At 41.2% G+C, this 111,281-nt stretch overlaps 3 protein-coding genes across 5 annotated transcripts; 1 reads left to right on the plus strand and 2 right to left on the minus strand.

The window, feature by feature from the left end:
- The first annotated feature begins 383 nt into the window (after positions 1 to 383).
- On the plus strand, positions 384 to 21,703 carry LOC112556415. 3 transcript variants are annotated; one of them, XM_025225404.1, is made up of 4 exons: positions 384 to 840; positions 7,812 to 7,924; positions 9,960 to 11,373; positions 12,010 to 21,703. In XM_025225404.1, exons 3-4 carry the CDS (start codon positions 9,980 to 9,982, stop codon positions 16,004 to 16,006), a joined length of 5,391 nt encoding a protein of 1,796 aa, XP_025081189.1. In that variant the 5' UTR covers positions 384 to 840; positions 7,812 to 7,924; positions 9,960 to 9,979; the 3' UTR covers positions 16,007 to 21,703. The 3 variants fall into 3 exon arrangements, with proteins under 3 accessions (XP_025081189.1, XP_025081191.1, XP_025081190.1); XM_025225406.1 differs by lacking the exon at positions 384 to 840 and adding an exon at positions 5,298 to 5,981; XM_025225405.1 differs by lacking the exon at positions 384 to 840 and adding an exon at positions 6,026 to 6,163.
- Positions 21,704 to 26,239: 4,536 nt separating this feature from the next.
- On the minus strand, positions 26,240 to 29,332 carry LOC112557944 (tripartite motif-containing protein 3-like). Its single transcript, XM_025228110.1, has 2 exons — positions 29,270 to 29,332; positions 26,240 to 28,605 (listed from the first exon to the last, which is right to left on the minus strand). Exons 1-2 carry the CDS (start codon positions 29,330 to 29,332, stop codon positions 27,328 to 27,330), a joined length of 1,341 nt encoding a protein of 446 aa, XP_025083895.1. The 3' UTR covers positions 26,240 to 27,327.
- A 4,279-nt stretch (positions 29,333 to 33,611) lies between these two features.
- Positions 33,612 to 103,275, minus strand: LOC112557947 (bromodomain adjacent to zinc finger domain protein 2B-like). Its single transcript, XM_025228112.1, is given in 42 exon segments — positions 33,612 to 40,130; positions 40,709 to 40,852; positions 41,540 to 41,678; positions 41,681 to 41,876; positions 42,221 to 42,263; positions 42,793 to 42,905; positions 43,355 to 43,411; positions 43,690 to 43,779; positions 44,103 to 44,197; positions 44,200 to 44,330; positions 44,510 to 44,685; positions 45,244 to 45,617; positions 46,125 to 46,280; positions 47,274 to 49,449; positions 49,940 to 49,996; positions 50,899 to 51,124; positions 51,400 to 51,474; positions 51,810 to 51,919; positions 53,143 to 53,244; positions 53,603 to 53,745; positions 54,200 to 54,311; positions 54,721 to 54,798; positions 55,683 to 55,745; positions 56,222 to 56,341; positions 58,495 to 58,524; positions 60,929 to 60,994; positions 62,301 to 62,416; positions 63,462 to 63,635; positions 64,242 to 64,386; positions 64,753 to 64,854; positions 65,253 to 65,431; positions 66,177 to 66,263; positions 66,598 to 66,724; positions 67,141 to 67,242; positions 67,833 to 68,018; positions 68,880 to 69,008; positions 69,493 to 69,980; positions 72,107 to 72,289; positions 73,265 to 73,423; positions 74,458 to 74,550; positions 93,659 to 93,721; positions 102,924 to 103,275. Coding segments are annotated over 40 exon segments (7,476 nt in total). The 5' UTR covers positions 74,528 to 74,550; positions 93,659 to 93,721; positions 102,924 to 103,275; the 3' UTR covers positions 33,612 to 39,973.
- Between the last annotated feature and the right edge of the window lie 8,006 nt (positions 103,276 to 111,281).

A 111,281-nucleotide genomic window follows, 5' to 3' on the forward strand; every position in this document is an offset into this window, starting at 1 on the left:
CATCACATAAACATAATTATCATCACTAGTCTTCGGTAAGAAGATGCAATACCGCCAAAAGGAAGTTTACACCTATTTCTGCCGATAATTAAGAAAGTCAGCTCTGTCGTGGGGAAGCACGCATTACAAGATTGCAAAACGCGCGATTTATCAGTTTCTTAATTTGGATTTTACTTTGTTTTATATATATATCCCTCTGGCTGACAAGAATCAACTTTGCCGTTTGCTGTTGTGAGCGACTGACCTGCCGAAAGGTCAACTGCTGCACCTCGCTGTACGTCCTTCGCGCGAGAGACGTGTTGTCTGCCCTTGCATGCGCAGCCAAGCGCGTGACGTGTTGTGCATGCATATGAGTCACGTGACGCTTCTTCAATGAGGAATTTATGTCTCGCCTCCGGCGGGGGTGTTATTTCCAAACGTCCTTGCCCTTTCAGCCAGCGACTAACAAAATAATATTAGCCGCGAGCTTTTACTTCAAGCTTTTACCGCGCAGACGGGTCGTGTTCTATGTTCGCGTCTGGTGAGAATATTTCCAAGGATTTTGATTTTGGAGTTGTTTCTTTTGTTGTGCCTGAAAATTGGGACACGGATAGTCCATGTTGACATGTGGGAGAAGCTATCACCCCTATTAATTGAAATAGATAAGTCCAATGGCGATTGAGGAAGCCATCACAATTATGTGTTAGTATGAATGGCGGACGGCATCCGTTACTGAAAGATTGCAGCTGATATAATCCACGCAAATTTGCGCAAACTACACGTCGCAGTCTCCGTAACCTCCCTAAGCAGCAAAGGAGGGCTTGTTGTGGAGGTGACAGCTGCTTGATCGTGCTGAGCAAGGTGAGGCGTCGTAGTTAGTTGCGTTTTATCGCCATGTTGTTTTAGCAGTCTGCTCTCTTTCTACGTGTACCGTGAGCTCGTGGCGCCGAAGCAGTCCTCTTGCTGGTTTAAAATATTTGTATATTATTACACTTAAATATTAGGTTGTATATCTTGTGTCAGAGTCATCCTATGCATTTTAAACTCTTCTATTGCTTTCAAAATTTGAATTGAACTCGGGTACAGATTATGTTAAAGCCTGCATTGTCGCATCCAAGACCCACCTGAAATGAAGTGACTGATGTGTTGTAAACATCTAAATGTTTAAAAGTGTTCCTTCCTTAGGTTTGGAACCTCGCTGGAAATCAAACGGCATCCTTCCGAGCTTACGGGATTAAGAGTATCACACTTCGTTTAGTAAAACGCGGTTTTCCATTGTCTCAAAGAAATTTAAAGCTGTAATAATTTTGCTGTCAATTATTTTGTTTGTTAAGAAAAATATGTGCTGCTTAACCTATTGATAAAAACATCAGTTTCTGTCCCATTTAGTACTCCCTTCCTCACAATCACATCTTTGTAACCTGTACATCATTTCTTGCATATATACACACATTCATAAACTTATACACACATCATGTTGACATTAACCGTTTGCATGATGGGAATCTTTAATCACATTGATTTATTTTTCACGCTGCTGTTGAATTAAATTCACTACACTAGCACATTTTCTAAGATCTATTTTGAATACAGCTATTGCAAATCAGCAGATGTACCAAGAAAATATGTTTATTTTTTAATAATATAGCCTGTGTATGTGTGTGTATATAAAACATCTTTGTGTATTTTAGCATGTGTGTGTGTGCACATTAAAAAATAGATAAACACATTCTAGTTTCCTAGCTTTTTTTAATATGGGAACTATTGCTTGTAAATCAAAATCCATTGTCTTCTACACCACCTTTCATGTCAACCATAGTGCAGCTATAGGTATTCCTTTGTGTCTGATGTCAGAATAACATATGAGCTCTTTCTTAGTCCTTATAGATTAGAAGGAATATGAAAAAAGACCACTCCATTGATACAGGGTGGAGCAACTGCTGTTCCTTCCAGTTATCAGTGACAGCCTGTTGTACACAAAGTGTTCAGTGATCTTTTGTTCTGAACCTGTATCTTGTAGGTCTGAGGAAGACAGCTTCTGCTGCAAGATTGATGTAAAATCAATAGTTCCTTTTGGGCTTTGTGTTTCTTTCAGAAGACTTTCACAGACTTACATTGCTTTTAAAAGCTAGGGAAAATGGAGAATGGGGTAGGAGTTAATTTGTCACAAGAATGCTTATACGTAAGAAAGTGTATGTACATCTGTGCTTGGTTGTGCTTTTGTGTGTGGGGAGGGATGGGTGAACATGTTTGCTCTGTGTGAATGTGTTTACAGAGAGACTCAGAGATCCCTTTTATATCAGTCACAATAATGCTGATGTATAAAGAAACAATGTGTTGCTAGCTGAATTGCATTATCTGATTATGTCATCATAAGAAGCAGTGAGTAAAGAACTGGTTGGTGTAGATTTTATGTTCTAGCATTATTTTGTTCCTTTTTTTTAAGCAGTGTAGAGTATCTTCTCTCAGCAATTTAGTTCTCATTGTGTATATTTGCACTTCCTTCTTGTCAGAGAGCTGTGTAGAAAACTATGTAACTATATAGAGACTGCAGAGGTTTAGAAAAAATGCACTTTATAACATCAAGAAATGTTGTCAGAAACATCTTGATGTTATTCTGTTTAAATCAGTGTTATTTAGTATGTAATAATGTAGTAAGTGACTAGTGTTGATTTTAAAAATATTAAAGATTAGGTTGAAGGAATGCTTTTTTAAAAGATTATAAAAAAATGTATGTTTATACTATGTTACGTTTATGAAGTAATAATTCATTGCAAATTTAATAGTATACACATTTACTCTTATTGTATTTGTGTGCCCGCGCTTGCATGCACATTTGCGCACATGTACTTGTGCAGGACTATTTGCAGAAATTTTATTTCATTATTTCGTCATTATTCAGTTCCAAAAAGGGAATCAACAACTTCAATCATTTTTTCAGTAATAGTACTGCACAATATCTACATTATAGTTGTACTTCAGACAACTAATTGTAAATTAAGGTTTCATGAACGCAGATTATTTTTTAAGTTCCCTGAAATGTTAACTTTTTTCTGACATCATAGTAAATTTCAGAGAAGTGCTTCTATCAGGGAGACTAATACATTTGATCTTGTCCTTTTGTTATTTTAATGATTCATCCTATCTGCATTCCTTAACATATTAAGTACCTTCCTTCATCAGCCAAACACAGGAAAATTGACTCCCAAAGCATTCTTCCAACATATTGCAGGATTCTCTGTTTGTTTTATTTGAAGCCAGAATGTAAGCAACCTCTTGTACCAGCACATTCTACACAAATTCTATACTAATCAACAAGTTATTATTGTTGTTGTTATTCTAATTGAGCTAGAAGATAAAAAGGCAGTCATCATATTTATTTGTGTTTGGAAGTGTCCTTATTGTTCAGATGCTTCAGTAAGATGAGTGGTTTCTCTTAGATTTTTTTCAAGTCTCACAGGCTACAGATATGTGCTGTGGTGGGTTCAGCGTCAAGGGGAAGACAGACCAGAGTGCAGTGCAGGCATTTGCTTTTAGTATGTACAAACAGGAAGAGAATAACAGTGCCTTTATCACAAAGTGACTTAAGCTGACCATGATTGCATCTGCCACCTCTTAACGTTTTAATCTTCCATCAAAAATCAAACTGACAAAATGGAAGTTGAGAGGTATTGGGTGCATATGAAAACAGAACAGGGTATATGCTGGTGACTGTGGTGACCTGTGTACCCCTTTCACTTCTTTGCATCCCTGAATGAAATGCCTATGCAAGGTCGAAAAAGGATGTCCAAACAGCACACTTATTAAAAAAATATTTTGGCAACCTTGTTTAAAACTGCCTAGAAAAAAATGCATATGGCATTGAACATTCCCCAGTTTCTTGAAAGGTAGGCTGTCCTGGGTTCAGCTCTTGTCTCGGGCATGCTGTTCTTTCTCTGCATGAAGCATATGTTTACAGAACTGGCTGCCATGCTGGGATATAGTTATAGTTGCTGGTTCCATGTTTTAAAAAAAAACAACCCCCTCACCTCACCCTTCTTGTGCAGAGCACCTATTCACATACCTTTCTATAGCTAACAGAAATAGCTAAGTTTTTCTCTCCAGGTGTAGCCAGCTACGTCTTTATAAAGAGGTCACCTGTGCACTCATCGTCAGTTTTTGAGTCCAGGGACTTTGAACTCATATTCTGTCTGGGATTATTCTCCTTTTTCACTGAATCATAACAGCAACTTGAATAGTGCTTTTGGAAGACTTTTTTAAAGGCCTTGTGCTCTTTTTAGATTGCCATTGAGGAAGTCTTGCTCGGTTCCTTTTCATTCCAACTTTAAGGGGCCAGAATGTTGATTTGTTTCAGTTCCATGCTTCTTTTGAGTCTGTGCCACATGCATTTACAGCCTTCAGACAGGAGGTATTTAAATCTAGCTTTGGAAGTATTGCATTTTCTCCACCCTTCTGCAGTATTTGCAGGTCTATGATTGCAAGAGGTTTTGTAACGAGTTCAGGGGTGGGGGTTTGCACATTTTATATTATTCAGTTGTGCTTAGTGTATGGGGTGGAATTTGAAAGCATATACAGTTGTGCTGACATATTAATGGTTGTTTTTATATGTGTGAAACATTATTTCAGTTGTAAGTTTATTTTTAAAAAGTCATGGTTTTGAAGTATTGGCTGTGAAGAATGACTAACGTACACAGCACATTGCAAGAAAGTTTATATTTATGCATCAGGTCTAGCGTTTTCTTTTTTTGTCCTTTTTCTTCAAATTACCGATTTTCATTTGCTTGGTTTATTTCGTTCATCTTTTCTTTTATTGTCTCATTCTTTTCATTAACAGTTAACTTAGAGATTAAGCCATATTCTGTGTAAAAGATACACAATTTTGAATTTAAAAGAATTGGATTGAAGTGTGTGCATCCGCAGTTTCCCAAGATACAATTAGTACCAGCTTACAACCAGGGACTGGCAAAACTTGTATTGGTTTGGCAATTATTTTTTTATTTTTAAAAAACCTACATAGGCTCAACTTTCTGAGTAACTGAGGTGTGAGTGTAAGTTTTGCATAGCAAGTCCGTTAACATGTTGGTTTACTGGCCAGGAGAACAGCAAGCAGTCAATGGATATACTAGAGAAAACAAAGATCGTCTTGTGGTGTAGGAGTTCAAGGATTTTTTTTTTCTTCTCTCATCAGATACTGCTTCTAATATCATTTCCTGGGGGCTGGTGGTGGGCTTGGGGATAAACAACAGGTGGAATATCTGAGAAATATGGGAAGAGCACTGGGGGGGGGATTTGTGGTGGGTGGTTTTTTTTGTTTTTTTTTTTTGGGGGGGGCGTATAACTTGTAGGCCTTTAATACAAAGAAACAGAAATTGAAATGCTCTGCAGAAGTACATGGACACATGTGTTCCACTTGCTGCCTCAGTTCACACACACAAAAGAGCAATGCAACTTTTGTGCTTCAAAGTGTATTGTTTACTGCACATCTGCAAGGCTGTTGAGCAGTAGCCTGCCTTCTCTGCCTGGGGGATCATTCATCATAGTTAATGCGTTGAAGAAAAATAGGGATGCTAGGAAGGTGAGTAGCACACCACACACATCCAGGTAAATGACTTAAGGGTGCTACCATTAATCATTCTCTCTCCATTGTCAAGGTCACTGCTGATAGGCTGCTGACGTCACAGCAGATGATAGAAAGTGAGCCAGTAAGGTCAGAGAGCATGTCAAAATATGGATTCCATGTTTTTTAACCTGGCGTTGAACTTGGGCACGGCACACGATAGGAGTACTGAGAAGAAACCAGCGTTATTACTGCATGCTGGCAACAAGCTATGGGAACCACCTGTCTGGTGCTTTCTCCTCCACTCCAGAAGTTGTAACCTCTGTCACCCTGCCAGCTGGGAAAAACATTACATGAAATGATGGAGAAATAGCATACATGTTTGCCAGCAGTGGTTAAGTTGAACCTCAGTGGCCACTTCAGACCAAGTGGACATTGACAAACGGTGTGACCTGAATATAATTTGTTTTTATTGTTTACTGCAGAATTGGGTAACTGGTGGAACTGGTTTATCAGAAGAAAGCCTTTTCGTGCCAGCAGATTAGAGTGCATGTTTTATACAGCATTTGTCACTGCAATGCCAAAGTGTGCACAGTCATAAATATATGCATGTGTATGCAACAGATGGTAAGTACCATCAGTACTGTTTTGTATGCATCTTCAGAATACTGTTGCGTTTCAGGGGTTGACAAGTGTTTTCCTTTTTCTGATGCTTCTTTAAAGCCAAGATTTATATAAACAATCATTGGCACACCAGCATATTTTATATGACAGACATTCCTGTTGGCCAAGAAACCCCCATTTCAAAGTTACTTGGCTTATTTATTTTTGCTGCAATGAAGCCTAGCGACACCATTTTGTCCACAGTTTGTGGAGTGAACATGAAGTGGGGACTGGATTGCACTTGGTTCGACTGTGTCACATCTGCTTTGCATTGCGCATAGTCTGACTATAATGGTAGCTTGTTCTTGTACTACAGTGGACTGGGGCTTGTTCAGTCAGTTTGTGGTTTCCTTTATTTGAGGATTTCTTCCTGTTGCATTCATTCTGTGTGCACCATGTGACTGCTGTTTCATTTTTAAAAACCTCAGTGGGAATAAAACCTGTATTTCCTTCCCTCCTTCCTTCCGTACTAAACCCACCTTTCACTTGACTTCTCCCCTCTGGATCACCCTCTTTTCCAGTCTGTTTCCTGAAGAAACGTTCAAGGTCCATATCTTTAGCCACAAGTATACTGAGAATGGCAGTCAGTGCAGTGGACACAGCTTCTCCTTCCTAATGGTTTTGTTATGAATTAGAAAACAAAGTAAAGACTTATTGTGGGATTACTACAGGTCTGAAATTGATTATCAACAGTTAATGGGCATTTCAAACCACCTTGGTTATGTGTGCATGTTCTTGGTGTCAGAGCATGTACTGTGGTGATGTGGGATTGATCTTGGGTTTGATAATAGGCTAGTAAAAATGAAAATTAGTGTTAGGCTTATACAGCAAGATTGTTAAGATTGTTGATATGTAGCAAGGGTGAATATGAAGGATATACTGGGAAACCATGCTTGAGCGTTAACATCATCTTGAATCTTGACAATCCCTCATTGAATATGATGGCTGCTGGCTTATGATTTATTCGTTACACAGTGTTGATAGACATTATGCCTTGTTAGTATGTAAGCAAAACTTTTTTTCCCCAAAACTGTTAATGTTTGTTGGACGTTGAATTGTTTGTTTGTTGAAAAATACTGTCTTGAAGAAGTTGATGTGGTAGAGTAAGTGATACAGCGTGCCAGGGTATAGAAGTTGCTTTATATATGCGATGCATATGCAAAAAGATCATGTTAGCATACATAAGTGTGGAAGGTGACAATGGGCGATTTCTTAAGCTATCTTTTTAACATCAGTTTAATGACGAAACCAGTGCAGTCTGCAGATTCACAAAATGCTTAGGAGACATGATGGTGTTGAGTACTTGTCCTGTTTGTTTAAAACACCTGAGAGCCAGTTGGAATAAGCTATGGCAAAAGTGGTAATTTCAGGCATGCTGTAGGTTAACCTGTAAGATCTTGGGTGTTGTGTACACTTCAGTGCAAGTTTGCCATATGTGAGCCCGGTTCATGTATGTTCTTTTTACAGACATGATTCAAGTTAGTGCCAGGTAAATTTTATCTAAAATACTAAAACTTATAAATCAGTGTTGTGTTTAATATTTGACCATTTCAAAAGTTGTCAAAATTCCAAAGTTGATTTTCTTTATTCAATTGTTTGTTTTCAAAACCAGATTACAGCAAGCCAGTTTGCGATTGTGGAGGTGGTAGCAATGGGTACAGAGCAAAAATGCCTTCATTTTCCTGACATAATGACACCATTACAGGAGCCTTGATAGTGGTTAAGGTAAGGATGATGCACACATTGGGATCTGTTAGATGAGGTAGAAATTAGTCATCAATATTGTTTGCCTTTGTGTCTGTATCACTTAGTTCAGAAGATGAATGAGTCCAGCAGGTACTTAAAGTATTTGTTTTCAAAATATTTTAAAACCCATGGCCATTGCCAAAATATCACAAATTGAGGTATGTAGCATACTAGCACAAATACTAGCATTTAATAATAGAAAAGGTAATTGTGATAAAACAGCAAACGTACTTTCCACATGAAGTACAAAAAATGTATTTATATTTTTTCACTAGTTCATTTTGTGATATAATTATGATACTGTTCATAATCAAACAGTTTTTAAAATTTTTTATTTTGCTGAAAATTATGGAAAAGGTCAAGGGATAACCTTATCTTATTGTGGGATATTTGCGTTGGTTATTGTGAAAGCTTTTTAATGTCTTGTTTATTACTTTTTTATCTTCCTGTTGATTATTGCTTAATATCCAACCAGTCGTAGTATTTTATCATTTTAATCATGGTTATTATTGTCTACTCACTTTTATTTTATTATCAATTTGCTTTAGATTTTAGCTGTGACATTACTTTGAACTTCGTATGTTTTTATTTGGTCAGCATTTATAGCAATAACCATGAAACAAATGCAAATCACCATGCACAGCTAATAAAATTTAGCCTTTCTCAAATCTATGGGGGTTGGGGGAGGGGAAATCAGTGATGCCTGGAAATTTTGCCGATGGAATGATACCTCTCAATATTTTCAACATTTGATGGTAATAAACTTGCCAGCCACTAGTTTTAATCAAGACTTTGTTGGAGGTGTTCATGTACTTCAACTTCAATATGCAAACTAAGCCAGTTTTTTTATACTGAAACAGTATTGAAATAATCAGAAGTCTGGATGTTGACATTTCCTTAACAGAGGCTTTTGAGACTTTTAAAGAAAAAGTTTGGCATTTGAGACTAATTATGGTTAATTTTGCAAACATTTTGATAATATTTCATAGAAAGCTTGACTTTGACTAGATATTGCACACATAATGACAAACTGTCATCATTCTTAGCTGTGGGTGAAAGTCACATTTCTCTGAAAAGGTAGACTGGTGGTGCTTATGCAGGTGTTCATGTTTGCACTTATGGGAAAGTGAGAGAGGGGAGATAACTTCTGTCACACAGCTCCCCTTTCACACGCCTGCTCCCTCCCTTAATAGAGAAAATGTGTAAATAAGCATTGCCAAAACATGCTTTTCAGTATAGACTTTTGGTCATGAAAATACAGCAAAACAGCATCATCATCCAAGCTAGGAACAATAAAAACTTACCAGCTGACTTCTGTTTGCAGTTTGGTAGGATTTTTTTCTTTTATTGGAAAGTAGCCTAGTGAAAGACAGAAAGTGTCAGTGATGCAAGCAGATTATTGGTCTTTATATTCATGCTCTTGAATACAAAATGAAGGGTTTTATTGGGCGGTCTGGTGGCACAACCATTAGCGCCTATCACCAATGCAGTAAAGGTTGGCCATCCTGGGTTCAGCTCTTGTCTCAGGCACGCTGATCTGTCTGCATGTGGCATTTGTTTACAGGGCAGGCTGCCTTGTTGTGATATAGCCTTAGTTGCTGGTTTTTATTATCATTTTAGGTGATTAATCAGTTTAAAGTGGAGTTTAGACCCACAAATTATGTGCACTATTCAAATGTACATATTCAAGGAGCTCAAGTTCAGAAGTTCTATACAGTTGGGGTTTTTTTTTTTTCGAGCAAGAATGCTGAGAAAAAAGCTTTTGCTAAGTCAGTGTAAGGTGGTGTGATTTTGCAGATCTGTTTTAGAACAGATTCGTGTGTCCTCTTTTCATTATTATATGAGGAGTTGCTTGTTTCATCCACTTTGTCCCTATTTTCACTGTGAGGTATGTTTAAGAATTGCTGCAAGTTGAACCATGTTACGGAAGTGGCTATGTACTTTTCACTTTTATTTTGCACTCAACATGCCATTGTACTGATTCATGTGCGTGATATTTTTTGTTTGTTTTCAGAGGCAAATCTGGCCGATCCAATGGGTCAGCAGCACTCGCATGCTGCAAAGGCTGCTCAGCTATCCGCAATAAGCTCCAAACTGAGTGGTGCCACAAAAGAAAGCCTGGATGCCCGTGGGTCTGGATTTTGCAAAACAGAGCATGGGAATAGTTTACAGCCAGGGGCCAACAACTCTGCAACAGATGCCCACACTATTTTGTCTGGTTCCTCGGCATCATCTTTGTATGCAACAGACATGCACACAAAATCAGTTCGTGCTGCCATCGATTCTTTTATTGAAAAGTGTGTGGTAGGAGGTGGAGAGTCCCAGAGTTCTGACTTAACACATGATAAAGGAGTCATATTGCCGTGGAAGAAGAGTGAAGTAAAAATTGAGAAACTTAATGATCTTTATGAGCCCAGTGACTCCACTAACACTAGAGGTACTGATGATCCCAGCAAACGAGATGGTGAGAGTGCTTACATGGACAATAAACATGAAGCAGAAATGAAGCAGGAAAGTCCAGTTGTGCATGACTGTTTTGAAATTCAGAATGAGTCCAAAAATGGTCCACCTGTAGCAAGTCAACAGGATGCGGAAAGCGCAAAGTTGAAGTTAACAAAAGATGCTAAAATGGTGGACAATGTCAAAGAAGAAAGCTCCAGGCAGCCTTCCACAACTTGTGATAGTCCTAAGCAAGGTGAAACAAGTGCAGACAAGTTAAGTGCAACTAGCTTTGCTTCGCCCTTGAAGCCAGAGGTATGCAAAGGATCTAGTACTCCAGTTTCTGTGAATGGTGTTGAGGAAAGTTCCAGTAGTAAAGCAGAAGATACTGGAGATTGTTTAAAAGATGCCACAGTTAACTCTGATAATGGAGATGGGAGATCTATTCGTCTGCAGACCATCATTGACCGAGTCTTAGATACTTCCCTGGGAACCAGTTCAGATTTGAAAAGTGTTCCTTTAGAGCAGCAGCTTCTTCCAAAGCTGGCAGCTGAAGAAAGGGCAATGGAGATGGCCAAAAATAATGCCACTAAACTCCCAGACACTGGTAGTAAAAAAACAGAAAGCAGCAGTGGCATAGGGAGCAGGAAGGAGCCAATGGTGTGCTTCATGGAGCACATTCAGGAAGCTGTAGAACGGAGCTTCTCCTCAATAACTGAGGAAGAGGAGCGAAAAGAAAAGGGAAAAAGCATTGTGAGGACAGGCTCAGTTTCTAAACCTTCAGGGCGAAGTAGTCAGTCTTTTAAAGGTACCAATGAAAATGGAAGTGTTTCAGGCAGTGACAGCACCATCTCAGTGCAGGATATTGTTGATCGTGTCATCAGCCAAACAGAGGTCATCAGCCAGATGATGACAACATCTTCTGCATCTGTTTCACATACAGACACCAAACCTACGGCCACTGTCTCAGGGACTTTCTATCCCAGCAGGTGAGTGCTTTTCATGTAGTGATGTCAGTGAAGTTCCAGGATACTAGTATGTGTAAACACTTTTTGCTGGCTAATATTTGGGTACACCACAGAGCATGCTAATACTAATAGATGCTTTATGACATGTTTTGCTGTGGTCTGCAAGATGACAGTGCTGTCCCATCAGATAAGTGCAGCCGTGTACAGATTTTCTTTCTGTGCCTTGTTGACATTCTTATTTTACCAAGTGAATGCTGTCTTCCAATGATTTTTGAAAAAAGATGAAAGTATGGAGAATAGAGATGTATGGAGCAAATCTTGTGCTGATTACTGCATTAGATTTTATGTAGTTTGCACCGTGTCCACTAAAAATGTAATTATATACTTCGGGTGTATTATGTTTTGGTAACTTAGAAGTACGCAGCTGTATGAAAGATGTGTGTCCTTATTGCTTGTCTTAAAATATGGAGACTTGTTATTTCAACGCCAAATGTTTATATGTACTACTAGCCAAGAAAAGCATGTCCAAATTATTATGTGTGCAGATTTTAAATGCTAATTGGAACCATAAGCCACTTGTTTGTTTTCACAGGATCATGCTTGGATGGCTTCCCTTTACTATGTTAATTAACTTTCTTTGCTATTGGTTTCTAACAGGATTCCTGTTGATACTAGCAGCCAGCGTCGTGGAGGCTACACCAAAGATGAATCCTCACGGGAAGCTCCTGTTCCAGACCGTCGTCGAGGGCGACCCAGAATGCAAAGTCCCTACCTGGATTCCCGTGATGCTGCGCAGCAGGAGTACCTCCAGAATTCTACATCGCGTGCACACTCAGAATCACAGGCAGCTCGCCGGGGAGCACCAGCAGAGGAACACTTGCATTCCATAGAAGCTACAGTGTCCAGAATTCGACCCTCTCCGTCATCGGTCCACACATTTCATCCTCTAATGACATTGGGACCTGCAAGCTCACCTGCATATATCAGAGGCATGACATCACAACCAGGGATTATGCCACTAGTGCCACTTGCCAGTGTTGGCAAAATGCATCATTCAGCTGCAGGCATGCATGCAGCAGGAGGTGCCATGCATGGACTCCAAGCTTCTCATCTGCAAGGTGGCACACAGCCCCCGCCTCTCTTGATGGTTGGGCCGGTGGAACGAATAGAGAGTCAAAGTTCCCTTCAGCACCAGAAGTACCACACACACCCCAGGTCCTGTCCCTGCACCATGTGTGCCATGTACTCTGCATGTGAAAGTGGTGGCTCAAAACTGCCACCGCCTCACACAGACATGTCTCAGCATTCACCTCATTCGCCACACCACCCATATGCACTGAAGAATCCAGGAGCATCATCACAGTCTCCCAAGTACCTGCAAATGGTTGCTGGTGAGGTTGCTTCGGATCACAAGGCGGATGGTGGGTCACATTCCCACAGCAATGCCTATGGCTCCTCTGCTCCAGTGTATCCACCTCCCCAGCAGCCTTTGAGGGCGCCAACCAAAATGCATCCTACTACCTATCCACCTTACGGCATTCAGACAGGCATGCCAGTGCCCATGCCAAGTTTTTCTGAAAGCCGGCAAGGAGTGGAGAGCCGTCAACATGGAGACTATCACAGGCATTTAGACAGGACAGATTTCCAGAAAGCGGCAGCTGGCCCACCAGTCACAGGGCAGTATGAAAAGGCTGTTAATCCTCCCAGTGACAGCTCACTTGTTACCTCCTATCCAGCACCAGAGGCAAGGTTGCCAAAACAATCCCTGCCTGATCACCATATCCAGCATCACCGCAACAAACTTGGACATGAGGAAGGCCCAGTGCTGGATCTGACAGTTAAGAGGGATATGTGCTGTTTAGATGAGGAAGATAAACCATTAGATTTATCTAAAAAGACCTCTGTTGTGTCCACTCTGAATTCCGAGAAGCAAGACATTGGCCACATGTTTCCTGGGAATGTACGACTTCATATGGATGGTGTTGGAGACAGGATGTATGTGGACCCAAATGTCCTACCTCTTGCCAGTGCTGGTAGTGCAGGAGATGGACGGGGGATGCCTGTGATGGAAAGACACGTTGCAGACATGCCTGATGGTAAACTCATGGTAGGAAGCCAACATCTGCAGAATCTAGAGACCAACATGGAAACATACTTCCAGAAACGTTCACAAAAAACCCAGCAGCATGCCATTCAGCCCTCTCAGCACCATGGCATTGTGTCTGTGCCTCCACCTAATGGCAGTAACCCTGGAGTCCCTCATAGTGGTTCCTGCATTCCCATGCCTTCCCATCCCCACCAATCGCCTTTGCCAGCACAGCAGGGAATTCATTCTGCTAAACAGATCTCACTAACACATCACATGCCTTCCCACCCAAACACACCTCAGGGATCTCAAGAGCCCCTTCTGTCACCAGTAGGTGGGCGGCGACCACAGCTGCACCCCATTCCAGCCCCAAGTCTGTCTACAACACTGGGACCAGGAGGCAGTTCAAGAAGGTCCAGTCCATATCAGAGCTGGGCTGGGAGTGGTCAGTTTAGTACCCCATCAGCAGCAGCTAGCACCCATCATGGGCAGCAGTCACCTACAGCACCGCCGCCACCACCACCAGCAGCTCCCCAACAGTTGTCTGGCTTTCTGAGTGTTCCAGGCGGCCAGCCCACCAGTCCTCAGCCTTTGAGGAGTGAAAGTGGAGGAGTGATTGTCATCCCAGAGTCAGGTCATCCTGCAGCCAGCCGATCAGCTTCCCCGCCTGGTAGTGATCACCGTGGCGCCTGGGATGAGAGGAGGAGAGGTAGTGTGTCCAAACATGAGCCTCTTCAAAATATACTGGGCAACCACAATCCTGCAGACATTCTTTATCTCATCTGTCGCCAGTGTCGACAAACTTACGGTAGTCCATATGGATTCCGCAAGCACTTCCGAAACATGCATGGCTTTGAGCCAAAGGCGGAGCACACTATCGTTCAGACCATTTCTGCAACTAAAAATGCCAGGCAGCAGGCAGGTATGCCACAGCACTTTGACGGTGAAGTTCATGGGGATGACTACCCAGCATTTACACAAAATGTGTCACTTGGTGATGGGGCTAACATGGGACGTTACGCAGCTTCCCCACAATCAGACATAGGTCGTTTGACCCATGACAGCAGTCCCAGAAGTGCCAGCTCAGAATCGCCTATCGACTCCATGCATCGATCCCCATTGGAAGGGGGTAACATCCCTTCTCAGGTGTACCATCCTAGGCAGCGCCGTAGCTACAGCCGCAACAGCTCGGATACAAAAGCAAAATCTGTCCCTGTATCCAATGCTTTGTCATTATCATCTTCATCATCATCCTCTTCCTCTTCTGCTGGAACTCCTGGTGTGTCTGTTGAAGAGAGAGAGGACACAAAATGTCTGGAATGTTCAGAATGCAAGCAGACTTTCCAGTTGAATGATTTTGGCTCATATAAGCGACACTGCCGACAACATGGTCAAGCCAAGGGAGCAGCTGGTACTGGCAGAGGACCAGGCGGGTACACCTGCAGCGACTGCCAGTGTTCTTTCTCAGAATCTCATCAGCTGCAAGACCATCTTGTCAGGCATGAGCCAAATGCAGCCCCTATCATCTGTCACCTTTGTTCTCTTCCTTTCTCAACGCCATACCTCCTTCAGGAGCACATGCGAGCTGTACATAGTCAGGTCACAAATTCAGCCTTTGAGCTGTCCATTCCTTCATCTCTTTCGTCGTCACTGAACGCCACCTACAGCAGCAGCACCACAAAATTTGTAGACTCATCTGCAAGGTCTAGTGGTGACAGTGGCCAACAACTGTCCACCTCGGTTGCATCTTCACCCATTTTGAGCATCAAGACCAGCACTGTGTCTTCGGTGGTCGACTCCTCTGGATTTAATCTGCTTGTTACCACGCCTTCGAATCTGGAGGTCCGTCGTCTGCCAGCTGACCATATTGTAACAAGTGCCAGCCCTGACAGCAGTTCTGACAAAAAACCTCCGGAGATCGTGCCAGTGTCAAGCTCCTCTCAGCTGAAAGCAGACGGCTCAAAAGGCAACGAAACTTTGTCAGATTCACCAGCGAAGCTAGCTTCAGTGGAAAACCCCCAGAAAGTCAAGACAGAAAAGGAGTGCAATTCAACATCCAAAACAGTGTCCAACAGTGAAGATGATAAAGATTCTGGGTATTCTGGGGAGCGATGTCCCTCTAACGAGTCACGTTCCATCTCAACAGAGAGTTCCTTAGCATCGCCCATGGAAACAGACGAATCTGCAGAGTTGTACCTCTACAAACACAAGAAGTTTGGTGCGCATCGCAAACGGGGGGGATCCAACGACCTGTCCGAGCTGGAAATTAAACAGGTTCGACAAGATCACAGTACTAGCAGCTTGACTACTACAAATTTATCTGACTCCCAAGACAGCAACAGTCGAGATTGCCCAACAGTCACGTCTGCCACAGACAGCGCCAACACCAAGAGTGAAAGTGGAGTGGATGGTACAAAGTCAGCAGGAGGAGCTGGAGGAGACAAAAACACCTCTCAGGTAGCTAAAAGTATGGCTAAGACAGAAGCCCGACACCAGATGCCTTTTGTGTGGGACCGCGTGACACGCAGTCAGGCCGGCAAACATGCCCGCTCAACTGACTACACATGAAATTTTGTGGTGCTAAGGAACCCCTCCAACTACCCCTCCCCCAAAAAAAAAACTTCACAGTGTACATTTTTTTGTGAGTGGATTGTGAGCATCATGGCTAGACTTTTGGTGGTTTGTGCTTTGTGTTTTATGGGATTATGTTTACAGCTAAAAAGGTGTTTTTTGAATTGTTCAAACCTTTCCTGTTCTAATCGGAATATGGTGGGATCTTGTCATGAATTGTAAACCATGAAACATACTGGTAGCATTGTCTGGCTGGTGCACAAAAAAATGTTCTGTATCTTATGTGTTAAGATGATTACGTTTTCCACAAGAATCTCTTTATGATACAACAGTGTAGAGCCACCGTGCAGACTTGAAAAGTCAAGAGGCTGTTGTGACCAGAGAACTATTGCTGCCTGTTTACAGCATTATCAGTCGTGATGGTGGGTTGCTTCGCACATATTAAAGGAAAAGAAGACTGATAAAATCTGCTGAATCACTTCAGTTAGTAAACAGTCACGCTAGGTTAATTTTCTTTATTGATGATAGAAATGCTGCCAAAACAAAAATGCCTGCACAATCAAAATTCTGAAGAGTTTTGCATTGTGAGGGGGAATGTGCTTGATCCTAGATAAAGAGTAAGCTGGGCTGAATGGCATTGCCTGGCCAACCGGATGCCTGCAAAGAAAGAGAATTCAGAAAAATCATTACAGTAAGCGTAAGGGCAGATTGTGGAGATACGTAGTCTAGCGATAGCCTACAAGACTTTCAGCTCCTAGAAGCTGAAAGCCACAGAATGCCTTGGGGAAAGAGACTTGGAAGAAGGGGGAAGATATGAAGGCTGTGTTTAACAGGAGCCTGATTGTGGTTCTTGATTGTTCAGGGTGGTTTTGGCTATTCCGCATGTCTTTGGTCAATATGTTCAACAGGTCCAGTCTCATAACATATTGAGCTTAAAAATGGTGGATTTTTTGTGCTTGAATGGTTTGGTCATTGGAACGGGTTAGTAAAAGGGATGGAACAGGCTATTGGGGATGCACCTTGGGTTAGCTTTTGCTGTGAGAGTCTGAAAGGTACACATAAGGCTACACTTTTCCGTTTAAAAGTGCCACATATGACATTTCATCTCCCATCATTCTGTGGCCTACATTCCATAAAACTAGGCCAAGTGTACTGTTTAGGTTTGTTCCTTCTTTTCCTCTAGTGCCTGCCTTCAAAAAATTTTATGCCCACGTAAAGCATTTGATGGATTGTATCTGTTAACATATCGCTATCACTTACCATGGACGTGCTCCCAACAGTCCTGGTTAAAGACACTTTAGGTGTGAGGCAGGTGAACAGGAGACAGGGGAGGCTATGTAGCATCTGCATTTTTAGCAGAAATCAAATGTCATAAGATAAGAGTGTATGCATTTTATGTACACATGAAGTGTTCAGATGATTGATGCAAGCATGCTATCATGTGATTTTTCAGGTGTGTCCCTTTGGCAGAGACACTCTTCTCATCTTTGCCATGTTTTTGAGATTGGTGTCTTATTAACACCAATTCAGTATTAACATGTTTGACACTTAGTATTTGTTACGTGATTTTCCTCTCTTCCCCAGCTATTAAAATAGTGTTCACTTTATGGTTATCCATAGAATTTTAGTTCATTTATATTGCAGTCTCATGGTGCAACTGTGTTCGTAGTCATGATATTTTGAGGTCTTCACCTAGTGGTGTAACACATCCCTTAGCACTTTTCACAAGTTATTGTTGTACGGTTTTGTCATGTATGGTTTGTGTGATTGGCTGCATGAAGGTTCTGTGGTCCTAATGATTTTCTCAGTCCTTTCTTGTTTCAGTTTCCAACTTTAATTTCTCAAAATGACTACTAATAATGATGTTTCCATCTTGACATGTAATTTTAATCTATCTTGAAGAGAAAATGTTACATTTTTATGTCATCAGATTGCTGCTTTTTCTCAAAGAACATTAGAGTTGTTTGAAACAAGTTTGTATGGGAAATCAATAAGAACACAGTTTTTGAATGAGATAAGGTCTAGCCAGCAAGCATTTGAATATGAAATATGTACAAAGGGGTGCAACCTGTGCCTGATATTTTAGCACCTTATTTTTAAGTTCTTTTCATGTGATTGGACTATCATTCAAAGAGGTAAATGAGCTGCACATTCTACTCCATAGTGAGTGAAAGTGATGTGTTTTGTGCCACAGCAGCATCAGGCAGCAGTGTTGAGACTCACAGACTTGAGATGGGGGCATACTTCCTAGACCCAGCATGAATGAATATTCCCAGTTACTGCCTCCATACACTAATGTGCCCGCATGAGATGGTGTGTAAAGCTGTGAGTACTCAGTGCACCTTATCCCAGAGGTAGATCACATAAACGTTCACCAGTCCATTCTAACAAGTGCCTGGAAAATTACAAATCACACCCTCCCACAAAGTAGGCTCTCCCGTAGATTGTCTATCTTGAAGCATTTTATAATATTTATATAGTACTTTTCCCCACACAATAGGCGAGCTAGTAGGTAGTAAGGCAGTATGACGGAACGGTACCACGATGAGACAAACACACATGCACAGTGAACATTGCCAGGAACATGAACGCAGAGAGAAGGTGGAAAAGGATCAGCTTCCAGTTTTATGCTTGGATTTGTAGCAGGGTTTCCAGAAGTGTCTCCATGATGTACTGACTAGTACGGCGTGAAACATCAATCGTTTGATTAGTCAGTTGAGCTTTTTATACTTTGGTAGAAGAGTTTCCTCGCTGTCCTTACACCGGCCTGGCAATAATCCATGGCTGCTCTTTCTCCACGTCTGCTCTGATAGCCTCCCTCTTACACCCATCTATTGTTTCCACCTCTGGCATTTACCTTATCATGGTGAGAGGAAATAGTTTTTAACCCTAATGCTACCTTTAAAATACCTTCTTATATTTTGATTTTTGTACCTTTTTTTTTTCTCTTAATGCACATTCGTGCAGTGCGCATGAGGGAGGGGACAGGGGAAGCTGGTGAGGGTGGCCTTGCATGCTGTTGTTGGCATTTGCCAGTCTTCTGGCGATAACGTCTGTTGCCACTGATACGCGGCGCCGTGTAATAATTGGAGGTTTTTTTTTTTTAACCCCCTACCCTACTCCTCCGCAAACCGTGCATCCCCAGAGCAGCAAGTGAACAAAACAGCTCTGAATTCATTAACTTGTTTACATTGGGTGCGACCGAGACGAGGGGTTGCGGAGGTGGGGTAGGGTAGGGGGACACCAGAGGCGGAAGTGGTGGCCGGTGGTGTCGCCACGTCACCGCTTGCACGACCACTGGGACGCAGTGCGAGCAGCAACATTCACAGCCGATCCGCTGTTGTGAAGAAAGGCATTTTTTTAATTGTTCCTGTTGTTTATGCCGGTATTTTTCATCCTTTTCTAGCTCCACCCTCTTGACAGCAACCCGAGTTTAATGCAGATTGTTCCATTCTGCGAGTGTGTTTTGGTTGTTGATCAGCATTGGAGAGGGAGGAGAGGTGTGCGTGTGTAGGGGGGACTGGAATCCGGGAGATGATTGCTGTTTTCGCGTTTTCTTCTTTTGTCCCTGAGCTCTGATTTCATTCTCATGCTAGAGTTCGGCAGTCGTAAACAGGGGCGGAGATCCACGAGTTCGGCCCCTACCCACCTGCCCCCCATCTCTCCTCCTGTCAGATCTTTAGACTACAACGATGTCCAGGTTATAGCTACGGGTCGATGGCAAAGGAACCTCGGAGGCAGGTGAAAATAGGGGGCGGTGTTTACCTTCAGTCCACGGTCGTGTCTGGGAGAGCACGAGGGTCAAGGGTCACGTTTTCCAAGCTCCTTGCTGCATGTGGAGCCTACCGAGTCTCGCCCGAGCATGGCTCAGATCACCGTTTCGGACAAAAGCATTATTTAAAAAAAAAAACAACAACAAAAACGAAGGACGTGCGATTGAGCATCCACCATTGCGCACGTGCTGCAATATGGTGCAGTGCTTCTATTTTCGGGCCTGCGCCGTTGCCATGGCTACAGCACCGAGACCCCTCTTCCCTCTCTTGCAGGCACGGTGCAAGGTCGTGGAGGTCTGCGACGGGCAGGCTGTGGGCGTGCGTGATGGGAGATGCTGCAGCTGCACGCGTAGACCGCTCGTGCACGGTGTCGTGCTGGCGGAGGGCAACGGGCAGGCTGGCGGTTTGTGTCGACCAAACCCTAGTGTAAATACACCATCATTGGCTGGTGTCTCAACGATTCCAACAGTCACGGCATGGAGGGAACTGGAGGGAGCGTGAGGTGTTTGTTGCTGGCGCTGCGGCCATTTTGCCCAAGGCAGGGTCCGGGTGGGGTGAGGCTGGGTCGCACGCGCGTTCGTTTTGCTAAGCTGTCTTGCCCGCACGGCTGTAATTGCCAGAGAGGTTTGGGCTCCCCTGCGGACATTGTACACTGGGAGTGGACAGTTATTCGGCCCAAGTTCCACACCAGCCTCCTTACCCCCCAGATCGTTTTGCCCTGTCCACGAACTTCGGGTTGCGACACTTGCTAGTTGTCGGCGGATGAGTCACTCTCTACCCTTAGCAAGAACAGCGTTGGTTTGCATGGTTCTGCTTTCTATGGCAACGCTGCATCAGCTAGAGCAGGAGAAAGCACGTCTTGCTATTCAGGTTCACAAATAATGACGACCCACTTCTCCTGTCTTGCCTCCATTAAAGATCTCAGCTCGTTAACAAAGGCTGCACGCAAGCAATGAAAGCGATCTCGCCATCCCTCCACATCTTTATTACCCCCCAGCCCCCACCCGGGATTTGCACGACGTGCAGGCGATGTCACCACGCGAGTGACGTGCAGGTCTCGTCCTCGGTGACATGTTGCTGGTCACGTGGTCTTGTCGCACGACTGGGACTTACAGACGCGGCCCTTGTTACTAACGCCCGGTGTTAACAGCCATTTTGATTCCAGTGCATGCACGTGAGTGTGGTCCTGTGCATGTGAGACACGTGCGGTGTGAGAGTGACGTGTGATGTAGCTCACCTGTCCTGACGTCAGAGTTGTACAAAGAGTGTTTGGGATAAAGACTGCTTGCGAGGACTTTGCATGCAATGTGTGGTATGATTTATTTAAAAAATGATTATTAATGAAGAGATTCTTCAAATATTGATGCGCTTGTTCACGTGTCTTCTATGTTATATTTTGTGTAAAACTCGCGCAAACTGTGCAGAGTTGAAAATGTGTGCAGTTTGTGCCAGCCGTTAAAATCGTTAACTCCTTGTGTATGTGGTTGAAACTAATTACAGTCGTGGCCTGTCGTCTGTGGTTGAAATTGTCCATAAGCCCCGTCGTGAGTGTGGTTGAATTGGTTTTGTTCGTGACTCGTCATGTAGGTGGTTGAAAAGTGTTCTGATCGTGACCCATATATACATATATCCGTGGCTGAAATTTTAATCGGCCCGTTAATGCACGTAGGTAAAAATCAGCCGCTCGAGGTTCATTGTGTGAATGTGGTTGAAATTATTCTAATCAGCCAGTCTGGGACTGCAAGGCTGAAGATACATTATGTCCGTGGTGTGTTGTTGGGTGTCATGGTGTTCGATTATTTGTGTATACATGTGGACGCTGGACATTTTTAACTGCGCCTTACTACTCCGAGCCACAATATGTAACAACATATGTATGTAGTCTCATGACCTTTTATAGTAAAGCCAGAATCGGACCACCTATTGTTGTCTTGTGGTGCACGTGGGAGAGTGTTGATGCATGCGGAAAGTAAGATAACGTTCACCGCCATCGTGTATACTATAGTCAGAAATACGAATACAAAGACATCGCTTAAATAGCAATGCGAGATTTGAGGGAAAAATATTATTAACGAGATACAACTGCAGCTTCTGGTATCCCACCATTTCTAACTCAAGCTGCGAAAAGTCGGAGGTGTGGTGCAGTGCGAGTAGCCTGGTAACATCTGTCACAGAACAGAGGAGGACAGGACGCATACAGAGCTCGTTCTCAAAAAAAGAAAAAAAAATGTCAAAGGTCACAATGACTAGTGTTGGCTGGCTGGCGGCAAGTCGGATAACTGGATTGTCACATCTAAGAAAACCCAGACACAACCGACTCCCACAGTCCACGTGGATGAGGCATGGCGACTCTGATGTAACAGACAACGCGTCTTGTAGAAGAAATACCAGATCACTCAGCACCAGCCTGACCCCACAACTGAGGGATTTAAAATGATCCTTACTGGCTGTAACTGATGTCTTTTTTTCTGCCTCCCGAGTTGTATCCTCAGCATCAATCTGCATCTTGGGTGTGACTGCTTTATCTACATGCTGAAATTCCTCGTGATTCCAACCTATCGTCACTTGATGTAATTTGCTTCGGCAGTATTCATAAATCGAAGATAATTCGTTACCCGTGGGCTAAATGGAAAGGAAAATTATCATGTCCATAATTAAGAATATTGATTCATGCTACTTTGTCCCAGAGTACACAGGCCACCGATTTAGAACTGCGGTCCACGAGGCAAAGCAACATCCGCGAAGTATGGAAGCTGCTTTATAATCATGGAGTCAACGCGAGTGAGCTTGATTTACCAGGACGACAAGTTACTGTCGCGTCATGAATACGGCCCCACTTCTGTGGTCCATCCTTCATGTTGGACTTTGTGGCTCAGTCATGATAGCAAAGGACATCGAGCTCGCCTTTATTGTCGGAAAACTGCGCCATTGTTATTACTAGCATTATAAACATCGTGACCAACTTTGAACTTATCGCGACAAAGATTAGCTGCTTCCGTCAGACAGAAATGAAAGAATGAAGAAGACATAACCTGGCCAACGAAGGCCATGGCAAATTTCGGCCATGTTTGATAAGCCCGTGTCAGCAGCAGTGTCGTCAGCAGAACGACTGAACTCTTGTGTTATCGGCTTACACCGCTGGCAGTTACACCATGTGACCCACACACACACATGACGTCACGAAGACTCGAGTTGATGGACGTACAAACAGTCATATCCCGGCATTAACAGATGCACACCTCATGGGGTCTGGCCACCCCCTTGTTTACGCACACAAGAGTCTATAAACAAGTCAGTGGCCATCAGACTCACCATGCTGACGTCGACATATTGCAACTATCGCGACTGGAAACGTTCCTGAATGTAAAATGACCTCCCCCACCCTGCCATACCACCTCCCAGCCTTCCCTGGTCCTCCTTTTAAAAAAAAATAGAGTGTATCTGACCTCTCCCCCCAACTCTCATCCATTCTTTTTGAGCTGAAACCGTTCCCGGACAAGCCTGGCCTCTGCTGTTTATTTCCCAAGTAAACCCAGTGGGAGGCACGCGATCTGTTCACAGTGATGCCCTTCATCACTCATGGCGGGGTAGTCCGTTACACACGCGCGCAAACACACACACACACACAATAAATATGCAATGCTTGCTGTCTCCATGTAGGTTTTCGTTATGAGAATAAATGAAAAGGATGATGCTGTCACCGATATTTCCTGACAGCGGTTTTGTTTGTTTGCTTGTTGGTTTGTTTATTTGTTTGCTTGTTGGTTTGTTTATTTGTTTGCTTGTTCGGTTTGTTTATTTGTTTGCTTGTTCGTTTGTTTATTTGTTTGCTTGTTCGTTTGTTTATTTGTTTGCTTGTTCGTTTGTTTATTTGTTTGCTTGTTTTGACATCTATCTTGCGCGAATAGCCGAACGCGGTGGTCAGCTTGACAAACTTTTCTTGATCACTCTATCCAAAACCTTAACCCTGATCCAAACTCAGTGATCTTGATTAACCATAAATGTAGAACTAACATGTCAAAACACTCACTGCAGAACAATAACAGAACCAAAGAAATAAACTTTTTTTAACGAACCCGCAACGTTCGCAATTAAACCGCCGTCTTTACTAAAGATGAGATGGCAGTTTCGTTAATATATCATTCAACAGTGATTTAAAATTACTGTTGTGTTTTCATTGGCCACCCTAAAAGGACAAAGTCAAAGATGTGCCAATGTGTGGTAGAAATCGGTGCCAACAAAAAAAAAAATGTCTCGGCCTTGACCCTTCATCGTGATAACCCTTGCGACAGGTGCAACCCGCGCCCTGCTTCTCCAGGTTGGGGAGTCGCTGTACAAGGCTGAAGTGGAATGGTGCGCGGCATCCAGGTGAGGTGTACGAAAGTCGAGAACGAGAGGACACAGATGGTGGATTTCGAGCAGGGCAGGTAGCACGAGCTCGAGATCACGCTCGACCTTGCGACCTTTGACCTTAGTGAAGTTCGTGCGATCTTTGCGCTGCTGTGTTATCTGGGCATCGTGATCCCGACATGCCTCGCGCTGGACTATTCATCACACCTGATCTTTTAAGTCATTATACTTAATTTTCATCAACATCAGCAGCAATGTCTTCTAATGATTGATACAAAAGTAGTAGGCACAAAAAATAATTCTATTTTTAACATACGTCATTCCTTACACGTGACATGTACCGATTCGTACATAGGTAAACAATTGTTGTAGATAGTGTGTGTTGGGGCAAGTTATATCTATTGGTCCCGTTTGTGTTGAACAGTACTCACTCACCAGTCGGGTCTCACAGTTGCGGTTGCTGTAGTCGTGTATCCTCCGTCGTCTGCTAGGGTGTCACGGTGAATGGATCCGGTCACGATGTCAGTCACGGATGACTGCAAAACAACGACTTGTAGTGAACAAACAGAGGAAAATATAAAATAAAAAAATTAAAATATATAAAATATTAAAAATATATAAAATCATATTATACAACGAACGGCAGCAAGTTGCATCCTTTTAAACATTCGCTCGTTTAGTCGTACAGTCCATAAAACTAACTAGACTTACAGCCAGCTGGAGGAGTAAGGCAAGTCGCAGTACTCGAGTACTTTAGGCGGAGACAATAAAATGCTGAAGTCAGAGTGGAGAGACAAAAAAGAGAAGTGACTGGCATTCTCCTCTTTTGCTAGTTTATTGCTGTCAACGAACACCTCTCATCATGTTTACTTACAGCCCCGGGCACTGACCTCCCAGCTATGTAATCCTATCTCTGTCAACATATCTCTCTTCAAAGTCGATATCGGTGGTTCGTGTGGTCATATGATATTCGTGAGCTTGTTTATCTGCTGGAATGCGGGCGTGTGCGTCTGTGTGTGTGTGAGAGAGAGAAAGTACACAATCAGCGAATGACAGCCAAACAGCGATTTCTCGCTTTAAAGGGAAAGGCTAGTAGAGGATAAATTGGACTTAAATGATAGATACTGAAGTTCTGAATCAAGATCAAACAAAATTTCGGTAGAAAGACAATTACTTACAATCACGTTTAAAACACAGGTCTGAGGCGGTTCAAGTAGGCCGCCATGTTATATTGTCGAATGGGTAGGTAGGTGGGTAGGTGTGGGTTTGAGGGTCAACAAAACGCTGGTCTCCTGAATTTAGAAATTGTGCATGGGATGTAAAGAGCACAGAGATGAAAAGTTGGACAACACTGGCGGGACACAGCAGAATGTTGCAATGTAGCCATGGCATACCTCTATATTGCAGTCGTTGTAGAAGATGTTGTTGAAGCTCCTTCGTCGTGACCTGAGTTGAAATGTGATGGACTGGCTGTAGAATGTGTACACTTGCTCGCATGCAGGTGAAGCCAGTGATTTGCATGCACCTTACTTTTTTTATTTCATAAGGAAGGACGCAGCCAAGACAAATCTGTTTATGTTTCTCATAAGTTCTGCCTTTCCACAGCTCGCAAACTTCTTATAATTCACATTGCAAACTATAATAATCAAGGTCGTGCTGACCAGACGGTAAACTACTAGCACTGCCCAGAATTTGGTAGACACATTTTTTTTTCTTTTTATCCAATGGGTCCACAGTTACTTTACTGAAATTTTTCAGTTTATTTAGCTATAGAGACATGGCGGTCTTCCTGAGACAGACCTCAGCTGTATTCTCGACGCGATCTTAAGTAGACGATCTTTTTCAACCTAATATTTTCATACTCAGGCACGATTCAGACCTCCAGTATCTGTTATTTGATCCGAACTTAACATTTGATTTCGCTTTTTCCCCTGTAAGGACTACAACGATAATTTAATAAAGTCCACAATGAGATTAATAAATACCTGAAAATATAAACGACATTGCTTTGTAGAAGGTATTGACAAGATAAACAAAGCACATCAAATTTACAGACAAATGCAGCTGAAATCGACAAAACAACAGTACAGATGAAAAATGCAGGACCGGGTCGATGACTTCTTTCCCAAAGGAGAAGAAAAAATGTCGGACACCGAGCAGGACAAGTGATGTAACAGAGAGAAGGATGTGGTGCGACTGAGTGCATGATAGAACGGGAAGAGTGTCGTCTGCTGAAAGGTAGAGAATGCGGGTTCTGTGAGGAGAAAAAAAGTATGAGAGTGTCGTCTACATCGGTTGTATGTGTTCTTTCAAAGAAATCTTTTTGAAAGAACAATATTATTTATATCAGTCCCTTAAAGTTTTTTTTAAAAAAAACAGGTATTGCTAAAGAATGCAGTTTATATTTCTAAAAGATTTTATTCAACTTTTGAATGCTGTTTAGGAAGAAAAATGCAAACTTGAAAATGTTTGTTCATCCGAAAAGGTCATGTTTTCTTCACTTCATCATAAAGAAATTAAGTTTCAAAAAGACTATGTATGTTATTATTGAAGCCAAAAGAAGTTGTGAAGAAATAATTCGGTTTTAAATAGTACATGTACTTCCCCTGTACCATTACCGTTCGCGAAATGAAGAAAATACACACCTGTCAGGTGCGATTACTGCAGGAAGACGAGCCACCGGTTGCAATAATTGGGGGTGTGTATGATAAATGAGCATTTACAACAAAGCCCTAGGAGATGCTAAAAAGGAATCCAAAAGTGGTAACCTTCAAAAAGTTCATGGTTCTTTCTGCCAATAGAGCTACATATTCATGTTCATATTCTATATTTTCTGAGCATAATTTCAACACGGGGAAACATGGAGCCGAAATGGCATAATATTGGAAACTTGAGACTGCAAAAAATTCCCCGAATAACGAGTCCCTTGCTTTGTTCTTAGATAAAAGTCATTATTAATGAGACAAATATGGATAAAAGTTTGAGTAAAGTTTAGCCAAGTTTTACATCACGGTTGCATAAAAGGTTTGCCAGACTTAGTGAAACCTTCATTTGTAGTTAAAAAGGACATTGACAAAGTTTTTCAAATAAGAAATCTGCTCCAGTAAACTGACCTTGTGATCATAAAAATATTTGTAAAATTGTTGAACAGCGAAATAAAGGAAGTCCAGCTATTTCTATTTAGTTTTAAAAAAGTCAAAAATCAAACTTCAGGGCCACAGAAACTCCATTGTTTTTTTCGTGCAGACGATACATCAACACTTCCGTGGTGCGCAGTCCGCCGTGCGCCACGTACAGTTTCCGGTCATGCGTAGGGCGCACAGCTACGCTTTTGGGTCTGAATAAACCGGAAGATGACGTCAGGACGTGCTGTATAAACTTGCCGTCGATGGTGAAGACGCTGACACGGTTGTTGTAGTAGTCGGCGACGAAGATGTTCTCCTGCTGGTCCGAGCAGACGCCGTAAGGCGCCTTAAGCTGCCCGTCGCCGCTGCCGTAGCTGCCCACGGCGTGCAAGAAGTTGCCGTCGGGGTCAAAGATCTTCAGGGAGTGACTTCCGGCGTCGGACACAACGATTTTGCCGCTGGCCGTCACGCAGACGTAGCGAGGCTGCGAGAAGACGTAAGGAGTGTCGACGTCGTTGTTGGGCAGCTCAGTGTTTCTTTCGAAAGTCGCGGTACCGAGAGTTGCTGTCGCGTCCCTCGAGTTGACATCGTCGGACTGCACAACAGATGAAAGATCGAATTTGTCAACGTTGTCCGTCGAAAGTCCAACATACATGTCGCTGCTGGTCATGGTCTTCCCGGGACCTCGGAGGTAGGTGATGAACTGTCCAGAAGGCGTGAAGAGGGCCACCATGTTGGTCTTGTCGTCCGTCACCACGAACCTGCCTCGCCGGTCGCAGGCGATGCTGGTGGGACACGTCAGCACTCCGTAGCCGAACTCACGCACGAGGGTGCCCTTGCCAGACCACACCGTCACGCAGCCTAGGTGGCGTAAGGTCACCACCAGGTGGCCGTTGGGCGCCACGCAGGAGCACCAAGGCTCTGACCCCGGCTTGTTCAATAAGTTGCCAACGACACTGCCTCTGGGTGTGGCGACAGAGACCGTGCCACGCAGCACGTCCGTCAAGGCAAGGAAGCCTTTGTACAGGTGACACACGTGAGTTATGTTCGTTAGGAAGTCACAGTCATCACCACCACAAAAATCACCACCACCACCACTCTCTGCATCGTCTTGCGTTCCGATCTTGTTGAGGAGCCTCGCCTCGAAACGACTGACTTCATGCTCCCGCAGCAGTTCACGATGTAGATGATGTGATGTGTGGATACTGTCAGGGTCCTCTTGGACGTCACGGACTTCAGCTTCACCTGCCAGTCCTGCGAACTCTCCTTCATTTGTAGAAGTAGTCGGAACGATGTCCTCTCGATCTTTTGATGTCTCTGAACCGGGCGTAGGGAGTCCTCCTTCCCTCTAGGGCAGGCGGACGAGGCTGTACAGATGACTTGTGCCAGGCTTTCAGGATCATCGTCTTGGTTATCCACTGAGGATCCAAACAATCCAGCTGTCGGAAATGGAGCGAGATTATCTGAATGAGGTCGATAAAGATTTACTTCGGGAGACCGGGGGAGATCCACTGTAGGGTCAAGCGTCTGTGACCTCGACGCCGAGAAAAGTGAGTTGTCCTTGTCCTCTACAAACGCTCCATTTTGATACACGTGGACGTCAGCAGAGATCCGGATCCTTCGCGGTGATGATTTTTTAGGCCGGGATCTTGGATCTTTATTTGTCAAATCTTGATGGCTGAATGATGTTTCTAGTGGGACAAAGACAAACGCACTGCCCTGTGTACAAGTCGTTCATGTAAAGCTATCTTTTAAAACCAAAAGCAAAATTATTTCAAACAAATGATTACAATTTATTTCCATATCTTTCCTTTCCTTCCATAAATATTTTTCCTTTCCTTTTGTCTTTTGGCATTTTTTTCAGCTTTCCTTCACATCTTTCTCCTTTTTTTTCAATTGCTTGATATTAATATTATGAATACTATTAATACTACTACTATACTACTACTGCTGCTGCTACTACAAAAAAACCAAGTTCATGACTGCTCTTGTAAAATTAAAGGGTTTCATACCTTGAAGCTCTGAAAAGTGTGGCATGGACGTAGCTTTCCTGACATCATGGTGGTGATGGACATCTTTTACCTTCTTGCTCCAACGACCTCGACTGCATAGGTTCAACACTGTCAACGTACAAAGGTCTTTGTTTAAGCACATCGTACCTGCAAGAAGAATCGTGAGTTCAGAGATATGAGTGTGAAACGTGGCCAAGCTTCACCTGTCCGTCTGATGTCGACTTCGCTTTTAAATCCTGCGAACTGTCGCAAAAGTTTCACACCGTGATTTTTACAAGTCTTCTCTAATCTTAAAGAGCAGGAGCTCATCGGCGTGAGAGAATTGTTAACGGAAAGGTCAGTAGAAACCATTGGCTCTCAGGCTTCGCTTCAAGTGGCCACAAGATTTGACCTAGATAACCTTATCTAGGTCAGAGAATTCCAATGTAGTGAACTCCTGTCAGGTGGACGCTGGCTACTTGTCACCCCCCAGATAACACACTGGACCCCTGGGTGCTCACAAACCTCGACCATGTACCACATTTATGTCCTCGGCATTGCTTTCACCCTTCTTTTCACGCCCAGAAGCTCGGCCTTTTAACCCTAAACTTTATAAAAGACTTCTTACAATAAATTACATTAATGGAGTAAATTACCTTTGCACCCCGAGCTGCAGTTTCAAAATTTTTGTGTTCCTTAGCCTTGTGTGTGGGTGTTTGCCTTTGACTGAGAGGACCAGTTCAAGCAATACTTATAAGCACCCAACCTGTTTACTCATCATGGAAGAAACAATATGAAAAAATAGTATAAACCTTTAAATTTTGGTTTAAATTCCTGGTTATCAGCGGCGAACACCGTCAATAATTAAATGTTCTAGACACTAGAAACTTGGCTTTCTTTTGTCTTTAGTTTGTTCTGCTTTTACACATTGACTGTCGGGAAAACACGAAAGACACGTGAAAGTGCAGTCTTAGCTGCTCGAGTTGTACTCTTATACATCAAATAAACCAGATGCACAGACTCTTAAAGCTTAAAATGTAAACGAATAAAACTACCATATGCAGTATTTATGTGCGTGCGTGTGTGTTTTTGTTTGTTTTTGTTTTTGTTTTTTTTTTTTTGTTTTTTTTTTAACAATCCTCAACGGGCCATTCCCTTTCCTTCCCCTAGAAAACCAACAATTTTGAAACGCAGTGAAACTGAATCCATACTCATCCTCGTCTAAGAATGTGGATAAACAAGGTAATAACTAAACTGCCAACTACTGATCCCATCAGCGGGGACTACTACAGAAGCACCTTGAGGTACTCCTAAGTAATATTGTTCAAGTACCGAGGTGCTTTCGAAGCATAATGAGGTACTCCTGAAAAATCACAATCCAATCATTAGATTATTACCTTCCCGGCGGGACTCACGGGCCTCAGGTAGCAAGTGGCAGCAGGACCCCTCTGAGATAGAGAACACCTCCATCACTGGCACTCACAGTCCTCGTCGTCTTTGTTTTTGCACCTGGAGAGCAGGGCCGGACTGACGGACAAACGTGCAGTCCTGATGTTTTGTCGTGATGCAAGTGATGATCACTTGGGACCTGAGCAGCACCGCACCTCCTGCAGTCAGCAAACTCATCCAACACACATCCAACACAGCAGCTTCGACCAACGAATAGTTATGAACCTCTTTTGGTCCATGACTTGACAGGAAGGGAATTTATGTCTTTGTGATTTACAGCTTTTGTGTGTGTGTGTGTGTGTGTGTGTGTGACATGACATAACAGCAAGGACGAGTTGATCAGACCAGAGGATAGGAGTGATTGCAGTTTTATTTGACCACGTGACATACCTTAGCACTTTTTTGCTAGGACTGAGGAGACAATATTTGTCATCTGCTGAACTTCGGTCTACATCGCCTGTTCGAGGATCTTTAGCACAAGCAGAGACACGCATTTCAAAATGCGACGAAAAGGCTTGACAAATATATATAAATAAATTAATAACAACAACAGGAAACAGGTAATTAACCAAATTATTTGAAATACCCTCACACAAAGTAAGGAAAGTGTACAAATTCCTAATGCAGAAAAAGGAAAGAGCTAATCAAATGGTTGCTTGAAAGAAAGAACGAAAGAAAGAATTGAGAGTTGTTTCCAGCTGCCTTTTGAAGCTGATTTTTTTTTAAAAGGGGGCCAGAGTACGTTGATGAACTAAAGGGTCATGCGCTTAACAAAACAGCATAAATTATCGCTTAGTCACGTTTAACCACTTGTTACTTCTAGGCCAGAGAACCTACCTGTGTGTCCCTTGATGGCTGTGTAGTACAAATCTCTTATGTCCATGAGTTGCACTTTGGATCTTGAGACCCTCTCAAGGTACTAGCGAATATTTTAATAGGTTTCTTTATTACCAAAATCCGCAAGATATATTTTGTCTGAAGTTGCCATCTAAACGGCATTATTGATAATATTACTGCGATGGCCTACATGCTGTTATATTTTATTACTTTCGTTTTTTGGATTAGGTATGAAGGGGATTGAATTACACGTCTCTGACAACAGCAGCACAGGAAAAGAAAAGTCAAGAAGGTAGGTGAGTGTGATAAACGTCTGTCAAGAATGTGAAGTGAGCCATTAAAGTGAGCCAGGGTACGTAGGCCTACACCCGTCGCCCTGGAGATATTGTCGATATGCAGCGCGATATCATGGCAGCAGAATGCATCAAAGATGCGTGGGAAGACTGCATTTGTGTAGACAGCTCAGCTCTGTTTCTGTGAATCTGGACTCTCGGTTGTTGTTGTTTTTTTTTCCCCCAGTATTATTTCTATTTACCTGAGATGTTCTGCCATGTTTTCTCATTCAGACCCGTTTACCTCAACGGGTTTCCTGTAATCCATCACAGGAAATCATAAGAACTATATACCAGTTACGGCTAAGGCCAGAAATATAACTTTTGCTTGATCTGTGACGGATTAAACATGCTGAATCAAGATCGACCTCAAGCTTTTCCTTGGAATTGCATTATTTTATCTATTTATTTCTTGGCGGGGTGTGTGAGTGGGGGGGAAGGGGGGTATTACAGGTTGGCTACCCTAGAGTGCCTAGACAAGTCTGCGTCTTGTGTTTTATTCAGCCTATCACTTTCTCGCCGTGATACACCCTTACCCCAGCCCATCTCGGTGTCGTGACATAATAAGCCAACCTAAGTGAAAATTATTATTTTTTATTTTTATTGCTACCCCCCCACCCACCACACACACACAAACAAAAAAATTAGCGAAAAGCTTTGTGCCGCACTTGCGAGAGCACTAGCCTTTACACATCGTACGTAGTTGCCATCTCATTTTTGGCCAAAGCCTCATTTTTTCCCCCCTACGATATTGCAAAAGTGTAGGTTTGCTGATTAGGCAAGGCCTCATTCAGTAATTCCATATACCGCTTTGGGAACGGATATTTACTGATATATAGTCCTCCTTATAGCCATTTACGTCAAGATGGAAAGAAAGACGACGAGAAGAATAATTTTCGTCGGATATATGGATACATGGATATGAGTGGAGGGAAGTGAGGGGGCATGGTAGGGGATACTGCAAACGGCGATCGTCAGATCCTTTCGTTTTGCCCCCTTTACCGTCCATTACAATCAACTGCATATACATGTACTTATTTCTGCGGGGTGGGTGAGTGAATTTTCCAACCAGAATCGAGCAAAGCTAGCTCGAACCAGTCCCGCGCCTTCTGTCGAGCCTCCCAAGTTTGATCAATGATCTAGATTCTGGAACTAAACATTAAACGAATTTCTAGAGCTATTACCATACTTCGATGGAGATGTCAGACGATAAACAAAGTTTATTTCATCGTTTGAAACTATGGGCGCTCAGAGTTAACGTTCTTTGATGTTGAGAGTTGTCTGCCCACTCAGTCGGAAGAGCAGACGCCGCCAGCATGAATCTGTACACATCCGTGCTGCCAGTGAGGGTTCCACCCTTTATTGTTCGTACAGTCAGGGCTTCCATTTAGTCGCAATAAGGCTCATTCTCCCGTTCCCTAACTCACGATGCTGCTATCTTTCAAACGCGTACGATAAACTATTTTTCTTCGCGATCTATTATTCTAAAATCCCTCTTACCACTGACAAGAATCAAGTAGCATTGATAGGAATTGGTAGTAAGGGAGTTAATCGCGTTTTGAGTTTAGATATAAAGGTTGCTCTTGTGAACTCCCTTTGTTTCGCCTTCACAGCAACGAATTTACGTTTATCGACCATGCTCATATAACAACGAAATCAAATTTTTTTTAAATAATGAAGAAAACAATTTTTATAATTTGTTGTCAACAAACACACACTGAAAAAAAAAATTAAAAAAGATGCAATTAACATTCAGCATTTACTTTATTGAGGACTGCCATAGACACATGGAGAACAATTTCTCCACATGAAATGGTTCACAAATGATGATAATGTGTGTGTAGTTGTGTGGCAAAATGAGCAGGGTTTCTCCATCATATTATCAAATACAAGTAGACAAGATTCATGGTAACTGCTTCAAAATACATTTAATACAGCCGGAGTAAATCTTTAATTTAGTTTGCAACATGTACTTACACATCAAACATACAGTCCTTTCACCCTATCTTTATTGTTTATGTTGCAGTTTACAACATCTCACATAAAACTTTAAAAGTGCTGTATCGAACACATGAGTGAAACATCAACAAAAGAAACAAAACTGATTTTAAGGAAAAAGTATCAATCAACTACAAGAGGGTAAGGGGACAGTCTGCAATCACATGTATGTACACAATTATAAAAGTACACACACTGTACACAAAACAGACAAATCTGAAGCACACCTGAGCCAGTGTCACATTTAAGGGAAGAGATAATGTAACATCAACAGCATCTTCTAATCAGAACTGACACTGCCAATATGCATCAAATGTAACACATTTTTTCTATTAGATGTAGCTTAATTTTACAAGATGCAACAATTAGATATGTTTTACAGCATAAGCTTAAATGATCTCCCCTAACCCTTTACATGCTTTTCCCCCCATATACAATCATTCACATAGATATATTCATTCTTTTACATAGATTTTTTTCAAGGAAATATTCACAACAAAATTTTGATCATGTTAGACAGCTGTTATGATAACATTAAAGGCAGTGCACAGAAACAAACCATCACAACATACATATAAAAAAAAAATTCGAAAAAAAATGCATGTTTCAAGTATTCAACACACATTCAATGTGGTCCAACATGAGATGATAAATAGATGATTTGTGTATATCAAAAACAAAGACACGCTTGAACAAATGTGTCGGTTCCTGATGTTTGTGGCATTCATGATCCCAGCTTAACTATGCTGTGAAAATTTGTTGAGAATGTCTTGCATCTCCTGAATATTGCTTGCTCTTGCAAACAGCAGCACCATGTCTGCAATAAATTTCACTGACGAGAAATCTTGGAACAGCAGTAAACATTCATAATGACCTCCTTACACACATGCTGGCTAGTCATACATTTTGCATGCATATACAACTTACCCTTTACAGCATGTACTGGAAAACACATGCAATTTTTAACCATCCTTCTACCAAACCCTGTACTACTCTAAACAACCCTGGAAAAATGTGCAAGCAGTTTTGATGATCTGATCAGCTGTGTTAAAAAGCTGGAAAGTTTTTTGACCCACCCCTTAAAAATTTTCTTCTGTTTCACTGGGCAGCATCTATGATAATGAGTAAACAACTTGAGGAACATCATGTGTTCTAAAAATAAATAAAATGTGCATGCAAACTTCTTACAGAGGAAAAAAATTCTACAACTTTCACTCAAGATGCCCTCTTATTGATTTGTGTCTGTTCTGTAAGACTTTCGCTATGTCCCAAAAAGAATGATTGAAGAAGGACAACATTCAACAATAATTTTATCAGATCTAGAACAGGTTGTCATCAACAGTATAATCAACATGATTATCAGTGTCTATAGACACATTTACTAGTATTTTGAAGGTACCAGGTACAACAATACAGACTCTCAACTAAGGGCAGACTTCAATATGGGCATGTTTTTATGACAATATTTACAAAAAAAAAAAAAAAAAATCCCATACAAAACAAATCCAAAACTCAACTTTATAGCATTATAAAGTGTTTAAAAGTCACATTTTGCACTCACTGTAGGAGAGGCAATTTAAAAGATCACGCACAAAACAAAAGCACAAAGTTCTTATGATTATTACATGAGAAAAGGTATAAAAAAATATGTACAAAGATTTTATAACATACACTTGAACACAAACAGACAACTGCTAAATTTTCAACAGAAGTAGCAAAAAGACTTACTCAAGAAAAGGTGTCTGCACCTGGTATTCATGCTCTTTCTAATCCTATGATTCACAGAGTCTCTCCTATGTTTTTATGATGACTTTCAGAAAGTAGACAATACCATGTAAGGACAACTGAGAACGTTTATATTATTAATGTTAACAATGATACTGCAGATTTCTAAATCTTGAAGACAAATTTAATTATTCCTTCTGTGTGCTTCATATTATCTGGTATATAGAGCCAACATTATAAATAGGAATCTGCTACTGCTATGCTGAAATGAATGCTTTAAATGATAATATGTCAATCGAAAGAGTGGTGAAGAGATATTTAGGTAATGACTATTAATGGTGATCATGCATGTCTGATTATATTACCCAAGCTACACTTGATTTTCCAAATTTACACTGCTGTGGGATTTTACAGTAATCTTGATATCAGAAGGGAAAGATCAGGAGCCTCAATCATTCACCTATTAGCCAAGACATGGTCCATAGAACATGTTGGTGACCTCAGAAAAGAGAAACTTGCAGACTCTGACCAAAGGGATGCCTCCATTATTGTCAGAAAACCGAAGACACCAGTGAACTATCACCAATACAGAGATAAATATATAAAAATGAAAAATAAATTAAGCTTGAGGATTTAAAAATCCTTTTATCAATTATAACACCACCAAAATAATGAACAGATTATGAGCAAGAAATGAATAAAGATGCTATTATAACATATAAAGAAGCAATAAACAGCATCATTTTATTAAATAAAGCGGAGTGGTGATAGCTATGATCTGTCGTATTGCTTGCCTGATTTGGTGAGTAACGAGGTAATTGACTGCTTTGTTAATAATCCCTGAATATTATTTGTCTGACTTTTAATTTCAGGACAACGCATGGCATGCATAAATTCTGCAAGAACAGAGTGAATGATGAGGAACAAAACAGATGTGTTCACAGGTAATTTTACAAAACAATTGTGAATCTACATAACCCCTCTGTAACGCAATATTTTTTTAAATATGAGGAACAAAACAGCAGGACGTACAGACATCACTTTGATACAGATTTATATACAGGAATGGAAATCTGTCTTGACTTGCTTTTTTTCACCTCTATTACTTATTATTAATGTGTACAAAGTTTCAAATGAGGCAAGAGTTTTCACAACCAACATTCATCAGGCAAAATAAAATGTTTCAATGCATGCACATGTGCATGGATACATGCAATGCACTGTATGCATATATAAACACCTACCCACCGTAATGAGCTCCTAAATAAATAGTATCATACAGAAAAAAGACAATTCAATACACACAGATGTAGACATTACAAGGCTGATTATGCAAGAGATTTTGTCAAACACTGTGTTAGGAGAACTTCAAAGCTACTGAAAGCAGAGCTTTCTCTGTTATGGCTATTTTAGTGTTCCTGCATTTCCTGTCTGAACCGCAGCCTATGAGAATGTGATTGAGTAAGGCAACCAAATGATCTTCACTTTAACAAACCTGAGGTGCTATCTGTGAACAGAAGTTATAATTCATCTCTACCACAACTTTATCATGTTTAATAATGTTTACAAGTATTATTGGACTTCATCCTGGATGAATGACCTCAAATGTCCTTAACACTACCAGATCTTCAACTTCTTCTTCGTTATTCTAACGAGTAGAAAAATTTTCCCATCATCTTTTATATAGCTCGTCATACTTTATGTCTTGCCAAAATGTAAAGGTGGAAAGTAGAGGAACTCTTAATGAATATAGTTCGGTTGGATGGGTTGGCGGGAAGATGTCAATTCTTGCTTCTCCTGCATATATTTATCACACATAAACAGCCCATATTCTGTACACATTAAACTTAAAATATCTCTCCCTTATGAAGCAAATATGAGGAATAAAAAGGCATTTATTTTATGTACTTTACTTATAGTATTATTAATATTAATTCTAATCTCTACAGAAATGGAATATAGTGTTGCTACTATCCAAAACAAACACTTCATTCCACATGGGACCAAGATATTCACTTCTTACAATCTCATTTAGTTCTCCTTCCACAATGCTAGAAATTCCTTTGCCTAAAATAGAAACAGAAGTGATTCTATCCAATCCTGCATGCACTATTTTACATCATGCTCAAGACATTGCACAGATATGTCTAGGGCATCAGGATGGTTTTTAGGGCCAAATGTTATGCTACTCTCCTTCCTAATTTGTACTTTGGTCAGAATCCTTCTAGCAATATAAGCTTATGTAAAAATGTTCAGATTTTTTCTTTTGCCACAGCCACACAGGTCATCAAATAACACTGGAATTTTCCAATTATGTAGCAGACTCAATACCTTTGTGTAAAACATGCTACTTTCATAAAGTTTATAAAGCATTGCATCTAAGATACATTGTACCTAACTCGAGCAAAGTAAGGAAAGAAGCAAACTGCGAAAAATAAGATTAATTCTTTAAATCTGCTAATCGGACCCAACATAAGGGTTAGACACACTTTTGGGGTTAATGATACATTATAAAGACAAAAACTATGTTTTTAAGGAGTGGTGAGGGTTTTTAAAGCTGTGAAAACTGGAATCAGATGTGATTTTAGCCACCTTTTCTGAGCTGGCTGGAATAAGGAGTATCATTTCTGGTCCTGCTTTCAAAGTGACTCATTCAAACCATTACAATTCTAAAAGCAAATAAAAATCTTTGATATTAAGATGCGCAATTTTCCTAGCAATTCATGAATAACTTTTTTTTATTTTAATTAATAAGAACCATTTACAAACCTTGTGCAAAATTTAGTTAAAACACACTCCACAGACACTATTCCACCACTGGGGAGATCAAGGGTAAAGGCTCTGCACTATTCAATTAAGGGTAATACCAATGCATCCAAATGTGCATCAGAGTGCATATCCAGACTAACTTCTGTGAAAGCCATCACAACTGTCTTACTTATCTATGGTTGTCTTTTGTAGATTTAGCTACTGCTGATGAAATATCAGCAACTACCTACCAAGAGAAAAAAGAGAAAACACATTATCATTGAGCATGCCAAAAGATAAACACAGTACATACTGTACATCCTCTCCAGCAAAAATCTGAGAAAAACTTTAACATTCAGTTTCTATTTTGGTTTGAATTTTTAACTTTAAAAAAATGTCCTACTCAATGTTTACCTCACTTAGTAAAACAGACTCTCAAAGTTATGTTTTTGTCAACAGAAGCTGAAAAATTCTTCAAACAATGTTAACAGTTACATATAAGGTCTGGACTATTAACAAGAATCAAATTATGGATTATCAAAACCACATAGCAACCTATGAACTGTGGGTTGCTCATTTGTCTGAGCAGGTTTTGTGCCTGCACAATGCATTATGCTCACATCCAATTATGCTATGTCCTTTATACTGTCAGTGATTTACAAAGCTGCATGTCAACACACTCTCAAGCACTCAAGTCATTTTATCACAACAGGAAAACACGGTCAAGGACATGGCAAAAGGCTACATAACACTTGCACAAAGAGCAAGAATATACAAATGAAGAAAAAGGCTTAGATGAATCAAAACAGGAATCAAAATAATATGTTTGGTCCAACTGTCTTTTATCGCAAGTGGCAACACATCAACAAGCTGACTTCAAATGGGCAGACATCTGGTCAGCATTACAAATCCACCAACACTTCAGACGGATCAAAATTTATGATGAGCGTACTGCATGTAAAAGATCTCACTGTGCAGAGTTGTAATTGTGAAGAAACACAACCTAGTTCTAGCATGTTTTCATGTCAGCATGTTGCTGCAACAGAAGGTAAGCACAGAGATATCTCACACATAGACGTATTTATGACCAGATCATGTGATGGATAGCTCAAAACTGCTCTTCTACAAATCCCAGATTACACTGCATGGCAACACATAAACAAGAGTTTTTAAACTGTCCACTTTTCAATACATATTTCGATGCAGCCAAACAGGAACCATGGAGCCAAGCTCTGTTTTGGTTGACCTTTGACTTGCACCTTCCCGAACTAATCTCCAAGCTGGTGCTGAAGAATTACATTCAATGTTAAGGCCATCCATGTCATTTCACTCCCTCGTCATCAATGTCTTGTTTGCAAAATGAAAGAAAAATGTTTCCAGTGGAGTCTGAAGAAACATCTACAATAAGAAACCTGAGAGGAAAAACTGCTTATCTTTCACACATGAATAATGTTAAATAAGTAAATACAAGAGCAGCTCACTCTCCACCTCCTCATCCCCTGAAAAGCGTGGTGTAGCACCGGGGCAGATTTTCTCTTGCCTGCTTCCACTTACAACCGGACACCATCTTGTGAAGAATGACATTGTAAACGTATGTTCCCATAATAACAACAAAATGGTTGAACTGGTCGCCCAGCTAGCTGTCCTCCCGGAATATGTCCTTCCACCGCTGGGTAAAGAAAAGTCTCATGCTATGACCAGCCTGGCCAACCTCAGAATCATCTTCATTGAAAGTCTCACAGTTGTTGAGGATTAGCTGGATGTCCGCAGCAAACTCCTCTCTAGACTTGTACCTAGATGGTCAAATAAATACACAGAAAAAAACACAATAAGCACCACTTTGTTTGCTGTAGAATCTTTGTTCATTAGTTTCAAGTCCTTTGGTAGCTTTACCCTTGAAAGCTGCCTACTTATATTTAAAAGATAAAAGCTTCTTCTTATTTCACTCATGATACAAATTATATTCTTGAATGAAGCCTTTAGAGTACCATCTCTTATTTATTGAATAAAGAGGTGGAAAATACCAGTATACATAGTACAGGATGATAGAGAAGACCCTCCCTTGAGAACATGATTTAGGTGTCTGCTTGACATGTAGTCCCTTTGCTACTACCTCCAGGGGCCCATAGGTCATATCTAAAACTGCTTCAACATGTTAAAAAAAAAATGCTGTTTTTCACAGTTACAACTGTTACTTTTTCAAAACAGTTTAATGAATATACCCAAATGCATTTTTTGTCTCCAAAGGCACAGTGAAATGAAATATTTTCTCCCCTGATGTTAGTACACACAAACAAAAGGTGCCAGGAAAATAACCCAAAAGTGCACCCTGATGGTGAAGGATGTGGGGTTGAGCGGGGTCATCACTTACACACAGTCCCTGAGCTTGTTACGCATGGTTGAGAAGTCCATGGGTTGTTTGATATATTTCTTGTAAGACGGAAACTGCTTTATGTTCACTGGCTTCATGAAAGGCCATCCATCTTCACTCTTCTCTAGTTCTGTGAGAAGTTTCCTGTTAACAAGAAAAAGTGTGTACAGAATGCTCATGAATGAAGAAAAAAACTTTTTTTTGAGTGGACTATAAGTGATGGTGCCTGACTAAATAAACTAGGTTAATAATAACAATAACTAAATTTGTAGAGTTATTTCCCCATGTAAATGACAGCACAATGCACTGTCAACAAAAGACTAAACAACTGACAATCATACAAAGCATCACAAGTGTCAGCAAATGAATTATATGTGACAAACATAAAGTCTATGGATAAAGATTAAGGACTGAAGAATGAGTGGACAAGTTCACATGATTCTGAAAAATATTTCTTAGAGATGGGTTGGGATTTAGGGATAAGGGAAGACAGCCCTAATTGTGATAATATTGTAATCAATGCAAACTTGAACTGGTAGCCTATGAAGCTGATAATAACCCAATTCTTCCCTGGTGTACAAACTTAAAAATAAAAAAAACTCACAAGTTTAAACACTACAGGATTAATATACATGTCAAAGCAATAATCATCCCCTTCTCCTTTAGCAAATATCTTCACACAAATGTAAGCTCAATCAACATCTGTGCAATCCAGAACTGTGCTCACCCACACATCTGTAAGTACGAGCTATGTGTGTGCAGCCCTGATCTGTACTGACCTAACACTCGTTAAGTACAAGCTACTTATGTACAGCCCTGAACTGTACTCACCCACACACGTCCAGCTCATTGTCCTTCTTCTGGTCATACACCAATGTCTCCTCTTTCTCCTTCTTCTTACTCTTCTTCTCCTTGCCCTTCTCCTTTTCTCTTTCTTGTCTTTTGGCTTGTCTTTTGCCTTCTCTTTCTCCTCTTTCTTTTTCTCCACTTTCTGTTTCTCCTTTTCCTTGGCATTTTCTTTCTTTTTCTTTTCTGGAGACAGTCCATCCACGGTGGCATCAGGCTCTTTCCTTTCTCGACTAGAAACTTGGCCAGGATCTCGTCTTTCACCTGTAGCAGTTGTGGCTGGAGAGTTTTCCTTCCTTTTTCTTTTACTGCATTTCTTATTCTGCCAAGATATTAAATCAGTATTACCTTTCAGTCTTCCTTGCTATGCCAAAACATTAGATAAGATTGGCATTTTCTGCCTTTGTTTTTGTCCTTTAACAGAATGTGTAGGTTCATAGATTTTGGTTGAAACTTTTCTGTATTCTTGAGTTTTAAATGAAATATGAAAAATATGTCCTATGCATTCCATATATAACTCTAAATATTGTGTAAAAGAACATTTTAGCCATTGAGTTCATAACATTAAATACCCAAGCATTTCAAACACTTGTGGAAAACACCTTTAAAAAAAAAACCCACTAAAATCAGCAAGTTTGCAGCAAGAGACAATGTACAGACGTTTACCTTGGAGGAAAGACAAGTAGCACATTGCCACTTCTTTGGCATCCTAGTGAAAAAAAAAAAAAGGAAAAATTCAAAATTTGAAATGCTGAGAAGTTAAGCAAAAATTAATACTAGCTGTTTGCTTACACCGTAAACTTCAGAATCAAGAAGTTACCCATGGCTCATAATGCAAGTTTTAAGGAAGTGGATTATCTACTACGATAAATAAAGGTTAAAAACTGAACTTTCACCATCTTACAGGAAAGAATAGATTTAATCCAGCAGAGGGAGGTGAGGGTACTTGCTGGATCAGATGAAAGCAATTAGTGAAGAATGAATACTACAGTGGCAAACACTTTATGTGCTCTCCTAACCTCCCTCCCTTGGGTTTGAACCTATTCTTCACCACCATAAGCTAAAGATTCGGCATTTAACACTGTGAAAACATCATCTAAACAGATTTCCCTTTCTGTTGGACTATGGGACTAAGTTAAATATTGCATATAAGGAATACAACTAATATGTCACATGCATGTAACATGCACACTCATCCCCCTCTACCCCAAACACACACACTTCCCACATGCACACACCTGGGCAAAGGTGGGTCAAGGCACTCAGTGTGGACAGCCCGAGGGCACTTGTCACACTCCACGATCTTGCCACTCTTTCCTCCACATATAATGCAGTGTGCTATGCCACTAGCCTGACATGAACACAAAACACAGAATTAATGAAACATCAGCGTCTCTACTTCTGAAAAATAAAAAAGCTATCAATGCTATACTACTAAATCTAAACATGATACAACTAAAATGATACAACTAAATGTTATCAATATTATATTACTAAAGCAGAATATTAGCTGACTACACTAAGAAATCCAATAGATACATTTTTATTTCCAATTTAAGACATTACTACAGCAATTTGTTGAATGAACAACGAAATTATGTTTACAAATCTGGATAATGTATTAAAATTCATGTATTCTTTGAACTTCACTTATCTGATATGTTTATAATCACAATAAAATTAAAAGCATTCAGTTCACATATATATATTTCAAGTTTGATAAGTTGAGAAAATATATTCAAACAGTTCTATTTGAGAATTTTTCAAGATCTGAGCAAGTGAAAATGAATTAGTTTTTACCTTTGATACACATTCATAGCAATACCAGTCTCCTTCTGGTATTGTCTCCATCTTGGGCTGTTACAGAAAAACCTTGTTATTGTCTCCTTAATTTCCATTTAAAACTCTTGTATTCATAGGTTTATTAAAAAAGAAAATGATCTTTACTAAAAGAAATAAAAAGTAGACCTAGTAGAAGTGGAACCCAATGCAGGTTGTAAAGGAATCTCTCAGAATGACTCCTCTACCAAATCAAATGCTCTTTCACTCTGAAAAATTTCACATATTTGCTAAACACATTAAACTGTACGCATGTGTGTGTACACACACACTCTCTCTCTCACACATCTACTCACCTTGAAGCAGTAGGTATGGTATCCTTTATCACAGCCATCACACAGCAGTAGTTCAGCCTCATTGTCATCCTTCAAGCATATCTGGCATGTCTACCAACACCACAGAAACGATTGACAGTGCATCTCAAAAGTAACTAAAGAAATGAGGTCTACACACAACTCAAAAACATTCACAACCAAACATATGATACAGGTGTACGTACAGCAGAACATTTAGTTACAAAATACACTGAATACTCAAAATGAAAACAGGTCAGCACTCTTTTGTCCGTTAATGTAGCCATACAAAGATATTACCTCCCATTATCACCAGAAAATGAAGACGACAATATAAAAAAATCAAATCTTTTAATAGTTAAAAGAAACATTTGTGCAACCAAATAAAAAAATTAAAAAAAGCAACAAAAACTAACCACTCTCATTATAGACTTTTCCCATGCTATAGAATTTCCCAGAAGCTGAGTGCACAGATTTAACTGTGCAGGTGTTTGTGCATTCTGAACAGCCGCCGCCAAAGCAACAAGCCGGGTGGCACATCTTCATTGTGGTCAGAACCTTCTTCTCGACCAAAGGAGTCATTGTCACCTTCTCCACTCTTGGTCTCTGAACTGCCAGCTATGTTGGCCAGGTTAAGCTGTACGCTGCAAGGAGAAACATACAATGACCTTCAATGTGATGCCATTCAGGAACTGACCTTTATTTACAGTATCACTGGAGGGAAAGCTCTTGATCAGATGAAAATCTAGCCCCCCCACACACACACACATGCCCTCATATACACGCAGGAGGCACAACCTAAGCTACAAAGATTTGGACTCACTTCCGGATGAGAGGTGGTTTGAGGTAGCGTCGCTCAATATTGCTTTCCAGAAGCAGAATGCGTTCCCTTGCCACCTCCATGGGGTAGCAGCAAGGAGGCTCAGGGTTTGTCACAGATCTGTCCACCATGTGAATATCTGGATCCTCAGTACCTCGTTGGGGAAGCTTCCAACTCTGCTGATGCCAGAGATTGCAGTAGTCCAAGATTAGCAAACAGTTTGCACACAAAAATTATGCATTTACTGCACAGGCTATGGAATGGTGCTGGTAAAATTTCATAATTACTGCAACAAATTATTGCTGCTCTATGTTGTTAGGTGTACAAAAGACTTTGTGAACAGTTTTTCTTCTACACGCTGGAAATGCAAACTGGTATGGTGATGCATCTTGTACTGCAGGCTGATATGGAGAAAATATGGTTGTCATAAGAGAAACAGCATGGTGAGCAGTTGAGAATGCCAATGAACAAAGAAGATACAACCATGTCAAAAATAAACAAAAGTAGAAGTTCCAATCAACTTTAAAACAACTATCGTAATGAGGAAAGATGATTCAGATGGTAATCTACAACAAGTTTTCTTTTGTGTATGCCATGGCAATGATCAAGGAAAAAGATTTGATGAATGCAGGTTTGCAACACAAGCATTCAAAACACTAGCATTCCACAATCATACAAAATAAAAATGCAGCAACAGAACTGAAAAGTCTGTGCCAGGAAAGCCACCTGCAACTCACTTTTACTTGAAGACTGGCATTGAATATACGATCTTCTAGTGCTTCTACATCCTCAAGGCATGCCATCTCTACTTCAAAGCCTACACGCAAGTTCCAGCTGTCCTCAGGGTCGGCTGGTATAGCATCGTCAATGTTCTCATCTTCGTCCTCTGCCCCCTGATCCATTTCCACAGCCTCCTCTGTCCCTGTCTTCTCTCCCTCATGATTTTTCTCCTCTTTCACCACATTTTCATTCTCATTCGATTCTTGTTTAGGTGTGGTATCATCTTTACTGTCTTCTTTTGGAGTCTCACCTTTCTGTTCAGTGCTTTTTGGAGCACTGCTTGGTGGTTCATCTGTCTCCTTCTTTTCATCTTTAACACACTGGGATTTACCTAGATATAAAAAACGATTGCCATCCATTTTTTTGCTCTTTATGTTCTATTATTTGGATTTTATAGAGTCCTCACACAAACAAGAAAATAACATATTTTATAATAAGAGGAAACATGTGATTTATACAGAGAAAAGAGAAATTAGAGAACAAACCAGAGTGGAATGGAGAGTGTCATAAACCTGAAGGGAAACATGAGAAGGCAGACTAGTCAACTGACAATGTTCACAACTACTGACAGCAATGTTGACTCGTGTATGGAGCAATGCAAACACAACAACATTGAGACAAAATAAAAAAATACTAAAATAATTTTCAATTTTACTTACAAAATCTAACAACAAATTGCAAGAAACATAATCAAGTTTACTCAAAAACAAGTGGTTAGGACAGTTTGTAGATAAAGCACATAATAAAGTTTTATTCTCAAGAAATATTCTCTCGTACACAACTTCTGTAAAGTCATTCAGAACCCATTTCATGTTCCACCTTCCTGCAGTTTACTCACGCGAATCCACTGTGCAAACTTGGGTGCAAAGCTCATCCATGTATTTCCGCAAAGTATGGGCAAGGTTTCTTTCTCGAATGCCCCTGCTCAAAAGGCTGTTGTAGAGTTGTCGCACTTGCTCAGCATCAGAAACTTTCCACCAGCCACGCTGCTTGTCTGTAGAATGTTTTAAAATGAAAGAGCAAATAAATTTAATCTAACTTCTTTTCAAATAGGTGGTAGGAAAAGAAGGTACCCATGAATGCTTTGATTTTTTCCCCCTTTTTGTGAAATATTTACATCAATTAAACTATTTCTGATGCAGTTTATTCTCAGATTTCACCATTATTAAGACATAAGCAAAGAAGAGAAATCCAGGAGCATGAAACATTACATTTCATATAGAAGTCAGAAGTGGTTATCCAAACCATTGACACAGAAATGACAAAAACTTTTTCTCTTGAATGAAATTTTGGTGTGTTGTTCAACATAACTCTTTACAGCATAAGAAAAAAGACAAACACCTTATATAAATCTATGTACGGATGATTGCATATATCTACTCACACACACAGAGAGCTTACATTCTGCTCACACACTACCTTTATACATTAACTTGAGTGTCAGTCATTTCAATGCCTATTCAAAAGTATAAGAGACCTGGATATGAAAACGTTTTGTGACCAAACTGAAGTTTGACAGTATGAAAACACTGTTGAGCTGCCAAAAGCAATCAGCTAAAGAATGGCTCTTATCTATAATAATCTTCCTGACACTCAAATACAACCTTTCTCACTCTGCTTTTCCTCTTTCACTCCCACTACTTTACCACATACATGAAGTACACCATCAAAGACATTCTTACCAGACTTCTAAACCAGCAAGACCATGGGACATGACAGAACAAAGCCTATAAAAACAGCCATAAAAAATTGCTCAACATCTGAGTTAACTTGCACTACATTTTAGCATCCACAGGCAGTATTCATGCTTTGTGCAAGTAGACAAGAAGCATGCAGCCTGGATATGTGCACTCATCAGAAAGGCAAGTGCCTCCATCTGGCCAACAGCAAAGACAGCATCCTATTGTATAGAGGCAAAACTAGGTTGCTTTGAATTGAAAAAGACACTAAAATTTCACTAGAAAAACCCCAATAAACTGCTGCTTACTCAAAGGAATGGGAAGCCGCTCTCCTTGCACTTTCTGCAACATGGCCAGGTAGTCAGCTTCAGTCATAGATTCTCCAAATAAGGAGTCACAAGGAGGAGCAGGCACTTTGAAAGAGTCTGTGCCCACTGCTGACAAGCAGGATGTATCTGTTGCTGTGGAAACTTGCAAGGAGAAATCAGCCAAGCTGTTCTTGGAGGACAGGTGGGCTTGGAATGCGGATATGTCCAGTGGGGACTCTGTCTGAGATTCTGAATGGGACTGGGACTGAACAGAAGGAGACTGAGGCTGAGGTGGCAAAGCTGCAGTTGCTGCAGCACCTTGAGCCTGAGCTTGGGTCTTGGCTTGCTGTATGGCATGCTGCATTGGAAGCAGGGACAGCAGGGACAAAGAGGCACTGGCAATGTTGGCAGATGACACAACACCGATGTGAGAACTGGTGGTGGCGTGCAAAGCATTCGTCAGTGACAGCTCATCACAGGGGATGCGAGGAAGAATACTAAACCAGGGCTTCTGGTCCAGAATGTCTGCGTAACTTTTCAGGAAGTGATCACTGACTAGAGGGGATGGTGGGAACAAGTTGAGAGGCAGGAAGTGGTTGTTGCTGCCAGAGCTGTGGCTGTTCCAGGTCGAGGAAACAGTAGTCGTGGCGGAGGTTGAGGAGGGAACACTTGTAGCGACATCAGCATCTGGCTCCTTTTTCAACAGAGCATCAATGCTGATGAAGTTGGACTTCTTGTCACTTTTAGCAGGGATTGACGATGAAGAAGAAATGGTTGAGGTGGCGATGGGGGTACTGTTCAGCAGAGATAACATATTCGATGAGAATGACGAGATGGTGGTAGGAGATGCTGTGAGAGGTGCATGGTCCTTTTCAGCAGTGGTTGCTGTAGTGATTGACGGCGACATTGCCATGCTCGACAAAGGTGATGTTGTTACACAGTCAGTTTTACTGTGCATTGATGATAATAATGACACCGGTGTGGATGACAATACAGCTGTTGCAGTCACAGTCTTCTTTGTGGTCAACAAGGAAACAGGTGATACTAAAGATGACATTGCTAATGAATCTGTGGATGTCATGATGCTAACTGCACTGTCAAGTGGTGTGGTTACTGGCAAAACAGAAGGTGTGCTGTGCATTATTGGTGACGATATCTGTGGCTTTGATGCCACAGGTGTGGAAGGTATGACCAAGTGGGTAGCAGGCAAAGCACCTGGAGGGGTTGCTGGCAAGGCAGAAACAGATGCAGATGATAAAATGGTGCTTGCTGTGGATGACAAAGTTTGTGCAAGCCTTGAGGTAAATGCCACAGGTGATGCCTCTGTGGTTACAGAGTTCTTACCTGACAAACATTCACTCACATCTGACTTGCTATCTGCATGTGGAATTTTTAATAAATCACTGAGCTTGCTCAAGATAGGCTCTTGAAACAGAAGGCTGGAATTCACTGGCTTTTTAGAGTCCTTTCCTTCCAGATCAAGAGAGCTTATGTTCTCTGTCTGCAAGAGAGGCAAAAACGTATCCGTTGCTGCTGCTGCCTTTGAGGATATGGAAGTGTTAGAGGTGTCAACACTTGTCATAATAGTACTTTCATCACAAACACCATCGATCTTCTCATCAACAACAGCACTGCCATTCATGACAGAGAGCTGATCATCAAACTCTTGTTTCACACACACATTGCTGACTTCAGCTAAAGACTCAACATTCCTGGTCTCCTTCTGAAGGCTAACAACCAAATCGTCCACTTTCTCACTTTTGAAGTCGACATCCATTGGTTCCTCTTTTATTGTAGGTTTGTCTAACTTGATATCTGCCTCTTTCTTCTCCTTCCTCGTCATGTTATTGGTAGCCTCCCCGTCTACACCTTCAACTTTGTGAGAGTCTGAGCTTATGTTCTCTTTCTCATCTAATATCAATTCACTGTCTTTCTCTTTTTTTACCTCAGTATCTTCTGCCTCTTTTCTTTCTTCTTCTTCTTTGGACTTTTGTTTTGCTCGAAGTTCTGCTTCAAGTTCTAGGGCTTCTGTCTCTCCAGATTCAATCCCTTCAACAAAAATACCTCCCGTTGCAGGAAGAATCCAATATAACCGTTTGTAGCGGTCCTGGCCAAGACATGTTCCTCGCAAACGCTTTGTGACATCAGCCACTTTGGAATCAAAGGAGTTGTGTTGCTGAAAGCCAAAAGAAGTATTTTATAGAAATCTACAGAACAGTTCAAATTTTTAAAAACCATTAACAAGTGACTGAAAGTGACTGAAATAAGTAAACAAAAACTGAAAAAAACAGGTACGCTGAAAATCTTCAATTTAATCAACTTTTACAAATCTAAATGCTAACCAACTTGCATTTTCCTTTATCAAACAACTGTTTTAATTCATACAAATCTTGGTAAATAATACTCCTCAATTTGAAAAACAAAATGCAGAACTGGGAGCATTAGTCAATCATGTGTATTGATGCACTTCAGTGACTTCACTTTTGACCTCTGTATGTGCATAACTGTAGGCTTATACCTTGCAAACAAAGTTGAGTTACTCAGATTTTAATAATCCCTGCCATGCAACTTACTTAAGCCCAATCAAGCAACAAAATCTGCTGGATTTTTTGGGGGGTTAGGTGTTACTTTTTAAGAAATTATAAACATCAACTGGCAGTTCTCACCTTTACCAACTTGTCAATCTTCTTGTCCATTTCCTCCTTGGATATACCTTCATCCTCCTAAGAATAAAAGGGTTCATACATAACAGTTACAAGCAATCTAAATTGAAAGTTTCATGCACAGCTTCATCTCTCTTCAGAAATCATCACAATCATTATAGCATGACACTGTTACTCAATAACACTGATAAAAGTAGATAAGTTTTAAAAGTAGATATCTGTGCTCAAAATACAACAGATATTTTTTTTTTCATATATATATTTTTGAAACATAGCACACCTCCCATTTTAATTGCCCGTTGGGACTAATAAAGTTGATTGTTATTGTTATGTTTTCTGTTTCAGTTCTTCTAGCTAGCTTTAGGCCTGTTAAAGAAAAATAACAACTATTTTTTTTTCAGCTTCTACATTTTACGCTTTAGGTGTCAAACACAAGAAGTTATGTTTGATGGCTGCAAAAACTCAAAAACTTGTTGTGGTATTTATCCTGCAGAATCAACATGTGGCGCAATAAGATCTTTAGCAATGAGGTAATCCAAACAGCCAGTTCCAGTTAATGAACCTACTTTATCACTGAGTTTGCACTCCCGACAGCTTGTGAACTTATTTAGGTTTTTCAAATAGGCATTCTGCAGGCAACTCGATGAGCAGACAAAAAAAAAAAAAAAAAGCTTCTATTAGATCCGTTCTATGACTGAACTGACCTGTGGTACGGAAAGAAGCATTTGCAGCCTGGATTAGTTTTTCAAAAGAATTGTGCAAAGCTAGGAGCAGCTTCTGGCTACATATCTTTCATTTCATGTGGCATTCGTTTGTTCGTGCATCTGTGTATGTGTGTCTTTTTTCTGTAAAGTGCCAAGAGCTTGCCCACAGGACTGAAATATGGTTTACTATATTATTATTTTTACTATTACTTCTTCATCACTGCACACTAAAGAATGAAAGCAAAAACTGTAACCCACATCTTCTGATCTGTTGCCTGTCGCATGTGTGGCATCGCTCTCATCACAACTCACAACCTCTTCTTCCTCCTCCTCATCCTCCTCCTTATCTTCATCCTCTTCTTCGCTTCCAGTCTTATTAGAGACCATGGTGGTGTTGGTCATGCTGTCCTCGTCTGTGGGTGTGGCTGATATTTGAGGAAGGTGCTCTATTTTTAGAAATCGTTTGGCTCGCATAGTACGAAGTCTGAAAAATGCACAGGCAAATGCAATGAAGACCATAATATCAAATTATATCATACAAAAACAAGTTAACTGCTTTAGAGGGAAAACAATCAGTAAAACGATTAAAATCAGTAAAACAAATCATAGCATACATTTATGTATATGTTTTAGGTATAAGTTAACAACACGTCTAGTTCAAATTGTGTAAACAACAGGTCACATGTTAGTCATGCAAAGAAGACTGGGAGTGTGTAATGTTAATAAACCAAGATATTTTCTTTCACAACAGAAGCTCACTTTCGGAGTTTGCCCTCAACAATCCACTTGTCTCTGCGTAATGTGTTGATAGCCTCTAGCTGCTTTTCAATCTCTCTGCAAATAGGGGGGGGAAAAAATTACACACACAGAGTTTTCACTATTAGAGGGACTTCGTTTGAAGTTTCAGTGTTTCTCTGCCCTAAAAACTGATATAATATATATAATATATAACTGATATATATATAACTGATAACAATAAACTAGGCCAGTAAATAAATTATGTCTTCTGAAAACAAAACTTCATCACTGTATTTTTTACATCCATAAAAATGCATGAACAGGGCCCAGACTACTCTCTACCCCTTCTCAATGACATCCTGCTTTTTTTTTTTTCGTCTCCTCGTCTTTTACAGATCTTTTTTGTTGTCCAAGTTGAGCAAGTAACTCACCCAGACAGCAGTTTACTGCTTAGCAGTTCATTACAGATGAAGGCAATGATAGCAGCTTTTTTGGTAGGATTCAGAGCCTCTAAAGGAGTCTTTAGAAGCCACTCACTCATCTGCACAGTTAATAATAACAGTTTTTAGTGACAAGCCTTTTCTAGCAATACCATCCAGCACAACATAGACCAACATAATTCCTGACAATTCTATCGAATTTGGATACTCTATGGATAAGCAAGAAAATGATTAGATTTCATTGTGTATGTGCATGTAATCAATGTAGACTTTACTCATAATAAATGTGTTTTATGCCTTTCTACCTCTTGGACCAGGAACTGATTTACTTTTCTCTCAACCGTTGTCCCTAGAAGTTCATTCCGACAAACAAGCCAAATGTTCAAACTAAGCCTCCTCCACCTCACCTTAACCACAGTCACCAGATGTTTATGTACTGTGTATCAAAATAGTGAAATTCTTTCCTCTTCCATATCTGCCATCGACTTCTTTAAGGGTATACTAAAAACATATGAGCATTACTCCTAACAACAGTCCACTTTATAATGCTAGTCCATCTTTTAGCCCTTTCTCTTAACTTTTTTTTCCCCCATTTATTGACTTGTCCACCCTGTTGTCTCCCTCTGCAGATTCATGAATCTCACCTCAGTCATCATATTTTGTTACCCGATTCCTCTTGGCATCTTCTGTTTGTCTTTTATTACTTGTCAGTACTGTTGTTCATCCTTCCATTCTTCATATGCTGTCCATATCTTACTTTATCTCAAGCTTTGAGAACATGCTCTTTCATGAGAGTGATCATGCACTATATATATCATGCACTATATACTGAATGATTTTTTTATATATTAAAATCTTGGTCCTATATTTTGATGCTATGTTGCCATGTCTGTGCATATTTATTGATATGTCTTATAAGCTATGTTCACTTTGAGCCAAAAATATTTATCTGTGTGTTTTATTTTGCTTTAAGTTTCTAAAGCCTGTTATGCTTACTTCAAAGTGGGAAAGTGCACTATAAAAATTATAATTTAACTCCAAACTGTAGAGTTAATGCGAAGAATTACAAAAAAAAAATTAAACAGGTTCCAAACTATATCTTTGACAAATTGCTTTCTTTTAGCCTTATATTTCAACAACCACTTTTTTTTTTAAATACCATACAGTTAGGCTTTATGATCAATCACTCTAACTTTTTTTAAAAGTTTCCATGAAAATATTTAGAATTCATTTATGGTTCAAAAAATGTTTCAATTATGTCTTCTAAAGCTGATCAATAATCAACAATGGTATAGAATAAAACACAAGCACTGGTCTAAATTACCTTTTTCTCTCCTCGTGCACTAAGGAAAATACGGGTGACCTCTGACATTGTAGCATCTGTAATCTCTAGATCAGTTATTTTCTGATTCAGCATGGTCATTGCCTGAAATAAACAGATTAACCATCATGGCCTTTGCTTGACAAGCAAACACACCAACTTTTATAGTCAGATAAACAATTAAAACAAACATGGAACTGTCAATGAAAAGGGAGAAGATAGGGGAGACAATTCTTACATAAGCCAAACACTGCTTTACAGTTTAGTCAATATATCTTCTATCTGAAGTTTCCCTGCTCTGTTTTTAACTATAAAATTATTTTAATTAATTATAGATGTAAAAAAAAAACATAAAATCCACTAAATAAATAAAACCTGAAATAATAGGGGTTTACTCCCTTTTATCCCCCCTACAAAACATTTTTAACTGTTTAAGAATTCAGAAAAAAAGAAAGAAATTTACTTCTCTGGGATTAGGTACCCCCAAGTCATCAAGAGCAAACTTCAACAGGTGGAGATATAAGGTGACAACTTCTTCAACATCTTCCTCACTGGAGTTGAGTAAGCCATTTTGTAGCACCTCCAGAGTGGGCAGGCTGTCAGGATCTAGACCAGGAAAGCAAACATTAAAAGGCTGTGGCACAGGACTCTCTACTTAAAATCTCTGTGCAGAGTTAATTCCTCAGGTTTGTCGTTTGACAGCAAGTTAAAATTTTTAACTTGCATGAGAAATTATGGTATTGTGAAGTAACCTATGCTGACAGTTCTTTTAAAAAAAAAACACACAAAACAAGTTTTAAAAAGAACCAAAAGTCAATGACATATACATTCCATATCAAAAGCTGCTTTTTCAGGTGCTGATGTAAAGCAATCTATGCTCATCTATTTGTATATCAGATGTTTGACAGAGAAACAACAGAAGAATTATGTGTGCATTAAGCAATCTGCAGTGGCAACTGATTGATTAATGGTGACCATGTAACATTCTGCTTACATAACAGCCTGAAAATAATTACCAAAACAAAACAAAAAAAACAAACATCCTGACATAAGGACCTACCAAGTCCTAAAGCCTCAGCAAAGTTGTGAACAAATTCCACAATCATAAGGCAGTCAGAAAAGGCAGGACCAGCTAGCTTGGCTTCTGGGCATCTAGGAAACTTGGGCAGTTGCTGTTTGGATTGGAAAAATTAGAAGTATTTATGCTAGCTATCCAAAATTGCAGCAAGGAAAAAAAACAAAACAAAACAAACTACATCATGTCATTGCAGTGGGTTAAAATGGAGGACAAAAGAGAGGGGAAAAAAAGACCTGAAGTGGGGGGAAAAGTGTTTGTATGAGAGAGAGAGATTGTGTCTCTGTGTGTATGCGCACATTTTGAGAGTGCGTGTGTGCACCCACGTCCATGCATGTAAAGCAAGAAAACAGGCAGTAAGCTGTGTACATGAATGCACTTGTTAATAAACACTGACATGCATGCATACACACCCGCATTAGCGCCCACACACACACACAGCTGCTTTATACTGTCCTCTGTTCACAAAATTCCATTCCAGATTTTCCAGAGTACTCAAGACATACCTTGACATTTCTCAGCTCCATGTCATCCATAGGCTTCTTCATCTCCCGAGCTATAAACATTTCCAGCTGACGCTGAGCCTGCAATTAAGAATGATGACCAAAAGTGAAGCATTTCCAAATCAAATAAACTAAAGAACACCATCATCCATCCATGAATTTAACAACCATCACATGAAAGTGAGCCAAGATTTGTGCCTTCATACTGCAGTGAGCAGGATAACCAGCAATCATTCAGAGTTGTTGGTATACTAGGAATGCCACTCGGTAGCTAATCTGTGTGTGTGTGCATGTATGCATATGTGCGTGTGTGGGTATGTGCCAAACACACAAGAATGGCCATATATAAACATTAATATGTAGATACCTCAATACAAACCATTTCACTTGTCCTGGCTTCAGCAGCAAATTTTTATCCAAATGGATATATTTCAATGTTTTAAACTGTTGTATCCTTTAATAACATTTTGTATTTTTAACAATCAGATTTTTAACATGGAGAAACAAAGGCACCGAAACTCATAAATTTGCACCAAGTGAAGAAACTATAAAATATTAACGTTTTAAATGACAAAAATATAAATTAAACGGGTGTGATGGAGGCCATCATTTGTGATCTCATCAAAGGAAATTAGAAACATTTTTTGGATCCCTTGTTGCCCCTTCCTCAAGATAGAAACAAACCTGTGTTACCCACATCTGTACACACTTACTGCTCCAATCATGATGTCTTAGTCAACATCCTTAGATCATTAATTGTCTGGGCAAAGCTACCTGGCCTAGACACGATGATGAACCTATAAGGGACACTCAACATGTCTACAATAATGTACTGAATCAAAAATTGTAACTGCACTGAGAAAATGGTTTCTTCACCATATTTAACCTGCATCCCTCTGCCCATGAAGTCCATTTGAAAAGAAACACGACTCTTTCTAACACCTAAGAAAAGGGACATTACTCACCATTTTTCTTTCCTTTTCTAAATTCTTCTCTCTTATTTTCTCTTCCCGCATTCTCTCTTTTTCCTAGATAAATAGAATATGAAGATGAAATACCTTTAGAAACTCTGGCATACACTGGCCATAAATAAACATAATTTTCTGAGATGGACATGTTCCCAAGTCAATGCCAGAGTTTTTCTCTCCCAAGGAAATTGCCTTGGAAAAACTTCAGGTTTCTCCATCTCTCATCAAATCCTTCCTGCAGATGCCGACTGGCAGACATTGGTGGACCAAGACCTGAGCACTTATATTAAACTGTTCTACTGAAATTATTTCCTTCCTTGGACATTGTGCTGTTACTTTATACAAGATTTGAGAAATTAGTCCAGCAATGACCTCCAAGATTTGAGTTGCACGCCCTTGACCTACAATATTTAAGGGCTGTAAACCTTTAGCTGACAAGTTTGAAGACAACAACTCGTCTTGACACCAAATTTAGTTGGGGAAGTGCCTCACACTTGACATCGGTTATCAAATAGAGCCAATGACTCTCCACCTACCTGCTTTTCTTCCTGCTTCTTCCGCTGCTCAAGAGCCTTGACAAGAAGAAAATGTTGTCTCCTGCGCTCTTTTTCCTGCTCTTTCATCATGAGATGCTGCTGTTTCTTCATTTCTCGCTCCTAGGGGGAAAAAGTTGCATGAAACACTTGTAATCCTCCTTATAATGAAGCATGCATTTTAAAATTCCTCTCATTTGATGATGTCTATCTTTTTTAGAATTTCCTCCACGCTACAAGCTAATTTTTGTAAACTGCAACACAGCATGCCCATGCATATACAAGAAAATGTTAGTTTGATCAATTGTATGCATTAGAGTTTACATTAGCAGCTATTTTCAGTTGAGATTCATTACAATAACATGAATATCCCATTTTCAGAGGGTTGGAAGGGAAGAACAGTCCATGCTGTTTAGCTGCAAGTCTTAGTTTACTTCTGATCTGGTTATAATCTGGCTAAACACTGATTCCCCACCACCAACCCAATGTCATTTATGCTCTGGTCTTATAACATGTAACATTCCCTATAACATATATGTAATGTTTCCTGCCAAATATCCTAAGCATCTGTATGTCAGAGTAATATACAATAGACCATTCACCTTCCATTCACATTTATCTCACATCCAATTCACATCAACTTGGAATCTAAAGTATCAAAAATCTATGATGAGCAATTAGGCTCTAAGTCTCAATTCTTTTGACTACATTCAAGAAATCTAAGCACAATTAGAACTTGCATGGGAATACTGAGCACACTAAACGCTGCACAGAAAATGCTGAGCACGCTATGTAACACATACAAATATTTAGCATACAAATACCATAATTCAGCAAGGCACTTGCACTGATTCTTGTTTACATAAAATTCTGTTACTTCTACTCCATACGCAGAATCTGCATCTTCTATAGAGCAATTTTAAACTTTCTATATCCAAAGTTTTTTTACCAGCACTTAATTACATAAGCATTAACAATTAATGTGCATAGCATGTCACAATATTTTTATCTATAGCAAAAATAAGTACCCACAAATACATTTGTGATGTTTGATTCTTACTTATGTGTACTCTTACAGTATCTCTTCAGCTTGCAGACAGTTTACATGCACAACTAAAGCAGCACACATAAAAGCACGCATTAAGCCTGACAAAACAGAATGGGAAAAAAAGCATACTGAACAGTTTAAGTGTAACAATTGTTTTGATCGCACACCATCAGCAGCAGTCTCCGACAGGTCGATCCAGCAGGCATATCTGACTGCCTCCCCTTCATGCCCAGTTACTATTATTACTATAAACTATGACATGATTGTAACATTCCCTGTGTTTCATGCTCTTTTCCCTTGGTATTAAAATGCAAAAGGATGACTGCTGTGAAAACAGTGTAGTCTTGTTCTGGTCTACATCTCGCAGCATCTAATCTGAAGATCATGAACTGCTGACTACACGTTTGTTAATATATAACTATAGGCATGGTCTGGTTCCAATATACTTTTTTAAGCATGTTTTTTTCTTCCCGCCATCTTCACCTCCCCATCCCCCCAAAAAATGTTCCCCTAATAAATCTTAACACAGTTTTACTTAGATCCCCCCACACATAAATCTTGTCTCATCTCGATCTCTTATTTCTTGCTAACCTGCCAACAAAATGATCTTATATTTTTCTCAAGATCCTCTGCTACAAAAAAACTCCTTTATAAGTCATTTCAATTCTGTATCATTAACCTAGGGTATGATCTTGCTTTTGAAATAAGTGCTACTACAAATTTTAATGTTTCGATTAGTGTATTTTACAAACAGCAAACCAACTCTTAGTTGCCTGCCCCCACCTCCTTTTTTTTTTAAAGAAAAGAAAAAGATCATTAAAAAATTAAGTGCACTGCTGTTTGAAGATAATCCTTGTCCCACTCTTCCCTCTATCATCATTCAATTGTTGTGATTTCTTTTACTCTGCTCTGGAATGAAAATGTTTGTTCACTAAGTGGCAGCTGTTCTAGGGGCTCACAACTCAGCATATCCTGCTTTTTGACCTTACAGAGTTTTTTCCCTTGCTAGATCTCTTTAAGAGAGATACAGGTCAGTTCCATGTTTACAATTCCACTCATACGTTTGCCAAAGCATTTCCGGAACTCATGCAATTCCTTCCAATCATGTAAAGATAGGCACACAGGCTGCACACCAGGAGTCACGCCCACTACAGCCAACGTCTTGCTTTGTCAGTTACTGATTTTTAAAAACAAGATAAAAAGGACGGCCAAATTTGGGCTCACTCACTCTTTCCATTTGAAGCCAAAGAAGATTTGACTGCAACAGATATCATAAAATGCACAACTCAATCAAACTGTTCAAATGGTGTGCATGATTGAGGCCTAAGTCAGGTTTCAATAACATTCCCATATGCATGAGGTGAATTGCTAACTTAGAGATGGTGGACGCCCTTCTGCTGCTGTGGCTGAAAGATTTGCATCCCCTTGTATGCAGGCCAAGTAAAGCAACCCTGCTTGGTAAAAACCCTGAAGTCATCAGACAGGAGCACATCTTGTAATTCACTTTCGTTTTCAGGTTTTCTATCTACATATTATTTACTTAACATTTTAAAACATCTCTTAAATGTACCTTCTTTTTATTCTTTTACTTATTTTTATGATTTGCAGTTATTTTAGTTTTTTAAAAAAATTAAAGCAAAATAGAATCACTTAAAAAATCCATTTCAGCAAAAGCAATCCAAAAATGTTATCTACACAGAGTTTCTTCCCTTAATCAGGATTCCAAGAAGTCATTCAAATATATCTAAGACAAAGACTTTTTTGTTTTAGTTTGTGGTAAGTTCACTGTAATCTGAAACAAATCAGATCGCCTGCATGTCTGCAGTTTATTACTTTTAGCCTGCATACAAGGTGACACATGTGAAATGTTGGTTGATGGGAACCAGTAAAAACAAATTAACACCAAAAAGAAAAACCCAAAGAGACTAAAAAAATAGAAGGATAAAAATGTTTGTTTGGATTTTTGTGCTGAAGGACAGATATAACAGATGATTATAACAATGGATGTCTCACATTTGTCATCTTTCTTTTGATATAAAGAATCGTCTCTCTGTACTCTTCACGGATCCGTTCAAATAGATGCCAAATTTCTTATTGTCACAAAAAACATCTCTATGTTGGAAAATTTGTTTACTAGCTAACCAAATATTGGGGCAATACTGAGGTTTTCTATTTTATGTCTGACCTTCCATTTCATTCTATCAGCTCTTGTATCTTCAGTTTTCGACTAACCACAGCTTAAGATAAACCTCATCAGCTATGGTACCACCACTGCGCAAGGCTTAGACATGAAATCATTTCATCATTTTATGAGAATTTTCTTTTTAAATAAGACTTTCACTACAATATGAATCAACTACCTGTAGCACAGAAGTCCAAACTGCATTTCGTTGACACACCAAGAAAATAAAACTATAAACATCACCAAAATTAAAATTTAGAATATACATTAATGATAAACAAAAATACACCAATACATTAAACAATGTCCAGATACACACAGTCTCCCTCAGACACCCACACAATCACTGCTACTTAAACCACATTCAAAGCTCAAACTAAAAATGCAAATACATGTAAATATACTCCTATATCAAGCCAAGCTAGACATGAGCCTTCAAGTTATAGATACCGAAATGAGCTCTGAAGAGTGGACACAAGAATGCGAATGCAACAAGATGACTAACACTGACAAGAAAGATAAATTTCCTTCATGATTTTCCTTGCATTTAGATTTCAAGTGATAAAAAGGGGGAGAATGTATGAGTCAGAAACTAAAGCTTTGATATTATATACCTCCCCCTACAGCCTCATTTTAATTTTGTAAAAAATAATACCCAAAATATCTTTATATGCTGTTTATCTTTTTTGCCTTAAATGTCTTCAGATAGCAAGAACCTATAAACTTTTCTTCACAGAGTATTATCATGGATGTGTATGGATGCTATCTGTCTGCCAAGACCAATGCTTAGCCTCTTGCAAACTTCTCCGCTTAAAGTCTCGGCAAGCCATAACAAAGAATGTGACTAAACCGGAAACTGTCGTCTCATGCCTCGTTTTAGCAGTTAACTGGGAAAAATCATCTGCCAGCAGTCCAGGGATATTAGTTCGTGGTATTATTTTATGCATCACTGATTAAACATAAGGTGAAATATAATCCTCTAATTGAGGTTTATCAGCCTCATTGCTTTAAATATAAATTTCAAAAACATGTAGAACATGTTTCTTTTTTTGTTATGCCAGCTGTATTCTGTTTTTTTTAAAATAAAAAGGTGGAAAAGAAAGGGCAAAGTTGATTTTGGCCTAAAAGTCTAAACTCTTACATTTTCCAACTTCTTCTACAGTGCATAATTTATTAATTTCTAAAAACTGATACATGGAAAATCATCCAGGACACACTGAGAAAAAGACACTAAAATTATGTGCCCTATTCTGGAAGGAAGTCAATGCATACACACGCGAGCGCGTGCGCACACACACACACGCACACACGGATATGTTTAAAAAAAAAAGCAGAGACATGAAAGCCTTTGGAATATGGCTATGAAAAAGGTTTCCAGCACAAATGAGTCAAAAAGTGATTCACTGCCAGGAAGGTGGGGTATTGGTTAGAAATAGGGTCTGAAGGGTATTTCAATTAGCATGGATCCCATGCAACAAACCTTGTTCTTGCGAATGATTTCTTTCATACGCATTTCCTCCAATTCCATCTGCCGTCGTCTGCGTGCCTGCACACCACGCAACACCACAAGTAAAACTGATCTGCCCACAGGTCAACACAGGCTGCATACTTGGAGAGGTAAAGATGCTTTGAAAAAAAAACCCTCCCCTTCAAAAATCCACTCAAGCAAGAAAAGTCCAGTAAGATTATTCCATTGACATGAGGGCAATGTCCATTGACATGTGGGCAAAAAAAAAAAAAAATAACAAACAAACCACGAGACACATACACACATATGTATACAAGAAAAAGCAATGTGGAGGCAAAAGAAAAACAAAACTGTGGGATTCTATCATTTTATGACTTTGGGCGTGTCACACAATACACAAACATAAAACCAACAAACAACATGAATACGTTAAGTTTACAAAAGTGTAAAAATGACAAACTATGAATTTTTTAATTTTTACAGTAAGGGATGGGGATGGGTGATAGATGCCAAAATCTCAGTCTGTTTATGAAGTGCCAGTTTCATCAACTATTCATAGGTTCTCCCATATCTCCCACTCCATAATCCAGTTTTACTATTCCAGTGTGATTTTAGTTAGTTATGGTTTAGCTGCTTGAATTTAATTGTTGTATAGTTCAATGTGTTTAAACAAGCTGGCAGTGAGTTCTTGACCATTTCTAAATAAGATTATATGCCACTGACTTTTATCCCATTATATCACTTCTAAGTTGGATACAAGCTTAGATACAAACAGCAAATGCTCTTGTGCAGTTCAATATATATTAGTAGTTCTTTGCAACATTTACTATTGTTAACATCTAATCTGCAAACCCAAAACAAAGACACTAATTACCTAAAAAAAAAAAAAGGGAAAATTTTCCTGTAAAAAAATATTCTTTTTTGCTTAACTTCCCTCCCTTCTCTTCTTTCCTTTTGTCTGCCATTAATGTGAACATGCACTCTCAACTCTCGGCAGTTCACAAGTACTGTTTAAATAAATGTAGCATGTAGCATATGATACAAGATTGTATTCTTCCTGTCTTTTTTTTTAATGGGCCCCCAAAATAAGCACATTAAGAAATTGGGTTGCATACATATATAGTCACTGTTGGTCTCTATTTTTTTTGTTGTTGTCTATTTTAGATTTTTTACTGGAGGTGATAAAAGAATGTATTTCACAGCTCAGGCTTCCTTAAAACTTTCTCTCCTGACCACATACACACACAAAAACACACAATGAAAAACAAAACCCACAAAAATAAAATAAAGATGTTAGTCTGTAATCTGAACAGAAGTTTAAAAATAAAACAACCAACACAACAAATCGGGTACAAGTAACATGCAAGAAAAAAGAAAACGGCACCTCAATGATCTGCTGAGCCCTCATCTCTCTCTCAATACGCAGCTGTTCTTGTTGACGCAGTTTTTCCTGCTGCTTCGCGATCTTTGCCCTCTCCTTCTCTTGTTTCCTCTCTATTACTGCAACAAGAGAAAAGAAACAGAACCCAGCCATACCATTATTATTATAAGCAATACTATTATTATGCATTAATATTATTATTCCAATAAAACAGCTGGAAGAATTGAAGTTGCTTCACTAAGCTGCAACCATCTTTAGATGAAGTAAGGATTTCCTAAAGCTGTTCAGCCCAAGCAAAATACAAGCACCAATGAAAGAAACGGTGCAGGTTCCTGTTCAGTGTCTATACATCAGGCCTTTCTTTAATAGAGATTAAGCACCCAATGATAAAACTTCAGTTATGAAGGCTGATTATGGCCCAGGGGCATTAACAAAGAAAACAATTTTATATGAGACGCAGTTCCACTCCTCAAAGAAATACCAACAGACAACAATCCCATGCCTGATTGTGGGTAAGCTGTTGTCTTTTTTTAAACAAAATTATATTTTCCTCTTGCAGGAAGAGAAATCTGATAATGCAAGAACAAGCGTGGACAGGCAGCAAGTAAAAAAGCAACAACACATGACCTCAAAAATATATCAAGCAATATAATACATAATGCTGGCAGTGATGCATCTCCTAGCAAGTTTAAAACAGGGTTTTCAGTTATTTGGTTACTTGCTATTTAGAGCAAAAGAAATCTGTATCAAAATTTCACACACACAAACACACAATTTCTTCCAAATCTACTATAGCAGAATTTAATGTAAAGAAGTTTGTTATCAGGGGCATCAACTATGACTATTAGGAACTATTACGAAAAATTTGATCTTAGAATTGAGAAGCAACTGATGACTATCAAGAAGAAAATTAAATCTATACTTCGAAATGGCTAAAACCTTTGCTGTTAAAATGCATGTTCATGGATATAAACAGCCAGACAAAAACCTCCTACCTGATTTTTTTTCTCCTCTTTTTACTTTCTCTCTCTCTTTCTCTCTCTGGGTAATACTTTTAACACAAGAGCTAAGAGGCATCACTGGGAAATAGACATCGAAGAGCGGAGGTGTGCACAACACATACACAACTTTGTAACAAGTGAATGATGGCCTGCGGACACTTACGTCTGACCTCCTTAACTTTCTTGGCCATCTCTCTCTGTTGTTCCCTCTCCAGACGCATTTGAAATTTCATTTCCGCTGCCTTGCGAGCCATGTCTGCAAGATGCGCCATCTGCTTAGTGACATTTAGGACGTGGTTGCCTGCATTTCCTATCCTCAAAACCAGCTTACCTGTTGCTTCCAGCAAGCAACATAGTTATATGTTCCCTTCAGCGCAAAAAAAACAAGCTCACTGCTTGGTAACAAGGTCTGTATCATAATAATGAATGAGGACTATTTTTTTTGTTTGTTTGTTTTTTTTTCTGGTGGCACTGAAAACTTCCAAATAATAGAGAAAGAAATGTAAACGCAGGCCTGTTTAGCTCATATGTGCATGATTTCTAAACAAAATCTTTCAGTCAACCTAACTGAATGGAAAAACCTTTTCACAGACATCCGATAGTGACACACCTATTTTAAAGAGCCACGAAACACACATGACAGAGAAACAGGACCTCACAAAAGCTAACACTGTTTACAGAGGTAACATGAATATTGAACTGTTCAAAAGCAGTAAACAGCAATATAATACAGAGATGAAAGAGATGAGAGGGGGAAAAAAAGTCTGGGAGACAATGCAAAATTGTCCACAAATTAAAACAGTAACGGACAGTCAACAAGAAATCTAGTGGTAGCACCAAGAAAGCTCCCATGAGGTCACCAGCACACTGCAGTATTTTACGTTCTCTGTGCATAAGAAAACAGAAGCAGCAACACATACCTTGCTGCTCCAGACGACGCTTCAGCTTCTCTTCCATGGCTGCCTTGGCAAGGGCTTGCTGGCGCAGCTGTTTCTCGTTTTTCTTACGAGCCAGCATCTGCATGCGTGCACGTTTTCCTTTAGACATGGCAATTCTGTCAAGTACCTCACCTCTGTGAGACTTGCCTGCTTGATAAAAATTAAACAGACAGTGAGAAACATTTGTTTGAACAAATATAAAATCCCTTCTCTATTATCCATTTCAACATCAACAGCATAAATAATTTAAAAATTTAGTAATAACAAGAACTTTAGCAACACAATGAAACAAGTTCTTCCCTTAGCAATGGCCAACTCTTAAATCTTTACACACTTAGTGACCTTTCTAAAGAAGCTACACTTATTTTTGCTTTGTAAAATCTATGGAAGTTGAAACTTGTCAGACTGACAGCATGGTACATTAACACCCACCAAAGTCTACTTAAAAGTAAATGGGGGTGGGGATGAGATGGGGGAGGCAGAGGAATTATGTGGCTGGAGGGTGAACAGACTCACCATTTGCTTGTCACGAATCTCAAAGAACTGGCCAACATTGACTTTGGTGTTGAAAGTGAAATTTTCACGAGACAAATCAGTGATGCCATGCCGATCAAGATACTGAAACACATCATTGTGAGCTTAATAAAATGAAGACACCATAACAAATAAAACTGAAGATATAATACTGAAATCTGAGGTTATTTCTCATGTAAATAACTGATTCTGTCACATTAGTAAATAACTGATGATTAAAAACTATACCACAGTCTCCTGAGAAAATTTTATTAAAAAATTATTTATTGTACTCGTATTCAACATAAAGCCAAGCAAGCTAATCACGGTCGAAACACCTCACATCACTCTATCCAATTTCCTGTGCTGATTTTCCTACTGATCAAGAATTGCGCCTATTATAAAATAAACATGCCTGTGAAACAATACAAGGCAATATAAAAATACCTTATATGAGAAATATAGCAAATATTATAATCCTGCCAATCTGACAGAAGACATACCCGCATGACATCAGGTATTGTCTTCATCTTCTTGCCACATGGTGCATAATACACCACTTCTCCTACTATGCCTCGTCGCCCCATCCCATGAATGGTTGTCTGCCGCCGCCAGCCATGCTCTAATGGTATGATGAGCTCTTTCTCATTCAAGACAATGTTACGGCGTTTGGGTGAAGAATCTAGACATTAAAAGCAATTTCCTCCTTAAAACTCTTGCTTTCTTTAATTCAATATTGTTCTGACGTCAGGATGTTCTAAATGTGCCTCATAGCATTCCCTAACCCTGCACCCCCTCCCCCTACAAAAAAAAAGGAAGAAAAATCAACATTTTGATGATAATTATTTCCTGTTTGGTTAGATTTCAAATGTCTGCCTTGTCTGCATCTTATGCTTTTAAATATTGGGAAATACCATGGATACCCATTGTTGCCCAAGAGAATATTTGTGCACAAATCACATGAAGCAGATGAAAAAAAGAAAGGGAGGTGACAGTCTGTGCTGGCCATTTGTAGTGAAGGAATAATAAAAACTGCAATAGTGCTAACCGCCATGCAACTTGTTCTCCACCATCTCTAACCCTTCTAGGCTGCTCTCTTAAGTCTTTCACTCTCATTCACTCATTGGCTTCTCTCTCACTATATGACCTTCAAGCCTGCACTTTCTAGAGGAACATGCTGCAATTTCTTCCACGTAGTTTTTTTCTTCATTAGGATCCACTGGCATAATCTTAAAATGGGTAAAATAAAAATAAACAGGGTCTGGAGCAACATACACCAATCAAACTAAGCTAGCAAATTCTCCACAGACAATGAGAATATTCCTGCCAAATTCGGTGGGAACTGGACTGTGTGGATTCATCATTCTCCTTATCCCCTCCCACCCCCCAACAAAATATTGCCATGGTCTGCATTATTTCTACGTCACCTTCAGAATCTCCGTAACCTCGGGATGACGGGCCAGGTGATGCTGATGACCCAGCGATGTGAGACCCATCCTCATCACTTCCCCACCCTGCAAAATAACAACCACAGAAAGCTTTTATGAAGAAGTACCAGCATATTGTCAAGTTTATTGGAATCTCTAGCCAAGCTGTGTGTTGCAGCATTGAAAACCTATCAATATAAATAATATTGCTACTACTATCCTAGATTACCAGGCCTGTATTTGAGCAAATATTGTAAGAAAATGATGAAGCCTGGAGATCACTTTTGGAGTTACACCCTTTTCATTTCAAGGGGTTGAGGGAAAGAGCAGCAGGCCAAAAAGATAAGGCCTTGTTACTATTTTTGATAAATACTCAAGAATTAAAAACTGTGCTAAACTTCATGTTCGGAAAGAGACTTACCTGACTGAGATTCAGAATCTATTAACTTTTCACTGCCAGACGTGCCAAACTTGTCATCTGCCTCCACATTTTGGTATGACAGCAGAGAGTCTTGAGACTCCTCTTTGAGTTGATGATTTAGAAGACGCTGTGTGGAAAAAATATACAAGCCCTCCAAAATAAAGTCCATAAATTGTTAGTCACAAGTCAGTGGCTTCTTGGAAACAGAAAGGTTCCACTGAATGTAAAGTTAAATATCCAGCTGCTAAGTTGCCACAGTCAGTTAAGCCAGTGAGACTATTGTGATATTTTGACCTTTTTCCCCACAGTATGAATTATATATTTTTTAATCACTATGAACTACAAATATCTAAATTGCTCTGCATTACTTTACAGTTTAAATGTCAACATGCTTATCAATACAGTTCCTTAAAAGTTTAAAGAAATTCTTACAGTCACATTGCCTTGGGTTCAACTGCAACCAATCTTGAGAATGACACTGAATTAATACTTGACATAGTTTGTCTATATAACTTGAATCCAGTACTACAGAATATCCTTTACCTCCCCTGCAAGGAACGAATAAGCTGTGGTGGAGGGTGGTGTGGTATGCGATGAGGAGGGAAGGCTCAGTATATCTGGCTCCATCAGCCCATCTGTGTTATACTGCGAACAAAAAATATTAAATGTTTCTCATGAAGATATACCAACTACTGTTGAATACCCTTTTTTCCCAGACAAACTGATCTTCAGTCCAAAACTGTTAAATTTACAGATTCAGACATTAAGATAAGAAATTTACACAAACTCATCATTTACAAATTCAGCAGCTCAATCATGAAATAAGGGAAAGAAAAGACAGTCACATTTCAAACAACTGTCAAAGCAACAATAAACATGAATACTAATTCAATCTGGAAAATTTTAAGAGGTTTATACCAATGATTTGACATGACTATGTGGGGCAGTTTTGGCTACAAATGATGGACAATTACACACCATTAATTCATTATTCAGTCTATGTAAAAGGAAAAAACACATTTACTTTAAAGTAGACTAAAAAATAATTAATAATCAATGCAGAAAGTACAAGCACAATGAACGCATGAAATGAACAGAAATAAAATTAATTTAGAAATGTCACCTACAACTGTATGTTAAAAATAAATGTCTTCCATCACAGGAGCTGAAAAATAAACAAGCACATTAAACTCTTACATCAGGGGTAGGTTGAGCAATGAGTAACTATTACGGACAGTGGAATTCTTTTGATCTTTTTGACGAGTCAGTCGCATGCGGAGGGAAGGAATGACGAGCGGAATAGGCTGGTGAGCTGGTGACGGTGCAGCTGCCATTAGCTGCTGACGAATCTGATCAGCTAGCAGCTGCTTCTTGCTACCATCAATGAGGTGACTGGCTCGCCCATCGTTAGGCCTCTCACCCTGAAATAGTTACCAAAATAAGAATCCCAGCAGGTAGTTGAATAATGCTAAAAAAAAAAGTAATCAAATCAAACCCAATCAATTGAAAAGATTAAGGGTTCCATAGCCTACTGACCATAAGCAGTGATTGTCTATGTCTAAGGCTTGGCATGTGGAAAATGGTCTCCAACATTCTTCCTTTTGCTGCTTTTACTTGAGGTACAGGGGTAGGATAAACCTTTAAATGCCACAGGCTCTAGTGAAATAAACCGGATAGTGGTTAGAGCGCTGGTGTCCGAACTGAGAGGTGTGCTGGTTCAATGCCCGGTAGTGCAGCAAACTCCACCACCACCACCCTGACCACTCCTCTGGTCAACCTAAGCGGGAATGGGTAACTGACTCCATAGAGAGTTGGGGAAGGTAAGGCAGTGAGGAAGAGGAGATAGTAATAATAGTCCCATTCTAGAAACTTCAGATTTGATTAGAAAAAAAAAAGACACCCAACACCAAGTCATGTCCTTTAAGAATGAGTTATCAGAAGAATAAGACTATCAACCTCTATTCAGCAAGAGCTGCAAGTATATCATCATTATTGATTTTCCTTTATTTACTCTCTTTAGAGTTAACTGTTACTATACATACCTAAAAGCTGCTAATATTAAAAAGGACATCGTTAAGAATCTAAAGCTTATATATATAGAACAAAAGGCTGTTAGCTTCTGCAGATGCCTAAGCTGTCTGTCATCTCAGTGGTGCAGTCATCAAATAATAAAGCTTGCAAGTAAATAATTATTCTACTTCTGCATTGTTTTGATACTCAGGCAGAAGGAGATCAGATAAAAGATGCCACATGCAATTATGTGAAGTTAAAATTAAGAATACCTTTTCAGGGTCACTGTGGTTTCCATCATCAGAGTTGTCACTGATCTCTGACCCTGGTGAGCTGATATCAGGGCTATCACTTTCTGATAAGTTTGTACCATTTGATGCTTTGGGTTGTTTGGTGGACTTCTGAATCAAAATTTAAATCATGACACAGTAACAAAATTAGACATAAGAAAAAAGTATTAACCTAAAAATGTGCAATGTTATTTTACAGGCATTTCAAAAAACATATCATACACAGGCATGATGGAACATTTATGGAACACCACAGACTATAGTTCTAACAATGTCTGCCAACCTAGAATTCAAACTTGAACAGCATGAGAATCGGAATTTCTTAATAAAAAAAATTGACCTGGACAAACAGACAAAACTATTAATAAATGAACTCACAGAAAAACTATTAAATAAAATAAATAAAAAACAAATGGATTAATAGAAATACAAACAGGCCTGCAGATCAAGTGAAAAACTGACAGGATAAAATATAGTCATAAGTTTTGAGGGTTTTTTTCATATATTTGAATGACTATCAGAGGTATACACATCTCCCCAGTTACATATTACCCAGGCCACAACCTGTACTTTACTAATGCTGCTAGTTCTGTACCTTTACTGAAAGATCTTGAACTCCTGGTGTCACCGGTGGGGGTGATGTGACAGTGGCACTGGCACTAGAAGATGACATTGATAAATTCAAAACTGTGGCACCAGTGGGGTCACCACCACCTTTATCACTCTCTGAATAAATGCTATGGGATCCTGAGGTTGCAGAAGAGGACAATTTGGAGCGTGACTCATCAGTAGAGGGCTTTCCACTTTTGTGTTTCCTCTTCTGACAGACACGTTTGTCACTTGTAAGAGTCTTAAAATCATAAGCACTGCCATTTATATGCCATGGAGATCGACTGTCAATGGCTGGGGAGAGGAAACTCAGATGAGGATCCTTGGAGCTAGACGAAGAGGAGGATGACTTGGCTGAAGTGGACTTTTGGTGAGCTGGTGCTGGGGTTGGGGTGCGAGACCGTTTTGACGATGAGGAAGAAGGTGATGCTGATGGAAGTTCACTCAAGTGTTTGGACATGCTAAATAAAGCAGCTGCAAAAGTTTTACAAGAGAAACAAGTTAAATAAAATGATAAAAACTGTAATTTGGGAGTCTAAGACAAAGTAAATTTAATGGAAAAGGTCCTTGTTTAAAAATGAAGGCCCTAGTAATGTGTGTTCAAAAAATGTGTTATAAAATCTGATGATAATTACTATGGTGCAGTGAAACTTCATGGTATCCATCAACACTAAAGATGTTATTAACTATTTTTTAAATTCATTTTCAATGTCTTGTTAGCATTACAAACATTTCATTATAACAGTGATTTATCTCACTGTAGTAAAGGTGTTTTTTGTGGTATCTTAAAGTAAAAAGTATTTAGTATCAAAAGCATGACACCAAAGAAAATTTCTTCTACTGGCTGTAGCCAGAAAAAAGGCTTAAATATAAAATTCAAAGCAAGATATAAAAAATTAGAAAGAGAATGCAAAATTTAATACTAAAAAAACATTAGAGGGAAGGGGAATTTCTGAAATATAGCAATCGTGGGTGTAAGAGCAAGCACGACTAAGGGAGGTAAGCATGTGAGATGTACATCACATCACAAGAAAGAGCAGTTCCAGTGGGGCCCGAGTTTCTACAGCAACAGAACCAACACCAAGGATAGAAAACTTAAAAAATAAGGCTGCCTGCTCAATCAGTTAAGAATTATTTAGTGGAAGGCTTCAAAAAAAAAAATGGGCAACTTCTGTAGTAAAAAGAGAGGTCCACAACACTTAGACCTTACAAAATTCTGTGACCGGCCTGGAGACAATTTCTCCAGGCACTTAACAACTAAAACTTTTCAAAGACTTAATGCAGGACTGGACTTTCATATACATGTTTGTTAATCTACTCCAGGTAAAGTCATAAAAAAGTCATAACACTCAACTTTCAAGTTTAGCTTGCACTGTAAGATAACCAATGCTTACAGAAATCAGTGCAGCACTCAGACTACACCCTGGAAAATTAGCTCATATTATCTTTTACTGGTACATATAGTACATCTTGTGTGTGTGTGTGTGCAGGCAAAAAAAATGAGGGATTTCTGTTATGTTCTTTCACTTTTCAAATTTAAACAAAAGGTAATGGGGGGAGGTATATGGCAGGAAAAATCTCCAATGGTCTTTTGCACATATACCCACCCGAGTTTATTTAGCATCTTTATTAGTTATTATGAGAACTGTAGAATAACTTCTTTTCTCATTATTGGAAATTATTAACTACCAACTTTTCCAAACAAAAAAAATTAACAAAGCAGCATCACTAGACCACGTGCACATGCATCCTGCATTTTCATGTTCCCTCTAACACACTGGTGTTGCATCACAAGATCAGGAGTTTTTGTCCTTTGCAAACTCATACATATACCAGCCCAAAACAAAACATAATAAATAGCATTGGCAATGCATAAGTTCTGTTTAATAGCGAGAAATAAAAACAATGTAATCTTTAGGGTAGATTAACAGACATTAAAAGAAAATTACTATTTTAAATGTTCTTAAAAAGTGCAAGCCACCAGGAATGCCCCATTTTCTCACTGTTAATAAATTTGACAATATAAGTGTCATCCATTATCTGTCCTTTAAATAGAGAAGTTAAAAGAACATCGTAAACCTCAAAATATCAACTGTTCTTTAATGCCAAAAAGGATCTGAAAAATCAATTATGCCTGCCACTTGTAACAAACAAGTTAATGAAATAAATCCATGACCTCTTTAAAAAAAAACAAAAAACAAAAAAAACTACACAGGCTGATACATCACAACCAGAGTCCCTCATGCACATGCACGCTGCACATCTTTACTGCACACACATGCACAAGCATGTGCACAATATTTGTGCAAATGTGTATGTGCATGCACACACTGATAACTACATTCTAGGCACAAAATTTCAGGGACATTGTTGTTATTATCACCACTCTTTCTCACACATTCTTTCCCTCTTTTTTCCATACTCATGCGCACATAGCACGATGTACTTCCATACATACAAATATAATAAAAAAAATCTACAAAAGTATAAATAAGGATTATAATTAGGGGGAGGGGGGAAAAAACAAGCTGAAACAGAGCAAGAAAGACTGTACACAAAACCAGTGACTGGGATCCCTAGACACTACACAGTCAGCTTACATTTATCATGATCACTTGGTGTGGAAAATAGAAACTCGAGCCCTGGTGCGGTGCTCTCTAAGCCTAGGCTGCTGAAACCTGGTGTAAACTGTGGGCCAAGACTTCCCGCAAAGAAGTCAACACCCGTACTGCCAGCCATTCTCCTAGCATGTTCAGATGCTGCGCGCCACCAGTCAGCGCCACCTATTAGGCAAGGAAGAGCACTAGGGAGTCAGTGTATGTTGGAAGGATGGGGGAGGAAGGGTAAACAGTTAACCTGATGACAGTCATCTTGACCAGCCAGGAGTCCTGAACTGAACTATATGCTGTGCCAGGTACAGAAAACTCAATGTGAAAATACTGGTCCAACTTGCCTTCTTGTACTGAGGCACATATCAGACTAAATCCCTTTCTTCACAAACAAACTAGTGCATGCTCTTTTTCTCTCAATCATTAACCCTGTTCCTAGTCTCTACAATGCTATATATGACAGACAACTTATGAAAAGATTAACATCACCATTTTATTCTCAAGAATTCAACAGCACAGCTATCCTATAGTTTAGTTACAATCATTTTGTCCTAGGTGTGTCAGCTACTCAACATGTGGTATGGGCGCTTAAAATTAACTCCCTTGGTTCAAGTTCTTGAAACCTAAGAGTGATGCAGCTGTGGACATCAGGAATGCTTTAACATCCTAACATCCCTCTACATTCAAAGCTTTTGGGGGGACAAGAAAGAAATGAACATTTTACTATTATTATTGCAACACATTTCCTACTTTTCACATTAACCCTTCTTTTTCCCATTAAAATGTGCATGAGGAAAGAAGTGCATCACCCACCCATCACCATGCACAGCATCCCTTGACATAAACAAGTGTTTTTAATATGTACCAAATGTACCACAGACCCTGAATGATGTCACTAATTTATTAGATGGACTAGATATTCATGAAAGGTCCCATAAAACTAAAAAAGACTGCTGAAATTACTTTTTATTGAAATTCTGTGGCAAGTTTCCAATATTTTTAGCACGTCTGACAGTTGTCTTACAATGTTATATGCACAGTAAAATATTTTAGCCACTCTTCCTCAAAAATGATCTAAGCAGAATTTTCAAAAATGGAACTGGAACATCCTTGTGTGTAAACAGTATTTTGTTGCACATCTCTACTCACCAGTAGAAGGAGACAGCCCATGTGCCAAAAGAGGGTTGGGCAAAGCCCCAAGACCTCCAAAAAGAGCAGGAGGGAAAGGAGGTCTGGCCAGCCATGGGAAGGCTGGTAGGTGAGCCAGGTGTGGGAAGGGCAGACCTGCCAGCCCCATTGCGGGGGGACCTAATGGTGACCAAAACAAGCAATAATGAGATCAACATTTTTAGATAAGAATAGTTACAGTGATCCTATTCATTTACATTCCCTCACCCCTACAAAATATTTATAACATGATAAAACACTGATCAAGTAATTTTATCAAATCATAAGAAGTTTAATTACAATTTATATAAGGTGCAGACAAAACAGTTTCTCTAAGCAAAACAATTTTAGTCCCTTCGCAAGCCTCTGACCTATTACCCCTCCTTAAAACACAAACACCCTCTCCTTTCATTCTTCATTAGCTCATTCACAGGTGCCGTCAGACAACCTGATTTGAAGCAAAGTAATCGTCCATCAACAACAGCTAGCATATGTTGCACAATAATATTCAATATAATAACATAATAACAATATAAGGGTCATACAGTTCTTTTTGAAAGAGGGTCTGAAATTCACTCCATTTACAATGCTCTGAAGAAATATGCATCAGGTAACCATTTTACAACTACTCAAAACTGTGATCTTTATTTGCTTTTCTTGAGTTTCTGAACTAGTTCCACATCTATAAAGATTGCCTTGCTCTAATTTCTAAGTCATAATATCAACCTTAGCTGCTTTGTGTTTATGTTTAGCTACAAATCCTTCCTTGGCTTGTAACTCTTTCCTAGGATGAAGATTTGAAAAGAAGACAAAGATGGATGGGCTAACACCCTCATTTCTAGACACCATATCTGGCTGTCACTCCTGACATGATTAGGCAACACAGTTTTGTGTGGAATAGGCATAATCAATTTGCACAGTAACAATTGCTCTTTCTGTCTAAGCCTTCTAAATAATACTATTATATAATAATATTAAAGGTAATTTAAAGATGTAAATCATTTGAAAGGATTCAATGAAAAAAATTCACACAGAGAAGACTCGTCCTGTAAATGTTGCTCTCACAAGTTACATGATAAAAGGTCGCATAATTTATGCCAGTTGCACAAGAAAATGAACCTACTGCCTCCTTTGAGGGAAAACAAAATAAGAGAAATTATTTATTATAATCTTACCCAGAAGGTGACTGGTGGGGTCAAAGAGTCCATGATTGGGGTTGGGGGGTGGTTTGTCCTCTTTGCTCATAGCATCTGTACCTTTTAGGGCGTCTGAAAGAAAAGACAAAACATGATGCTTGCTTTTTTGTCTCTGTCCTGTTGTACTTGCAAGTGATGGTAGTATGGAAAGAAATGAGCTAGTGTTAGTAGGTTCCTTAAAAAAATTGACCAGAGCAGACAAAAAGGAAAGTGAAGAAGTATTTATATCCTTTAATGACCATGGTAACTACATGACGTCAAGAAAACATTAAGTTGATTCTCTTTCTCCTCCATCCTCATCTTGCCCCTACTCAGTTCAATTCTCCTCACATTCCTGCTGCCCATACTCGATCAGTTCCACTTTCTTCACATTGTTCTACAATTCTCTACCCACCAACAAATATTCAATCAATTTTATGGACTGTGTGTGTGTACCAGTATAATGAGAGGTTGAAATACGCTTCATAATGACATCGTGTCTGCAACTGAAAAATTAAGGGACGGAAGAAACCCCGATTCGGCGCTTTTTTTTAAGTCTCAGCACCGATGCATGATCACGCACCCACTTCCTGTATGAAACTATACTTATTCAAAGTATACCGCTGCTTCATGACCACATAAATGTCACCATCTTCCCCACCCACACACACACTCTCTTTACTCGTTGTCCTCATTACTCATTCCTTACGAGGCAGCAGTTATTTCTAATCTACCAACTACAAGACACTCCCCCGTCATCTACCACAGATGATGACACATCGTGTTGTTATGTTGTATCCGTGCAATGCTATTGCTGCCAATCTCCAGTCATCTCCGCTTTACAATAATAATATAATGAATCTCTAATATACCATTTTTTTTCTCTCCGCATTCACTACAAAGTTTCAAATTAATCACTTGGTATCCTACCCTCCCCTTTCACACCCATACTTTACCAACTGCCTTCAAAAAACAAAAACCGCCCTCAATAACCCAGTTCCTTTCAATGATACGCACTCATCATATCATAACGACATCCATCCTCTTAATCGATTCTCCCAACACGCTGCTAAAAAGCAATGCTGCACGCGCGCACGCACGTGCACACACATATTCATTCCTTTTGTTTCCTCTGTGGGCAGCGATGGGGCTTCGCGGATCAACTTGCCCGGATCACCAGAACCTGCGCGAAGCGATTAGCAGAACCAATCCCCCCAAAACCCGTTTAACAGTGTTGGTGTGTGCCTGTTTACCTGCCTGCAAAAGCTACTGTTTTTTATTTGTTTATTTTTTCAAGCGCGTCGTCAGGCGAGACGCACGCGCAGTGGTCGTCGGGTGTACCCGCGTGTGTGATTACTTTTCCCTGCGGAGCGTTGTTGACTGTCATCCGCCCGTCAGCCATGAGGCCGCGGCGCAACCTGCCGTTGTCAGTCCTGCCTTTCTCCGTACGCACGACTTTGCGAGACCGAAACACATTCAAGGACCCTTCCCCTCTGGATTGATCCCACAGGCGACAAGTTCGGGCTGCTCACCTTACTTACCCTGCTGGCTGTTCACTCGCAAAAATGTCTGGTGAGCGAACAGTGCGCAGCAAGCGACACACGTACGACTGTCGATAAGTTACACTGACTAATGACTTGCTTGAGTGTCATCAGTGCTCGTGGTCTTGAAAATATTGTTTGACGTTAAACTTTAAAGAAAAAAAAAACCGCCACTTCATCTACGAGTGGTCCGAAATCGTTTAGCCGCTCGACATTGTCATCCATTGTTTCCGTTGTTGGGTGTGACAATAACACAGTAACACTACCATTTACGTTGGTGTACAACTGTCGAAAGATATTACATATTCCCATAAAGCTTTATAGACGCTGTATACATTTTGCACACAAGCTTCGTTTAGGGGGGAAGGAGAGAGAAAAAAAAGTAGTTTTTTTTCTTTCCTCTGTTCTGTGGCCTCGCGCATGACGCAGTTTTAAGCCCAAGGCTTTGACAAGGTCGACACTCCACCGACCGAAAAACACGATTGTCAAAGAAGCTAAGCTTCATCTATTCTGCAGCCCATAGGAAGACTTGATTGTTTTGAACCGCTTCAGTTAAGATTAGACCCCATTTTTTCCACTTCACAGGTGTGTGTGTGTGGGAGAAGCAAACAACAGCAAGTTCGAGACACTGAGTTCAGGACGAAACTCGATATGGTAATATTCTCTCTATATATATAACGGAAAGCCAAACGACCGGCAGGGGACTGCAACGTATTGCATATTCAATATTCGCTGTCAATGTGGTCTTGGTAAACAAATTCTTTGTCCAGCCATTTACAAGTCTGGAGTATCACCAGGCTTCGTGTGTTAAGTCTCCCATGTGATAATCCGGCAGCCACCGAAACTAAGATTCACTGTGAGATGACGAGAGTGTGGATAGGTGATGGTGAAGGCTACAACGATGCTCGCCATTTTCTTCCCCATTGTGTGACAAGACAGCGCAATCTTCCGTTACACATTATACACCTGTTGCCAACAAAAAAGAGAGAATTTCATTAAAGCCTGTTGTGCTATGAAACAGCCAAAGGTGGACTGGTGCGTCACCCCAAGTGTCGTCAAGATGTCGACCAAGAACGACGACGACGACCTCTATCGATGTGACAATGGACACAGAAAGGAGAATGCTCGCCGACACAGAAAGGAGAATCCAGTCATTCGAGAGCAGGTGTCTGAGGAGGATGCTCAGGGATCTCATACAGTGAACGTAAATCAACGACTTTGTACGAAGCATGGTTGCCACACTCGTAGGACAACAGGTACTTCTGCTTATTAAAGTCAAGTGGCGTAAGATGGTCTGGTTTGGCCATGTGGCCCGGCACGACACCTAAGACTGTCCTTCAAGTATCTTTGGAGGGTGATCAACGCAGTGGTGGTCAGAAGAACTGGCTTACGAATGTCAAAGACTGGACTGGCCGTCCTGTGCAGGACTATCGCCAATAAAAAGGCGCATGGCGGACCTTGTCAGCTGCCACGTCCATCCGTGAGCTTCCTACAACAACAGGCACTGTACTGGGACGAATAAGTGAATACAATAAGATGAAGCGTAAACTTTAACAATAAGCTCTTCAGTAGAAACTCGCGGAATATCTCTGATAGAAATGGACAAAACAGTATTAATCCGTTTGATTAATGTTATCTTCCGTCAGAAAAACATGAAAACAAAGGGGAGGCGCTGGTGATTATGTTGGTCTGTTTCAATCTCTGCCACAGAGTATCTGCAATCCTTCGTCAGCACCTCCCCCCACTCCTCCATCCCATCACCACTTCCCAAGCCTGGCATCTGTTCTTCTGCTGACTTGCAGGCAACGGCCGAAAAGATAGGCACGTCTACCTTACAGGGTCTGCTACAAGCTTTGTTTACACAACAGCCGCCAAGAACACTATTCATCGATAAAATCCTTACATTCCTGATTCTCTCTCTCACACACATACCATATTACCATATCTATTACACATCGAGGATGTGCAGTCAGGACGCCCGGGTCACTCTGACCTAGTCTTTCTCTCTTGATGAGAGCTCTAACCCAATCTTCCAATCTCCCACCAGCCCCCACACCTGATGAGCACCTGTATACGCTTCATAATTGGCAGAAGCGGCCACCTGACGCAGATTCGCTACTCGTCTCATCGCTAGCTCGACACGAGCGCTCGGCGTCCTGGAACCTTCAACCTTCTTACTCTGCACTTCGGTGGTCGTCACAGGTTCCCGAGGGACGGACTGCCGCAACTCGACAATCCTTTTTTTTTTTTTCAGACCGAAGTGGGCAGATGTCCCACTCCACTCCATCCCACTCCTGTTTCTGTTGCAGAGCCTGTTGGCTTTGTCGTGTCAAATAACCCAACGCCAATATCAATTCCTCTAAGACCACGCTCTCTTATTGTTGGGTATTTATGTAAATCACGAGTTTAAAAATTACAAATAAAGGCAGTATCCCTAATGATATTTCACGAAATATATTCTGTCTTACTCTTTTAAATTTGTCTATACTTGCCGGGAATGTTAACTTTTTAGTTGATAATTCGGACACAGAAAGTGAGTAGAACTTATAATAAGGAAATATAGAAGGGAGCTCGGAAGCATGTGTGTTATTCATCCTTCCAACCTTTATCTTTGTTGTTTTTAGCAGGAATGAATGATTAGAAAGGCTCTGTGGACCAAGTCTGGTTTGCGTTAGCCTTTGTTTCACCTTTCCGAATTCGGATCCTCTTACGGATCAGTTTGTATGGAGCGCGGCCATTCCTTCAGAACAGCTGCAACATAGCAATTCGTTCTGTAACTAGCACTCCGTTCTGTTTTTATATTGTTTTTAAATGAACCCATTCCTTTCGAATGAATACTTCGAGGTTGTTTTTTTTTCTTCCAGTAACAAAGCAGCAAACATGTAAGCAACTGATTTTCTGGAGGAAAAAGCGGCAAGGTATCGAGAGAACAGGCTGTATTAATGTAAGCAGGGATGTACAAACAAGAATTTCCACCAACACGACCAGGGGAATGGACCCCCGTTTAGCCATGTCCAACATGAGAGTGGTTGTGATTTTGCTGTATTAATTAAACAAGTTAGTCGCATCTAACGGAAGCCTAGCTGTGTACGATGTCACCATATCCCGGTGACGCCTGGGGTCGTGCCTACCTGAGCTGCCGTCACAGTCTTGGTCGCACTGAAAGACGATTGCAAACCTGGCTTGGGAACGAAGAAAACTGTTGAGGGGGGAAGTGAAGGTTAGGAGGGAAACCTGCCGACACTCCTTCGTCGTCAGGTGTGTGATGTCTTGCCAGCTCACCCCGCCCCACCCTATAAAAGACACTCGCAGTTGACTAGCCCCTCCCGCCTCGCATCTCCCACACCAGTGAAGACAAAGAGCGGTGGAGACAAGTGAGGGGTACCCGACTACCCGATACTCTCTTGGCAGCCATTAATGATAAGAACATCCAGAAGTTAAACAGTGGGACCACCACCACCTCTTCACTTTTTGCTAAAGACGTGCGATTAGTAAATGATGAATTATTAAAGATCGAAGTCCTGAAGAGAAACATATTATTGGGTAAAAGCCGCGACATGAATGTCACCCTCGAGTAGGTTTTCACAAGCCCTCGCGTCTCCATTCCACACATAAACATGCCTATAATTTGAGAGGGTGAGCAGGCCCTGGGGACAAGCTGTGCTGGAGAAGAAAGGGGTGGAGAAGGACTTTTACGAGGTCACGACTATCTACGCTTTTGTTGTGTGCGATCTCTTTCAAGCGGGAGGCGGGTGAGCGTCTGTACCCGTGGAAGTGCTGCTTACAGTGGCGGCAACTTTCACCCGAGGCTGTTTCGGACATGTCACAGCAATGACAAAAGCTAGCACTAGGCAGTGACAGTGTAACCCAAAACCGAGGCATGTGTTTCACAAAGGTGTTCCGGGCTCTGATCTGACTGCGGATAAGACGGACAACCCAGGCCCCAGTGACGCGCGAAGTTAAAGGTCGAAGGGAAGGTGGTGGGAAGGAGAAATCGAGAAAAGACTGTTTACTTGATCCTGACGGTGAAACACAAGCACAAGCCATGGTAAGCAGACTTGGTGGGGAAAGGTTGTCAGGGTTAATTCATGCTTAACCGTCTACAGGAGCAAGTTTTTCGACTATCACCGACGTGGTGATACTACCAGCGCCGTGGTGTCCCTCATGCTGACTACTCATTACACTTGAGGTGCCCCTCATGCTGACCACTCGTGTGATGCCCCCCTGTGCTGACTACTCCAACGTTCGCTTCATAAGTGCTTCCTCGATTGCCAAACTTTGTCCTCTTATCAACGTGTTCTTTGATCTGACATGTTATCGTGCTGTTCAAGGGAACGATTCACTGTTTTATATTTCCCCGGGGGAAAATTGCTGGTCCACTAGAACAACCGAGCATTTTCTCCACACTTCCCCTCTCCCCCTGCTCACAGCTCCAGCCACCCCTGTTAGATTGTCACGTGATACACAAAGAACGCTGAAATAAAATGATACAGAATTTACTATTATTATTGTAAAAAAAAAATCCCCACTATTTTCATAATTTAAAAAACAATTTCTGTCTCCTCCCTGTGAAAATCACGCACGCGTGCGTGTGTGTGTTAAAGAGAGATCACGTTGGTGAGATTACTGGAGTTTGCTTGAGTGTGTGCGCGAGTTTGCGAGTGCAAATATTCATCAACGATTATTCGTCTTTCGTGTCTGTTTCGATAATACTGTTTCGTCCTGCCAACCACCCCCATTCCATTCCTTTCGATTCTATGACAGCTGTCCCTCCCCACTCCAACCTTGACATGAGCAAGAGACACCCGAGTCCATCTGACCGTTATCGACGTAGCAGCCACCGGTAATAATAATCAAAATAAAAAAATAAAAAAAAGCATGAGGGTCAGGGAAAACAGGACAGGACAGGATGCTACAGGAGAAAATGTCCTCTTCCTCTGGAGTACACGAACGCCACTAAATCTGGGATTTGAAAAACAAAAATGTTAGGGGAGGGGGATAAGGCTCGTATGAGAAAAGGCGGTATGGCATCCAAACCCTCTAAGAGCAGGAGGAGTCAGGGAGGGTAGGGGAGGTGCGGTGATCTGCCAGGCAGTAAGCCACTGCTTCCCTCGGTCGTCGGCGCTGGCGCGGACCCGTTGCGGCATGCAAACGTTGCGGGCTTCATTGCCAGCAGTATTCATAATTAAGCCTTGTGTCTGACTCCAGGGGTTGCTATGGGAATTCTTCGACAAGGGCTTTCTGTAACAAGAAAAACGCTGGCGGACTGGTGCAGCCCGAGGCAAAAACCAAAAATAAAAAGCTGTTCCGTCGGTAAGAGAGAAAGGGGAAAAAAGAGAGAGAATTTAATTCAGCTGCCGTATGATCTTACTTCTAAGAGCGAAGGAAAGTCTGCTTATCAAAAAAGATTGTGCTACCCCTGAGCTGTCACATTTAATTTAATTCGAGTCATAAATCTTGATACCCCCATCACACCACCATCACTCTACCCCCTTTTCCAGAACAGTGTGTGTGGAGGAGGCGGTTTTAATGGTAAACATGTCGAGCACAATTAAGAGAACAAAGAAAGTTCCTTCTGACAGTACAGCGACGGGAGCTGACCTGAAAGTCGGGTATGACAGAGGCCCGGTGTAGTGGAACAATGCGTGCCCGAAACAACCGGGGCTAGAAATCTGATCAAACAAAGAAAGACTTCAACTAGCTCATGATGTAGTGTACTGCCCTGCATTCCACAGGCATTATCACTGGGGCCACAGCTCTCAACTCCCTTTCTCCTCCCTTCTGTCTTACACACTTTTAAAATAAAGACAAGAAAAACATTCTTCCCGACTGATGTCATACAGGCGAAAAGGCCGAGCGACTGCTAGTTTTTTTTTGTTGTTTTTTTTTTCCCCCTCTCTCTCTCCTGAACTGCCTAAAAGGTTATCGATCCGTGTCATTAAGAAAGTGTTAATGGCGACATTGTGACGAAAATATGAGCGAGGAAATATTTATCTTGGACTGTCAACCGTGATTACATATAACTTTACACCTTAACATGACTATGTTGCACATCATCACACCATCTCCTTGCCCCTCAAACCACCCGCACCCTTTTAAAACTACACGAAACTTTGAAGTCTAAGCCCTGGCATTGTTGTTATACCTTGGCCTAAATTTTTCCCTCCTTCTTCCCTCTGCTGTCACGGGCTAAGAAAAAGATAACACCATCACAATTTCTTTTGAAAAAGCGATCCTGCCTATTCTGCATACATCCTCCCGTGCATGCGTGTGTCTGTGAGTGTGTGTGTGTGTGACACTTGACCTCGATACCTATGTTTCGCGATTGCAAGCAATCGTCCTCGGCTGTATAATGAAAACGTTCCAGCCGCCCAAGCACTCATCCGTCCGTCCGTACCTCCGTTCGGGGCAAGAACTCGCGACAAAAAGAACACGGAACACGGGAGCCAGCGAACAGTGGCATTCCCAGTCTGCGTCTGACATCAAATATTTAGAGCCGTCTGTTCCCCGCTCGCTCGTAAGGCCTGGAATCTGTGTACTGATGCGCCCACCCACCACCGCGTGTTCCAGCCAACAACTTACACGCGTGCACTTTCCACAGAACGGAGGAAAAAAAAGGGGTAGAGGGGTGGATGGAAGGGGGGTAGTAAAGAGAGCGGACGGACCGAGGTGGGGGAGGAAATTTCTGCGCCAACCTCCTCCTCTTCACCCCTCGCGCCGCGCGCCTGCGCTCCAAATGCGACAGAAATCAATGCATAATCTTCTCGCCAACCCGTGGGCAGACGAGCATCCCACTGCATGGCAGAGGTTGTGCTCCTGTACATGTATGCGGCTTCATCGTCAGACGTCAAAGGCGGAGATGGTGGGTAGGGGTGAGGGAGAGAGAGAGCGAGGAGGAGGAGGAGGAGGAGACAACGATTAAATTAGATAAGATCAAAGACAATTGATTTTAATATAAACGTAGGTTTGGGTTTTGAAAGGGTTGTGTGAGGTGCGTGCGCACGCCGGGTTGAAGACTATGCACTTAAAGATCCTGAAATCAAAAATCAATGTAATTAAACAAAGGAGGGTGTGGGGGCTGAGGGGGGAATAGTTGAGGTGGAAGAAAAGTGGCCTCTGACACGTCCACTCGATCATTCTCTGCGGTTCAGCGATCTGTTTCAGCTATTGTGTCTAGCCCAACCCTCCATGCTAAAACAGCATCGCACCCCTCCCCAACTCTCACCACCAGCTCAGACAAAACCGTCGCCGCTTTTGACGGATAACCGGTTTAAAAGGAAATGACGGACAGTGGGTAGTCGGGGTGGATTTGGACAACTATGCTATGCGCCGAAGGGACGAAAAATAATAATTATTATCATTGTTAAATTTTTAAAGCGCTTTTCCCAGTGTGAGAGCGAGCTCAATGCGCGGCACTGGAAAAACCAGATAGCCGACAGTCAGCCGTACAAGAAAAATACGCGTCGTCACATCATGACAAACATGGACTAAGTGCATGGATGAAACATGGAGAACTAATGAGTGAGCGGAACTGTACTCTTGGGCTATGAAAATTTCCTAGAGATGGATTTGATGCCAAATCGGAGCTTCAAACGCATAAGGGGGATAGAACTCTAAACAGCGGGACTGAGAAGGACATGGAGTGTCTGCGGAGTCTCTCCCGCCTGATGGACCAAGACGCGTCTCCATGAGCGCGAGTTAACTGTTTTCGTACATAACCCATGAACTGGATGAAAATGATTTTGATGTTGCATTGTCGCGGTGCCGCCCTTCACAAGCAAGACTCGGCCTGTGAGATGAGAACGGCAGGTGACTGGACGAGAAGTGAAGACTAAGCAGAAGTCGCGATATCACCACTGTAAACAAATAAACCTACCCATACTAGGGTGGTGGCTGGATGTGGGGAGAATGTCACCATCACCCACTGTGATTACTGGAGAACTGAACTGCCACTAAAACCCTTGTGTAATTTATATTTTATCCCTAAGGCAAATCCTTCCACAACAGCGCTTCGCGGAGCACGTTCTACGATATATATCAACTACTTTCCAAAGTCGGATTCGTCAATTAAAGTTAAACACACTGGTACCCGAGACATGCGGAGAGAGAAGCAGCAAACTCTCCGCAGAGACGATGCTTAGCAACAACACGAAAAAAAGAAAAAGGTCACAATGAGTGAACTAGTTTCTCATTTGACTAGACACCGGCAACATGTTGTCTAAGGCGACCATAATTTTCTTTGGACTGCCGTTGCACCCACGCATGGTACATGGAGCGGGAGAGAAGGCAAGGTCGTTGCTGCCGACTTTGAGTCTCGTCTCAGTCGCAGAACAAACACACCCGGGTTCCACGAGGGACAGCGCCGCACCACAATCTCTGGTAAACCTGCGGACCTGGCGACGCTGCCGGCCTGCCCGCGCGGCACGCAAGAGACCGCGGCGGAGAGCGGAGGGTCGATATGCTAGCCACGCACACAGAGACTGTCAAAGCGACGGAGGATATTTTTTTGTCCGTGTGCGCGTGTGTGTGTGATGGGAGGGAGAGAGAGGGAGGGAATGACGGCCTCCAGACGCCGCAGTCCAGCAAACCTGCCTGACAGTCGCGCGTGGCGGAAACGATCGCATTTGGGGGTTCTCTGGACTTGACATACTGACACTTCACCGCCGCCCGCGGCCCGCGTTCCGCATCCGCGGGCGGCGCCAAATGCCGCGCGGGCGAACTCGCTCCACCAGTCTTGCGTGCATGACGACGACGGCGGCGGCGGCGGTGGCGGCGGCACTCAGGCGGATGTAGGGCAGGACGGCAGCGTCTGGCGGTATGGCGGCGGCAAAGTCAAGAAGCTGCCGGCAGGCGGCAGACGGGACCGGCCTTGCCACTCTAGACACGGTCCTCCCCTCTCTCTCTCACACACACACAACCAACCCCCCTCGTGTTAATCAATTCCGTTAACCGTCGAACATTGGTGGTGGTTGTGAACTGCAGCTAGCAAAATGGATCTGCCGTCCAGCGCATGCCATCCTTCAACTCAACGCACACCCCTGCATCCCCCGTCCCCCAATCTTTCACGGCACCGCCGCCAATACCAGGCTACATCACCTCTGCCCCGCCACTTCCCTCTTACCAGACCTTTTCTTCACCTGGATCCAATTCCTTCATCTTTCTTGTCGCCTGGCTGGCTGCTCGCTCTCCTTAAGGCCACTGCTTCGTCCATTAAAGTCTGCCCCTTGCTTCCACTCCCAGACCCTCCTTCCTCCACACAAACACACATTTTGCCGCTAAGCCTTTCGCAGCACGAACGCCGCTATGCTTGGCTCCAGACAGCAAGCGACTCCAAAGAACTTGTCAGTGGCCTCTCGCTCTTAAACTTCCCCCGCCCTGGAGATGGCACCTAAAAACCAGAAATCCGTGGCTCAGCCTTCTCCCCGATGCGGGCACAGGCGCGTGCATTGTGTGTGCTGGCCCAACATTCTCGCTACACACTGCAGCTTTCAGCAGTCTAGGCGTATTAAAAGCTAAGAATGCAGGCAGTCCATTAAAAAAAAAATTCTATTAAGGAAACAACAGATGCGGGTGGAGTCAGAGAAGCCCGCCATGTTGCTCTCTGTAGCAACCCTTGATGGAACGCAGGGTTCGTCTATAAATAACCCCAAAGTAGGCGCTCAGCGACAGTATCTTTGTTCTTGAGCAGATTTTCCGGTTTATGCTTTTTTTTTCTCTCCAAATTTATCTATAGCGTTCCTCTTTCCTGTCGACTAGTAAATATGTTTTTAATTATTTTTTGACACGATGCGAGCTAGAGTTTGTGATCCGACTTGCTGGCAAGAAATCGGGGTGGGATCAGCACACCGGGTTTTCTCTGACCCGACTTGTTTGAGTAGATATGCTTGTCGTGTTCATGCATTCCTACTGTTGTGCCCACCCGCTGGCGTACACGAATCTTGTATGGCCAAGAAAGGGCGGTTGGGCAGGAAAAGTCTTGAAATTGGCTTCCGGCAGGTTTGGGAGACTTCTCGCTCAAGCACTCTCAACCTGTTCTACCGCCTCTTCCACCTTTTATTCCGCTGAAAATTTCCATGTAATGCCAGAAACCTGGTACTTTCACTACAATCGCTGCCGCGTCAGGTTGCCACAGGCAGTTAATTTGTGATCACCATCAGAACAAGGGGAAAAAAAAATCAGCAACTTCCCTCCACCCCGAAAAACCACTCATTTCTCCCTCGCTCGCTCTTTCTCTTTGGCATACGCACGCGCGCTCGCGGTGACGTCACGGAGGCATGTGTCACCTGCAGGACAGGACGGAGTGGGCGTCGTTCTGTCGAGCGCCCACGAGCCGATCGTCCTTCTGGTTGATCCGACTGTGACATACCTGAGGGCGTTGGTTAGTAGTAATCACCTCGCTGCCGCTGCGAGGAGCTTCTGTATTTTGATGAATATACTACAGTAACTGTAGGTTCATGTCAAGCCATTCAAATATTCCAATGTTTAGAACGGTCTTCCATATTTGTTTGTTTACGTCTCATCACTTATCTCTCTCTCACACACACATAACTGGGAGAGAGGTCGTCGATGGCTTTCCGACACACTAATCTAGTTATGCTATTCACTTGATGACCATCAACTAGCAAAAGCTTGTGAAGTACTCAAACTTCTCTGTAACAGCCACAGGCAGTGTCAAAGCAGTTTCGTATTCCCACACTTTCAAGCCTCTTTTTTCTGTATGGCTGCTCCGGTTAAAAAAAAAATTTTATTACTAGTCAAGAGCTTCTGAACTTCTGTATTAGTAAAGTCTAAAACCGTACTTCTGAGATTACAGAAGCTTTCATTACGAAAGTTCCTTGTTTCTCTATTGAACCCCACCCCGCGCGCGCACACACACACACACGCATACACATGCTCTCTCGCTTCCTTGGTACCACTACCACACCGATCAAGATTTTCTCTAATCTGCACCGCGAAGCCTCCTGAATATAAAGCTACTTCGGAGACAGCTGTTGATTGAGCTTAAAGAGGGTGTCACTAAGTGCGAAAAGATACAGATGTTAACAGCAATTCTCCTGCCACCCCTATCCAACCTTTCCTCCCACCCAAGAGAGGCCGAGCAACTTAGAGACAGCTTAACCGGTTCGTGGATACGGTTTCCAGCACCCAGGTGACCTATGGCGACAAAATAAAGTCACCAACAGCTGTGAGCATCATGGCTCCAGTCTTGGTTCGTCGGTGTCATCAACGACCTAAACGGTTACCTGAGCTCTTTAGCTTTCTGCCCGCGTCCGGCACGGATCCATCCCACAGGATGACGGAGCAGGTCTGAGCTAACATCATCGGACTGTAAGAGCAGCAGTTGAGGGGGGAGGAGGGCTGAGGCAAAAAACAACAAAAGCAGACACCATGGATGTCCACTCACTGGCACCTCCCGCATTCTCGGCTGATCCCATGGCATTTCTGCTGACCCGGCGCCTGATACAGGCAGTAAGTACTGCCCTTCGTCAGTCCAGGAAGCTGCTGAGCATACCTGGTTACCTCTTTGTCAGGTCATGAAGTCTGCATCTTTATCGCCAGCACCACCACCACAAACAACCCCCCTCCTCTGCCTCTGTGTGTGTCTGTCAGGTGTCCAAACAGGTTTGTCCATTCACCTCAGCAACCAATGGGCAACGAGTTGTTCTCCAGGCCTCGGGCCTCGCCCCACCAAACCCAGTCTGTCCGACTCGTATTCCGCGCTCTTTAAAAATTCTGTCTTCCACCTCCATCATCTCTTACAGTATGCCGATTCCGCCCGTATCTTCATTTCCGCTCATGCTTTTGCTGACAGGCGAGCTATAAGCCCCTCATTGCATGCTGGGTCAATCCGTCCACACTGGTCAGAAACAATGGCCCTCTCGGTGCTTGGCTACAGCTGGCCTGGCCGCAACGCGTCCCCACCGACGGAAGAGGCAGAAAGCGTTGTGACGGGGTTTATGCACCGAAACCCAATAAACAGTAACGCAATTCTCTGCAAACCTGGTCGGTCCTCAGGCACCCAAATGGATGGACGGGAGTAAGAGGGGGGATTAGCGGGGAGGGAGGAAGGGGTAGGCGAGGCCCAAGGGGACAGGGAGGGGTGAAAAGAGTGGGTTTGTTGTAGAGGAGGGTGGAGATGGTGCCCACGATTGATGCTTGCAAAGTCCGGCGCCGGAGGTCCCCGGCTCCCGATCAATAATCATTCGACGGGCAGACGAGAATTAATTTCATCCCTTTTGCACAGGCCTTTTCCCCCCTCTTGCAAGCTTTGCAATCTCCAACCGGCCTAGAACAATTACAACAGACCACTAAAAAGACAGGCAAGTTTAAGTCACTGCAACTAGCAGCAGGCTTCATGGTTTCTCAAGACACCGAGATAGCGGACAACCGCCCCCAAACTCCCCCTTCCCCCTCCTCTACCCCGCCTCCTTCCCAATTTCGCATTCACCTAGCTTCCGTTAAACACGCACAACACAGAACACACTAAATCGCACACGCACGCACTCTTCATCGGTATCTGCCGCATTCTAACCTGTGATTCATTTTATTGCGCGCGTGCTTCAGCGACTTAGTAATGCCACGTTCACCAGCATCTACCCCTACCTCCCTCCCTGCTCCCCGTCGCACCTTCCTGGCATGTGGTCGCCCTGCCAGAGCGCCTTCATCACACAGCTTTCTCGTAAATGCCATAACCAACGGGCAGGCCGATCATACCTGTAGGAGCAGCTAGAAGGGAGAACGATACGATCGGCAATGCATGAAGGACTGGCAAGCCAAGCGGTACAAGAGGTGAATGTTTAAAAAGAGCAACAAACTTAGTAGCTAGCACTGCCGGCTCTCTAGCATCGCGATAGTGGTGCCAATGGCGCCGTTAAAAACTGCCGTGATCGATCCCAGCAGTTCTGTCCTCGGAAAGACATACCGTGATGCCGTAACACGAATGAGCAAGATTTTTTTTCAAGGTGGTTTGTTGCTGAACCGAATGAATTTTGTTTGTGTGAGAGAGAGAGAGGGAGAAGCAAGGGCGCTTAATTCAAGTCGAATAACCGACAAGCTCTTGTGAAGACAGCTATGTCCGTAATTTGTCATGTGATCTTATCTATTTTTGACATTAATGACATTATCATTTATATGACACAGGCGCACCGCTTAATTACCCACCCACCCTTCTCTCTCTCTCTCACACACACAAAATTCACAATTATGCGCACATTTATTTCTTTACTTGGTACTACGGTTAGTATGAAAGCAGACCCTCTTCCCTCCGTCTTCCGAACATTCTCTCAGCTTCTTTCCGATCATTTTCAGGGCCAGTTTCAGGACGTCCTTTTTGCTTCCAAATAAGTTTCTCTAGTAAATCTCCCAGGAAGTATGAGTTCATGACACTGCAGCTAAGGCGGCTGCTCATCTCGGGTGTCTGAATCTTGCTGGTGTCTCGGCCCCGTTACAAAACGGGGTATCACATACATACGTATCCATTCACTGTTGGAAATGCAACTCCGCATACATCGGGCACATCAATGATGTGACATTGTGGAAGGGGTGTTGAAAGGGTGGGGTGTCCGTGAGAGTCAAACAGAGCCATTAATAAGACAGTGGTCTGAATATTTGAGACGCTGATGGAGGGTTTCTTAAGCAAAAAAACGTTGTCCTCCCCCTACCATCCACTTGAGCACAATTTTTTTTTTTTAAAAAAACATGGCTTGGTGAACTAGCTGGTAGAAATTCCCCTGCACTCACCATCTCTGGCCCATATTCTAGCAATCTTCTGAAGAGGCAAAAGCGCGTTTTATGGCAGGGTTCCCAGTCGGAGCTGGCACTAGCAGTCTATGGCGCCGCAGCAGCACCATCTCCAGACACCCTGTCTTTGTTTCCTGCCCTTCCATAGCCTTCTCCCTCCCCCTCCACCCCTCGTGCACTTTCATCAATTTCCTCTTGCTTCTCCCGTGGGCATTGTTAGCAGGCAGAAGTCACTTAAATTGTTTCAAACCAAGACAGGAGATGCTAAGACTGCACAAGTCTCCGACAAGTCGCGGATGCGGTCTGACCCACTGGAACGCCCACCAGACTACGGCAAACGCGACGAAGACTGCAAGAGACGGCTTGATGTATCGCCACAGGCTAGTCCACAAGTTCGACTCACACAGCAATCGATTAGATAACAATTCTAAGTGCTTTTTCGCGAAGTTTCTCTTTCCTTTTCAACCGATGACAAGGAAGAAAGGGTGGTTTGAGGGGGTAAGAGTACCAGGTATGACATACCGACAAGGTATCTCCCAGGTCCCTACCCTACAAACTCGATGCTGCGATTCCTTGCCAGGGTTCTCTCTCTCTCCTGTATACCTGCCTCTTCTCGTCCCACATTTCTGACTCCGTGCCTTGCCTTGAGCGATCGGATTCGGCCAGCACGCAATAAAGAACTGTATTTACCGCGAACACCTACAAATCGCTGCTGACATCGAACGACCCACACCGTGACCCACCCACCGCCACACACACAGTTTTCGGCATATAGGCCGTCACACATTTCCCCCAACTCTCCTTTTTTTCTTTGCTTTGACATTTAACCGATTTTTTTTTTTCTTACAACGCGGTAATAAATCAGTCGACAAAGCATCGAAGTCCTGTCCTAACATGGGCATTATACCTTTTTTTAATGGCCCGGAAGCAAAGCCAGTACCACACAAAGCTTGCTGGAACACGCTCACTCACTCTATGGCTGAGGTTCTGCACAGCACGACTGTCACTTCCTTTCACGTTAAAAAAAAAATAATTCCAGCGTCACTTGACGAAGTCAATTTACAAAAAAATAAAATGAAACAAAATTCTCCCATCAAAAAAGAAAGATGTGCTACTGGCATGCACGCTACCAAAAAAAAAAAAAAATTTCTTCAGAACCACCCTCGACCTTCCTCGGAAAGGAAGGAGTGGGAAAATCTGTTGAGAAGAAGCGTTTGGTTTGAATGGTCTGGACTCGGGGAAGGGGGACCTCATTTCTCTGGTCAAGGGGAGGAAGCCTAGAAGCAGATACCAGGAGAAAGTGTCTTAAAATATGCAAACACCAGAATAAGCTTCGCCGGTGCCACTCGCTATAGCTGCGGCCTTTCCAAAACCAGAAGGAAAAAAAAAAAAGCAATGAACTACTGAGGATGGAACACTCATTCGTCGTCGTTAATCAGGGGTTGCGAACTGGCGTGATTAACGAACAGGCGAGTTTACGCGGCTGCTAACCCAATCCCCCTTCTACAATACACGTTCATGTTCACTATCACATAATAAAATACAGAACATATATTTCAGGGTTATATTTAGGGCAACTACTTCCGAGGTACCTCTACCGTTCGTCGATGTGTAGCTGGGCCTCTCCCTCCCTCTACACTCACTGCCAAAGGCCGAAGTTATAAACCTGACACAAAGAGGAGATACTGTCCGTCGATGTCCCCGGGTTCTCTCTACCCCTCCCTTCCCACCTTCGTCAGAGACTGAAGTTGTAAAACAAACATAAAGAGATGAGGCAGAGAGCGGAGGACCACTAGATTATCTGCTGACCTCTGATCAGGTCTGCTCTTTGAACACTCTTCAACTTCCGGTCCATTGCTAGGTCCCTCTCAGCTCGTGCCTGGGATTCGATCATCAGAAGTTTGGGGCCATGGCGCTACATCCACATGCGTCCAATCAGCTACTACGTGTGGAACATTGGTCCTTGCTGCTTTTTATTTTTTCTAAATACTTTGCAGTATGTAGGACCAGGATTCAGATAAATGAAACAGGGATTCAAAACAAATTAGAACTGGGATTTAGATATGTGGACATGGGCTCATGTACTGGACCTTCTTAATCGAATATGTGACACTGTTTTTCATTTTTAACCTAACAAATAGAAACGAACGTTTTAAAAAGCTTGGGAACAGTCTTTACACGATGATCTTTTCAAAACAGCCTTCTGGCCGTCACATATTCGTCAACCTGTACACGGCAGAGAAAGGCTCTTCGGACACTGGGGTGGCCACGCATGTACCTGGAGATGATAGCATGTAGAAGTAGGTACGCCACTCCATGCACGCAGCTTCGACTTCCTCGTGAAAATCGCAGGTATTCAAATCAATGGCGCTGGACCGTTCATCTTCATTTGAAATCCAATACATCCTCTGTATCCACCTTATTTGTGTACTCTGTACTACATCAAACTTATTCCCTCCCCACTCCACATCTCTTTTTTTCTTCTCAAGCCTCTTCCCCTGATTGGCTAGCAGTCAGAGGCGGTCTGGAATGCTCAGCGACCACTGCAACTGGCTGTTGTCGCAACCATGAGACCACCTCAGTCCCACACGCAAACAAAAAAATCAATGCCATACTCTAAAAATATATATATTGTTCTTTTTTCAGGTAAGTAGGATGTGTCATTTTTTTAAAGCACTGAAGCTGCGAAGTCATAAGACTGAACACACGTCACGGATGCTATCTTTAATTTTACACCACTTTCACGTTCGTCTTTGCATTTTGTTTTTGTTTTTAATTTTTCACCACGTGCATCTAAATACTTTGTACTGACATTTGCTTTTGACATTTAAAAATACTGACGCAGATGATGTAAATGATGTCCCGGCATACCGTCAACGCTGTTGCTGCTCGCGTTGCAAAGGAGCCTGCGGGTCTACTCAATGAAAGGGTTAGCGGTCTCTAGCCTTACATTTCCATGGTGGAGATGGCGAGGATGGGGAGCACAGAATCGATTGTTGCACGGTGCGGGGGGTATGGGTTTAGAGACGACATGCACGTGGAAGAAAACGTGCTTATTTTTAAGGCACCACCACCACTACTTCCTAAAGTGTTACAGCCCACATATATATTAAAAAAAAAAAACCTTTCACCAAATAATATTAATACCTAGCGAAACCTGAAGGATGATCACAACTGTAATACAGGTGGCTGGCTGCAGACGATATTCTGCATGCCATACTTAAAACTGCGAAAAGAAATAGTGGCGGTTTCCCTATTATGCGCCTCCAACCCACTTCATGATCTTCTACGTTATGCTTCCAGTAAAAACAAGCTTCATGCGGTCTCCCCTACACATCTCGTCTCATCATCATCATCCTCATTCTTGTACTCAACTCCACGGGCTAACGTTTGGTAAACATCTGCATTCAATTCTGAAAGTTATCCAACAGTTTTTCGCCAGCAAAATGAAGAAAGCCCATAATTTTGGTGCGTAAACTACTTACCATCCCCAGCAGATTCGAGACACCGAGTTTCCCTCTCTAAGCGGTCTATTTTTAAATAGAAAATTATTAAACCTGAAAAGTTTTAACTCCCCCTTCCCCCTGAAAAAAAGAACTAAAAAAGATAGCTCATCCATATCTCCCCAGCAGCAAAGAAGAAGACATTGGCGTCAGCTGCATCATTGTTCAAAGGGATTCAAGTCCAATAACCCACCTGGGGGCATGCAAGCCTTGCAACATGTTTTTACTATGATGTTGCTTCTCTCAATGCAAGTGATCTCTACATCCCCTGCCCCATCCACCCACCCACCACGACCGCTAACTGAGCATTTATATCAGCCAGCTGATTTCTTAAGGTTATGACCTTTCCTTTTTAAGAAATGTAATAATAATTCCAATTTACTAAATCTAATATTAATGAAAAACAAATCAACTTACCTCAAAAGTCCATATTCTCAATGCCACTAACAAATCAAAGAACATCCATTTCAGTAATCCAATCTGCAATCAGACAGGGAAAAAATGTCAGAAAATTCTGGGTTTGTTCTTAATTATTAAACAATAAAATTTAAACAGTTAAAAATATCAATATCTTAGCTACTGCATGTGAAGCATTTTATGTGTGGAGTTATAAACCAGATACAGGAAACTATCCATGTCATTAAAGGGCAGCATTATAAAGCTTTAGTTTCAATATGATTCAATCAATAAGAAAAAGAGACAATACATCGTCTATGATGAAAAAGGATAAGATGGTATGTCTGTCAAGTGCACACACATGCAGACACTTTTCTTCCAGCAGAAAGAAAGATGAAAACACATCAACATCCAGTATGGAGAAGAACATCCAGCTGCTCTCTGTGCTAACATGACCCCTGAAAGCCCTACAGTAAAGTTTTATTTTGACATTACAACAGCGTTTCCACCACAACCCATGCACAACAAAATGTCAGCACTAGCACAAAGTTAACGCATTTCACTTTCCTGTTGACGCTTATGATCCTTAAGTTGAATAACATTCCGATCAGTTCTGTCACTGCACTCAGGGGAAAAGCGAGAAAGAAGACAGGAAAAATAGTCAAAATAGAGCTAAAGGTTATTTACATTTGCGTGGAGAGAACGAAGGAAATAAAAGGAGAAATAATAATAAAACAGAGCTGGTTGTGAAAATCTGTATCATCAATTCCTTAACCCTATTTTTAAATCTTGCTTTTCAGTAGATATAATTCCACATATTTTTATATCATCTTTGTTATTCTTTATATCCTTTACTTAAAAATTTATCTGTTTTTCATGTACAGAGGCACTAAAGACACTGCAAGAATGTGTCAGTTTTACAACCAATGAAAATGTTGTGATCTTTGTGCTATGATCATTCTTCAATAAATAAAAAGAAAGGTAAAACAAATATTAATCGTACTGCTGTAACTTGAAACCAATTTAATAACAGGTTGGTTGAAAGCATACAACAGCTTAAGGAATTAGGCAAGTCTGGCTGCAATCAATTTATGGATGATTTTCAACCCACGGTGTGTTTACTCATCTCCATACTATTTTTTGCAAAGTGCTCTTTTAGTTCATGCATCTCCTCTGGGGTATATGAATAAATCAGCGCGATATGTTAGCAACCTGAACATAGACAAAATGAATTATAATACATTATGGCCTATAGCACACGAGTGCCCCACATAATGCCTTGCTTCACAGCTACAATATATAATTTGACATATATGTAGTCTGTATAAAAGGCCTTGTATTCGCCTTCTCACTCACTTCTTTGCAAATGGGTTTTCGATTCCCCGTTCGAAAACAGCCTCATTATTTTCTTTTTGAACGCTGTTCGATGGCTGAATGAACATGCAAGGCCATCTCCCCTTGCTTCTTTTTTTTCCCCGCCGGTATTGGTACCTCTGATCTTCAGTCATCCACTATCACTCTCCCTCTTTCTCTTTTCTCCTTCCTTCCCAAAGTTGTGTAAAACGTTTCTTTTTTCGCCTACGACTGGCGTCTCTGATCTCTTTCATGCTCTAATGCGATGTGATTAACTTCATACTGACACCCGCAACAAGCATTCGTTGAAAAAAGAAACAAGAAAGAGTGAAAGAAAAAGAACAGAAGGAAAGAAAAAGAAAGAAAGAACACGCTTTCGATTTCCGGCACTTCAGTTCTTTTATGCCTGACCCTCTCGCACACTGTTATATCCATCTGCTCGACCGTGGGCACACGTCACCTGCCATGCGGTGCACTCAAACCCGGGCTTTTTTTTATTTAAAAAAATGCAGTTTTAATGATACAGCGCTCAAAACTACTCTCCTGCAATATGGCTTCTAACAGGTCTGTAGTTTGGAAGTTGATGCACAATGTTACCATTGTACACTTAATATAGCATTCAGAGAAGAGGCAACAAGGGGTATCTCATGCCTAGTTTCCTTGTGGCCTCTGCAATATGCATCACAAAATGACAGCACGTGACCAAAAAAAAAAAAGTTTACCATGTAGCTCTCGATAACTGAAACTTTTTGCAACACAAGGGTTTGTATATATGACAAGAAAAAGTTAATGTTGAGGGATGTCACTGGTCACCTATTTAAGTCAGACCTAGAAAGAGCAGACTGAAGCCCAATCCTCAAAGAACTTCATCTATAGCCTGTTCTTCTCCTTTGCAGGAATTTTTTTCCCCTGCCAGCACTCTCAGAACACCTCTGCCTTTTGAGCAAGAGGCATCTCCAGTTTATTGATTATGGTATTGTGATATCTGTACAGTGGGATTAGCAAGCAGCTGCAATGGAACTTGGTGGGCGACAGGAAATCTTGCGATCCCTTGTCAGTCAGGGCACATTGCTCTGAACCACAGCCAAGGCACATCTTCACCAAATGCACATATATCTTGTTGAAGAATATATTTATTGTTAATGATATTTCACTGCTTGCGGCAGACAGCTAGCTCTACTGGTACTGGGACTACGCAAATAAGATAACCAACTCCCAACTCCCCTTCTGCAATTTTCTGATGTGTGGATTATGAATGCTGGCAACATCATCGGACCCATGCAGTCATGCTGCCAGGAAATGCTGCATTCAGTGACTTAACTCTTTCTTTAGCTTCAATCTCGGCTCCCTAGCAGATGTTATGTATTCAGCTCCATGTTTTCTCTTTAATTAAATCGTCCAAGCTACCCCTCTCACCAAAGGATAAATTCTGGCTGCTGTGTAGATGTGATAGCCCACAGCCTGTGGACAATGGGATCATACAGACGTTCTCTGACACCATGATTTTACTTGGTGCAGATGAGAGCTATGGCTCAAAAATTTATGGTCGCTGGAAAATATCAGTGTCTTGATTTATCATGCTCTGATTCTAGTCAGCATCTTAAAAAAAATTTAAGTGCCAGAAGATGACTTGCCAGTTACTATTGCAAGTTGCAAGCACCTCATCTATTAGTCTTATAACTAGAAGTACATTTGTTTCCTGAAGTCGTTTCCAATTTTAAAGCCACAGTTTTCATCCCATTCCTCTTATCATTACCTTTTATTTTCATTAAAAAAAAAGTGATAGTATAGCCAAGAATGGTCCCTATGTGAACCCAAATACATCCCTGCACAACATATAGAGAAAATGCCATCATTTTCATACAAAGAAAATTTAAAAATTAAAACTGTGTGCCTTGGTTATGCTAAAAAAAAAGAAGAAGATTGCTCTGTTATCAGTGCAACATTATACAATCCATTTTAGTAACATTTTGACCTTCAAATACGGTGAAACAAAGAATAAAGGTCTCTTCATGATGGCGAGATGAAATAGAAAAATTTTTTACTTCATCTGATCCTTTTGGTATTTGTGTAACAGGAAAAAAAGTGTCACGAATATTTATTTTCTTATCATTTTGAACATTATGAAACTGCCTAAATGAGTTACTCTAGAGAGAGATCACTAGCAAAGTAGACGTCCTTGCTCATTCTCCAAAAATTGCCAACAGTTTTGTGATTATATAAAGACTAGGGAAGAACAATCTATGGATCTAGAGGGGCATGTGTCCAGGAACCAGGTGGTTCCTAAGCATGTTGATTCACGTCAGTTTCATAAAAAATATTGCTTTTCCAGTCCCAATTTGCTTTATTTGTTGCAGTCTCCACAGAAAACACATGCTTCATCCTTTATTCAGCACCTGTTCAGTCTACAAAAAAATCTTGCTTTCATTAAGAATTTATTAAAAGGTGACTGAATCGTTACATCTCTTAATTTTACTGCTTACCTAGTATAACAGTGCGGCAATTTCTTCTCTATTGTTTATGGATCCCATCCCCCGAAACGGTAAACAGAAAACAAAAATACTGTTTGTGCGTGTGAGAAGATTGCCTGTTACAGCTGTACCCATCAACAGATGAAATCACAGACGACTTTGTCAACTGCTGGAGGAACTGTTGAGAACGAACTCTTATCTCATCACACACTGCGCGGTTTACTCTGTGTACTTCCTCTTGACGACAAACTATGCCTCTCTTTTGAACTCCGCGCTTGTGTCTTAGTTGACGAGGCTGATACGGTGACAGTGTTTATGTCTGCCAGACACCGAAACTGTGACACGAGTCAACATACAATGCGTCACGTGACCACGGCTACACACCAAGCGCGTTCTAATTTAAGCACTCAAAGCGCAGTACTTACACAAGTCATCCACTGCCTGGGCTAGTCCATGTACCATTTATCTTCAGAGCTGCACTTTAAAAAACTAAACAACTTAATGTCATGGGTTTTGGCGTGTGGCATGCCAATCTATTCCTATTCCGTACCACGAACAACATAAAAATATCCTAACATTTTCTTTTTAAGGTTTGGGTGTACAGTCAGAATAAGTACCAAAATCAAAATGAACATTATTATGATTTAAGCGTTTGTAAAGGTTATTCAATGTAAAATAACACAGTGAAAATGATGATGACGCTAACGTCGGGTAGTCGGCGGTTGGCAAAACTCAGGAACACAAGGGACCCCAAAATCTCTGGACAAACAAGCCGCTAGAGGGGCATGTGTCATAAATTGTCCACGCCCTGTAGCTGCACGAGTGTATGAGCAGCCAATTTCTCTCTCCCTCCGCAACACGATGTCCAGGAGTCTGGTTCAGCCTGCACAAAACTTCCGACAGGATTTGCTGCTCCCCTTGACAAAGACGCCTTCGACTTGCCATCCGTGTTGTTGTCGTCTCCAGCAAGAGCGTCGCCACAGCCTGTAGCCGCTTCAAACGTTTGAAAATGCCAGCTGTTCCTACGCCCAAACTAAGCAAACACAAAAAGATCGAAGCACTCTTCAACGCTGTTGTGTGTTTCTCTGACTCCAGAACAGTGAACATGAGCGAGAAAACGAGAGCGGAGAGTATTAAATGTGTCGTGGGGGTTTATATTATAGTGCAGGTAAGATAACGCAAAGATAGCATGAGGTGTGCAGGTAACGCAGTTCGTCCGAAACTTGTTATTCCCGTGAAAATATTCCACTCCAGATGACTGAATGAGTGTGAAAATGACTGCATGAATGCGTTCCAGTTCTCCTGGTTCCGCCAAACTGCGCTCGACATAATGTATTGGTACACACCCACTTTCTCCTCGCTCGTAATGTACGTAATAAAATGGTCCATACATCTTGACGTGTACTCTGTTTTGTGGCTACAGGTGTTTTTTAAAATATCCCAAGCATTGTACCGACACGGGAGGATATTGTGAGATGGATGATAAGGAGCAGGGGGTGAGGGGGTAAGATGAACGAGAAGGGAAAACCCGCGCTCTGGCAAAACGGCAGCATCGACGTTTTCCCCGAGAGGTCACATCTGTAAGCACCTCTAGGCCATCTGCCAAGCCCATAATATCCTAACGTCAGTGTGCACACTTTTTCCTGGCCCCACTGGCGTGTCACAAAGGTGTGGGGAGGAGGGAGAAAAAAAGGTAAGTGAGGTTCGCTCCCCTTGAAAACACACCCTGCGCCAGGGCATGACACGCGTGCTACACACAGCACACGCACTCGCGGACCTTCAACCGGTACTGCGTAAGTGCTGTTTTTGTGCGAACCGCGGCTAGCCTCACAACAGCTCGACGCACCACCTGCACCTGTCTCGACCACAGCAACGGCCGCCATGGATCGCGCGCGGATCTTGGGAGTGAGATGCGATGGTGGTGTGGGTCGCATCTTTAGAGCCCTGTCCACCGCCGGTCGGGCGGTCCCGCTCTGGTTCCGTTCGACGATGCTCATTCAAACCTAAGATCGTACAAACCTACTCTGACCGTGGCACCGTACTGCCATCCTACTTACACTTCTCACACACAAACTTTCCCCGACTACAAAGCAAACGGTACACCTTTAATGATGTTCCGAACAGCCACTGTTGCACGCACTCACAAACGTGTCTACCCTTTGCCAGGTGGTGCAGCTTGTCCCCCCTACCCACACACACACCACCTTCTTTCATACTCCTTTTGTTCATTTGGCTCAGGAGCCGGGTTTCACTAAGGTTAGAGTTCCTGCTAAGTACACACCTCACCCTTCCCCCGCTTTGAAAAACCCACTGATGACCACTGTTATATATAATCAATAAAGATGTCTCAACTATCTTGGTTCAAAATAAATCAATAATAATGGCTGATCTGACACTGCTGTATTAGAATCATTTGGAGAGAGAAAAGATTGTAGGAGGGGAAAGTAAGAGATTCATGTTGTGGAAAAGAAAGGAGGGTCAGAAATGCAAAATGTGTTTCCTTATTATGCCTTGTTTGTTCTTCACATGAAAGTTAATGAAGTCAGAGGAGATATCCTGACACCTGTTGTTGAAGTAGGTCAGTCAAGTTTGAACATGACACAACTGTCAAGAAGTCTTGCTTGACAAACGTTGCTAAAAGCAGACCAAAACAGGGAGAGAGAGAAAGAAAAAAAAGACTTAGTCATAAAGGAAAAGGCATGCCATTGTTAAGTCCTGCATAACACACTAACATGAGACAGGTGCAGAAATGAGAAGCCACATATGAAACAACAAGAAGAGACAGGTATCCTTTCTTTTCTGTGTAAGCTCCTTGAAATCATAGTAATGCTGTGATCATTTCTGCAACTATAACTCCTTTAATTCTATCATACACCTACACATATAACTTTTATCAAAATTTTTATAAAGATTTTCAAAAATAAACTCATTTGAAAAAAAGATAGTCTGCACATAAACTCAAAATACCCGAAGCACCCTATATAATATTACTGGGAAGCATATTTACCAACAACAGAAACAAAAATTACAAGCCAGAGAATCTTAAATATATTGACCCAAATAATCACTTCATGTTATTCAAAAAAGTTAAAAATAAACAGCTATTGAAGAAATGAGATATTTTAAAGTGAATATGCTGAAAATCCCATGCTCAAGACAGTAACAGTATGATGAACAAGCAAATAAGATGAATCATTAGTCACAGGTGAAAAGAAGACCAGTTATAAGAACAGTCATAACCCATAACTTTCACAAAAGATATATCAACATGCTAACAAAATAAAAGCTATCAAGTCTTGTATAGCAGAGGTAATAACCAGAAAATATAATAAGTTCAAGACATTTGCTGTAAACACCTCAGTGTTGCTATAAAATAATGTTAAGACAATGCAAGTATGATAGAATGGAAGGGCAGGGACGCTCAAGTGTGTGTTAATAGTCTAGAGAAGCAAGCTAGCCAAACATGGCAGACTATTGAACATGGACTAGCGACTAGTCATGACTTCTTCTGACTGGTCACAAGTAAAATATTCTGAACAAACGTTTAGGAATCGTAGAGGCACAGTCTGAATTTTACACTAGTAACCTGTGACATGAAAGCTGAGTGGCAATCTCATGCTAATATTTCCACTAGGAAATTAAAGAATAGAGCATATTTCAGGCTAGTCATTAATGATAATTTAACAAGCTTATAAGCAGATACAAATATTGATATTAGTGACCTTCAGCTTTGAAAGTGTAAATCTCTCAAAGCTTAGGAAAAGCCTCTTTTGGTGTCATGTCAATAAATGGCAGTTGCCATATTACAGAATCATAATAACCAATATATATATACACGTTTGTTGCCAAGAAAAAAGCAATTCTTTCACTCATAAACAATAATACTTTATAATTAAAATAGAAGCATTCACATTTGTTAACACTAGGAAAGATGAAAGTATGCTAACTGCAGCAACAATGAACATATAAGTATATCTGGATATCTACCTCTATTTTACTAAGGTATTTAAGTTCAGACTTTGTCAATATGCAGTCAAAAATTATGCTAAGCTTATTTCTCTAAGCTTCTTCTAAATAAATGAAACCATTAATTGCATTAGTGTGTTTTATATATCACCATACCACAGACATGAATTCTTAAACATCTTGTATCATAATATGAATGCTATAGGTATAAAGGGGCTAGTCAAAGGCTTGTTATGGTTCAATACCATTAATAGAGGAATCTTTTAAAAGAGGGTAGTCTCAAGAACAAAAGTATATTTTCCATCATACATCATCTTTCGCTTATTTGTAATTAGCCACATGTTGCACCATGACATACTCCATACCACTATACCCAAGGCAGTACTATAGTTTTTACTTAAGACCAACAGTGATGAGAGTCCAAAGCTGGAATGATTAATGCAATATAGATGCCAAAGTTAACAATTTTAAGTAAAAAGTGTCAATAAAAAGTATTTCATATACTCAGCATAACCCCTGCAAATATTTGAGGCAAAGGCTATCTCTTAAGATTTCCTTGTCCCCTCACCTGAACAGGTAACAATACTACTTAGAAAATAACTGGGAAAAGGAAGGGGAACACAGCTAAACATTCCACTAAAATAATCAAAGGTACTGTGAATATGACAATTCGAAATGAAATTACATGAACAGAACCGAAAACGTCTGAAACCAGACACAATACACTCTTTATAATACAGAAATGTCTGCAAAGTACATACTATCCCACCTATCTTAAAAGTCGTGACTGCCAAACATCTGTCCTACAACAAATATAAGAACAAACAAGTTCTGTATCACTCTGGTCGTGCCCAAATTCCCTGCAAATTGTCACTATAACAACTGTCAAAACCAACTTAACAATCACATCAAAGCATTCCAAACCTTAAGGCAAAATATCCCGGTAAAAAATGACAACAAACGCACGTGGTTTGGGAGGAAAAGGCAGGTAAAGATTGTCAAATCGTGACATACCCCTCCGACAAGCTCCTCCGAGATCTGGGCTGGCTGAACGCGAAATAAATATGTCGGGAGATAAAATGGCTGGAGCGCGAGCAGGAATATAATGGTCAATACCAGCGAGCCACCACACCAGTGAGAAGATGACAAGCGATCTACAAAATTTTCTTCAAACTACGGCGCGTTGAGCTCTCTAACAACATCAACCTGTGCATCAAGCGATCCGTTAGACCCCTGGCTTGACTTCTGCATGATATTTTCACTCAAGATGTTCAAAATCGTGAGTTATTTGCCAAAAACGACCATTCTTGGGTGACTCGTCAAATCTATAGGATTGAAGACAAAGTAAACGCTGAAAATAACGCTATTTATACGATTGAACAACACATCAAAATACCCGGCTTTCGGGAGTTCCCGACCCCACAAGCAATAACCTGGCATTTGCTGCAACTTTTGAGTAAAAAACTGGCAAGAAAATAAGCAAAATTTGGGCAAACCTGCGCTGTCGAGGCCGCTTCTGCTTTTCCTAGGAAAATGGAGTGGATTCAGTCAGGTTTTAGGGTTGAGCGCATGTGGCAAGAGTCGTGACGTCACACAGCATAGCAAACAATGCAGTGTGCTCTTCTCTCACATTTGAAGACGTTTCCCCCCCTTGTCGCATCATACGTTTTTCTCTATCTCCTCCACCCATCCAGTCCTCAATCCCGTATCTTTAAAACATTACATCCATTTTCTAATCCCGCTCTCCAAAGCTTTTATTTCCATCGTATCGTCATGTTTGATAAAATGCGTTTGCCTTCTAACCACGACCTTGACTATTCAAAGACAATCTTTGTACATCCTGTTGATTGCTGTCGGAAAAAGCTATGGTGGAAACTTGTGTTTATGATCTGATTTGACCTATATAAATGCTGGTGAGGGGGGAGGTTTGCATGGCGATGGACGGCTAAAAGGCTGCTGGACGTGCAAAGGGCATGGGATAGCAGCAAAACAGCATTGCAGGCTGGCGTCTCGACGAGTAATCAACTGCTACTTGTGTATCAGATACGCTGTGGATACCGCACGCTCGCAGGGAAAATTAGGCCGCAGTGTCGAACAAGCGTCTCGCTTCGGCCAGCGTGTTGGTCGAGTCCATCATAATATTTAGGGGTGTCAAGATTAGTCAAGGCGCCATATTTATTCCTTGTCTAACGAGTTTTATATGTCGGCATGAAATTGGCGTACGGATACGTCCTTCGGCTTGTAAGGAGGCATTGTATCGTGTATTCTCTCGATCGTTCGAGATCGTGTTCTTCCTGCAGTACAGGGGCCTGACGCACGTCATGAATGTGTTACTTATCGGTCGTAAGTGTTATTGCAAGGTGATACGTACAGTCAGTAGTAAATTTTTGTGTGTGTGAGAGAGAAGAGTTACACTTGACCTGTTCCTCTGTAACCATGAATTATCCTATTCTCTAAACGCTTAAAATTTCGTTTCCTGTGTTTGTTTGTTTGTTTTTTTTTTAAAGCGTAGGAGCAAACCCAGAGACGCTAATTGCGTACAATATATGCATTTCCGTCAGCATTTCAATTGCATCACATGACATTTGACTAACAAAATATTTTACTTTTTATCATCGCTGCTTGTGTGTGTGCCTCTGTGTACAGCAATAAGAAGACTGGCAGTCAGTTTGACCTTACGCACAACAAATGACTGCCAGTGTTTCTAATGAGGGAATTAAGGAAGATTTAACCTCGGAAGGGATGCAGATGTGTGATGGAGGAAACATAAATTTGTCACTCAAATGAAGCCTTGTACTTGCATTTATCGCGGGGGAGAGATGTGGTGGGGGTTTAAAGAGCATCCATGCGCCTATTACCGTTTTTGTCAAGTAAAAATATGAGCAGTTTATTTTGGTCCTATTTTCCTTAAAGCTCTCTTATATTCACAAAAGTCCTTGTTTCCTAATCCTTTTTAATACATGCTTTTCCCTATTGTTTTGTTTTTTGAATGTGTTACTTTGAAAACGTGTGCTAGAAACACAAATGTTTTCCGAAAAAAAGAAAAATGTCTTGCAAATTTCATTTATTCAAAGATTTGTCAAGCAGTAAGCATTCTCTGTGTAGTTTTGTTTTCAGCTGCCATTTCGATCGTAGTTTGCATTTAAATGTCTGGACACTTCAATAAACACAAGCCTACGCCCACGCCCACCCCCACCACCCCGTACACACACGTTATGAAATATGGCATTCAAACATTTGCATTTGCACTCAAAGGATTTCACATCCAAGAACTTTGACGAAGTTGTAATAAAGCGATAGCAACAACAAAAAAGCTTCATTGAACAGAATGGTGTGAATAAATAAAATCGTGGCTATTGTTGTCATTATTTCTTATCCTTAGCATTGAATCTCCAAGTGCAGTACAGTGATAATAATTTAGGCAATCAAACATAAGAAGGCAACGTTTCCTGATAAATGAAAACAAAAACGCAAGATCAGAGGGGAGAAAACCCATCAGTGTGCACCAATTAAAAGAAAATCCGGCGGACGAAAACTTGAATACTGGAAAACATTTTTTTAATCGACGCGCAAACACACACTTCTTATATATGTTCGACTGTACAAGCCATGAATGTCAGGCAGCTCAGAGGTGAGACGTTGTTTCTAAGATAGTGTAGGTTTTCAGTTCAGATCTCGCCTCGGGCATTTTTCTTTCATCTGATACCTGTTAGAGCGAAAGAGAAAAGTTGTGTGACCTGGCACTGGTTCGATACCCAAATGGAGCTTTTTTTTTTTTTTTTCTCCAATCCAGCTGTGGATTGTGCGTCTGAGTCCTAAGAGAGTTGGGAGAGGAAAAGCTCTGTGGAAAGCTGGCCCTGAGAAAAAGCACAATCTCTGGCTCCTCACTCCTCAAAAGTCATGGTTTACCATACCTTAACCTTGCCGCACATTGGACTGTCTTCTTTAATAAGTTGATGTCAATGGTAGGGTTTTTTTTTTAACAGCGATTTCACTAAGGCTGTTTTGAAGGTAGCTGGGAATATGCCAGAGGACAAGCTATCAGTTACTAAAGCAAATTAAGTAAATTGTAGAAAGACGGATGATTCTTTTCCACACTCGCCGGTCATTAGACTAGCATGGAAAGATCTCAGGTCGAAAAATCGCCTTCTGAACATGTGTGCGTGTGTGAGAGAGAGAGAAGAGAGGGAACGATGACGAGGAAGAAGAGGGTGGCGCTGAAGAGAAAAAAGAAAAGAAAAGAGATAGCAAAGAAGAGGAAAGCGGTGAAAAGGAGAATGAGGAAGTATAGGAGAGTGATGAAGAATAGGATGGATCACGAGGATCACGACTGTAATGGTGTCGACCTTCGTGGTTTGGTTTTGCGCTTGGTGAACATCATCAAGACGACAATTTGAAAAACAAACGTTTGGTGAACATTATCACGATGATAATAAAACTATGTAATAGCTGGCAGCAAAAAATGAAGCGGGGAACAAACCAGCTGATACCATGAAGTTCTGCGCATGGCGTCACAAATGCGGCGGAAGTTTTCCTTTGACATTATCTATTCCCCTTGACAGTAAACAGACGTCGTATGATATGTTTTAGCTTCTCCCTGGTCGTGACATAACCTTTTCCTTTTTTTTCTCTCGGATGAAATATACTTTGCAGGCTACTGTCACAAAAAAACCCTTATCTGAGGCTATAAGTTTGAGGTTTAATTATTAGCGATCTCTCTCTTTCTCTCTCTCATCCTCTCTCTATCCCCACCCCTGCTTTTCAGAAGGAACCGCTTGTTGACTGAGAACAAAAAAAAAAAAAAGCCATAACGATGATCTGAACACTTTTCATGATCTATCGGAGCAGCGCAATATGCAAAGGGTGTCGTTCATCTTGTGATAAGAGAAACAGAAGCTGTAAGAGTTCGACGAACTTTCGAGATTTCAGTGATCGATGCATTCCAGCGACCATAGAATACTCTACATATCCCATCCCTGCTAAGGCTCTAAATTCAGCTTCCCTGGCAAGGAGAAGGGAGAAAAATGTTTCCAAGCTACCAAGGCGTCGCTTTACTGTCCAGAGTCCGCTTGCAGGGACGATTTACTTCGGAGATTATGCGAGTTTAAGATCCTAATATAACTTTTTTTTTAATAGCACATGATAAGACAAGTGGGGAAGAAACAACAAGGCAAAAGACTTGTATGCACGTTTCGTCAAGCTTTTAACATCCGTGGAAGTACCCCGTTGATGACATGAGCATTTTTTAATCTCTTCCACGAGAAAAAAGCATCTTCGACAATGTATGCTTTCCCCAAAATGTTGTGTCCTCCCTGCTGTGCAAGACAAATAATAAAAAGGTACTACTGATTAAATGTAGTTTTTATGATTATTGATATCTTCGTTAATAAGGTTTCTTGGCACTGAAGAATTGTGCAGTGTATGGTGAGAAGGAGAAATGATCTTGCGTACGTGTTGTGTGTGTGTGCGCGCGTGAGTGAGAGAGAACTTGAAGTCTCTCTTGACATCTGGCCATTACTATTAAAATCACAAGGTAAGCTTCGTTTCCTCACACACACACTCTTTCATTCACATATACGAATAAACATATATATATATACCTTCAAACAAAAAGAAACATTACATGCAGGTTCTAAAAGTATTACAAAGGACCCACATTTTTTCCCGTGTCCACATGCTGTGTTATTATAGACGATTTATGTCCCATAACTCAGTAATCGTCTTCATTATTAAACTAAAATACTCGCTTACGAACCAAGCAAATTGCATGGTATTACCTGCATTTTACATTTTAATACGATGATTATTTTCGTTGTATGTTGGAACGTTTTGAAAAGACCTAGGACGGGTATCAGTATTACTTTAGTGTGGGGAATGAAAGAAAGGTGGGTCTCATCCTGGGTGGATCCTACTCAAAATGGTCAGTCGTTTATATCTGAATGGTGTTTTAATCAGGCTTACGAATTAAGCAGTTACTCTGTTCTTGCTTATTGCAAGATCACTATACAGTCGTTTCTAAACGGGATTCAATGATAATGCTTATTTCTTATTTTCTTCTTCTTTCTTGCTTTTTCTTCTTCGTTTGATGTTTTATGTCCGAGGTCTAGAATCTAGATGTTGCCATAAACTAGAACAGTTTTCTTCATCATGACACATCATCCTCTGTGAGCATCACAAAATCTCTGTGATGTTCTCCACCCACTTCATTAATATTTCTCCTGTTTAGTGCTAACTACATTTAGTTTTAGCAGTACCTGTAGTCCTCCTAAGCTCACATCTGCTTCGAATTTGAGATATTTATATCGTACTTTTCTGTGTCCTTTCTCAACCTGCTGTCTGAACAAGGACAATAATTATATCAAATATAAATCTGAATGAATGTATCTTTTAGCAGACGAGTGATGAAAAACGGCAAATACTGATCCACCGGGTTTTTTTAATTTTTTTTTAAAGGCATAATCAGCTGTTTGCAGCCTGCTGCTTTAACCAAACTATAGTCGGGAAAGTGCCATTGGTGATCGTTGAGTGTAGACGGGACGTGCTTTACATAGACAGCTGGCAGCATAGCCGTAGGTGAGGAAACGGGAGAGAAATCCATAAGCGCGGTGTGCACCGAATGCGGACGTCAAAGCCCAGTATCTTGGAAACTCTTATTGACCCAGCAGAACTCACTTCCTCCGACATGTATGGAAAGATTTGCGTCAATAAAGTGAAGAAGGCGCCTGACCTGAGGCATCCTATGGCGGACGACTGCATCCTCGTGATGCTAGGTGACAGGAGGGTTGACCAGGGGGGTTGGGGGTGACGAGAGCCGTGGGCGGGGGTGGAGGGAGGAACAGGAAAGGTGCCCTGGAATGCAAAGTTAGGACCCTAAACTTTGCTTGTATGTATAATTTGTGTGATAAAGATTTCAGATCACTTACATAGTAGGAAAGGTGCTCTTTAAGTTATGATATTATTATGATCGTTATCATCATCCGGCAGAGTAATACGATTGGGAAGGAAAGAAGTAAAGACTTTTGAGGACTCGTGAAATGTACGTGACTGTAAACTGTTCGACTTGAAATGTAGCTGACTATTAACATTTCTAGCTAGTTTATATACTGACAGAAATAACTATAACGAAATTTCGACCCTAAATTCCAGAACATGTTTTAAAGAGCACCATTAGTTTACTGATTCATTATTTGGTAATTTCAGTACAATCTGTTTTTAAATTGATACCTTGATGCACGCATCATGAAACGCAACATCAGTTTAGTTTACAGAAACGTGTTACCACTTCGTGGGGTTGGGGGTGAGGGTGGCAGTAAGGTGGAGGGAAACCTGAGTATCCGGAGAAAACCCCTGACAAACAGCCCTGTGGTAAAACAGTCAGAGAATGTCTTGGGATGAGATGCGAACACAGGAGCTTCCAATGTTCACAATATAAAGTCTTTTACCACTGCAAATATCGGGCTACCATGAAGTAGCTGCTCTGTGAAGGAGCTTCTCGAAATGCGCCCGTCAATCCGTCTGTGGGTGTGTGAGTTTGTGTTTTTCAGTGTGTGCGTTGGTATGCCGAAAGACCAGGTACGTCGGTTATGTAGTTTCGTCACTACATAGACTGAAGTGCACAAAAGTCACGGATTCAAGGATTATAAATTATATCCAACATACTGTAAATGTTGCCCGGCAAGTGTTCACCAATGTCACGCATTTTCCGCCGGTGGAAATAAAGAATATGTTCGACTTGACTGTGCTCAACTTACTCGGGCATCCGTTCAGGCTTGCCTTTGAAAGGCCTGAAATAACCAAGGCCAAAACAACACACCTTTGCTTAGCGATACCGAGTTCTGAATGAGTGATTTTGAAAGCAAGGCAGGATAGAAAAGTCGTCTGATTTGTAGCTGGGCTGTCATTCGCTTCACTGACTATAGCAAGCGAGCACTGACAACCCATTGACCTCGAATAGCCTTAAAGACCTGCAAGAGTATAACAATTATTTTTTTTCGAAGACTGGGTGGAACTCGGGGTAATAAAATAACCATCTCTCTCTCTCTTCGTCCCCCGCCCAACACTCCCCAAATCGTTCTTGAGATGGAACTTATAAACATCGCCATGAACGAGGCTAAACTAATGACTGCAAAATGTGAAGTTCACTAGTTTTTATCTTGTTTATTAGGCCTAGGTTAATTTGCTTAAAATTTAATTTATCAAGAACAAAATCAGCGTTAGAAATCGGCAGTCCGTAACATTCTAACACAGACAAAATACCAAAATAACAAATAACACGGCTGACATGTCTGATGTCGTTAGAGAGCATCGGCAGCGGATGCCTTCAAAGATTAGTTTTAAAAGTTTTATTGTGAGCGAATTCAAACAGCTTCATTTACACAATAAATTCGGTAAGTGAACGCCATTATGTACTCATCTGTTCATTCCATTTTCACTAGGTTTGTTTGTGTAGTCATGTGGCCTGGGTTGTTTGGTATTTTACCTGCCCGCCGCATACCTTAGAATTTTGAGACCGGCCCACAAAAAGAAAACTTTGCCCACCCTGCTGTGCATGGATGTATACGTTGTCAAGATCTCAGCCAGTGTGAAAGCTGAGATTTTAAAGCGCATCCGAAAACATTCACATTTAAGCTAAATGTCTAGGTGTGAAAAATGTAAACACTCATATCTTTATGTAAAGGTGATGTATGTATATGCGTTCAGCTCGCGAACGAAGGGAGGTGACTTTGCGGTCTTGTAGACCTTTAAGTCTGTACTCGCTTATGCAGGCGCCTACATCAAGGCTAAACTAACGACGAAGCTGAACAAAGGAGATCCTTTCATGATATTACTGGGCTTCGAGATGTCCTGGTTAGGGGAACAAGAGCAGACAGCTTTGCGGGAGGAGGGAGATGTGCTATGGTTGGACAATCATGCACACACATCAACGCATGCAGTGCATATGAAAAATTTCTATTTATAATCGGATAAATGAGATGTCATTCAGCATTTTTTTTTTCAGAGATGAGAGCATATTATATCCTTTGTTCGTCAACGTGTATATATTATATCCGCTAGCCCGTGAAATATTTTTTCTGCTATGGTATGCACACGAAATGTATAGCCTGCTCAAGACAAAGCTGTCAGTCCTCCACCTGCTTCCTAAAATGCACCGGGCCCTTTCTGCTCTCTCTCTCACTCCCCAAACTCCCCACCAATCCCCACCCCACTTTCCCTGTCCGCGCTGTACCTGGACAGCAATGATATAACGGCTTTGATAGGCAGACAGCGCCGGGCAGGCAGTATCGACTCCTCTCTCGTCAGTTATCGACTGCTGCACAGCGCACGGTGTATTAAATGAGTGTTCAAGTGGGCAGACTTCCCTCCTTCCATTCCAACTAGATGGCAAACAATACGTTTGTTCTGATTTTTTTTCCACCCCAAATGTCCAACGAATAGCTCACTTAAAATGGCTTCACGACAGTGCTTGCGATCGGGTTAAGCATCGACAGTTTCTTGTAGGTCGGTGCCTGATTTCAGTAAGTCTATGGTTTGGAGGGAAGAGAAGAATCCCCAGTGGTATGCATAAATGTGAACACGCACCCATGAAAGGACATGGTCGTGCCTTCACAAACATCTTAGTCACTGATGTCGAAAATGTTTCTAGACAAAGTCAACTGCCTACGTTCTAATAGCTTTTAGCTGCCATCGATGATGTACCTCTGCGTGTGCCTTTAATTTTTACAGGAATGTTTTATAAGACTGCCATATGTCAGTCATTCAGTACATCATCTAAGTCACACAATCATCATATAAATATTCAATTCCCTTTAGGCTTACTTAGTAGTTCTTTTCCGTCTCGGAAACGTAAGCATTTG

The sequence above is a fragment of the Pomacea canaliculata genome, linkage group LG2 (genome assembly GCF_003073045.1).
Source record: "Pomacea canaliculata isolate SZHN2017 linkage group LG2, ASM307304v1, whole genome shotgun sequence".
In the NCBI taxonomy this organism is placed as follows: domain Eukaryota; kingdom Metazoa; phylum Mollusca; class Gastropoda; order Architaenioglossa; family Ampullariidae; genus Pomacea; species Pomacea canaliculata.

What these genes read in the sequence shown, in the direction of transcription:
- LOC112556415 (XM_025225404.1), top strand. Translation starts at nt 9,980, where the DNA reads ATGGGTCAGCAGCACTCGCATGCTGCAAAGGCTGCTCAGCTATCCGCA. An exon ending in GGGACTTTCTATCCCAGCAG is followed by an intron (nt 11,374 to 12,009) that starts GTGAGTGCTTTT and finishes GGTTTCTAACAG; the next exon opens with GATTCCTGTTGATACTAGCA.
- LOC112557944 (XM_025228110.1), bottom strand. Translation starts at nt 29,332, where the DNA reads ATGTCCATCACCACCATGATGTCAGGAAAGCTACGTCCATGCCACACT. An exon ending in ACACTTTTCAGAGCTTCAAG is followed by an intron (nt 28,606 to 29,269) that starts GTATGAAACCCT and finishes CGCCTGCCCTAG; the next exon opens with AGGGAAGGAGGACTCCCTAC.